Below are 142,291 nucleotides of genomic sequence, written 5' to 3' on the forward strand. Positions count from 1 at the left end.
AGCGACTATTTGTCTGTTAGAACTAGAAACATCAACTAAGAAACCTCTTTTTCCTTTGCTCATCCTTCAGGATGAAAAGATTATGCTGAAGACAGAGACTGCTTGTTTTTATCCCAGGGCCGAGCCACTGTAAGAACAATAATGCAACACAGGAGCAGCATGTGCCAGGCACTTTTTGAAATCAGGCTCAGTGGAGTTGTTGTCTTGGTGCTAAGTGGATGAAAAAGTTCATTAATATTGACTTTTGTCTACCATTATTGACCTTCTCCCTTCCTCCTCTGCCCCTAAGACAAAAGGATAATTAGCTGTTTTCCAACTTTCCCAAGCTCTGGTTATTCTTCCAATTTGAAAATCAGACCGCTCATTTCAAGAGGTAAATAAGCATATATGGCAAGTATCTAGCGACTCCCTCAGTTGTAAGATTCTAGCAGACTTTTAAGGAAATAAATTTGTAAGTGACATGGATTTCTTTGAAATTGGAGCTGGGCTTCTCCGTCATTTCAGTATTTCTGAAACTGCTGTCCTTGGTGTCCAGCTTTCTGAATGTAACGGTGACAATCTTGGCAGGGGACATGATGTGCTGCCCCCACCTGAAGCAGCTGTTCTCAGGTAACGTTGAGGCAGAGCTGGGCTTGTCCTGCCCTGGGTTCCTCCAGGCCTTTCTTGGCAGCCAAACACAGCACTGCCAATGTGTGGGCTGGGTTTGCCATCTGAGCTGAACCAAGAGGAGCATCGGGGGCACTTGGCTGCCTCAGACAAATCAAATGGGCTTGTCTTGCTGTATTACTGCAGTACATAGGCATGCGCTTTCTAATGAACTTTCATTTTTCACAGAGGCAGTGAAAACCAAAAGAACAAGGAACTTTCTTATTTCGGTCCCCAAATACTGTGTGCTTTCTGGGATCTTCAATAGGATTGTGCCATTTACAATTCAGAACTTGGCATTCTGCGTATACATCAGGCACAGATGCTCAGTACTGGAACAGAAGCCAAAGACTGACAGAGAGCAGGTAGCTCTGGAAGGAAGGGAAAAGATATTAAGCCCAAAGAGAATGATGCTTTGTTATTCCTTGAGTATTCTGATTATTTTTCTTGAAAACATGAATTTATACTTCCAAATGTGCATCCATCTTCATTCACTGGTTTGTTTTGTTGCTCTTCTGTGGCTGTTTCTGTTTCAGCTATATCTGCATAGCTGAATGCCTGCTATGGCCAGACACAAATTTTATTCTTCTATCACATTGTTATAGCCCTCAAGAAACAAAGTGTTTATCATTAAATGAAACCTAGGGTAGCAATTTACATGGAATTTCTGAGTATTGTGGCCAGAACTGTCCCCGTGTCCTCCTCCTGTGCCAGCACATGTGTTCAACTACGCTCTGCAGTTAGCCAGATGGAGCAGTCTGGGGTAGAATGAAGTCTTGTAGGCTAGTTCTAGGCTGGATCAGTTCACCAGTACAGCGTGCAGTTCATTTTGTAGCTTTGCAAATGTTTGTGGTGACACGCAAAGGGCAATGGCAACTGCATTCAGGTGGCTTAAACTGGTCATGGAATGGCAGCCTTCAGGTGTGAGTCCTCAGTGGAAATGTGGTTGTTGAGATTAAGGACCTTTTTATGTATGTGTCCATTTTCCACCTCTTGACTCTTGGGTTATGCAGTGGTGAGATTTTTCCAACACAGATGACTCAATAGCATTTGTTTCGAAGAAGTCTGTTAAATTGCACAGCCAATTCCAGGTGACTTAAGATTTCGTTGGGACAACATCATGATCTCATTGCAGGATCTAGATTTTGACGCGTATAAACTATTAGACACATCATCTGTATAGCTCTATGCAGGGGAAAGGCAACAAACAGTCTGAGTTCATGTTTTCTCTCAGGCAGAAGAAATTATACAAAGTAGCAATGAAAAGAACAATACTATCTGCTGTCCTTTGCTTTCTTTCCCCACAGCTAGAATAGACCAGGGATTTTACTCTCCTACAGTTTTCAGTAATTTGCAGTGCCTTTAAGTCTGGGTCTTGCACTATTTTCACCCAGAAGGTGATTGCATAGTCAAGTAAACCTTCTAGGTTTTAGGAGATTTTTCCTGTTATTTATATTTAGTTTCCCTTGACTACATATTTTTTGAACCTTTCTGGTGCATGGAATTTGGGGCAATGAAGCACAGAGGCATGAGGGAGAAAATAGGTAAAATGAAGAGAGTAAAGGTGGAAGCACTAGGTTATCCACAGTTGCCTTCCAGAGAAATTTGCCTTCCATTTTAATTTATAAATGTACATATTGTTGAGTAGGTTATTTAAATGAAAGACCTTGTAGTGGTAATAAACTGCAAAAATCAAATGGGAGAAACTTACGAGGTAGAAGTTGAACTCTAAATTTTTATGCTTTGTTCCTAGTTTTCTAGATGTGAAAAAAAATTGCTGTGTTCTCTACAATGGATTTTGTAGGGAATGTTCAATGCGAATCCTTCTGGCAGGGGAAGGTGATTTTTATAAGCAAAACTGATTTCACTCATGCTCCTTCTGCCACGGATTTCACTTATTCTTTCATATTCACTAGTGCCAGGACATATTTGTCCAGGTAATCTGGGAAGGAGTAATAGTGCCACACAGGGCAGCTGTCAGCAGCGGCTGAGTTCTCATCATGTCTCTAAAGGTTCTTCTTTATTGGCAATCATTATTAACTATTACCTGAATTTTCGTCATACTTTTTGCATCTTCCATGAGTAGAGATTTTCTGAGATCTTTCATCTGACTATCCTCTCTTGCCTCTTGCAAGTCTCAGGAAAAAATTGCTGAGTCTCAGTGTTCTTTTTTTTCTTACTTGAGTTTTTTATAGTTGCAATCTTGTTTTTCAGCTCTTTAACACCTTTTCTTTATGTTTTTAAATTGCTGCAGTCCTTGTTCTCTTCTTATTTGAATGGCAACCCTCTTAACCAGTTAAGGCATGGTATGTCTTTATAATTTGTTCCATTCTTTATTCAGATGCCTCTATATCCATATTTCCATTCAAATGCCATTCATTGCAAATTTAAGATTTCTGTTATATCGATCTGCAGTTTATTGCAGTGTTTGCTTCAAAAAGAAACAGGGCACACGTGGATAGCTTTCCATTGCTTTGCATGCCAGCTATAGAAAGCTCATATGTAGAGGACCTGTGAGCAAATGAGCAAACATACTTGAAAGGTAATGTTTACTAGAAAATACACTTTTTGTAACATAGAAATTAAACCAGCTGGATTTTATACCTAAAAATGCACCCTACATCTAGCGATTCTTAATTATTTTAAAATTACACTATGGTATAGTATAATAATTAATAAGTTTAGGATACTAAAGTTTGTTATTATAATGCTATCAAACAGAAATTGAATGCAGTATGAAATCTCATGCTGACCTTCACACCGACATACATTACTCCATAGCTAATCCGTGCAAAAATCTTGTTTAGATAAGACCAAGACTGTATGAAAGACAAATAGGAACTGAATGTTTAAGATCAGCATTTTTCCCTGTGTCCTGCTGATAACTGCCTGAGGCATAGACCCCGGAGAAGTTCGCCTTTGCAGGACAGCAAGCCAGGGACCCTGGACGGTCTCGGTGTGACCTGCCGCCACCTCCTGGCCATAAAACCATAGACCCATTTCAGTTGTAAAAGACACTTAAGATCAAGCGCAACCATCAACCTAACACTGCCAAGTCCACCACTAAACCATGTCCATAAGTGCCACATCTACACATCTTTTAAATACCTCCAGGGATGGTGACTCAACCGCTTCCCTGGGCAGCCTGTTCCAATGCCTGACCACCCTTTTGGTGAAGAATTTTTTCCTAATATCCAATCTAAACCTCCCCTGGTTCAACCTGAGGCCATTTCATCCTATTATGCCACAAACAGGTAAGGGTGCTTTGCAATCATGAACGGTGACAATGTTTGTTCCTGTAAACCATTGCTGTGGGTGCCGTTGTCCCATTCATATTCCCGAACACCCTTAATGCTCTCCCCCTATGAGGTCTCTGCAAGCAGATTTTTAAGGCATGGGTTTTCTTCAGAATGATTAGTAACATGGGAACCCTGTTCCCATTAATAACATTAACTAATAACATTAGCAACCCTGTGCCCCAGGTTTGAAGAGATTTGATTCTCCCAGACTGAGTGGTTGGGTCCCAGATTCCTTATATAGTGAAGTAGCACCGTCTCCCTGGAATGCTTTCGACTTACTTTGAAGAAGCTACTTTTTGACAAAAAAAAATGGATTCAATTCCATGAGAGCTGGGGCAAAAGCTAAACTGCAGACCCTTGTCTTCCCAGCAACTAGAAATCAGTGATAGCTTTAACAGACAGGTGACTTTTATGAACAGAACAACTCAAGAATGGAATTTCAGTTCTTTTTGTGACTTCCTAAAAGTATTTGCATACGAAGTCTCCTACAATATTTAGTATTTTACCCAAGCTGTTTGAATCATATGACATTGGGAATATTGGCTATTAATTTTAAAGGCAGATTTCTAGTTTCCAGTATGCTAAAGAAAGCCAGGAAAACAGAATCCAATGGATTTGTAAAATACTGACACCCAAGTATTTATAATATTATGGATTTGTAAAATACTGACACCCAAGTATTTATAATATTAAGAATTTCCTGCTGTTTGAGAAAAGATCATGAATATTAAAGCCTTGATTCATGGAGTACGTGTAAGGGACAAGGCTGCTAAGTAGCAGCATTCACAGTTATTAATTTGGATCTTTGCTTACACGGACTGAGGCATTAGAAATCAGATTATATCAATGGTAAGAACTCTGGGAAAATTGGAAAGCCACAAGAATTTATTATTAACACCAGAAGCCAAATATAAAATTGAGTGCATTCCTGCTAGTGATACAGGCATTTGAAAACACTGTTACTGAAATGACCTCATGCATGGAGGATATTCATCTCTCCATCATCCCAGAGAGTGGTTCCAAAACTCCACACCACCAGTGTTCCCAGAACACTAGGAAAGGCTCATCTCTGGGTCCATAAGATACTGCTGTTCCATGAAGCAGCATGATTTATCTTTTCCACGTCTCTGCTAGAGCTAACCTAGAAAAAAAGGAAAGCAAGTCCAGCTGCCACCCTTTGATAGGCGCAGCCTCTGCATCTCATCAGGCTGCCTTGTACACTTGCAAAGGTGTCCCTGAAGCCAGGATTGTGAGAGCAAACAGCAGAAAATTTGAAAAGACATGGAAGATGGGGCCAAGGGTAAGACCTGCCTTTCCTATTTGAGTTGAAAGTGTGAAACCCACTTCAAGTGATGTGAGGAGAGAGTGGACTTCCAAAGTACCTAAATGACATGTTGGAATTAATTTTTAGTTTAAAAAAAAAAAAGTCAACAAAGAAAAAAATTACTCCTCTGTGCCATAAGAAAAAGTATCCATTTGCTACAAAAAGCCCAGAAGGATGAATGTGTAGAAATCAAAAATAAATGTCTAACACATTTACCTTATGGAAGGCACTTAAACAGACCTCAGAATACAAGTCCAGACAAAGAACATTGCCTGCACTGCCTCTGGGGTGAAAAACAGGAGACACAATGCTGCAGAAAGGAATATTCTGAAGTCCTTGAGGTGTTCTCAAGGCATTGCTCCTCTGCAGCCTTGCCCAGACACCTGCCCAAGGCAGTCACACCCCAGGTACTTGTGGTTTTGTTAACCACAGCAGGCATCGTGGCTGGTTTAGGATTCCTTCTGCCTGGGTCACTCTACAACCTGCCCTGCCCAACAGGGGACAAGAGGGAAGGGGAAGTGGAAGGGAAGGAGGCACTGGAAGAGGAAAAGTAAGGCTTGTGAAAATGTGGATTTTTGTTGGAAGAAGAGCTTAAAGAGTTGGGACTGTCCAGCTCAGAGAAGAAAAGGCTCGGGGGCATTGTCCAGAGACGTTATGGAATCACCGCACATGGAGTTATTCACAAGCCGGTGGGACCCATGTCTGGGCAGCCTGTAGCTCTGGATTCCCACGGCACAGGGAAGGAGATCCTCTCCCCACAAGTGGCTACGTGGGTTTGGTTTGGAGGGGAGAGGCAAGGGCTGAAGGGAGAGCTGTCGCAGGGCAGGGAGGCAGGCAGAACGCAGAGGAGGGCGCTCAGCCTTAGAGCAGCTGCCCCATGCCAAGCGTGGAAAACAAGGGGCTCAGCTGGGAAGCGGAGCTGCTCCCTGAGCTCACCCATGCAGGGCAGAGCCAGAGGGGTGATGTCACAAGCAGACAGGTGAGGTCCTTTCTATTTGTCCCTGCCACTCAAGGAAAGCCACTGCTGCTGCTGTGCAGGTGGGCAAAGGGCCAGAGCCTGCACAGGAGAGGCCCTGAGCCCAAGATCTTCTTCCTAGGGGCTGGAGCAAAGCAGGGTCTGTCATGGCTTCCCTGCCCGGGACAAGGCTCGGCCAAGCCCAGGCAACCCGAGCCCAGAGACAGGACCTGCGAGCGAGGGCCAGCAAGGGCAGGCGGCCAAGGCAGGCAGGGCACGGGACGGCACAGCGCGGAGAGACCTGCGGGAGCAAGCTGCGAGCAGCGTGCCTGGAGCAGGGAGGCCTGCACGGTGCCAGAGCAGGAGAGGGAGCCCAAAGCGACATGTTCTGGTGGGGCCTTCCGAAGGCAGGGAAGCAAAGGTGGAAATGAGCCACTTCTCCCAGGCTGCTCTCCCCTGTGAGCCACGAAGACAGGCAGCTGCTCAGAGGCAGCTTTGCTAACCGCTTTGGAGACAGGGCTGTGGTCTGTCTGGTTGCGATGCTGCAGCGGGTGACACACAAGAACATGCACATGGCTGGCAAAATTTCCAAGCAGAGCAAGCAGCAGCACATTTCTCCATCACATATGCAGATGGTGCTGCAAAAGAGCTCTGTGCTTAAGCATCTCTTGCCAGCCGGCAGGCCCAAGAGTCACAGCAGGGCTGACACCCAAAGCCAGCATGTGGCCTCACCCTCCAAAAAGAAGACAAGCAAGAATAAGAAGAGATGCCCCAGGCAAAGGGCTGCACCTGCCCATGTCACTGCTGCTATCCAGTAAGAAGTAAGCAGAAGCTCTTGCCCCACAATGGCAACGCAAGGGCTGCTGCTGGAGCCAGGTTCTTACCAAATTCAGCACTATAAGGGAACAAGAAAGGGTTTTGTAATGCCATGTCAGATGTGGGGCCCATTGTGCTATGTGTTGGGCTAGTGTCTCCTGGCTGGCCAAAGGCGGGCAGTTGGACACAGGCAGAAAGCTCTGCAAAGCGAGGCTGTAGCACAGCCCTTGCTGAGGGGGGAGGGCACCCACCTGCCTGGAGGGCAACTGGTCCTGATGGGCACCACCTGCCTCCAGCTCAGGTTTGCACTTGGTCTGAAAGCAGCTGCAAGGGGGACAAGGGATCTCCCGCCCAGAGAATGGGCACAGGCCATGAAGGATGGCGAGGGTGAAAGTTTCTGGAAGAGCAAAGGGCCCTGGCGGTTCCTCTAGCACCGTCCCAAGGGGGAATATGGCAGCAGAGACAGCAGAGTAGCCCACAGTCCAGCCACGTTTGCCCTTCCTGGCTGGGGAGGGTGGGAAAGCACTTGGGCTCATCATGGCCAGCACCCCAATTCCCACAGCTGCCTGCCCAGGCTGAGCCTGGTGACCGGTGTCTCCACACCTTTCTTTCCGTGGCTCTCAGAGAGCCCCCAGCCTGATCCAGCCTGAGCGCACCGCGCACCTTTCTTCCAGGCAAAGCACGCAAGGACAGGCCCTCCTGTGCAATCTTCCCATCGCGGGCATCTCCACTCGGGACCCTGTCAAGGCAGGGAAAGCTGCTTTCTGACAGTCTCTGTTAGCCATTTCCCCCACTTCTCCTGCTTATTTCCACGCTGCAAGGTCTTCTGCATGTAGCCTTTACGTCTAGTTTCCCCTGGAACTCCGTGGGAAGAGGGGGAAGAGGAAAGAAGGGCACATGTGCCATGGGGAAGTGTGTTGCCTGCTGTTGCATTCCACTCAAAACTGCTACCAACACATGACCCAGCTCGTTGCAGGATTTCATCATAGAGGCACAAAGCACTTTGACTCAAGGAACAGTTCAAACAGCCTCTTCTTTCAGTCCCCCTTTGCTAACATGTTCCAGAAGCGGTTTCCAGTGGAGACAAGGGCAAAGACACATCCATCCCCCATTGTCTTTGCACCTCAGAGACAATACATAGCACGTAAACACATCTCTAGGACACCTGGGAAATGAACTCAGTGGCACCACAAACCTGTTGCTGGTGAAAATGCTACTGAGGATAAATACTGATGCTATGGGGAATTTCTGAAAAAAGCAGGTATTCCTGACTAATAATCAGTCTCCAAAGGCAACAGTGTCCCCTGCTGCAGCGCTAGGAGATGTAAAGTATTGTCAGTACAGCAGGGCCATCAAAGGTTAAAAAACCAGCCCACATCTGCAAATTGGAAAGCAAGCCAAGAGTAACCACCGGTTTGATTCTCCCCTTTCCTGGTGTTGAGGGGTGCGTCACGAGGTAACCTGGCATGCGAAAGAGATACCTTATCTCGTACGTATGATTGCAAAACATCCTTAAATCTCACCCATACTGATATGTGTTAAAAAACGGCACCAGGATTTCTGTCTATAAAAGGCACCATATTTTACATTTCTGTAATTGCAGGGTATTTTTTCTAGCTATGCGGCAAGACTGGAGTGGAGGAGGGGAGAATTCGAGAAAGGAAACAGCTGCAGAGAGGCAAAGGGGTCAGCAGTGGCTCACAGGTGCAGATTCAATGTTCTGGACAGCAGGGCACCCTGGAGCTGTAGAGAATCGTCGGGGGCAACATGGGACAGTGGGAGAGGACAGAGTCCCGTATTTGCTGGGGCAAGGCAGAGGCAGAGCTAGAGGGAGGGACTGGGCAAAGCCCTCTGTGTTACACCTTTCACGCATAAAGAAATGAAATGAGGCTGGTTTGGACTCCCCAGAAGGAGTTCAGCAATCCCAGCCACACTAGCACATTTTTGGGTTCCGCGTAACACCAGCGCGAGCTGAGCTTTTATTGCTGACAAGATGCCATTGACATACAGGTGTAGAAGCGCTTGTGCATGTGCTTGTGGACAGAAGGGTTATATTTATTATGGACACGAGAGTGGACAAGGCACAGGACGAGGTGTGTTCCACCTATGCACGGACGCTGCGGAGGGTCCGTGGGCTGGTAGGTAGGCGGCAGTCCCAGGGAGAGCCTGCAGCGTTCTGCTGCTGCGGCAGAAGGGCAGAGCTGCTGCCCAGGTGGTGCTGGCGGGGCTGCCCGTGGCGAGGAAGGCAGAGGAGCAGAGGTCACCATGTGTCCTTCTCTTGGGAGAGGAGCTGCCGTGGTGTTGGCTTTGCTCACAGCCCCGGGGACCTCCCCAGGTCTGTTCTGGGGGCCCTGCACAGCCAGTCCCCAACACCGTCGCCAGCGGGCACGTCAACGCTTTGCAAAAGAAGAACTGTGAACTTTTAACAGCTCCCACCGTGGCCTGTGCTGCGGCACAGCAACGGCACTGGGAATCACCGGTGCCACGTGCAGAAGCCCCATCAGACTCGTTATCGTTGAACCGCTGCCACCTTAACGACGCCTCATGCGGCTCCTCGCCAGGCACCGCGGGACCCTCCCCTGTGCCGTTTGGGCGGGCAGCGCCTCGGCCCGCCGGCTCCGATACCCAAAGTACTGAGTAGGGCCGTGAGACCCACACGCTGGGTTCGGGCTCCGGCACCTGATCGCCTTTGTGGGAGCCCAGGCAGAGCCACCGCTGCTGCTGCTGTGGCACTTGGTGCCCGACCACTGTCAGGTAAAAGCTGGGATTTCACCCTTCGCTTATCTGAGGTTCAGTTCCCTTCTCAGCCATTTCTTCCGGAGTTCTTCCAGACACTTCTCCACCTACAGCTGCTCCCTGAAGAGCCCTTGTCACCCACCCACCTGCTCTTCCCTTCCCTGTCGTGCTCTTCAGCTCTGCCTCCCTTGACACCTCAGGGGTGACCTGATTCCTGATGGATACCCACTGTGAAATCCCTCCCCAAACACAACCCCCAAACCCGACAGTTCCCCAGGGACCAAAATGAGCAGATTCTGCTGCTGGGAGCACCACAAGTGACTGTGGGGAGGTGGCAATGGAGAAAAAGCCCCTGATTGCAAAGCATGCAAAAAATTAGCTACCATTTATGTGCTTAGATGCCCTTGTGGACCTGGCCTTTCTTAAACAAGGAGATGTAAAGCTCTTCCAACATAGCTTGTGATGGCAATCATGCCCTGTGATGTGAAGGAAGGTCTGGAAAGAAAGGCACCCGTATCTCTGGTCAGGGAGGTAAGACTTGAGGGAGGGAACTGGAAGCAAACCTCGGGCATGAGCAGCAAAGAGCCCTGAGCGAGATGCTGGATCCACATCCTGCAGATACATAACATACTGCTTCCTCAAAGTCTGCTGTGGTGTGCACAGCCAGCCCAGCCTTTGGGTATGACGGTGTTTTGCTGGGTGGCAGAGCTAGGGCAGATGCTTTCCAATAGAGGAGAATCAGAGACATGTCAGCTCCCTGGCTGGATTTAACAGCACCTTTGTCTCTCTCCCACCAGGACATTGAGCGCAAGTCACAGTAGCAAGAGCAAGTCACAGTCACTGTTGTCCGTTTCCCTGGCCATGCTTTGGGTTTACTGAGTGTAATGTACCAACATAAGGTGGAAGGGTGTAAAGGAGTCAGCCTGTGTCTCTGCATTCAGAGAACTGGTGTTCTCCAGATGAACAAGGCATTCCTCATTCTCACACCCAGCAGCCAAGAGGAGAAGAGGTACAAGCCCAGCTGCACTCTCCGACAGTGTCAGCTTGAATGGAGCGTAAATGGACATGGAGCTATCAGCCACTGGTCGGGGTCCCAGGGGCACACTGTGCCATAAGTCCAATGAAACTCCAGAGGCTTTGTTCCAGGAGGAGAGGCCATCCTGAATTGGCCTGAAGGAGACTGATATTTCACTGAATGGCTCTACACCCAGCTGGGTGGTAAAGACAAGCCATTCTGCTTCTTTCCTCTGCAGGGTGGAACAAAATGAGGAACCAAATAGCGTTGCTCAGGACCACAGTGGTAATCTCAGGACCTGGCAAGAATGACACAGTCGTGGAGAGGAGCATGTGTCAGGAGGCAGTCTGCTTCAGAAATGGGGTGCTGGGCCAGGGGATCCCCAGAGGTCTCTTCCAGTCTAACTTCTATGAGTCTGTGTGTGCAGGAATTACCTCTGGCTCTGAACTGAAATACAGCGTGGAAATAAGAAAGGAAAGTGAATGCTGTGCAGCTCTCTTACAGGCCCAGCTATCCAACTGTTGTAGGTACCATGCTAATGCTGATGCTTTTCTTCCTGAAATCAGGAATGATCCACTTCAGAGAAGGCACATTTCATTACTCCCATCTCTTTTTTCCTTTTAAAATTCTCCCAGATTTTTAGTAGTCCATAGTTTAGTTTATGACATGGATGCCTTAGAAAAGGGAATTTTCCCCTTCTGTTACCTCAGTGTTCCAGAAAAAGCTACGAGTGTCTCGCTTTATAAATACAACTGTGAATTTGGTTTGATTTTAATGTGCTTTTTCTGGTTTTCAGTTCTGATTTTTGCATGTTCAGTAGAAAAAGCCAAATGTCTACAGGATTCAAGTAGGCATAGACTAATGTATCTGGTTTATCAGTGCTCAGGGGTGGAACATCAGCAATAGTCTCATCTAGTAGATGAAAAAGTGTTCAAACCACATGGGAAGCAGCTGATCAATTTTTGACATTTAGTGTGTTCATATCAGGGAACGCAGCCATGGCTGGCTCCTGCTGCTCAAAGGGTGCTAGCTTTCCCATTTCTCTTCTTTTGAAAGAGGACAGCTGTCACAACTGCTTCATATTTCACAGGAACTTTTCAATCACAGGTACCTGCATTTGTTCTCCTGAATGAACACATAAAGCAGGAACCTTCAAAGGCTTGTTTAGGGTGACTGGTAAGAAGATTTTTTTTCTTCTCCTTTAAACTTGTGCCGTGTAGAAAGATCCAGAGGAATTACATGTTCAGTGTAGTCCCTTTTGAAACTCCATCCCTGTTAGCAGCCTTATTTCCTGGAAGGAATGATCCTGCAGGTGATTAATCCCATGAAAGCTGAGAGACTGATGGAACTTCTTAACTGTTAAACCTTCTAGTTAGAAGTGTCAACACAGAGACCAGGGAATATTTTCCAAAGCACAGCTGTCAGCAAACAGAGCCCCAAGAAGAAAGACATTTGAAATGTGGGTAAATGGGAGGGTGCTAAGAGCCTACCTCCTGAGTCAGGGTCAATGCCAGAGCTATGCTGCAGAGTGCAGATACCTCAGCTAGCTCGGTGTGAGGAACTGCAGCCTGGCAAAACCACACACAGCTAGTTTCTGCACTGCAGTGGTGGTCCTGTCCATTTCCTGCATGGGAGGTGTCAGACTCAAAAGTGTGAAGAAGCTGAACCCTTCACAGGCTTGTTCACCCTCCCGAGAAGCAAAGCCCATGAGCATCATGTTTTCTTTCTTTTTCTTTCTGATAAAAGAGTTGATGCTCTAGCATCCTAAGGACAAAGGCAATACAAATATGGTCAAGAAAAAGAATATCTTATTAGATCAACTGATACACTTAAAAAAAAGCCTGCTACACAGCAGTTTATTTTGACTGCTATTTAGAACTGAGAAGACAAACCGCTTTTTCCAGCTGAGTCAATAGTTCTGGTAAAATGTACTATGTGCCTAGGACAGCTGCATATAAGGAATAATTACTTATTTCTAATAAAAGGAATAATAATTAGGCATTTTGTGTTATGATATCCATGAGACTATACAAAGAAACAGACAAAAATGCACTTGAATAACCTCGTGTTACATTTTAATCCCTTAAAATTCAGTGAGAAATACCTGAATTGCTCAAGAAGAAAGAGCAGAAAGACAGGCAGTAAATGAAAGCCCAGAGCCCAGGCTACACGGAATGTAAGACTCTTCTCCTTCTCTGAAGCTTCAGCAAGGCTTCTTTCACCTGCTTGTTCCTCAGGCTGTAAATCAGGGGGTTCAAACTGGGGCTGATGAGACTGTAGAAAAGGGAAAGGACTTTCTCCCTCCCAGATGAGTTACTGCTCCCAGGCCCCATGTACATGAAGATAGCGTTTCCATAAAACAGACCCACCATGGTCAGGTGGGAGCCACAGGTGGAAAAGGTTTTGTGCCATCCTGTTGCAGAGCGGATGCACAAAATGTTGGCCAGGATGTGCAGATAGGAAAATAGGATTAAAGCTAAAGGGCAGAGGAGAAAGCACACACAGATAGCAAAGATCAGGACTTTATTGGCAGTTGTGTCAGTGCAGGCCAGCCTTAAGACAGCAAGGATTTCACAGAAGAAGTTGTCAACCTCGTAGAGACCACAGAAGGGCAGGTGTAAAGCAAGAGAGGCTTGCAGTGTACCAAATATGAACCCAAAAGCCCATGAAACTGCGGCAAGGGTGAGGCACACCCTCCAGTTCATGATGAGGGCATAGCGGAGGGGATAGCAGATTGCCACATAGCGATCATAAGACATCATGGCCAGCAGTACGCACTCCGTAAGTGCAAAGATTAAATAGAGATGTGTCTGTGTCCCACACCCAGCAAAGGAGATGGTTCTGCCTTGTCCGAGGAGGTTCCTCAACATAAGGGGGACATTGTTGGAGGCAAGGCAGATGTCCAGGATGGAGAGGTGGCAGAGGAAGAAGTACATGGGACTGTGGAGGCGGTGGTCCAGGCAAATAAGCACAAAGACAAGTGTGTTTCCCATCAGAGTGGCAGAGTAGAGGACAGAGAAAAGGCCAAAGAGGCAGAGCTGCAGGGCTGGGCTGCTGGAGAACCCCAGGAGGATGAATTCTGTGACAGTCGTTTCATTCTGCATGCTGTACTGGAGATGAGGCAGCACAAACTGCGGCCAGGGAGATCTGCAATGGAAGGAGAAGGAAAAGGAAAGAAAATTGAGTTTTCCTAAGAACGTTGCTCCCCTTTTACACTGCAGCTCCCTGCTCCTTGTTTTTCTTTCTGACCCCAGTGGAAGGTGCATACTACCCTCACCATGCTGAGTGATATAGACCTGAACTGCAAGCTCTAATCTCTGCACAAACTTTGAGCAGTTCTGAGCAATCTTGCACAACTTTACTGCCTAGTTTGCCTTTAATGTTTTTCTTTTTCTGAGCTGTTGTTTTTTTCTTTTGGGGCATGGGGGTTCTCTGTTGGAGAAAATAACAGCTGTCTATGATGATGAAGATTGCAGGTGTCAATTAAGGGGAAGTCAGAATATCTTCAAAGGAGCTGTTTTAAATTATGTTTTTTATTTTAAAAAATATTTTTAAATAAAAAAATAATAAATTTAAATATTTATTTTAAAAAAATTAAGATTAAAAATATTAAAATGAACCCACAGTTCACAGAATAATTCCAGTTTTACCATTAAACCAATTAACATTTCTAATCTATTGGTAAGTCCTCTTTACCTTAGCAAAATGCATTCATACTGAATCCTCGGTTGCTTGATCCATTATTCTATATCTAACTTCACTTCAGATTGCTGAACAAACTGAGAGCTACACTGGGATGTACAGCACATAATTATTGCTAAAAGAATGTTACTTAAATTTATACACAAGAGTTTCCTTACCTGTAGCATCTGGAAAAATGTGATTTGTTCAGCTCTGTGGTTTTTTTAATCAGGAAAACCTTATTACAAAGTTCTGTGTACTTTCTCAGACAACAGGCAAAACAAAGAGCTGTTCCATTCTGTTCATCTCTCTATGTTCATTTGTTTTTAAAGCCAAAGTTTTCTGACTAATGTGTCTGAAGGGACACCGTTTTGATTGCCAACAGGCAGCACAAAAATTAATCTCAAGTATAAATCCCCAGAGTTACATACCTGAACTCTGGGGATCCTTCCAGAAAATAAACATAACTTTATTCTGAAATGGATGTGACATTGTTCTTGCACAGCACTGTACTTACTGGCCCTTCATTCATATGGGTTTCTTTTCTCTTAAACATGGTCTCCTTCATCACTTTCCCCTTTATGTCTTTGCTGACTCATAGAACTTCCCTGCCTCCAACAGCGTATAGAGCTTTTTGTTGCTGAGATACTAGTATAGGATAAAACCTGCGGTTAGGAGTTGCCAAATCTAGTATCTCGATGCAGTACACTGCTGCAGCTCCACATCCCCACGTTTGGCCAAATAGAGAGGCTGAGCATGTGTTTTCCAGCTGGCACTCATCGTAGATATGCACACATACATACATATGCCCTGTCACACAGAGCCACACTGATTGAAAACAAAGCCTCCACAGCATAAACAGCCTTGATCCTGTTCCCTCTCGGGCTAATCAGGGTGAAAGACACTCAGTGGAAGATCTATACATATGCAGAAGCCATATGGGTCCCATCAGTAGCTGACCTTAGACAGCCTATCCAGTCTTTGTCCTCAGGATCCCATGGTTTACCAGCTCCCTTGGGGTAAAACCACACATACACAAACAGGTCTCTTCAATAGCTGTTCCAGGCCTCCAACCCTGCTAGATTCCCTGGTGTCTCCCATAGCTGGCTTGGGCCTCTCTGGGCCACCCAGTAGCTGTCTCAGACCCTCTGGTCTCTTCAACATCTGGCCCAGACCTGTGGCCACTCCAGTCCCTGGATCCCAAAACCCTTATTCTAGCTGCTGACTAGTCCAGCCTGATGCTCACCAGAGGCTGTACTCCCTGACACACACACCCTCACAATGCGCACTCACTGCAGTCTCCACAGCTGCTGGTGCCTCCGGTCCATGGTCCTCTGTGGCCCAGGCTCCCTTTCCGGTTGCTGGTGCTTAGACCTTACACACTAAGTAGAGACGTCCTCCCTCAGGAAACGAGAAATGGAACTTAAGAAGAAGATGGGACAGGCTGTGGTGGTATCGTGAGCAAGTCAGAATAAACAACAACCTGTAGAGTATTTGGATCATGGGGTTTATTTAACAACCAACAAGATTAGCCCCTAGTTGATTATTTCTCTCTCACACACACATGCACACCCACACTCATACTTGTGAGCAGATCAGTTTTTGCACATACACAGTGCTACAACCCAGAGACCACAACTTCCCTTCCCAGCATGGAGTTTACTGCAGGCCTGGGAAATTCAGGCAGAAAGTCACGTTGGGTTCCTTCTGTGCAGCTGCTCACCATCACTAGTTTCAGAGGTTGGTGGTCAAGGTCCCTGGGCATCCCCTGGCATTTGTCTCCATGTGGCTCTCTGGTCTCCAAGATCTTCCTTCACCTCCAGGATACTTCCTCCAGCCAGGGTCGTCGCCTTTTTATTTCTGGGTCCCCTTCTTCTTCTCAAGATCCCTTTTTCTTTTTGTGAACCCTTCTTTCTGGCATCACCTCTTCTTTCTGAAACCTGCCGCCCTCAGTTTCCCCAATCTAAATTGTCTATGTGAGTAGTACAATGCCTGATCAGCCTGCTAATTAATGGTTCTGTCTCCTATCTCTTTACTAATTGCGGGATTCAGGACATGCCAATTTGCTTATTCCAGGTGTTAACAAAATTTACAACCAGCCCAATAATGGTTGCAATTAGCAAGTAGCAGGATTCTGCTTGACAGTTCGGAATTCAGTTTCAAACGTTCACCCACAGACCTTGCTGTACACATGCACCTCATCAGGTGTTGCTACCTGTGAACATTCATAGTCTAAGCTATATTTTTGTCTACAGCAGGTGTTCAGGTGCAGGGCATGGCCAAGGAAGCGCATTCCCCCCTTCAGTCTTTGAGGTTAGTGGGGGAGAATCAATACTTGTCTGGTGGGTCTCATACCCAGACAACGTGGTTGACCCCTCTCCTGTGACAGCCCTGGGACAAGCCACATCAGGGTGCTGGAGCACCTGCTGAGGTTACTGGGGACCCTTTTTCTGCCATCGCTCCTTCGTACTCCTTTGTGTTTGTGGAGATGAACCTTTAACCATACAACCTAACCCTTTCAACACTGGGAAAATGAGTCTGGAGAGGGCCCAATGCTGAAGACTGTCGATGTGAAATGCTGCCTGTAAGAGGCAGGAGACCAAGCTCGTTTTCTCCCGAGCCTCTCTCTCAGAAGCAGTGTGTGCAGCGTGCTCTGTTACAGCGGCTGTTCTTGTGTCTGACTGCCTTGTCCTGGCTACAGCACCCTGCGCTGGGGGAATGCCACAGAACGCAGGGAGGGGGCTGCTTCCCCAAGGGCTGCCAAGGATGCTTATCCGAGCGCTGCTGCAGGGGCCAAAGTGGGGCAAGGAGGGAGGGAAGGGAACGCAGGAATGAGGAAGCTGGGACTACTAGGGTAGATTGGGAGGTGCCCAAAAGGATCAAGAATGCTGTAAGCACAGGAATAGCTGAGAGATTCACTTTGAAGCCCTTTGTTTAACCATCCCCTCAACATCTGGATCTGTTCTAGTTGCTGAGCTACCTTGCAGTTTGTCAGCCTGTTGTAGAGATCCTGACTGGGGGGCCACTGTACGGCAAGGAGCTGGTGATCCACAGAACAACCTGAGCCGGCGTAGGTCTGTGCTCTGCTGTATGCACAGCATGGCCTTCAGGCTGTGTCCCCACACACGTCCCTTGGCTGCAGGATAAACTTTGGTTGGTGATTGTAACAGACGAGCCTGCAGAAGCTACTGCTTAGTACCAGAGATTGCACCACCTGCGTGGCCCTCCCTCTAAAGTGCAGCAAGAAGCCCTCATGTGAACATCCTTTATGAATAGAGTTGTTTTCCTCTAAGAAAAATTGTACAATATCTTGAATGACCAAATAAGGAGGAATTTCTCCACAGACGGGATCTGTACAGCGTGCCAAGGGAAAATCCATCTGGGGTCTGCCCAATGCTGCATGAATGCAGGGTACCCAGAATCTGAAGGGACATAAGATTTACTTGCTACCTATAAGTCTTTTCCTACTCTATCTCACTACAACAGCAGTTTTATTAAATCATGTATTAAGCCATTCTTACTGAGATCCAGAAGAAACCTGGCACCATCTCCTTCTCCCATCTCATCACCCTCCCCTGTGCAGAACACGTGTGTTCTAGGAAAACCTACCAAGTGTAACTTTTGGGATGCTCTCTTCAGGGTGGGAGGGGAGAAGGTTTGATTTCAAAGCTCTGGCCAGCTCCTACTCTTGTAGTGTTGCCATGAGCAGGAGGAAGATAGTGGCCACACATAGTGGGCAGAACAAGACATCACCAGCTCACTGTGCAAAGGTTAAGGTTGATGCTAGACTCATGGAAATCCACCTTCCTTGCTGTTCACGGCCTCTAATTCAGTGATGGAATTAGAATGCCACATTCCAGGATATTTAGTCCCATTCTGTCCTCCTTCAGTCTGCTAGTCCTCCTACATCACAATTTCACTCCACTTATGAAGATCCCTGGCCTTATTATGCCCTATAATCAGTGTCCCTATTGCCTCATTATTCATAAGGTGCTGAGCTTTACAGCTCCTCTCTCCCAGGCATGCAATGTCACCTGAGACAATGCTAGCTTTGATTCATGCCCCAGGTTCCCACTTAACTGCTGACACCTCCTCAGCCTTGCCACTGGTGCAACCTACCCAGTGTAGCTCTCATCCTCCCAAAAGGGACCAGCAGTGAGGCTCCTATGCCTTCGATGAACGTGGTCCCATCCAGAATGCATCCTGCTACAGTCAAAGATTGACCAAGGCCCCTCTGACAGTCAATGCAGCCACAGGAGGTTTGGCGAGTGCCAGCTGGGCTGCCTTGGAAGGGTTTCCAAGTGTCTATAGCCAGAGCTGGGGAGAGAGGTGAGGTGAAAAAGGTGCATACCTTGCTCCTTGACTGGTTTCTAGCCCTGACTTGGATATTTTGGAAGGACCCATGAGACAGATGAGGTTCAACAGTGCCTCGGACCTCAGCTCTGCAGCTGTTGTGGTGTTAACCAGTGTTGTGAGTGCTTATTTTCTCTTGAAGATCTTCTGATGTCCATGGTTCTGTTAAAGTCTAACCTTATGGCATCACTGGATTTCCTAATAATCTTAGCTATATTAAAATTTCTTGAGGTTATGGTTGGACAGGAAAGCTTGCAAACATGATGCAAGTCCTTCTGAATGGCTGCTGAACTCTTCCAAGTTTACTGAAAAGTGCGTCTACATGGTTTTAAGGCAATCTCCTGGTGTTTTGGGAAAGGAAGGCCATGACTGGAGCCTGATCCTGCACCCATCGAGTTCAGGAGCTCCTTCTGGACTACAGTCCCTCAGACCATAGCAACACTGCACGATAGTTTCCAATCAAAATCCGAAGCCTAAAAGCACAGCAGGAATTTTAGGTAACACTGTGGTCTGATGCTTGATCAGCCTTCTGGACTGAAAACAAACTGTCATTCGTAGATGTGCCAATGCACATCGAATGATTATCCTTGTACCAAGGAAAGCCTTGACCCACTTATCATTCCGCTTAAGGTACAATAGGAGATATAGTTGGTCTATTTTCTTTTGCCATTCCCCACTTGCCATATCACCTTCTTGGTTCACAGAAAACTCCTCAGTTGTCTCTCTCAATGCCTTCCCACTTCGTGCCACTAAAGCTTGTGGAATACTCCCCAGTTGTAGGAGCTCTGAAGTAATGCATATCCTTGTATTTCTTGTAATTGAATTATATTAACTCAGAGAACAATGCTGGACATTTTATGCTGATATTTAATTTTTTTTTTTACTATTTCAGTCTGTTTAGTTTTGGAATATGGAAATTTAGAATATAAAAAATAAGGAAAATGTAGTTTGCTGAAAATTTGACCAAGAAGTTGCTAATGAAAACGGGTCCAAGTTTACAGGGAAGACTGAAATTATGAACTATCAAATAAACCTAAATGACAAGGTCTGAGAAGTGGAATTTCTTTATATTCTGAGCTCTTCAATGACAATTCCGATAGAGTTAACTCGTGGGTTTCTATTTTATGCCATAAAGGCATATTGCGTTAGGTTTACTCACTGATTTCCTGACCCAGAAGTTTGTTTTGTGACTTGCAACTCCAGTTGTGCTAACAAGAATTTACCATGTTAATGTACTTTGCTATTTACAAATAATTCCAAAGAACAGTTAATGTATTTTTGAAAAATATGCATTTAGTTGGCTTTGTGCATTAGACTGTGTGGAAGGAATCTTCCCTAAGATCCACCTGAAAATTGAACAGTTTTTCAGTTGTAATGTTAAAAAAGACACTTTTGATATTTTTGAACAGAACATTTTTGGGGAAAAGAGCTTTCAATTATAATTGCATTGAAGCTTCCCTTCATTTGTTTTCTTTAATTTCTGAATTAAAACTGTGAAGTTTATGGGATTTTATTATGTCCCGTTGATGATCCTGTTACCAATTAGTCCTAGGTTTTGATTTACTACAAAGGCTCTGCCCTAGAGGTCTCACAGGATATATAAAGGTGTGACTTGCCTGAATTGCAAGTATTCAGAAGACTTCTTCTATGCCCTGCACTTCTAACAGCTCATTTTCCTCCCAATAGGAATGTAGTTACAATGTCTATCCCCTTTCCTTTCCAGTCCTTGTCAGGAAGATAAAAAAGACCACTTCTGGCATCTCAGGGAAGACATTACTGGCAAGGCTGAGCAAAGTTTGCATCAATCTGTGATCTTAGAGTTGTCATCAAAGGTATGTTTCTTTCGGTAAAAAATTCCAGCAGTTTCTGCAAGTCAGCATTTGGATTCTGATATTATATATGTAGGTAAGCTGAACCATAGGGTCCTGAGAACTATAAAGACCCCAGTGATTTCTAGCGCAGCACGACATCAGTGATGAAGGATTTAGCCCTGTTTCTCTCCTTTATAGCACTATTTGCTTTGAAAGAAACAGTACCCTGGGTTTGCCTTTCCTCCTAGTTCACTCTGCATTGTGATGAAGCCATTAATTATAGCTAGGTTTTACTTAAAACATTAAAATATATTTAAATGTGTTAATATAAGGTGCTACTGGCACTAAAAGTGAAACTGAATGAATCAGTGGCTTGTTTTATTGGGTATTACTAGCTTTTGAATACTGAACCGCAGAAAGAAATCCTTCGTATGTTGAAAGGCTTGCTGGATTTTATTTTACAATGTCAGATGAACAGTGAGGATTTTCTCCAAGCATAAAATAGTCTTTTCTTTGCCCTGTATTTGAACTGTCTGATTTTGAATACTTTTGCACTTTTAGACCCTCTAGTCCCAGAACACCAAAATTCATTATGTAGTGAGATAAACCATTGAGAATTCAGCCTCAAAAAATCCCCAAGTGCTTTTCCCCTGTATGTTCAGTGCTGTTAGAACGAGCTGCTACTCTGACTTTGGAGTAAGATAATGAACTTGGTTTTCTTAACATTTCACTGCATATTGAACAAACAGCAAAGAAATATCTTATCATACCACATTTAATAATATTCCTAAACCAAACAGAGATCTTGCAAAGAAGCAGGGAACTTGAAAAGAAACAAAGTTATCTTACTTACTGTTCCTATTTCTTAACTGTAGAAATACTGTCCATATGTGTCAGAGGACTGCTCCCTGCTTTGGGATTATGAAGGATTATACCGTGCTTTGGGATTATGAAGGAGAAATGGTTTTGTTGCTTTTCTCACCATTTAAGTCCGGTTTCTTTTTCTCAATGACCTCTTTCTAGATCAGAAACTTTATGATGAATGAGACCAAAGTGATGGAGTTCATCTTGATTGGATTTTCAGATTTTCCAGATCTACAGATTCCATTATTTTTCTTCTTTTTCTTGACTTACCTGCTCACCCTCACTGGAAATGTCCTGCTAATGACAATTATTAGTCTTCATCGTCACCTTCACATGCCCATGTATGTCTTCCTTTCCATTCTCTCATTTTCAGAAACTTGTTATACATTTGCTATCATTCCCAAGATGCTGGTAAATCTAATAACAGAACAGAACTCCATATCTTTCACTGGATGTGCTGTTCAAATGTTTTTCTTTCTTGGCTTTGGAGGCACTAACTGTATGCTTCTAACAGCAATGGGGTATGACCGATGTATGGCTATATGCAAACCTTTACATTACAAATTCCTGATGACCAACAGAGTCTGTAGTCAGCTAGTGACCTTTGCAATGGTGACTGGCTTTACTGTGTCCCTGATAGTAACCTACTTTATATTCACATTGACTTTCTGTGGAGAGAAGGTAATTAATCACTTCTTCTGTGACATGGCTCCTGTCATTCAGGCAGCTTGCACACAAAATAATGGAATTGAGACAGTAATTTTCATTTTTTGTTTTGTGGTTGTGCTTGGCTCATTCTTGTTGATTCTTCTCTCCTATGTTTTTATCATCAAGACCATCCACAAGATCCCCTCTGCTGCAGGGAAACGTAAAGCCTTTTCCACTTGTGCCTCCCATCTCACTGTTATTGTTGTGCACTTTGGGTGCGCCTCCACCATCTATTTAAGGCCAAAATCCACCCATTCCCTAAAGGAGGACATTCTGATTTCTGTCACTTACACTGTGGTGACTCCCTTGCTGAACCCTGTGGTTTATAGCCTGAGGAACAAGGATGTGCACATGGCCCTTCGGAAAGGACTGGGAAGAAAATTGTGCACATGGATCAGATGAAAGGATCTCCTTGAGGTTTTGGTGTGAATGGGCTGTACTTTGGCACTGAAAAAGTAGGCTACAATTCAATATGGAATAATGCTGGTTGTCAACCTGGATAATTCTATGATAACCCATAACAGGAGAAACTGCATTACAAAAAGCTGACCTGCAGCCACCACTTGCTGCCAGCTGTGTTGCTTACAGTTTTGAGCTGGTAAGAGAGCTAAAAGACCATTGAAAAGTTATTTTTATATAAAGCTAGAAACTCACTGTAGCTGTTTCTGGAACGCTGAGGTAGCAGAAGGGAAAAATTCCCTTTTCTAAGTCACTCATGTCATAAACTAAACTATGGACTACTAAAAATCTGGCAGAATTTTAAAAGGAAAAAAGAAATGGGAATAATGAAATATGCCTTCTCTGAAGTGGATCATTCCTGATTTCAGCATGAAAAGCACAAACATTAGCATGGTACCTACCACATTTGAATAGCTGGGCCTGTAAGAGCACTGCACAGAAGTCACTTTCCTTTCTCCTGCGTTCACAGACCCTAGAAGAAGTTAGACTGGAAGAGACCTCTGGGGATCCCCTGGCCCTGCACCCCATTTCTGCTATTGTTGTTGCAACTTGTGCACAATGTCTTGGTGGGAGAGAGACAAAGGTGCTGTTAAATCCAGCCAGGGAGTTGACGTGTCTCTGATTCTCCTCTATTGGAAAGCATCTGCCCTAGCTCTGCCACCCAGCAAAACACCGTCATACCCAAAGGTTGGGCTGGCTGTGCACACCACAGCAGACTTTGAGGAAGCAGTATGTTATGTATCTGCAGGATGTGGATCCAGCATCTCGCTCAGGGCTCTTTGCTGCTCATGCCCGAGGTTTGCTTCCAGTTCCCTCCCTCAAGTCTTACCTCCCTGACCAGAGATACGGGTGCCTTTCTTTCCAGACCTTCCTTCACATCACAGGGCATGATTGCCATCACAAGCTATGTTGGAAGAGCTTTACATCTCCTTGTTTAAGAAAGGCCAGGTCCACAAGGGCATCTAAGCACATAAATGGTAGCTAATTTTTTGCATGCTTTGCAATCAGGGGCTTTTTCTCCATTGCCACCTCCCCACAGTCACTTGTGGTGCTCCCAGCAGCAGAATCTGCTCATTTTGGTCCCTGGGGAACTGTCGGGTTTGGGGGTTGTGTTTGGGGAGGGATTTCACAGTGGGTATCCATCAGGAATCAGGTCACCCCTGAGGTGTCAAGGGAGGCAGAGCTGAAGAGCACGACAGGGAAGGGAAGAGCAGGTGGGTGGGTGACAAGGGCTCTTCAGGGAGCAGCTGTAGGTGGAGAAGTGTCTGGAAGAACTCCGGAAGAAATGGCTGAGAAGGGAACTGAACCTCAGATAAGCGAAGGGTGAAATCCCAGCTTTTACCTGACAGTGGTCGGGCACCAAGTGCCACAGCAGCAGCAGCGGTGGCTCTGCCTGGGCTCCCACAAAGGCGATCAGGTGCCGGAGCCCGAACCCAGCGTGTGGGTCTCACGGCCCTACTCAGTACTTTGGGTATCGGAGCCGGCGGGCCGAGGCGCTGCCCGCCCAAACGGCACAGGGGAGGGTCCCGCGGTGCCTGGCGAGGAGCCGCATGAGGCGTCGTTAAGGTGGCAGCGGTTCAACGATAACGAGTCTGACGGGGCTTCTGCACGTGGCACCGGTGATTCCCAGTGCCGTTGCTGTGCCGCAGCACAGGCCACGGTGGGAGCTGTTAAAAGTTCACAGTTCTTCTTTTGCAAAGCGTTGACGTGCCCGCTGGCGACGGTGTTGGGGACTGGCTGTGCAGGGCCCCCAGAACAGACCTGGGGAGGTCCCCGGGGCTGTGAGCAAAGCCAACACCACGGCAGCTCCTCTCCCAAGAGAAGGACACATGGTGACCTCTGCTCCTCTGCCTTCCTCGCCACGGGCAGCCCCGCCAGCACCACCTGGGCAGCAGCTCTGCCCTTCTGCCGCAGCAGCAGAACGCTGCAGGCTCTCCCTGGGACTGCCGCCTACCTACCAGCCCACGGACCCTCCGCAGCGTCCGTGCATAGGTGGAACACACCTCGTCCTGTGCCTTGTCCACTCTCGTGTCCATAATAAATATAACCCTTCTGTCCACAAGCACATGCACAAGCGCTTCTACACCTGTATGTCAATGGCATCTTGTCAGCAATAAAAGCTCAGCTCGCGCTGGTGTTACGCGGAACCCGAAAATGTGCTAGTGTGGCTGGGATTGCTGAACTCCTTCTGGGGAGTCCAAACCAGCCTCATTTCATTTCTTTATGCGTGAAAGGTGTAACACAGAGGGCTTTGCCCAGTCCCTCCCTCTAGCTCTGCCTCTGCCTTGCCCCAGCAAATACGGGACTCTGTCCTCTCCCACTGTCCCATGTTGCCCCCGACGATTCTCTACAGCTCCAGGGTGCCCTGCTGTCCAGAACATTGAATCTGCACCTGTGAGCCACTGCTGACCCCTTTGCCTCTCTGCAGCTGTTTCCTTTCTTGAATTCTCCCCTCCTCCACTCCAGTCTTGCCGCATAGCTAGAAAAAATACCCTGCGATTACAGAAATGCAAAATATGGTGCCTTTTATAGACAGAAATCCTGGTGCCGTTTTTTAACACATATCAGTATGGGTGAGATTTAAGGATGTTTTGCAATCATACGTACGAGATAAGGTATCTCTTTCGCATGCCAGGTTACCTCGTGACGCACCCCTCAACACCAGGAAAGGGGAGAATCAAACCGGTGGTTACTCTTGGCTTGCTTTCCAATTTGCAGATGTGGGCTGGTTTTTTAACCTTTGATGGCCCTGCTGTACTGACAATACTTTACATCTCCTAGCGCTGCAGCAGGGGACACTGTTGCCTTTGGAGACTGATTATTAGTCAGGATTATCTGCTTTTTTCAGAAATTCCCCATAGCATCAGTATTTATCCTCAGTAGCATTTTCACCAGCAACGGGTTTGTGGTGCCACTGAGTTCATTTCCCAGGTGTCCTAGAGATGTGTTTACGTGCTATGTATTGTCTCTGAGGTGCAAAGACAATGGGGGATGGATGTATCTTTTTGCCCTTGTCTCCACTGGAAACCGCTTCTGGAACATGTTAGCAAAGGGGGACTGAAAGAAGAGGCTGTTTGAACTGTTCCTTGAGTCAAAGCGCTTTGTGCCTCTATGATGAAATCCTGCAACGAGCTGGGTCATGTGTTGGTAGCAGTTTTGAGTGGAATGCAACAGCAGGCAACACACTTCCCCATGGCACATGTGCCCTTCTTTCCTCTTCCCCCTCTTCCCACGGAGTTCCAGGGGAAACTAGACGTAAAGGCTACATGCAGAAGACCTTGCAGCGTGGAAATAAGCAGGAGAAGTGGGGAAAATAGCTAACAGAGACTGTCAGAAAGCAGCTTTCCCTGCCTTGACAGGGTCCTGAGTGGAGATGCCCGCGATGGGAAGATTGCACAGGAGGGCCTGTCCTTGCGTGCTTTGCCTGGAAGAAAGGTGCGCGGTGTGCTCAGGCTGGATCAGGCTGGGGGCTCTCTGAGAGCCACGGAAAGAAAGGTGTGGAGACACCGGTCACCAGGCTCAGCCTGGGCAGGCAGCTGTGGGAATTGGGGTGCTGGCCATGATGAGCCCAAGTGCTTTCCCACCCTCCCCAGCCAGGAAGGGCAAACGTGGCTGGACTGTGGGCTACTCTGCTGTCTCTGCTGCCATATTCCCCCTTGGGACGGTGCTAGAGGAACCGCCAGGGCCCTTTGCTCTTCCAGAAACTTTCACCCTCGCCATCCTTCATGGCCTGTGCCCATTCTCTGGGCGGGAGATCCCTTGTCCCCCTTGCAGCTGCTTTCAGACCAAGTGCAAACCTGAGCTGGAGGCAGGTGGTGCCCATCAGGACCAGTTGCCCTCCAGGCAGGTGGGTGCCCTCCCCCCTCAGCAAGGGCTGTGCTACAGCCTCGCTTTGCAGAGCTTTCTGCCTGTGTCCAACTGCCCGACTTTGGCCAGCCAGGAGACACTAGCCCAACATGCAGCACAAAGTGCCCCATGTCCTGGCTGCAGCAATAAGATGTCACTGACTCTTTACAGCACTCTCTAGCCAGAGTCCAAGAAGGGCTGTTAAGCTTGAGTGACCAGAGATGAGGACATCCATCTTTGATCTGGCAGCATGTTTCCTGCACACATGTCCCATCCTGCCTTCCCTCCTCCTCCCTGTCCCCCAAGACCCAGGACAGCTGCTTGCTATTGGGTGCAGCTGGACCGCAACTTGGAGGACCCCAAAGAGGACTTTCCAGCTGCCAGACTAGGCTGCAGGGGTCCAGGAGCAAGAGGTTTGCTTCAGCTCTGGGGCTTAACTGTTCAAATACTAAAATGCATCCGGGGACCCTGAGTAATCTCTCTGAAGACTCTTCCCCACTGGGACAGTTCTGGATGTCACTGTTTAAACAAAACTCTCGACTGATGGCGTGCTCTCACCCACTGTGTGAGAGGCAGTTGCTGTCTCCTGACTCGACTCTCCATGCTTTTCTGCGTAAAACCTGTGAAGCATGCCCCACACACGCATGGCATTGCAAGGGCTTTCCTTGTACCATTAGACCACTGCACTGGATTTAGCAAGAGCCTTGCACACAGGACAGCCCCTACCTTGCCTTCGCGGAAGGACTGCAACTCTCTGTCTACCGCTGGTTCTTTGCCATGCAAAAGAACAAACCACATGTAATGGTGGCTCTGTTTACTCTTACTAAAGTGCTCATGTCACAGCGTGGGGCCCTTAGCTGGAGTGGGAAGCAGAAGAGCTGAGGGTGTCCTCTCCTGTGCCTCCAGCTGTGGTCACTGCCTTTGTAGAAGATGTCATATCACACAAACCTAAACTACTTATTTCCCACTGATGTTTAACCCCTCTTTATCTGTAAAAGGCCAACCATTTCCCTTTCTAGAGGGTATTCTCCTGCAAGAGAGGCCTCACATTCCCATCATCAGCACAGCCTTTTTCTGCACTCTAATTTTGGTTTAGAAAGAAAGAAGTAATATATAGTAATATTCTTTATTATTATAAATACAGAAATAACAATAATTCTTTCTAATAAGAAAGAAAATTTAACTTTTCTGACCAGAGATGCTTTAACCATAAGGGGATTCCAGATGAAGCAGAGCCTGAGCACCAGCTTGTCTCCGTTTCTGTTAGGAAACATTTCCCAGAGTTTATCACGCTCACAGGATGCAAATGGTCCATGCACATCCTGTGACCAGCTTTCACAGTCATTTTCAGCAGATGAACTTATTGTTTCAAGCAGTCTTTTTAACTATTAGTCTTCCAAGCTCATGGCTTTTTATTTTGTGCTACTGAATTGTTCTGTTGAGTTTTAAAAGTACTTATGCAGTCAGCTAGTTGGTCTTATTCACTGTAGCTTGCTGGCCTGAGTATATTCCAGCAGGTCTGATATATTTCTTTCACTTCCCTAGCTCTTCCAAAGTCACGTATTGCCTCAGTTGTGCTATATTACATGCTCAGATGAGCAGATGTGAGATTTAGGGATGCAGATAATTCTGCTGTATTCCGCTATTTTGGGGTTTGAGGATTCTTTTGGTACCTTTGTTTGCTTGGTTTTACTTTGTAATAGTGGGTTTGTGGTTTAATTGTGGAAAAAAAAAAAAAGAAAAAAAAAGCAGTTTATAGTTGAATGGATCCTTCCCCGGGTATCTGACTTTGCATGGGTTTTTATGAGTGCAATAGCAATTAATGAACTTCATGTATGACTACCAACCTATATTTTGGGAAAGGCCTATTATTCCAAAAAGGACGATGAGAGTGTAAAATCAGCTCACATGGAGGGTTGTTTTATAATGGATACTCCTATCTAAAAGCTATTACAGAACTTCATTTACCCTGTGTTCTTACACATTACCTGTGTAAGAAATTTTTGTTCTAATTTACAGCTTTAAAATATTCATAAACTCTTGGGCAAACATTCTTCAGCACTCTCCTACATTATTACTTGTTTTTAACTAGCAAGGATAAACAATTCAAGATCATTTAGCCTGCTCAAGTATAACAGAAACTGTATCTGACGGTTTTTACAGATAGTGCTTCCCTTCACCTATTCCAAACAGATTCTACCTTTCTTAAATTCTGGTGATCAGAACAATGCTGTAGAGTATTCTGGATGTGGTGTCACTATTGCTTTATATACCAGCACCTAATTTTTACTACCTTTGCCCTGCATACATCCTCTGATGTAACTGGTATGGGATCTTTACAGCCACAGTATATTCCTAGCTCCTACTCACACTCACGGGAAATACTATTATGCTCAGATCCATCTCTTTTTGAACCCTTTCTGATTCAGAAAGTTCTGGCTACCAGTTCCTATATATGTGGCCTTGCCATTTGCGTTATTGAGTTTCACTCCATTTTGATTTTTCCCTTCCTTAAGAACTCCAGGAGAATGAACTGTAGCCATATTTGCTTGCAACAAATCAGAAATACTCAGTGTTTTAGATTCAGTCAAGAAATCTATTTACCTTCAGCACTGCCAACTAGCAAAGGATGTTTATAGCCTTCCAGATCTTCACAATACATTTTGAGATGCAGCACAACAGCTTTTCTATCAAATAAATAATCAGCGAGGGCTTCCTCTAAGTCCAGAAGTCTGTTGGAGTCAGCTGCCTAGAACAAATAAATGTTGAAATCCTCACATTTATGTCCTTTTTAAATACTACAAACAGCCAGAATTTTCCTCACTCTGTGTAAGGGTCATTTAAGAAATGGAGAAGAGACAGCATTTCTCAGCTGACAAGTAGTCATACTACGATAGGATGACTATATAGGTTTTCTGTTAAAGCCTTACTTTACTTTTTTCATTTTAGACTTTATGTATGGTTTCTCTTAAATGGTTATAATTTCTGATTGTCTGGAGCAGTAGTCAAATATTAGATTACAATATGCAATAAATAAATAAAAATATATTATTATAGAGATGTTTATTTTTCTTAATGCCTACATGAACACATTATAGTGTTCAGAGATCCTCGGTGCTGACTTGACTCTTTCACATCAATGAAGATCCTCTGAAAGCTGAAATCCTTTAACCTGATGCCTAAGAGAGGATGTAGAGTGAAAATTTCAAAAGCTCCAGAATTATTTTGGTGCACAAAATCATCTTAGGTATTTACAAATAAACCGTTTACCAATAACACTTCCCTAAACAAACACACGTGGGGAAAAAAACCCAACAAAACAAAAAAACCCAAAATAGACCCCCCAAAAAGGTCAGGTTGATTTTTATTAGAGTTTGGTTTCTGGATACTTTGACTATTCTTTTGATATTTTGTATTAAACATATTTTTCTAATGTTCCAACTACATAGCTGATCCAGTATCTTAATGATCTAAATTTATTTAGTTAAGTTAGACCAGACATTTTGATTTTAGCATTGTTATAAAGAATTATGATTGGTTAATTTTTTCAGTATATGAAAAATGAAAGCCTAAGCCTCTGTTATGCAGGTCCACAAATACAAAGGAAGATTAGTTTATACTACTGCTTATTTTTAGAATGCTTTACACTCCTAACACGGGGTAGAATAGTGTATGTAAGCCTCGCGCTAATCACTCAGGTGGTAACATGCGTGCACAATCTGTTTCTGTTCCACTCATCATTTCTCCTAAATTGCAAAAAATGTACGGGAAACCGCAGACATCCTGCTTTCGTCACACATGTTTAAGGTTTCACAACTGTGGAAGTGTTAAAAAACATCATGAAGAGACACATAAAACTCCTCAGATAATCTGTTCTCCTGCTTCTGTTTTCATTAAGGAGTGTGTCTGTGTGCCTTTCTACTCCAGGTAGAATTTCTGATATTTCAGTATCAACTGAATATTTTGCTTTTGCTCTAGAAGATCCTGTCTCATGGTCTCAATTCTGCTGTTTAAAAACCTGTTACATGTTACAAAATTTGCCCTAGACAATTCCTTGGATAACAGCAATAGTCCAGCAAAGCATTGCCTTACCAGGATAATAAAGAATTGCTGTTCTCCAGAGAAATGCAACGATGGATAGACTCGTGGGAGGCACACAGCAATAGAGCAGGTGCCCAGTTTCTTGTGCAATGAAACACGTACTCCTTCCTCGGCTAACCAGGTCTCCTTGTCATTTCTTTTCCTCTGTAGGATTGTTTGTTCACTTCAGAGAAAGGTAGTTTCTACAGCCGTGTCCATGTCTGTGAGGGAGATATATGATGTATTTTCTTGAAGAATTACTTTACTGTGCAATCTCAAAATCTGAGTGTTAGCGTATGCTTTTCCTCATGCCATAGATCTGGAGAAGAAATAAAGAACAAAGAAAATTATTACATAAATGAAAATGAAACATCAATGCCAGAGAAACGAGTCGAAGAAAATCTTTTGAGATGTAGCCTTTGTCAAGAGGTCCTTCTAGTTTGGTGACTTAGAGCTCTCAGGACAGTCACTTTGGGAAGGTGGCATTGAAGGCAAGAGCCAACACCCTGACAGATCTTAGCTGAGGTGCCAACCTCAAATAAAAGTGCCTACTTCTTGTGGGCGAGAGCACAACTTGCCAGCTTTACATTGCAAGTCCACCTTCTGGTTTGCTTTCAGCACATTCTGGTAGGAAAGGGAAACTGAAGTGTGATCACAAATCCACTGCTGAGCACAGCTGTCCAAACTGAAAGCCAGCCTCCAAGCTGTCATTTTATTCAAAGCTAACATTTTATTCAGTTCTGTGTTTCAAGCCTGAACCTCATGTAGTCGGGAATTAAATGTTGTCTATCCAAAAGAAGAAGAGTTCTAATGTTAAGAGTTCTGCAAAAGTGGCTGCATTTTCTTCAATAATGGCAAAAGAAGTATATGCCAGTCAAGGAGGGCAGAAGTGAGGTAAAGAGGAAGAGCGAGAATATAGCAGTGAGAGAGGAACATTTCTTGTCAGTACCATAATGAGGAAGCTCAGATATATCTTGATGTCCCTGCTGCTTCGTTTGTGACTGGCAATATGAGGGCACCCCGCAAAGGGGTAGATTTTCTTCCAAGCTTACTAGCTGCAAATGCTAGGTATTTTTCTACCTTTTTTTTCTGACATTTTTTCTTTTTACCAACTATGACAGAAGAAATAGTATATGCTAATCTGAAGTTTGAGAACAACCATGAACTGGATAATATCACAGAGCCTGAAGAAACTAAAGAAAAAGGTGTAGTATCTATGAATCTTTTATGATTTATTCTTGCTAAAGTAGATGGGGCGGGAAATACTTTTAATTATAGTTATTACTATCAGAAAAGTTGTACTGATTATAAATGTGTCCTGGTTTTTGTTGCTGTCATTTCTGCCTGAACTTTTTAGAGTTTGGAAGGTATACCTGAAATAGTGGTCTTATCATTTTACAGAAAAGCATATTACTGAGCATTATACTAAGCTCCACAAAGTCTTAATTGTCTAAACCTCAAAATGTTAACTTGAACTGATTTTTAAAGTGGATCAGTTCCATTTAATTTCTCCATTGTGTTTGCATTCAGACTTAGAACGGAATCAGCTTTAACTGACACACTTTATTTCAGTTCCGAAGCTGTAGCCTGAATTAGGGCACTGGTCTTTGAAATGGCTATATCTGTTAAAGGGCTGAGTGCATTTTAAATACTAAATTTAAATTAATTTTGCTTAATTCGTGTTAAATTGCAAAGACGATATCCAGATTTGAGTGGTTCAACTCATGGGAGCAAAGACCATGGAAAGTGCTAGCTGTTTGTGGGGTCAGGCTCTGCAGCAGAGGTTTACCAACAAGAGGGCAAATTGCTTGTGATTCAGAAGGAATTTTCTGGGGAATTCTGTTTCAAAGAGCAGTGGTTTTAAACATTTATACCTTTTTTGATCATGAGCATATGTTATGTTTTTTTAACATGTTACACTTTTTGAACATACTTTTTTTGGATATTATTAAGTTATGGTTTTGAGCACTGCCAAAGTATAATTCAGGGGGGACAAAAAAAAAAAAAAAAAAAAAAAAAAAAAGTAAAAATCTGAACTGTCTTTGTGTTAAGCTCTGGGCTTCTTTTCCTTTAACATCCAATGACACTGGTCACTAATCCTCATACTGCTCCAGATGTCCTGCTTCTATGTGCATATTTTCATAAAATCATAGAATGGTTTGGGTTGGAAAGGACCTTAAAGCTCATCTAGTTCCAATCTCCCTACCATGTGCAGGGACATCTTCCACTAGACCAGGCTGTTCAGAGCCTCATCCAACTCAGTCTTGAAGCGTTGAACACTTCCAGGGATGGGACAGCCATAACTTCTCTGTTCAGTGCCTCACCACCCTCACTGTAAAGAATTTCTTTCTTTAAGCTAAATCTACCCGCTTACAGTTTAAAATAATTACCCCTTGTCCTATCGCTACATACCCTTGTAAAAAGTCCCTCTCTAGCTTTCCTGCAAGCTCCCATTAGGTACTGGAAGGTCTCCCTGGAGCCTTCTCTTCTCCAAGCTGAAAACCTCAAGTCTCTCAGCCTGCCTTCACCAACAAGGTTCTCCAGCCCTCTGATCATCTTTGTGGCCCTTCTCTGGACTTGCTCTAACAGGTCCATGTCCTTCTTTTGTTGGGGACCCCAGAGCAGAATGCAGTACTCTCACAGGTGCAGAGTAGAGGGGAAGAACCACCTCCCTCAACCTGTTGGCCCTGCTTTTTGGTGCAGCCCAGGATCTGGCTGGCTTTCTGGGCTGCAAGTGCACATTGATGGCCCACGTTGAGATTCTCATCCACTAACACCTTCAAGTCTTTCTCTGCAGGGCTACTCTCAATCTAATCCCCACCCAGCCTGTATTTGTGCTTGGGATTGCTGTGACCCACATACAGGACCTTGCCCTTGGCCTTGTTGAACTTCACGAGGTTCACACGAGCCCACCTCTCAAGCCTGTCAAGGTCCCTCTGGATGGCATCCCTTGCCCCCAGCATGTTGTGATGAGAAAGCACCATTCTGAGACCACACAGTCTGTGCATTATTTCTCAAACATCAAGTTGAAACAACCACAATTAGTAAATACACCCATTTTAGGACAACAAAAGTACTGTACAGGAAGGAGGACCCAGCCGAAGGCTCCTTTAGCTGTCCTAGATGTAGCAGAAGCAGTGTGAGGTTACAAAGTACAGTACCGGGAACTAAAACTAAAGCAACTCTTGATGCAATGCTTAATTAAAGCAGCCAAAGCTAAACCTGCTGTGTGGTCTTGATTCGTTTTGCTGCCCAGAAAATATTTCACAGTTGCTTGTAAACTTTCAAACTACAGAATCTTTGCCTCTTCTCATCTAAAAGCTCCAGGAAGCATGGACTATAATGCCTTCAGTCTTTGTCTTGGGGCTGTGACTTTGTAGTGGTAGGAACAATTTCTTTTTGCCCTTTAGCTGTAATTCATATGAGTCTGTTTAGCAGCCTGCCTTAGGGAGTCAAATTTCTATTACTGAAGTTCCCCAGGCACCTAATATTCAGCTTCCAAGCATGTACAAAAGCACTGTGACCTTAAAAATATCCATATATCCCAGCAGTCAATGTGTCCTGAAGTCTTTTTAGGATCTATAAGGTATGTGATTCTCCTGTGCAGGCTTTATCTCTGTCTGTATCTGTCATATGTCTGTGAGATCAGACTTTGGAAAATAATGCAGAAGGGAGATGTTCTTTCTCTTCATGAAGGCCCATGTATTCCTCTTTTATGCAATACCAGGCAGTTAGAGCACTTCCTTAAACTGGGCTTACATTCTGTGGTGAAATGCAGATGCAGGGAGAGTGGCAGATGTAATACATAATTAGCAAGGCTTTAGTCTGTGTCTCTTACAGTATTGTCTTTTTAAAGCTGAGGAAGTTATGAGCTGGATGGTGAACTGTTAGATAGATTGAAAACTGGCTGGACTACCAGGCTCAAAGAGGAGTAACTAATGGCTCAACATCTGTTTGGTGGTAGAGTTGCTCAGGGGTCTGTCAAGGGTCAATACTGTTTAATATCTTCATCAACGACCTGAAAAATGACACAGAGTGTGTTATCAGCAAATTTATAATGATACTAAACTAGGGGTGGTGGCTGATGCTATGAAGTGGTAGAGCTTTAAAACAGAGGAACCTTGAGAAACCTGAGGACTGGGTGAGCAGAAACCCCATGTAGCTTCACAAGTTGCTGTGCACCGAGGCTGGACTGCCAGGCGGTGGGACAACCTGGGAGCAGGCTGGCTGTGGAAGCTGGAAAAGACCTGGGGTTTATGGTGAATGGGACATTGAACATAAGCCAGCAGTGATCTGTGTCCCAGGTCAAGACAACCTCCATTGCTCGGTCTTCTCTCACCTGAATATTCATCAACTTGAGTTTCTGTAGAGCGAGGTCTTGTACAAACATTCTGCCCAGGATTGCTTTAGCACAGAAGCTGACCACAGGTTACTTGTAGGAGAAGCATACTGCGTAGTTTCCATTCCTGTTCCTTCAGCCTGGCACACTAAATTTCAGTTCCTATTCCTTCAGCAATTCCCCACCCAATTGTAAATACCTCTTTCCCTTTTCTAGGCTAGAATTTCCTCTTCACATTCGCATTCTACTGCCTTTATTGGATTGTCAAGCTTGTTGCAACTCTCCACAAAGTTCATATAGTGGCATCTTTAATATCGGCCTTAGATTTAGTGCTTCCGTGACAAATTTAATGCTTTTGCTCCCTCCTTCAGTGCATCTTATCCCATGAAATCTTCCAGCTCTTGCAAACAGGGTGCCTTCTGAATGATCGACATGCATAGTATTTCCATTGCTTAGGAAAATTTTGAGATTTTTTTCTCCTCATTAAGTGCTCATTTCTGTATCTACTTTGTAATCCTTATTACATTAAAATTATCTATGAATTCCCAGCTAGAAATCTCAAACTACCATGAATATCAAAGGAGTTGACTCTAGCACTCAGATTAACCAGATTACCACAAATACATGCCACACATCACAAATTACCACAACCACACAGTGGATATTTTTTTTTCAGCTTTGAGCAAACAATTTTCTAGATTTTGCAGTATCTTGCTTTCTCAATATCTTTCTTGGCACAGTCTATGGCCTTTGAAAGGACCAAGGCTGTCCACAGTCTCCACTGAGCTGTTGTGATCTCTCACTCTCTTACTTTGGGCATCTTTTGCTGTGTGCAAAGACTATGCAGTAGGAATACACAAGGATAAAGTAAAAGCAATTACATATTGACCAATGCACCACAAAGATGGCTGCGATTTAGTGACACTACTGTGTTCACCATTCCTTAGCATCGCAGCTCCATTTCACGACTGAACTCCTGCCGGGGCCTCCCACTTCGTCCCGCTCTTACTGGCCAGTAGTCCTGATCTTGTTCATGCTGTGCCTGGCATTGCTGATGGCGCTGGTGACCCTGGCAGTTTTATGTAAGTACTAATGCAGTTCTGTTTGCGGGGGAGGGGGGGTCAAGCTACTGAATAACGTCAGACTGACAGGGAGGGCTAACATTTATCCCAATTGGTTTATTTATCCCTAATGATCTGCTAATACATTCCCTGTCTGTGTCCCACCCTTCCTGAAGGACAGCACTGGAAAATGTCTTATTGTGAATTTCAGTTATCCAGGTTCCCAAGGACTACAGGACACAACTTACAGACCTCAACATGACAAAGAATCAGCTGCATGCAAATTTCTCAAATATTCTGCAAGCAATAGGAAATCAGCTGTGCTTGGAAGGGGAAAAAAACCTCAAAAATAATGGTAAATCAACACATTTTGGTGAGGGCTCATCTTGCAACATAGCAGAGAAGGAAATATGTGTCTTCTGTGTCCACTTAGGTCTGTCTCCTCAGGTGAGCCTGTGTCTTCTCAGATGTGATCACCCAGAAAGCAGGCAAGGAGCAGGTCTGCCTCATGCAGCTCCTGGAGAGAGGGACCCAGCCTGGCCACATGTGCACTGGCATGGGACATGGCAGTGGTGCCAGGGTTTCAGGATTTACTTCCCATAAGAAAAGGGTTCTGCAGGATGCTTTCTGGACATGCCAGTTCCCATCAGCACTAGCTCAGGGATCGTTACAACATGCTCATCTGCATCTAATAGGCAATTTTACAGTGGTGTCTGAGAATTAAACAACCTACTGCACTCCGTGTGAACAGCAGTCCACACACAGGGCAGTGGGCTAGTACTGACCGCAAGTAAGACAGGAATCTCCTGAAGTCAGAAGTGATATGGGGAAGCTAAACCAACCTGGGAGTTCATTCCCTGTCTCCTGACTGTGTACAGCACAGGGCTGTTTCTGAAATCACTTTGCCACAGCTTGGTTATTTAAGTGGCATCTGACAATGTGCCAGCCAGAGAAATAGTTCTGTTGGGAAATCACACTCTGGGGAGTAGGGGCATTGGGCAAAGGGATCCTGTTGTGACTGTTGGGAAAGGGGATTTCATTTGTCAGGATATTGTTCCACAGACAAGCTAACTGTCTAGGTCTCCCTTTTGGTCGATGAAGGGAAATTGGTAGTGCAAGGATACAGTCTGTTTCCTCCCAAGCAACACACCTGGAACAACAGAAAAAGCATGTGTGAGACACATCTACTTTTGTCCGTTGACCAAAATGGGACTCCAGATGGCTTGACTCGTATCACCTTTATAGACTCCTAAATTTAGGCAAAGCAAATCCCATTTGCAGCACCTGAACTTCCTCCCAGTGCTTAAAGGAATGGGAGAGACAGGGGGATGATTTAGTTTTCATCTCTGTTATTACCTGAACCTTCTAGGGCCACAGTGGGATTTTGACTGAGTGAGGACTGCCTTAAATATCCTCAGTCCCTGCAGATCTTGTCATCACAGGCCTAGAGCAATGTTCTGTGAGGGACAGCATAGGAACAGAAACAGGGTGATGGTTTTCCTTTTCCAGGCCAGAACTGTGTACTCTGCCCTGCAAACTGGCTGTGGAAAGGTGGCGACACATGTTACTACCACTCCAAGGAAGAGAAGTCATGGGAACAGAGTCACCAGTTTTGTTCCTCGAGGAACTCTACTCTTCTTCTGATAAAAGATGCAGCAAAGATGGTATGGACTGGTTTCTCACTCTGTTTAGCATGACATTCATTTAGCAAGACATTCACACACCCAATCAGCTACTCACCTCACATAACTTTCTTAGATGGCACCGTGAGCAGGAGTTTTTCTGCAGTGGTTAGGTTGCCCTGGGCAGTGCTCCGGCACAGGACTGGCCATTGCCATATGAAGTGCAGCCCTTCGAGTGGCTGATGGTTGGGGACAGCCCACCTTGCCTCAGCTTGCTATGGCTGGCTACTTAATGGGATGACTGTTTTGTTGTGGGCAATGATTTCACTGACTTAACAATTGTTTCAGATCCATACAAGGATTTGGTAAGATACTAGTGGGAAAACCTCTTCTAACCTGGTCTCCTCATGGGCTAAGCATAGTCCTCCTTACTTCGTAGAATTTCTTCCCATGGAAGTCGAACTCATCTTTTCAATCAAAACTAAAACACTTGGCAGCCAGCTGCCAAAACGTGGCCTAATCTTTTAGTCAATGAAAACAAACTGAAGTGGGAAGAGAAAATGCCAGGTGTAGAGCGAAATAATGCTTTTTCCTCTGGGTGCCAGCAGATATATTGGAAGGTTTGAGGGCAGAAAAGATGTCCCCAGAACTGGCAGTCAGGGCTGGGCATGCCTGCTCTCCAGCAACTGACAAATGCCCGTTCCCCTCTCACGGAGCTGCAGGCCATAAGGTTTATCCTGGAAGTAAAGGGAAGTAGCTTTATTCTCACCCTCCCAAACTGGTGACAGCAAAAGTTTTTAGGTGCAGTTTGTTCTAGCTGTCTTAATCACGGCATTGAGAGGTATGAGGAAAAAGATAAAATGAAGAAGTGCACTTGGAGTGACAATGGTAAGTGAAGGAAGAAAGAGAAAACCGGGAAAATCTAATCAAAACCTTTAGAGATTTCCCTCAAGTGAAAAAGGTGGCGTTATTCAGGTTTACATTCTTACTTGTTCGGCTCAGAGCAGTTTTTAAGAGCAGAATATCACTAAATGCCTAACTTTAACACCTCCTCTACTTGTCATGGTCCAGCTTTTGGGAATAAGTTAACAATTCTAGAGCCAAGGGTGAAAGTTCAACCAATCAAACCCAACAGCTCCCTGCAGAGGCTTCCTTCTCACTGTTGATAAATGCTAAGGACAGAGTAAAAGGGGAGGAATGGTTCATGACTAAAGGGGGAAGAATGATCAAGCGTGTCACCCACAGTGTTTTGATCAGGTTGATGAGGGTGACATTGCTCTTCAGAGCTAGAAGCATGTCTTCTCTCCAATTAAAAACAGCTCCACTGTCATTTCTCCTTTGACACTAGCCTTTTCCTTTAAGTGCAGAACTTTTCCTGACAGGTTAACAATTTGTGCTATTTATGTTCTTTAAGAAATTTCCATCAATGTTTTCAACTTTTGAGTCTAAATATTTGTTTTTAATATCTTCCTGAATGTCTGTTTCGGTTTGTCCTTACTCTGCATAGAAACTGGTACAAGAATTTCCTAGAGAAACCTACTGGCTTGGATTAACATTTAGAGATGAACAGAGAGAGTGGTATTGGACAGACAACACAGTTCTTACAAAACAAATGCCTTGGTAAGTGGGCAGCTTTCCCACAGTACACAAAGTCGGTCCTCATCCACATGCAACTCCCAGTTTGTCTGACACAAAGGGCACATCCAACAGCCAACTTTTATGCAGATTTCTCTGTGTTCTGGGTCTCATTTTTTCCACTTCAGATTTTTCTTTGCCTTTCCCAGAACTGTTTAGAGGGTGGTCTAGGCACTATTACTGCGGGGGGGAAAAATACCCAGAAAATGTATTTCCACAATTTAGTTTCAGATTGACCATAAATGTCATACATTGTATTTGACATCTTGTTTCAGTGAGGACACAAGGAAAAAACTACAATGAAAAGGTGTTTAATTTAATGCTTTTGATTTTTTCTTGTTACGTAATACATATTATATAATCTATTATAATATATTATATACATATATAAAATTATATATTAAATTTATTTATTCTCTACCATCATTTCACTTCAGTTTAACATGTTGTTTCAGAAAGACAATATATTTTTCTACTTGCTTTGAAATCTGCTTTGCCGATTTTCATTATTGGGCAGTCTCCTCTCAACTCACTGTTGAAAGAGCCACTGACACCTCCAGTTGGTATCCAGGAGTTACTGTTTCTTGCTGTCAGGTACAAAAAATGGTTTAGGATCCACCCTTGGAATCTGTTGGGAGTGCTTGTTGGCATGTTCAGGACAGAGTTATCTTCCTACAAGTTGGTGCACAATGTCACTAAATGTTTTATTTTTTTGTTGGGCATATACACTCTTCGTGAAAGCCACATAAGTAATTCTTGCAAAGACAGCTCTTTTTAGAAGAAAGGGCAAGAATGTACCATTTGAATGAGGTGAGATGTAACAACAAAGATTTTTCTTTCATAGGGTAAAGCACCTACACCCCCAATACTGTGGATATATTTATTATGATTCCATATATAGTACTCCATGTACAAGAAAGTATTACTATGTCTGTGAAAAGCCTGCCATCCTATTCCAGCGAGGCAGCAACCACTGGCAGGACTGGTTTGTCAGACCAAAATGATTATGAGAAGCTAGAAGATGTTCTGCAAGGTTGGAATTTTTTATTTTGCTTTTGAGAACTATCACATGAAAATTTAAATGCATTGGATTGCACCTAATACATTTCCCTGTTTTCATTCTCTTCTAGACATATGTAAAACTATTTTCATACTAAGGAAATGGGCACGGTAACAAGCTCCAGGAGCTACCCAAGTCTGTTGATCCAGATAAAAAACTGTTACATGATTACTCAGTTTTAATCAACACAAGTGATGCCAAAACGGCCAAAAGTCATGTCCAGGAAAAAAACCAAAATGCTAAGGCAAGCACCTACAGGTACTGCTCCTCTCCCAGCATCCCCTGATACAGTCCTAACACCACTCGTCAGTTCTAACTGTACAGCTGTAACATAACACAAGTGATGAGGATTAAACACTTCCATTCAGGAGAGACTTCTGATGTCTTGTTGATATGACTGCTTTAATGCATTAGTAGGCTGGAGTATACAACACGTAAATATAGTTATCCTCAGAAGGTGGGCCAAAGTGTTCCCGAACTGTATTAATAATCATAATTGCTCTGGGACACAGAGATTTATAGTCCTCATAAGGACTTGTGCATGTGTCACAGAAGAAGACATCCTTCAGCTATGAATGTCTAGCTCTCCTCCGTGCTTTATACTTCTTACTGGCACTGTTAGTTCTCTTCTTTTCTTTTTTTTCTCTTTTTTTCTCTTTTTTTTTTTCCTAGTAATAATTCTACTCTTCCACTTTTCTACATTTTTGATCTACTGCAAGAGTCACAGTCATGTTCAGAGGCATGAACAGAACCTCCTTTTATGAATTTTTAGGATACTTCCTGGAATGCCACACTACTAATCTAATGTGCTGAGCAAGGGTCTACAAACCCAACCACAGTGAAAACACCCCAAGCAGTGTTAATGAACAAAACGTCTCCCTCCACATTGCTGTGGAACAATGACAGTGAAGCTGAAATAAATCTCAGTCCCATAACGGTGTTTTGATTTGAGCAAAAAGTTCATGAATTCCTAGCTCGGTCCTCCCTGGAGATTTGTGTATTCCTTGTGGATTCCAGATTATTTATTGTGGATCATTTACTACTGGTGTAGCAGCTGGGCTGCTGAAGAATTGGTCATACCCATCAAGAGGCTGTTCCAGTGTCCCACTGAACTCAGCACTACACAGCAGTTTCTGATCACCAACATGAACATTTGGGGCGTTATTTTCAAATACCAATTTCATGCTTCAGAAACCTTTGTGGATTTCTCTTACTCTCTGCTGTTTACACTCACCATTCACATCTCTGACATAATCTCTCTTAGCTGCTCCTCTCAGTTCCTCTTCCAGCTGCTCCTGTCTTTGGGGGTGAAGAGGCAGAACACTTCCATCCTGCAGTACAGACACAGCCCTGGTGACTTCCCAGAGTGTCTCTCAGCATTCATACCAGATACACTGAAATAAGAAATCTCACGTGGAAGGTATCCTGAACGGTATTCATGGTGCATACTTTCTTGATAATGAAAGGCTTTGCTGTAATTTGCCAGAAATATTAAAAAAAGAAAGAAAGAAAGAAGAAAAAAAAGTCTGATCTTGTTTTCTTTTCCATTAGAGGGACTGTGAGGAAACAAGAAAAATATTTCCAGGACGTTTTTTCATCAATGGGGCATGCCTAAGAGCAGAGGGGTGAATCTTAGGTGTTTCTGCAGTTTGTTGAAGACAAACATGAGCTGAGATTGACAGCTCCTCACACTGACAGGCAGCCACAGGCCTTGATCTTCTGGGTTCATTTACTGCCAGCCCAAAAGCAGTCTCTGGTGCAGCAGCTGTATTTGTGACTGTGAAGGCAGGAGGGGGTAGAGCACAGTCTCACAGTGTGCCGTGCTACTGAAACTGGAGGAGCTAGTTTCTTCTCAAAAACCAATGACTGAAACACCAAAAAAGAAAAAAAAAAACCAAAACAAAACAAAACCCACAAATCCAAACACTACTGTTCACTGTGAGCATTCAGAGTGCTGCCAGCGAACAACCTCATCCAGCAAGGTTGAAACTGGCAAAGGACATACCCTGGTGGTGGTGTAACCAGGTAGGGCTTAAGGATGTGCTGTCTGACTCCAGCCCCTCTTCCACTGAACGGAGCTTTTCCTTACAGAGGAAGAGACATAAAAATGTAGCGTTTGTGTATTGGCTGAGATGGCGTTTTTGAATCATGGTTCCATCCAACAGTGTGTTTCCAATGTCTAAATTTTTCTCCTCCCTACACCACCTCCCTCAGCCTCTAGCTAATGCAATTTGCAAGGTAACATTCTGGTTAATAAACACAGTTATTTTGTGCAGCCTGCTGACAACATTTATACACGGGCTGTGATCAAATGTAGACCCAAACCTCCTGCCTTAGTTCACCTTTCTTTTCATTTTATTCTGAAGAAATGAAGACACTTTGCCTGCTCATCCTTACAAAAACAGAGAGTATGATGAACCTTTGTTACTTCTGTTCTTGCAGCAGGATCTGTTTTAAAAGGTGACTCAAAAAAAAAAAAGTAAAGTAATATAATTAACAGACTGCTTATTGAATTCAGAGCTACCAAGATAATACAAGAAAATGACTTAACCTCCTCTTTTCTCTGCAGAAGTAAGATCAGGTTGGAGAAAAGCTTCCCAAAGGTGATTCATTACATGCTTGAGAAGTTGTTGCTATGACTGGAGAAGATACTGCCATGAAAAATTGCAATGAAATTCAGTAGCATAACCACACTTGACTCCCGGTTAGCTGCAGAAAAGCCCTTTCCACACTAAATTGCCAACATACAGTTTTCAGGCCTGATAGACAAGTATTTTTGCCCCATATTTAGTATGAGGTTTTTATGAGGATACTGTGGATATACCATGAATACACAGTGACTGCTACTCCTTGTGTGCCTCTCTGTATAACAAAACTGACTGTAGGCATCCTTTACTCTCAACTTTTCCACCATGCCTTCTCTTTGCATACAGGTAAGATATAATGCAAGAAATATACACAGCCAGAGATACCTGTGCTCTGAAAACATCTATCATCTGTGCAGCAAGGCAGGAAGAAGAGCCCAGTCATTACAGTTTGTTTCCAGTCTGTTGATATGATTTTGCAAATGGGAGACTCTGAACTTTACAAACAAGAGCACAAACAGCTACCACAGAAATTCCTCTCTTGCAATTTCCTTCTGACTAACCCTGTCACTACAACATGATTCATCATGTCTGGGCAAGTGCTCTGTTTAAGGAGAGTTGGTCACTGAAGATGTTTAAGAACTACAGCTCAGCACTGGAGCAAGGCACTGCAGAGAGCTAGAGATGGAGAGCGGGGATGGATAAGCCACTTCTGCGCAGTGACTTCTGTCTACAGTGCAACAGCAGAGAGGTGCTCTGTGTGGTCTGGTCTTTCTCTGACACAGGTTGAGCAATCACATGAATCCTGCCAAGCTCCTGGCCTCACATTTCTTTCAGCTCAGCTTCTCCCCTTTTAGCATTTATTTCAGTAAAATTAAAAAAAATAATTTCATTTTTAATTTATTTCATAACAGAGTATGGAAATACAGCCTATTATTTCCATGCAGCTGCTGCGTTGTATTTGTGCCCTGATACACGAACAGACATCTTTGATAACTCAAAATAGCAACTATTTCTCCATCATCTTATTTTAAGGAGGTAGAAAATCCTGACATTTGCTCTGTTTACAGGGTCAGATCAGGTAGATAGTTAGATGAAACAGTCTCACGTTCCAGCCAAAACCCAAGACTCCCATCTTCGTATTCAGGAGAAATATACCCATCTTTGACAGTGCCATTTTAACACCTTAATGTGCTTTCAGTATGTTACACTTTTACTATGACACAGTAATCAGAACAGAGCCAGCTTCCTGCGTGGTTTCACTGGAAATGCTGAAACGTGAACCATTCTCATCGCCTCAGCATCAGTCTCGCTGCAGTGTGCCCCGACTCCCACAGTACTGCTACTGCAGGAAAGAAGTGTGATGAGCTGGAGATGGAGGATGAGGAAGGCTACACCACTCTGAATTTACGGCCCTCAGCTTTAGTAATTACTCCTGGATATTCGAGAAGCAACAAACGTTCTGCATTTAAGGCTCCAGCAAGTTCTGTTACTGTAGACAGTAAGTACAGATGGAAATTAGCTCTTCTATCTAAATCAGGGCATAACTTTATTAGAATCCCTCTAAACTTTAGAGTATATTCTTCGACAAATATTCATAGAAACAGCAGAAAGTATAATCATAATGGAGTCTTATGTGCTATTGTTTACGATCCTAGATGATATTTTTTCTGAAGCTTATCTTTACTCCAATTATTTTTTCCATTTACTTCAACACAAAAGAAAAATTCCACCTTTCTATGGATTTTTTTTTGCATTTTAGTATGATTCATTTATTGCAGCAAAGGACAAGAGGGGAAGGTGCTATAGTTTTATCAGATAATGCAGGCCTTGGAAATTAAGCAATTTCCTCACCTACGAGGAGTAGAAAGGTGCCCTGTTTATCAGTCTTAATAGTGAATGTAAGTTTTGATAGAAGCATATGTTTTTATTTGTTTATATTCAAAGTTTTTCTATGAACAAGCTGAGTGTTAACTAAGGTAGTGGGTTCTGCCTGTGGAATGCTTAAGACCATAAAATGATGACTTAAGTACTGCTGCTCCTCATAAATTCACTATGAGGCTTATGTGTGACATAAATATCATTGCTGCTATTTGCAGGTTGGGTAGAGTAGGCAAAGACTAAACTGACATCACTCTGGTGCTATCTGAAAAAGATCTCAAGCTATCCATCAAGAATGACCGCTTGACAAGGAGGATGAAGGAGAAGCTGTTGAGAAGTAGCAGTCAGAAAACCAAGGATAAAATATTAGGGAGTATGATCTAGAGCTTACCAGAAAGAAACAGGTTGGCACGCTCAGAAAACTCTTAAAGCAGCTTTTTGATATGCACAGAGAACAAGTAAAGTAGACATATGACCAGATTAGGTTGGGAAGGACCTCTATAGTTCATCTTTTTCTGACCTTATGCTCAAAAAGACTAGCTCTAAAGTCTGATCAAGTTGCCCAGGCCCTGGTCCACTTGAGTTGCCAAAACTTCAAAGGATGGAGATCTCACAGTCTTTCTGAGTCATTGTTCCAGTGCTGAAAGGGAAGAATTTTTTTTCCTCACATCTAATCACAAGTTTCCCTGGTGCAACTTGTGACTGTTGTATTGTGTCTTTTCACTGCGCCTCTCTGAGAAGAGTCTGGCTCCATCTGTAAAGCTCTTTTAGGTAGCAGAGGACTGAAACTAGGGTCTCCCTTAGCCTTCTCCAGGCTAAACAAGCCCAGGTCCTTCAGCTTCTCTGTAGGTCCCTGACCACTCCGTGTTCCTCTGCTGGACTCTGCAGTTAGCTGACATCTCTCTTGAAGTGGGAAGCTCAGCACTGGAGACAATATTCATGACTGCCAAGTAGAGTGGAATAATCTCTTCTCTCCACTTGCTGGCTGCATTCTTGCCAGTGCAGCCCAGTGCCGATCAGCTTTCGCTGCCAAGGGTACACCAGGACCCTGGAGCACAGCTGCTTTCCAGCCACTCAGTCCCCTACCTGTACTCGTGTATGGAGTTGTACTGCTACAGGAGCTGGACTTCACATTTGTCTTTGTTGAGCTGTTGCACTTCCAGCCCGTTCCTAGGATTTTTAGCTCCCTTTAAAAGGAAGCCTTAACCTCCAGCACATCAGCCACCACCCCAATGTGGTGTCACCTGCAGTCTTTTAAAATTGCCTTAACTGGTGAGGGTTAGGGTCAGCTCCCTTAACTTTGCCTACGTAAATTTTGGTTGCCATGTCTATCTGGGCGCTTCTGGAGGGTGTGAAGGACTCCAGTAAAATACCTGATGTGTATCACACTTTCCAATTAACCTGAACACTCTAGGAAAGATATAAAAGACACTTACAGAAAAGTGCAGAGCACTGCTTCCACAAAAGGGAAAACTGCGAAGATAAATAAATAGATACATACATACAAAAGAAAATATTTTAATCAGGGGATAGTCAGTTGTAAAATAAAAACCAGTAAAAACTATATTCCTGATTAGACATTGAACCACAATGGAAATCCAGAGAAAGAGCCTGAGGGAAGATGCACAGTTTAATGTTCCAGAAGTAGCTGTCCAAAACTAGATGGCAATATTTTTTTTTCCAAGGTGGAACAGTCTAAGGGGTTGTTTTATTATTTCCAGGATTGTGTGAACTGCAAAATCTAGTCTGTTTACCTGTCTCATTAGAAGAGGTTTTACTCTAAAATGCAAGAGCCTTGGTTAATAATATCGGTAGATAGATAAATATTTTCTCAAAATCACTCCAGGAAATTCAGAACAGTGATAACAAAAAATGCAGTAATAAAAAAAAAAGGCTCTGCAGAAGGGATAAAGGTGAATTCGTATTGTCAGAGAGGAGGTAATACCGGTGTGAGGTGAGGATAGCTGCTGGTTTTGTTGCTGAATGGGGTTTTTTGTTTGTCCAAGGAGCCTCCATCTCATCTTCTGTATGGCGTCCAGTGGCCTTTGCTTTCCTCACTTTGTGCCTGGTGCTGCTGATGGGGCTGGTAGCCCTGCTGGCGCTGTGTAAGTACTGTGTCGTCCCAAGCTCCTGCTGTGGGAATGAATTCCACATGTATGGCTGCTTCCACTGCCCCTGCAGACTGCCCCTGCTGCCCCTCTTCCCCACGGGGAAATAATAAAGGAAGATGGGCAACAGTACAGCTTTCCCACAGAAGTACCTCCACAGCCAAGGGTCACCACAGGTCACTCACTGTTGCAGTCAGAGTCCAACTCAGGCAGCCTCACACAGGGCACCAGCTGCTGCAGCACAAACAAACCAGCCAGCTGCAACAAGGCTTTACCATTGGTCAGATTCTACTGTCCATGCTGTTTCTCCTTCCCCCAGAGATCAAACCACACTGCTGCTCCTCTACCCAACACCATCTCCCGCACTTTTCAAGGCTATTTAACCACTCAGCAGGAAGAGCTACAGCTGCACATCATCCATGTCAATCAACCCACTGCCGCTGAGGCAAGGCCACAGCTGCATGTTATCAGTGCTAATCAGCCCACTGCCTGCATTCCTCTACAACTCACGATCACTAATATCTGCACTTATAGCCACCTTAACCCTAAGGGTTAACTAATCTTACTGCGAGGTCTAAACCTAACTAATCCTAACCCTAACATTAATCTCCTAATGTTAATCCTAACCTTAATGACCCTAACACTAAAGCAAATGCCTAATGCTATCCCTAAGCATAAATCTAAACTAACCCTGACCCCAAACCTAATCCTAAAATACAACCCTAAACATAACACCTAATGCTTAAATATAACCCTGACCATAATGACCCTAACCCTAAACCTAATCCTAGCCCTAACCCCAACCTTAACACTAACCCTAACCTATACCTCTATACCTCAGTCTAAGCCTAACCCTAAGCCAAGCCATAACCCCAACCCCTAACACTAACCCTAGCCCTAACCATCACGGCCCTAATCCTAACACCTAATCCCTAACCCTAAGCCTAAATACAATGACCCCAGCCCTAAGCCTACTCCTAACCATAACCCCAACCTTAAAACTAACCTTAACCCCAACCCTAAGCTATACCCCTAACTCCTAACCCTAACCACTGATTAACCTTAACCCTAACTCTAACCCCTAACCCTTAACCCGTTTCCGAAACGTTTGGTTTTCACAGCTAGAAGCTCCCCTCGTCAGCCACACTGTCTGGATAATGGTGCCCTCCTGTGACTGTTACTGGGATATTTCACAGTTCCAGTTCCCTCTCCTGGATCGCAAGCTTTTTGCAGGGAGGGCAATTCTGGCATCAAAGCGTCGTGACTGGTGCCTTTGCCCAAAGGTTACAGCAGATTTTCCGCAGAAACAGGGGTTTTTTTCCATACAAGCATTTCAATTAACAAGTAAATATGATGCCACGTTACATTTGGAAGCAGAGGCAGAAAGTCCCCGGCTCCATTTTGGCAGGAGGGGAGCAGGTGCAAGTGTCCAGGATGAACACTCAGGGTGGTTCCATCACAGAAATGTTAGCTCAGAGGTTTCTAGTCTGATACTCACCCTTTCCTCTGCACCATTCAAAGCTGGACTACCACCAGCCCCAGATAAACTCATCTGTAGCTTCGTCCAGATGACCTTTGAAAATCTTCGAGGGTGGAGATGCTCCCACCTTTCCCAGGTGACCTTTTCCAGTGCTGCACAACCCTCCTGGTGAAGAAAATGAGGATGATGTACACACAATGGTGGACATAAAAATGAAGTAGACAAAAAAAACCAGAAGCTCGTCAAAAGTTACAAATTAAAACTACAATTTTTTAAAACCAATCTGATAAGTGTTTTCATGCCCTTCAGTTTTTCAGGTTTCCAAGGATCCAGAGGAAGGAAAGAAACTGCAGGAAATGAGGGAAGCATTGTGTTTTGAAGGGAAGGAGAAAAATGGTAAATGTGGTTATCATGTAAATAAACACAAATGACCCATTTTTCAGAGCCCATTGACCGGGAGACCACAAAATCACAAGATCCAATGGGTTAGTGTCTGTTTTTAACTGTGATAGTATTTGACATGTGGATACATGTCCGCTAACATGCAAAACAACTTCTCTTTCACTCCTCAAGAGCTCAGCTGGTTCCTGCCTACCTTTAACCTTCTCTTGGTCAAGCTAGTAGCTAAAGTCCTTGTATTCCTCGCAGGTCTGCATAATACTCTCTCTGATTTCTAGAAACAAAATGTGCTCTCTGTCCAGCAAGCTGGCAAAACAGTGGAGCTGACAACTGCATCTACGTTTCGAAGCAGAAGAAAACATGGAAGCAAAGCCAGGAATTTTGTTCCTCAAGAAACTCCACTCTTCTTGTGCTAAAAGACAAAGCAAAGATGGTACAGTCTTAATCTTATGCATTCCTTTATGTCATGTGTTTTAACTTCCATCAATCTTGCAGGAAGAAATTAGTTTGGTCATTTACAGTGCATGCATTTCATTCTCTCTGGGTTGAATAGTCTTCCTGCAAGTCACAATATTGTCACAACTTGCAACACTTTCTAAACGTGCTGTGAGAAATTATGTATCATTAGAAACGGAATAAGCCATCATATAAAATGCCTTAATTAGCTAATACTTCAGTTTTCACGCAGAAAATAAATTGCATATTATCAGCATTCAGGAGAGACCCAGAACACAGAATGCATGTTTTCATTATCTCTTTCCACAAGTTTTGTAACTGAGGAAAACCCACATCTATGTGAAATCTAGAGAGCCACTGACTCACCATGCTGCTGTCATTTGCACACTGCAGCGCAAAGTGACTATAAAAGGTTGTTTTCTGACCTTATATTATACCCTCACAAAGCAATGTTAATGGTGGCACAAAGGCTAGACAGCAGAGGGTTAGGCTGTGATGACTGAATAAGGCTTAGGGAATTAATAATTCTAAGTAGTCTTCCTAATTTGGGGAGGGGGGTGGGTTTGCTGACTAACGAAAATCTGGAATTTGCTGTCAAGACCATATTTTCCCTTTTTGTACACACATATCTCAGGAACATCTGTTTCAACAGTAATTAAGCTCACACAAAGCCGAAATATCTTTATTTTCTTTTTGCTACATAAAACATCAAAAAGGAAACAAGCTTCCCTGGAAATCTTTCTCCTTTGTCCAGATGGAGTTAGTTTCAGCTGGGAGTTCTCAGCTCTTCTATTTTGAGTTATAAAGGCTGGCCTTTTGAATACCTTTTTTTCAAGTGAAAATCAAACGGGCAGAGACAAAACATAAAGTGGGAAAAAAAGGGTTATTAGTGAGTTCAGTAGCATCCTGAGGTCAGAATCGTGGCTCACACGATTCAGTTGGGAGACACCTGAACACCACGCCTTCAGTGCTGAATCCAAGAGATGATTTTGGTATGCTATATAAATTCCTGGACAGTTTGCTTCCAGATGTCTGGGTGCTTGCTTTTTTTCTATGTTTGGTATATGCAGCTGCAGCCAGACTGAGGCCAGACCAGTTTAAGCCAGCTGTGGGTTATATATTTTGGGTGAGTCCCTAAACGTGCTACTAAGCAACAGTAGAGTATCTGGCAGATCTGAACAGGCTAAGATGCAAAGGAACCTCTTAGGTAGCTCTTAGACACTGGGGGAATGGTTCAGGTGCCTAAGCATAGGTCTCTAGGGCAATCTGAGATGCTTAGGGGTATTCTGTTTGACCTCCAAACAACGCCTCAGCAAGGCACAGTTCTCCTATAGGTTCTGGGTCTTGTCTGTTAGCCGTATGTGGAGACCTCAGAGAGGCTGGAGAATCTCAGAAGGTGCTAGAGGCCTCTATTTAGGCAACAGGTTCTGCTCTCTAGGCTGGGATTCATCTCATCTAACTTCAGGTATCTACAGTGTATAAGCACATCTGCAACTTCAGAACCACTGCCCCCGGCTCTGTTCCAGCCGGGGGGATGTGGCCAACACAGTCACTGCTTAGCAGCACTCACACCGGGTCGGGTGAAGCACCTCTCAGGCTACTGGATCCACTGGTCAGACCTCTGCTGACTCTAACTGGGGCTTAAATGGTGCTACCTTATCTATACCTAAACTGCCGATACCTAAAGGCAGTGTAGATACCTAAAGACAGACCAGATAAAGCAGCTTTGCTTCTTTCTTTTAAAAAAACAGTGTTTTTACAGATCCAGGGTACATTTTCCTGTGGCAATTCAACAACCAACAGTATTTGAATGATCCTATAATCAGAGCAGTCAGCATTGCCTCATGGAAAAACAGCATGGACAACAGGTTACTCTTCTATTGAGTAAGAGTTATCTCGTTTGGTTGCAGAAAATTCACAGCTGGAAGATACAGGAACTTAGGTCTTACTTTTGAAATATTGTTGTGATGATTTTCTTATGCCTACAGGTTTCTCTGCCACAGGACTCACAGTTTTACTGGGTTGGATTATCATACATATCTGAAAGTAACGGCTGGTACTGGGAGGATGGAACAGTTTTTTCAAAAGAAGTGACGAGTTGGTAAGCCTTCATAACAGGACCAGCACGGTTCTATCCGATGGGCCCCAGTAAATTGTATGAGACTTGTGTTTCTTCTTCCTTTCCCATGTTTGTCACATGTGCAATGACGAAGGAACATGGAGACTGTAGTATCTGCTATGGAGCTCCAAATTCATGTCCTGTATAAGGAACGATGGGTGGCAAAGTACAGCTTGATCACATGCACCAGACCCAAAAGCACCATCTTGCACAAATAAAATAGCTCCGACGGGGAAATAGCTCTACATCCCAGTGGCAAATCACTATGATTACACTACGATTATATCATCCAAATATAGATCACAGGATGTCACCAGGTCATCATTAAGTCATATCTTTTAATTTCCTAGGGTTGTGATCTATGACAACAGCTTCTGCGCCTCCTTATATGGACGGATTATTTACGCCAGCCACTCCTGCCTAACAAAGCAATTCTGGATCTGTGAGAGAGTGGCTGTCCCTATCAACTGAAGAAACATTGCACAAAGGGATGTGGGATCTGCCATTGTGAGACAACAACTTTAGGAACTGCAAGTTCTAAGTATTTTTGTTTCTTTGTTTGTTTATCATGCAGGTTTCTCAGAATAAGTGATTCAAATGGACAGGTCATTGTCTGCATTTTCCCGCCCAGGCTCACAAATGACAGAAATTAAAAAAAAAAACAAAAACCTACAAAGCTAAAAACTAGCAGCCTAGGAAGCAACTTGAAAGAATTAGCTACTGCCAAGAAATGATCCTTGTGTGACTTTCTAGGCTGACAACCACACATTCTCACAAATCTCTATATTTCTTAAGCTTCAGTCAGCATGTTACACTAACACCTGCCAGTTATAAACCAGCCTAACTACATCCTTGATGATTTTACTCACTGGATTACTTACTGTACACAGTAACTATCATCCACCCATAATCCTTTTCTAGAGCAGTTTGCCTAGGTTTGCCTTCTTCCCTAAAACTGTTCTTCCAACTGTTCCTCTGTTTGAGGTCCAGGGGTACAGAAAGAAAACAAGGCTGTATTTATCCATAAAATTATTTTCATATATGCATTAATATTTATAGAAACCAAGGGCCATTTGTGAGAAGGCTACAGGGAATCCCTGGAAGCAATCTCTGTGAAAAGTAGAGTTAAATGTCATGACTGGATTATAACATTACCTGAATAACTTCAGTGCTATCATAACAATAATTGCTGTGCAAATAGCAGTGAGGATAATAATTATGTGCTCCATTCAGAGCTACATACAATCACTTCTCAAGCTGATGCAGAATCCATTGCCATAGATCTTACGTGAGCTCTTGTATTATATCCATACTGTTTGGGATCCCTGGAACCCAACGTACACACTATGCATCGCCCGTTATTAAAGAACTTGTCATATTTCTTGAAAGAAAAGGATACTTCCACTTTTCTGGGTGCAGTTTCATTGTGTGAGTTCTTTAAAGTTTTGTACGTCAGCATCTGTTTTGTATTACATATGCTTGTATTCCTTGTGTGTGTGTATATATATATATATATATATATACACTTGCATCTATGTGTACATGCCTTATTATTTGGAGACTTCCCTTAAATAAATTAAAAAATAATAAGATGTCTTTAATATTCAATATTTCCTTGGAAAATATTCTCAAAGACTGAAGCAGTTGCTTGGCAAAAAAATGAGCCCATCTTCCTAATGTGCCAAAATATGTTTGTGAACTGAATACATTTACTATACTCAGTAGAGCCAAGTCATAATTCATGGGCACAATTACCAGCTGAACTATCCAGAATTCCCTACTATTGCAGTAGGAAGTACAAAGTAGAATGCAAGTAAGGTACAACGTTTCATGTCTTTCATGAAACTTGAAAAAAATAATTCACAGCAGGTATCTAAGCTGTCATGTTTTTCCTTTTTTCTTCCCATAAACTAAAACTTGATTTTTTTCTAGCAATCTGCTATATGCCTTTGCTGGCTGTATTACGAAAATAAATGCTAGCCTCTTGGTTTCCTGCTGACTGCTTGGTGTGACTTTTTGGGGAGCATTCACTATTAGTGCAGAAAGGTCAGGTCAATGGTGATAACTTGCAGGGTACATTTCTTTCATTACTATGGCTGGATGATCTTTATAAACTATTTCTGTGTCTTCATATAGTAAACTCCATTTGGTCTCAGCCCAAATCTTGGGTCCAGCATGCTGGAAAGGGCTTTTCTCCTGTTACCAGTGGCATATTTCAGAGGGAAGAATTTATAGCATTTAGTATTTTAAATTCAAGCAAATCCATTATTTCATCCAGTCTGCTTTCTGTCTCAGAGGCTGTCAAAGTTCTCACTATGCATGTATGGAGCCCAAAACATAAGCTACTCAGAGAGGCTGACTACCTGTCAGGATAGGGGAGGTCCACAATCCTTCCGCGGCACCGGGAATTCAGAGAAGCAGTTCATTTGAAGCACATTTTGTATGGAAAACAAAACCCAGTATGGTATGCTAAGTGTGAGAGCAAAGCCCTTGGTAGATCCTGAGACATCATAAATCTGAAAGGTTTGGGAACTAAAGGGAAGTTGTTGGCTTTGACATCCTTTCAAACAGGACGTGGACAGTGGAGAAGATAGGGACGAAGTGAATAAAGGGATGCACTGGGGGAATGAGCCCTGCAGTGCCGTTCTGAAGTGCAAGGAGCACAACAGCTTCACATTTGCCCATCTACAACGAGATAACCAAGGCAGTGAAAGGGGAGGACCCTAAACGTCAGCTGCTGGATAGGAAAAAGCAGAATTCATGGATGTCCGGAAGGCAGGTTCAGAAATAAAAGAGTTGAACCAAACACCCTGGCTTACACAGTGCCTCTTCACGTCCCCCACTACACTCTCTGTTCCAGGCCTTGCACCAAGGGCATCCTTTCTCATTCCCAATGGCCTCCATCTCCTTGTTATGAGCACACTGCTGCCCTGGAAGGGGTGCAGACTTGCCACTAGATGCCAGTGCTCGCAGGCTGAAACACACTGTCAGCAAGATGCTAAATAATATGGTGACAATCTGTGTTCACAGGCACTGTCTGTAGAAAGCAACAAAGAAAAATACCCCTTCTCTGTGAAGGTCAGCCAATTCGCTAAAGAATTTGATGCTTATATGTCCCTGGATCTTCCTTCTCTGATCCATCTATTTCAAATCAGAATCTTAAAACATTTAACCATTATAACATCTTTCACTGATATGCTTTTAAATCAGTAAAAGGTGACTAAAAGATGACAAGAAGGTGCCCAGGACAACAGCTACAATGGTAGACATGGGACTATCAGCAGGTGCTCCTTTGGAGCCCTCTATCTTGTCACCATACTCATACTTGTGCTCTGCCAGGGCTGATTAGAGCCCTACTAGAGGCAACTAACAGAAACTGTAGTAAGGGGAATCCTGGTTAGACACAAGGAGAACATTATTCACAGTGGGAGTGGCCAAAACCAGGAACAGGTATCCAGAGAGTCTGGGAGATCTCTGCCCTTGGAGACTGTGCGAACTTGACTGCACAAGTCCTTGAGCAACTTTATCAGAGTTCAAAGCTGCCTCAGCTTTGAACAGGAGGTTGAACCACACAACTTCCAGAGGTTCCTTTCAAACAAAAGCACTTAAGACATAAGTCTTAAGACTTAAGGTACCATGGTTCTGCCATGCATCTTTTCTTGGAGATGCCTGGACTCCTTGACACAGGTCTCAGCTCTGGCTCATGCATCTCCAATTACAGGTTTCCATTTACACATCACCCTACAGATTCACGTTGCTCTAAGCCTGCCTGGTCTTTTCCACAGTATCTTCTGTGTTTAACAGGATTTTTCAAGTGGTATAACTTTGTCCCTGGAGCACAGTCCTTCACTCTGTCACTGCCTTCACTTGGTCAGGTTTTTTATTTGTTTTATGTTAAATATACCTCTACTCAATTGAAACATCAGAGGCATCAAGGGAGGTGCAAACCTTTCAGAAACTTCTCTCTTGACATCATTCTTTTAATATATCTAATGTTCTCCTGGTAGGGGAACTTCCAGAGGAAAAAGGGAAGAGCACACAGCACTGTGCAGAAGGGTCAGCAAGCTGTGAGTCAAGCTTTGCAAAAAGAAAAATGGGGTCCTACTGTAGCTGGGTGGTGCAGAGAATTTGAGTTACTAAAGAAAGTAGCATCCAGTCTGTTTCTCACTTTCTAAATTTTTCTCTCCAAGTTACAAGAAAGGGGAACAGATGATGCTGTTTCTGTCAGCCTACTATCCTTCCCTTGGGCATTCTCCCCTAAAAAATCTGATGAGTCTTCCCTTCATACTCATAGATCATGGAGCCACGGAAAGATTTAATTTGGAAGGGATCTCTGAAGTCCATCTGGTCCAAATTCCTGCTCAGCAGGTCTGATTTCAAAGCTAGATCAGATAAGCCCAGTCCCTGTCCAGTCAAGTTCAGAAAATCTCCAAGGATGGAGATGACACACCATCTCTGGGCACCTCTTCAAATATTTGACCACCCTACCTGCAACTTATGAGCATTACTTCTTGTCCTTTCACTGTATACCTCTAAACATCTGGGTCCATCTCTCCATAGGCTCTTTATGCAGTAAGAGACTGCAACTGGACTCTCCTTAACTTTCCCTTCTCCAGGCAGAACAAATCTAGTTGTCAGTCTGTCCCTGTGAATAAAGTGCTCCAGCTCCTAAGTATCTTGGTGGCTCTCCCCTTGACCAGTTTTAGTATTGACATGTTTTACAAGGGATTTTTTTGTTTTTCTTTTTACCGGGGATCCCAAAGCTGGACATAGTAGTCCAGGTGCACACTCACAAGTGATGGAAAGAAGAGAATCATCGCCTCCTTCTCCCTGTTTGCTACACTCTTGCTAGGTCAGTCCAGTATGTGGTTAGCCTTTGCCACAAGGGCTCACTTCTTTTATTTGTTAAATCCTGTCTGTGTCTTTTTCCTCACACTGATTTCCCAATTCTGCCTCTGAGAAGATGACATCAGACTGTGGGTAGTACTTACTACCTCCTCTGTGTGACTAAATAGCTTCAGCAGCAAACTTTGCTCTCAACTGAATACAGACATCTAGATTTTTAGCTCTTAGCACTGAATAATGAAAAAGGCACAGAGCTGAGGTTATTCTGCCTCTGAGATGAACCAAAAGTGTTTGTCCTGTTTTAAAATGTGGAAAGTTCAAAGGAGATGACAGACATGGGAACACTAAATGGAAAAGAGGGGAACTACCAGGCCACAGATTTACTGGGACTCACATCACCCCTACATGTCTCTAGACCTGGGGATGCAGACCCAGGCTGAGATGTGATGGGTGGGAAGGGAGGAGTTCTTCCCCTGAGAGAGGAAAAGGAGGAGTCACACATAACACTTGAATAGGAATATCTTGCCTTATGGCTTTAAAGTGTGATTCATTCTCCTATCCCCTCCCTTTCTCTGCCCTTTCTTGTTTTGTTTTGCTCCTCCTTCATAAATCATTTAGTCTGTCTTTTAAGAGGACTGTTACTGAACCACGAATGAGTTCTCAGATAATGCATACAAATACAGATGAAGAGGATGGATACTCTAAATTAAATCACCTGACACAGCATCCAGCCAGACACTACACATCCCTGAACATCAACCAAGGTATGACTGACACTTGTTCTTTGAACTTTCTGTACTATGGTAGACAATGACAATAGGAACAGTCTCTCTTGTCCAGCTCAGTAAATAAGAAAAATATGTACTTATAGGTTCAATGTTACATGTTTAATGCACTGTTTGTATCATTTTGTTTGACAAAAAACAGTATGCATGAATGTGAAAATGCATAGAGTGGAACTACTGCCATTACTTGCCCTAAATTTCTGTATGAAAAGACAGATGGCTTCAGGATCAAACTCTGGAATGCAGGAATCAGCTTTGATGTAGTTAGTTTTATTTATTGCTTATATATTGTTATAGGGAAAGGCTATAGAGACAGGACAATCAGATTCTAATAGGAAAAAACCACATTTTGCCTTCTGGACCTCAGTTTTTCAGGAAATGCTTAAGATTCATAGCCTTTAAGGCCAGAAGGGATGAGGCAGCACCAATCCTGAATGCACAGGTCATGTCATTTCCCTTCTTCAGGTCCCATAGCTCCAGTTAGGCTAAACCATGTACTTCAAGAGGGCATCCAGTCTTGAGATAAGTATTCCTTCATCTGAAAGGTCCATCGTAACTGCATTGCCATGACCGTTCGGTGGTGGTAACTCTCAGGAACTTTTGAATCCAGGGAAACCTCATTGGATATTTTGGACTCGTAATTTTCCTGAGCTGGGTTTCAGCCTACAGCTGGCACACAGCCTGAACACTGCGTACCCTGAGAGTGGGAAGGGTTTGTGCAAAGTGTAAGATGGTGTGCAAACAGTTCCTTAGTCTGTTCTGACAAAGCAGAGTAATACAGTACTGCCAAAAGAGAACAGGAGCATCACCTACTTCTAAGTCAAAGGATCACTACAATGTTTCATAGTTTCATCATCTGTCAAAGGCAAGGAATACCCCATCTGTTCTGTTTAAACCGTGTCCAGTATCTCCTTTCAAACAGACCTCTTTAACCGAGGCACCACATCTTCTTCTCAACTGGCCTTTGGGTTGCTCCTTAAAATATAATACAGCCTGGAAGAGAAACTCTTTCAAGAGTCACCAGATGGTTCTTTATGGAGGGATGGAGGGTTGGGAGTGCTGCTGAACAGGGTCCCTGCCCTCTGATAAATTGTTGTTTTCTCCCAGGGCACTCTCCTCCCTTTGCTGTAAGGTGGCCAGCTATCATCATTTTGTTCACACTGTGCCTGGCCCTCACCGTAGGAATAATAGTCCTAGGTAAGTGCTGAATTACAGTGTTCCTTTATTCATATTAACACCTTGGGAATAACTGCAATGAAGAAAAGTGGCAGACTGACTGCTACAAGGACAGTCATAGCTCATCCTCCCCACATATACTGTCCTTTCTTCTCCTAATCACCTGCAATGAATCAACCTGCAGCTTGATGAACGTAAGGCTTTGAGGGACACAGGTTTTTTTTCTGGACCTGTGCCCAGAGCAAGGATATAGAAGTGAAGATGATATATTTTGGAAAGAGTGGAAGGAATGGATCCTTATCCATCTAATACTTGCTTATTTTCTAATTCAAATTCAATGCTAAAAGTTTAATGTTGACTTTCATAAATCAGTTTGTTGTTTCCCTTCTCCTCTTCTGTTGTTCAAGTCTCTACTGGCATAACAGTTCTTGTCTCATTCCTTTGATAAACTTTTCATGTTTTTATATGACTGTCTTATATTAGTTCATACTAGTATGTTACAAATGGACACACTTCTAGTACTCAGATTCACAGGGAAATCCCATTTTTTCTGTCTCTTTCACTCACTCATCCCAGTTTACCTGGGATGTGCAAGAGAACTGAAAACTCTCATCTTTGTATTAGCTTTTATCATGTGTGACATGACTGTACCTACCTTTTCTATCACAGAGCCTAGACATAGTCATTCGGAGCCATTGCTACCAAAAGCTGGTATCTAAATACCGTTGAGGAGGAGACATAAAAAAATCCTCCCCTCTTTCTTCAGAGAAGTTTTACCAGCCTTTAAGAATAAAAGGTTTTTTCAATCTGAAGTATGTTTAGAATTCTAGTTTTTTTCAAAGGTTTATAAAACTACCTTTAAGATCAACATGATTACTTCCTAAGCATATTTTTTTGCATTATTTTAGTCTTTATTAGGTTACCAAGTGGCCTGCAATGGCACTGTAATTAAACTGCATTTAAAATTTGGAAATCTCTTTATGCATCATTTTCTCATCTGCTAATCTCCTCCCAATATGTGACACTAGCATCAGAGTTGCATGTGAGCACACTACTGCAAAAATTTAATTGCAATATATGATGAAGCATGTATCGTGCAGTAGCATCATCACAGCTTTTTTGTCTCATATCTCTATATCTCCATAAATTCCAGGTCTCAGAGGTTCTAAGGCACCTGCAGGATGTAATGAAAACTCACAAGGACTAAAGGAGAGATTGTGTTTAATGGGTGATGCAAACAGTAACAGCAATAGTAAGTAGAACTACTGCTCACACAGCCTGAAATCTATGTGTTAGGCCTTATACCAGATTAAGCAAGGCTTCTATATGCTATATCAGATTAAATAATTAGTGTTTTTTTAAAAGAATGAGTGTAGATATGACCTATAAAGGACCATATACATTTCAGCTGGAAACTTTGACTTTCTAGGCCTATGGGTGTTGACTTCACTCTCCCTTCGGCTGTTTATCAGGGACTGATGGTTTCTTTTTGTTCTAGGACCCACATGTTCACTCTGCCCTGTAAACTGGAAGTGGGTTGGAGGCGACACCTGTTTCTACTTTTCAGAAAAAAAGGCCACGTGGCCGGAAAGTGAAGAATTTTGCTTCTCCCAGAATGCCACCCTTCTTACACTGAAAAGCAAAAGCAAGTTGGTATGGTTCCAATCATACTGGTATTTCTTTGCATTGGTATCAACTATTTCAAATTCCCCACCAGTCAGCAAGTACGTCTTGATGTTACATACAGACCTTGGGGTCCTGTCTCCAAGGTCTGAGGCAATGCAGACTGCGGAACATCTAGCCACAAGTGTGTGATGATGAAGTAGCTAGCAACACAGGATATTATTCAGCCAAGGAGTGAACATGAGTGTCATGAATCCTGTGAAAGTTGTTAACAGTGAGTCTTTCATTCAGGAACTGTCTTTGAATACTCTGAGAGAGAGGGCTCTAAGAATTGTTCCCCTGGTCTTAAATTTAGTAGAGATGCCAGACACAAAATATTTCTGACTGCATGCCGAACAGAGATGTTGTCTCTTGGAAACTGTTACGAGGGCCTGATGAGGAGTTTAGAGAATCATTGTGAAATTACATTCTTTGGTTCTTTCTTGATCACCCCCTCTCTCTACTGTAGTTGTTCAGGTACTGCAAAAAGAAAAATACCCACAAGCTCCTTGGTGATAAAGGTTTTGCATTTTTTTATAGATCAGCATATCTCAAATATCACAAAAACAATCTTACTGGATTGGATTATCATACGGAGTTGATGGCTGGTCTTGGGTAGATGATACAAAACTTTTTACAAAGAGAAATGACTGGTAAGTTTTCTGAACTTAAATAGTTGGTGGGTTTTAATCTCTTGTACAATGTCCTCCCTGTGCACTGAAGTCTTTATCTCAACCCATGAGTTTTCTCACCTTTACCCTTCTGATTGTCTCCCCCCATCCCACTGGAGGGTGGAGTGAGTGAGTGGCTGTGTGGTGCTTAGTTGCTGGCTGGGGTTAAACCATGACAGTCCCTGAAACAGAGAAAGAGTCTCAGAAAACTGGAAGTGTGAGCAGGAGAAGGAGTCCACAAATCAGTGCAACCGGTGACTGCTTTTATTATTTAAACCTACTCATTTTATGAAACATGCCACTACTCTATAAGAAGCAACCCACACTTCCTTCAAGACATCCTACCTCCTGCAAAGTCTGCCTGTGCCTTCCTCCCTACTCAGCCACAATTATCCAAATTCACTTCCCTTTTCCAGCAACATCTTGAAACCTTTGTTACACAAAAGTAGTCAACATTAGCTGAAGAGAACTTGTTTATTTTTTCTGTAAAATCTCATCAGCTTACTTGGTGTATTTCACCTTTAGTAACCGTGTGGGGGGAAACTCAGATTCCCATACTGTTCTCTGTGAAGTGAAAGTTCTCCAATGCCTCCTTGGAAACAGGTGCAAATTCTTACACTTCCCACAGCTACTAGACATCGAGCAGAATGATTTGGTTTCTGTGCAGGCAGACCAACCACTGCCTTTCAGTTTCCAGACCCAAATTACCACTACACAAAGCAATGGTTGGAGTGACATAACCACAGTTGAGGAACTAGTGCTATTTTCTGCTTTCATGATGCTCCATACGTAGGCTTTCTTTTTTACATCTTTGAGCTGAAGGCAGGTGGAGAATGATCCTTCGGTCTTGAATTGAAAGAGCTGTTATGTTCTTCAATATTTTGTATAAACCTTTATGAACCTTAAAATGATTAAGCAACATCTGCAATAATGTGTGATTGTCCAAATCATACATTATGCTTTATGCCTTTCTTTAAAATTGGTACATGAGAGCTTTTAACAAGATGATGTGGGTTTTTTTCTAGGATTCATTTGTCCACCAAGCAAAACTGTGCATATGTGCTTTATCGTAAGTCAAGAGTTTACAGCGAAAATTGTTATGAGAAAAATCCCTGGATCTGTGAGAAGGCAGCAGTTCAGCTGATCTGAAAAGATTCTCAACAGAAAAAGAACTGGAAGAGTACGAAGATTTTGATGTTTAGATTTTTCAGAGAAGGGGTGTAATATAATGTTTAATACAAATACATTGGAAACCACACATTTATGGTATTATTTATTATTTTTCATTTGGAATTAATTATTTTCTAAATCTAAATAACTGTATCTGGTGTATCTTGTTCAGGATCCCGAGGGAAGGGAGGCAAGCAAAAAGCAAGATCACAGCTCTTCTTCATAAGAGCAGACTTTGGCCTCTTCAAAGAAAGGCTCAGAAGAGTCCCGTAAGATAAGGCCCTGGAGGGAAAAGGGGCCCAAAAAAGTTGGTTAATATTGAAGGATTGCCTCCTTCAAGCTCAAGAGCGGTCTGTCTCAATGAGCAGGGAGTCAGGCAGGAATGTCAGGAAGCATACATGGACGAACAAGCTGATGTTGGCAAAACTCAGGCATAAATAGGATGCATTCAGAGGGTAGAAGCAGGGCCAGGTAACTGGAAGGAACACAGAGACACCGAGCATGCAGGGATGAAGTTAGGAAAGTCAAAGACCAAAGAAATTTGAAAAAGAAATTCTTTGACAAAGAAAGTCAAAGACCAAAAGGAATTTAACCTGGTGATGGGGTGACAAAGGCAAAAAGGAGAGCTTCTACAAGTACGTGGGTGACAAAAGGAAGACTAGGGAAAATGTGGACTCACTGCTGAATGAGGTAGGGGAGCTGGTGACACAGGACCTGGAACAGGCTGAGGTACTGAATGCCTTCTTTGCCTCAGTCTTTGATGGCAAAAGCAGCCTTCAGGAATCCCAAGTCCCTGAGACCAGAGAAAAGTCTAGAGCAAGGAAAATGTACCCTTGGTGGAAGAGGATCAGGTCAGGGAATGTTTAAGCAAGCTGGACATGCGTAAGTCCATGGGCCCTGACGGGATGCACCCACAAGTGCTGAGGGAGCTGGCAGATGTCATTGCACGACAACTGTCAATACTGCCTGATTGATCATCATCATGGCAACTGGGAGAAGTGTCTGAGGACCTGGAGGAAAGCAAGTGTCACTCTTATCTTCAGTAAGGGCAGGAAGGGGGACCCAGGGAACTATAGGCTGGTCAGCCTCACCTCAATCCCTAGGAAGCTGGTGGAGCAACTAATTCTGGAAACCATTTCAAGGCACATGACGGAAGAGAAGGTGACTGAGAGTAGCCAGCATGGATTCATGAAGGGGAAGTCGTATTTGACCAACCTGACAACCTTTTATGATGATATGATTGGCTTGGTAGATGGGGAAAGAACAGTGAATATTATCTGACTAGACACCAGTAAGGCTTTCAACACTTTCTCCCATAAGATCTTCATAAAGAAGCTGTTGATGTTCAGGCTGGATGAGCAGACAGTAGGGTGGATTGAACACTGGCTAAGCAGATGAGCCCAGAGGGTGGTGATCAGTGGCATAAACTCTACAGCTGGAGGCCAGTCACTAGCAGTGAACCCCAGGGGTCAACACTGGATCTGATCTGGTTCAACATCTTCATTATTGATCTGGATAATCAGGGAGTTTTCTAATGACACAAAGCTGGGAGGAGTGGCTGATACACCAGAGGATTGTGCTGCCATCCAGAGGGACCTCAGCAGGCTGAAGAAATGGCTGACAGGAGCCTCATTAAGTTCAGTAAGCAGAAGTGCAGAGTCCTGCAACTGGAGAGGAACAACCCCATGCACTGGTACATGCTGAAGGCTGAGAAGCTGGAAAGCAGCTTTGCAGAGAAGGACCTGGGGTTCTGGTGGACTCCAAAGTAACCAAGAACCAACAGTATGCCCTTGTGGCAAAGAACACTTACGGTATCCTGGGCTGCATTAGGAGGAGTGTCGCCAGGAGGCCGAGGGAGGTGATCCTTCTCCTCTGCTCAGCACTGGTGAGGTCACACCTGGAGTGCTGGGTGCAGTGCTGGGCTCCTCAGTACAACAGAGACATGAACATACTGGAGAGGGTCCAATGAAGGGTCACGAAAATGATGAAGGGACTGAAGCAGCTCTCCTATGAAGAAAGACTGAGAGAACTGGGATGGTTTAGCCTGGAGAAGAGAAGGTTTGGAAGGGAACTTCTTAATGTATATAAATACCTAAAGGGAGGGTACAAAGAGGATGGAACTAGGCTCCTTACACTGGTGCCTAGTGACAGGGCCAGAGGCAACGGGCACAAAATGAAACACAAGAGGTTCCCTCTGAATATCAGGAAAGACTTTCTTACTGTGCGGGTGACCAAACACTGGCATTGGTTGCCCAGAAAGGCTGTGGAGTCCCCTTCCACGGAGATATTCAAAAAGTGTTCTGGACATAGCCCCAGACAACTGATTCTAGGTGGCAGTGCTTGAGCAGGGGGGATGGAGCAGATGACCTCCAGAGGTCACAGATTCACAGAATGGTTAGGTAGGAAGGCATCTTTAAAGACCATCTAGCCTAACCCTCCTGTCCTGGGAAGGGACAAATTTCATTCAACCAAGTTGCTCAAAGTCCCATCCAACCTGACCTCGAACAGTTCCAAGGAGGGGGCATCCACAGCTTCTCTGGGCAACCTGTGGCAGTGCCTCATCACCCCCTTCATACAAAAATTCTTTCTTTTGTCTAATATAAATCTACCCTTTTTTTAGTTTAAAACCTTCACCTCTTGCCCTGTCACTACAGGCCTCAATAACAATCTCTCTGTGCCTTTCTCATAAGTTCCCTTCATATATGGAAAGGCTGCAATAAGGTCTCCCCAGAGTCTTCTCTTCTTCAGGCTGAACAGCCACAACTCTCTCAGCTTTTCCTCATGGGAGAGCTGTTCTAGCTCTCTGATATGAGGTCCTTTCCAACCTCAACCATTCAGTGATTGTGTCTTTTCAAGAACTCAGATTTTAGACACTAGTGAATAAAATCTCTGTGGGATACCAGTGTGGCCATGCTCAAATAAGATGCTCAATTTAACAGTGCTTGCCATTTTTTAATAGGAACGCTGATTACAAAAATCCCCTTGTTATTGTTCCAAGTTTGAAAGTAACTCTGAGATCTTTACTTCATGTTGGAAAATTGAATTTAGTGGAAAATTGGAAAAGGTTATCATGATGTATTTTATGTGACACTACATTGTGTCTACTAGAAATCTGATGCATATTTCTATATACATTTTGCACAGGGATTCAGCTGGCTCCATCACATTCAACAATGACACATCTTGGTCTATAAGTGTGTGATATTTGTGATAGTCTTACTTATACAGCAGAAGAAACTGCTCCCTTCCCTTGGGTTGTAGTATTATGCTTCTAAATGCAGATTTATTTAAGCACATAAGACTTTGGCCATAATAACATGGGCAAGTTAATGTTAATGATTTATTTCCCCCTACCAAATACTCTTTCCAGCTACATAGTTCTTATTAAATATATGCATCACAACTTGTACTATGACAAGCCTTCAACTTAATTCGACATTATAAATAACAGCAAATATGACTTCACCATGCTCATTTGACTGTCCATATCCTGGAAATGTTTTACCTACAAAGGCCACCTGTGCATTAAGTGTGTTCCAACTGAGTGCTCCAATTCCATATGTCAGTTGAGTCTGTTTCAGGTGCCTACTGTCAACAGCTATGTTCTTCTGAAAAAAAAGTCCAATAAAACTAAAGAATGAGAGAGGAATAAAATGCAGGAAACACTGAATAGGGAGGAAATACTGGCTTTGCTGCTGATGGCTTAATCAGACTTATGAGGTCTTTCTCTGCCAAAGAATATTTCGCAACTCTGAACAATTATTTTTCAAATCAGAACAAAAGGGCAACCTTTCTACAGGAAGAGTGAGTATTTCTTCCTGCTTAGTTTCCTGGGGGGCCTCCAGAATGGTAAGGAGCAGGGAAGGTAGTTAAGTTTTCAGGATAGCAGGCATATATATGTGATTGCAAACTACTGAATCTGAATTTCTGAAATAGAAATGGGCTTCTCTTGAAGCATTTAGACAAGCTCTGCATTTTAGTTTTCAAATGTAAAATCACAAGTTTCTTTTTGATAAATTTGCAGGATGGGAATCTTAATTTAGCAAAAGAAGAAATCCCCACATGACTCTAGCCAGAGAACTGGAGGGTGAGCAATGCTCCCTTTTTCTTTTACCCAAGAGGGTTAGGCATGAGATGGTGGTGGGAAAAGAATCAAAGATTGGAGAGAGGGCAAAAGATTAGACTAAACAAACTTGAATGTATAGGTTTAAATGTAAGTTCCCAAAATCCTGACTGTCTGCAGAATTCCAAGTGCACAGAAAAAAACTCTCTTGACCATCTCTCATGGCTTTGACTTTGATTTTAGGTCTAGGACATGAACACTCATTTTAAACAAAACTGAAAACCTCAGAAAACTTAAATATTTCACTCAAAGCATCCAATATGCAGCTGCATTTACAGTGACATTTCCAGTAAATCATTGTGCTTCTCTCCTTGCTTCCTTTTTCTCTCAGCAGTCCTTAGCAGAGGTGATTTAGCAACATTTTCCATATATCATGTGGCTGTGCAACTTGAAAAATGACAGTATATTTTGCAAGACCTGTGGTTTAAAGGCAGCAGCTTCTTTCTCCACATGAAATCAGACACACATCTATTTTCTCTGCTAATTATGAGTATTGGGATCTTGCTGCAAGAACATTTTTCCCCACTTGGATTTGTTTAAGTTTTCATGGCACAGGTGGTTTACTGTCTGCAACCAAAGGTAAAGAGCACAACTATGCAGAGAAAAAAAACTCACTAAGAAGCAAAGCTGTGACACTCCATTCAAGGTTGCATCTTTGAGCTTTGCTGACGAATTAGCTAATTGTGCAGCTATATGTCAATATGAAGCAACTGAAACCCACAAATCCCTGGGATGCACTCCCAAATGCTGTGGGAGCTGGCAGATGTTATTGTCAGGCCACTCTCCATCATCTTTGAAAGGTCATGGAGGACAGGAGAGGTGCCTGAAAACTGGAGGAAAGCTGGTATTACTCCAGTCTTCAAAAAGGGCAAGAGGAGGATCCAGGAAACTATGACCAGTCAGCCTCACCTCCATCCCTGGAAAGGTGATGGAACAGCTCATCCTGGAGGTCATCTCAAAGAATGTGGAGAAGGTTATCAGAAGGGAGGACAATGGGATCCTGGGGGGTGTTAGGAGAAACGTGGCCAGCAGGTCAGGGCAGGTGATCCTGCCCCCGTGAGGCTGCATCTGGAGTGCTGTGTCCAGCACTGGGCTCCCCAGTTAGAGAGAGACAGGGAACTACTGGAGAGGGTCCAGCGGAGGGCTACAAAGCTGACTTGGGGGACTGGAACATCTCCCTTGGGAGGAAAGGCTGAGAGAGCTGGGCCTGTTCAGCCTGGAGAAGATGAAGAGGGGATCTTATCAATGTCTACAAACATCTTAAGAGCGTCAAGAGGATGGGCCCAGGCTCTTTTCAGTAGTGCCCAGTGACAGGATAACAGTCACAAATGACATCATGAGCAGTTCCATCTGAATATGAGGAAAAACTTCTTTACTTTTGAGGGTAGCAGAGCACTGTAACAGGCTTCTGTTACAGCACTATCAAACCTACCCACCTACAACAGAGGTTTTACCATCCCATACCAGGTTAACTTCAATAAGTAGTTCCTGCACCTTGCCCCAGCACAGCCACCAATCCCCCACAAGGTTTCAAAAGTTCATCTACTGCCCGTGCTGTTTCTTCATCCTCTTCAGGCCAGTCCACCCTGCTTCTCGCCTCTACTGCATCCAGATTCTCTCTTCATCCAGTGCTTCTCTTCCAGCCAGCCTCTCCTCATCCAGGCCCCCTTCTTCTCCTAGGGCCTCTCCTGCATTCAGAGTGTGTGTACACTCTCTCTTCCTGCTGCTTCTTCCAGGTTTCTCTTCACCCAGTGCTCCTCTTCCTCACCTCTCAGAGCCATTTAACTACTTAGCAGGAACCAGCCACAGCTGCACATTATCCACACCAGCCAACCCACCGCCCCTGAAGCCAGCCCACAGCTGTATATTATCAATGTTAATTAACTGCCTTCATTCCTCTATAATTCCTCTACAGCTGCCCAGAGACACTATGGAGTCTCCTTCTCTGGAGATGTTCAAACCCCACCTAGGTGTGACCCTGTACAACCTGCTCTAGGTGAACCTGCTTTAGCAGGGGGTTAGACTAGATGATCTCCAGAGGTCCCTTCCAACCCCAACCATTCTGTGATTCTGTGACTCCATGAAAGCAATATAAGAAAACTGAGCAGAACAGTTTGTCTTTAGAAACACACAGGCACTACGAAGAAAAACATTCATGAGTTTGGTAGATCTATTGAGCCAAATATGCACGTTGGGAGCAGTAGGGAAGTTGTTTGCCAAGAAGCACTGAGAGCGGTCTGTGAGCTGAAGGTTTGTTGTGTAACAATGTGGCATGGGTACAACGCTGATTATACTCTGATTTTAATGGATGTTGTATTGAACTGAAAAGGCTAATTATAAACTCGAGATTTTTTTATTACTGTGAACAACCTAACATCAGGAACAGAGAACTTTTGGGCTATGAAAACCTTATGGCAAGAACAGACAGCAACTAATTACTAATCTAGTGGTGGCTATAAAACAAAAAAATTCACTCTGCCTTTTTCAGTGTGCAGGAAATTCTAAAGATTTGCCTATGAGCATTGTATGACTTGAAATGACTCAGTTCATTCAATTAGAGAATATGATTGCATGCTGCCTTTTGAATATTCTCAGTTTTAAATGCCTTCTGCAGCCAAATGATAGCAGAGATGACATCACCCTTAAGACAAATTAACATTGAAGTTGCACTAATTTCAAAGGTCCAAACTTTCCAGGTAGCTGTGCAAAATGCAATGGTTAGCATGACTTGTGAAGCTCAGTGGAAAGCCTGTTTCTCGAACTCTTTGCTTACTTTACTCAGCAGCACAGCCTCCTGCGAGCCAGCTCGTTTAATGGACCCTGGGAAATCTGAGAAAGATTTCTGAACAGGCTATTTCAAAGGGAGTTAAGAAGAATTGCATGAAGAATGCACAGAGTGATTAACCAATGTGCGTAGGTGGCTAAGGGAAAGTGTAATGTGCAGAAGATACGTGCATGAAATTGCTTTGTTCTGAATTGTTCTAAGTTTCTGAACATTTGAACCTCATATAACAAAAGATATCTGTTAAAATAATTATTGTCTTGCAATTTTACATATAACTAAATTTTTCTCTCCTGGTTTAAGCCAAAATACAAGAAACAATTTATGCTGCATATTAAGCAAATTCAGGGTTCGGTATTACCCAAACACACACAGTAATAGGTTGTACACTGCACATCTCAGGGCAATTACTGGATGCCATGCTCTTCTATTCTGTGCAACTTGGCTCATCATGTAGTGATTATAATTACAAGTCACTGAGGCATGAAGATGTGGTATAAAATGAAAAAATCCAGACAGGAATGAGGACAAGGAACTTTCCACTTGTTTTATAAGTTCCTAAGCTTGTGAATATTCAGCAGCCAGGCACAGGGACCTTCATGTCCCAGACAGGTAGACAAGACAGGCTAAAGAATTCTCCTCTCAAACCCAGTACAGAACAGCAGACTTTCACTCAACGTTTCCTTTCTTCATTTTCTGCAGCATTTCACTCCCAGCAATAGTCCATAATAACAGTGCTTTTCTCATGCAATACTTTCTTTCAGCCAGCCCCCCTCAGTCAGCCATCCCCTCACTGGTCCACTGTTCCCATGCCCATCACACCAGTTCCCTCACATCAGTCTCACTCACTTCTTAAGCTCTTCACCGACGACTCCTCATACCAGCCCCCTCAGGGAGGACTTTCCTGCTTCCTTGTGGTGTGATCTTTAAGATCCTCTTGAATTATCTAGGGTTATGAGATGGGGTGTCCCAACATGCCCTGCACGTTAGAACAACAGCCTGTATGGGTTACCCCTCCCATCATTCACGTCATTTCTGCATCCCCTATAGACCAGCCAGTGCTGGGATCCCAGGCAGAATCTCCATGGCTGCTGAGGTCCTGTGCTTAGACTTAGAAAATGTAGCATTTCCAGACTACGAGAGCGCTGTGTGGCAAGATACTCTCTGTTGTCCCTGCTCCTCTAAATTACTTCTTCATATCCATAATTAAGATAATTGGCGTATTGCTAAATGCTCATTTAGTGAGGGATGCAGTACACTTCGTGGCTGTTGCTGCTGCACAATTCTGATGCATAGCTTTATGTCTGAAATAAATATAATTAGGGGCTTGCCTAAATACCTCGACCTTCCCTGACTCACAGTTCAATTTTCATTGAATGGATGAAATTAGTACAAAACATACACAGGAACAGAAGTCCCAACTATAAACTTGACTCTTCCCGAGAAATTTCAAAGGAACACCTCTATTGTTTGCTAGTGCCATAGAAGAGAGATGCTCTCTCTGATGCAGTCTTTTCTTCAAACAGCCTCCTAAACAGCAGCAAAGCAGCAAGAAGCTTTGTGTCATTAATTTGTATTTGATGATTGTTGAGCCGACTGTGCACAGTGACTTACTAAAAAGACACACTACAGGAAAGGTCAGTAGCAGCGATATTTATTCCAGTTGTGAAATTCAGCAACAAAATGGAAAATGGATTTGAGAAATCAAAGAATTGGATCAAGTGTGACACGGATAATTATCAGGACAGATGTCTTAGAGGAATGCATTTTCCCCACTAATGCCCAGTGCTGCAGAACAATCCACTAGTGGCAGGACTGGAAGTCCTGGGCATTAAACATTGCTGACTTCCCTCAATAAAAATGTGTTGTGTCTTCGCCTTCTGGGTTATAAGCCCAAAAGGCATGCAATCCAATTTGAAAGCTCTTTTCTCTGACCAGGAGAACTAGAAATATTTTTATTTATCTTCTGATTCAGGATGATTCTGTTGCACTTTCTAGTTATCACAGGTGGGGAGTGAAATTAAATCAAATATTTGGAAATTTATTGCAAATTGGGAGCTCACATCCGTGAATAACCAGTGGATATATTTTTGAAAACATGATGTGTTGCTTTTACAAACAGTCATTAATTCCTGTTTCTGGGAGATAGGTATGAATCTTTAAAATAGAGTTCTGAAATCATATACTTATTTTTGTTTCATTTAGAAAGGAATTTTTGAGAAGTGGATAGAAACAGTTTCACAAGAATACAAGGGCTGAAAGAAGAAAGAGGGAATGAAGTTGTTTTAAAAAAAAGTCCAAGAAGGAATCTGGCTGATGTGCATTGCCAGAGGGCAAGTTAAGCTTAGATTATGCCTGATGTTACATTAACCTGAGCTCAGAATCATTTTCCCTGTCGCAGACCACGGGGCAGAACTCACCCCCACAACAGCATATCCCAGGACGGGGCTCCGCAGAGCTCTGCACGCTAGTGCTTCCTTGAGTAGCTCGCTTGCTCGACCACCGCAGGATCCACCACTTTCTCACAAATGTAAAATTTGTACTCGCCACATCCTGCATTGTCTATGTTTGTACGTTGAAGCCACACGCAATCCAGGAAAGGACTTGAGCTGGCTCGGATCTGAAACCTGTGAAAAAATAGCAGATATATTCATCATCCCATGGAAAAAGTCACAGGCTGATACAGTAATTCCCAGCTGCTGCTACCCATTTGACCCACAACAGCATATAAGCTCTCTGACGGGGGCTTGCCCAGGTTGGTGAGTGAGTGATGGGTAATCTGCTGGCAAGCAGGTGGGGGGACAGGCGGTTACTGAGTGGCGAGTAAAGATTGCTGCTCTGGCTAATAACAAATGCGCCTGGATGTGGTCTGTTCCTATCTGCGCAGTGACTCACAGATCAGGGGAGAAAGCTGATCCATCCTCCCACAGCCAGGGCCCCTCAGCTCCATTGCGCGACAGCCCAATCCAGAAAGAGTCAGAACCGTAAAGCTCTGCTGATCGCATTGTGAAGTCCTGTATGGAAATAAATGCAAAGCCGTGAATCACATCCCTGCTTCAGTCATAATGGCCTATGATTTGGAGAAGGAGAGAGGCACATGAAAACCAGCTGCTCACACCCTGCATAACAGGCTTTGTTTCTCAAGTGAATCTGGGCAGTGCCTCTTACTCCTGGCAGTCTGTGTTGTTTTGGAATTAAGGAAAAAGAACCTGCTGAGAGCTTTCAGTAGCTTTCAGCAGCTCTCAACTGAAGAGGAAGTTGAGATAACTGAAGCCTTCACATTAGCTGGGCAATGGGTACAGGATAACTACTTCCTTCCAACACCCTGGTTGCAGAAGTCCGGCATGAAAAGGCCTTTGCATTGTCTGCTATCATTGTACACAGGAAATTCAAAATACAGTAAAACAACAGAGCTCAAGACATAATCCCGTTGCCATTAAGAGTCTGGGTAGAAATTCCTTCACAGTGAAGAGCTCCCCTAGCTGTGCTTTATCTGCTGCTTCATCTACAACTTACAAGTCAGAAAAAGATATGGATCCTCTTCTCACGTGGGAGAAGAGTTCAGGGAGCAAGCCAGGCTGATGAGCTTTCTAGCTGTGGACAGCAGGAAGCTGAAGGCCAGGCTTCTGATATTTGCTAAATAGTTTGCTCCAGCAAGGCAACAAAAGACTTTGCAGCCAGTACTAGCTCAGATTTCTTTGCCCTGAGGTGGGATGAGGATCTAGATGCAGACCCAAGCTGGTGTGTCTCAGTTAAGTTCACTGAAGACAGTAGAGATGCACCAGGGAGGGTGCAGCCACAGCTCAGGTAGAGGGGCTCCAAAGGGGCATGGACACGTTTTGCCGCTCAGTCCAGCACGCGCATGCCATAGCATACTGCACCAGTGGAAGGATGGGAGTGGCTGTTCAGGCCACAGTAAAAAGCAGAGTATATAATTAGAAAGAGAGAAAAAAATAATCTTTACCAGCTCTTCCTTACTCTCTATCTTGAGAAGTCTGGAATCCAGAGCAGAGCACCGAGTCTTGCTTTCTTGCCAAGTTTTCCATTCCTTTGAAAAGTGGTAGCAGTTCTCCCCGTGCTGTAGCCAGTTCTCAGGACAAGGAATACATTTATGTCCTTGAAAACAAAAGAGCTCCTGATCAGGTTTGGCAGCCTCAGCAGTCTCGAGTGGTCTAGTGGATCCCTGCAGGATCACTAGAGCAGTGCACAGCCTCTCTATCACAGAGGAGCAACAATTCCGCCTTCATTCTGCAGCTAAATTCATGTCTTCATCGGAGACTTAATAAACTCAGTTGCCAGAAGACTAGAAAAATGTTTTTAGAAACATGAAAATCAGAAAAACAAATAATAAAGACTTTTTCAATCTGACCAGCAAACCTGGAGTGTGCTAGTAAAACACAAATAGAGGAAATTTTGGAAGGTTGAGCCATGTTCACAGAGACATGGATATAGGTGGATGTAAAAGGAAACTTAGACTTTCAGTCATATGACTACATGTCTATTCATGTGAACTTACTTTTAACTTCTTGTTAATATCAGGGCCAGCTCTTCCCTGCTATATGTTTTACAATTCAATTTATACTTCAACTTTTCTGACGGCATTTCATACTTGCCATGGATTCAGTGTGCAAACATCAGATAGTGATGACCAGCTGAAGTGAAAGTTAATGAGCCCACTGCTGTTAAAGAAAATACCTTTCTGACAGCTGCACTTTTGACTCTTTCTGACACCTTATTCTGTTAGATACCTGTTGGGACCCTGAGTAATACTGAAGCCACAAAGAATTCAGATGCTGGATTTTTCTTTCACTCTCGCACCATTTGGGGAGCTCTGTTTCTAGTTAGAAACTGAAATAACTGCAAGCAGCAGAAAAACCCGTCAGACAAAATATTTTGGACATCTCTGGGGACTGGGTCCCAGCTATAGGGTGAATCATGTTTGTTGCTCTGCAGCTCACAGGACCATAGTGTAACAAACCAGTGCCAGTTGGGAATTCCAGAACTTGATGCCGGATGGCAACAGATAGCACAGCACAGTGCACTTGGCTCTTAGAAGTAGCTTCTGGTTTGTGCTAAATTCAAATGCAGACATTTATATAGATTATAACGTTGCCACTCTCTCACAAGATGTTAATTTATTATGATTCTCTTTCCTCTGCTATATGATAATGTAGTGTATTCAGCTCACCCATCATGAAATTTTCGCACCACTGTTTTGCACTGAAAAAAAGAATACCCTCAGGATATAGTCCGTGAACTGTTGAAGCCAGTGATTACAATCCCATTTGGTAGAGAGCAGCAGTATTTACACTGCTGCATCCACTACTCCATAACAGAACGAAGCTGTCTTGAGGAGTCAAAGCATTTCAGACAATTAAAGCCAGCAGAAATTTTCTGTCAATTTTTTTTTTTACTAGAATTCCCTGAAACTGACTGTGAAAGAAGGAATGGTAGCAACAATTAATTTACCTATTAGAAAAATGGGTGTGTTTTTTTAGAAAAGGGTCATCATCATGGTATTTTCTGAATGAAAATATTTGTTTTAGGGCATAAATCAGGTCCATTACAAAAATTCAATAAACTTACTTCAGAAAGATAAGTTTACTTAAAAAATAATCAAAATGGAAATGCAGCCTTTTGGCTGACTCGGTTGAAACTTGGTTTGAAATGAAATAATTCAGGGCAATTTTAGAGATTTTGATTTTTTTTCTTCCAGTATGGTTGACAGAAAAAATAAAAATCTGTGGCTACCATAATGTGATGGAACCACCATCTTCCCACCACTGTGTACCTCTGGAGGTGGTAAGTTGCTTTACAGTCTCTGTCAAGTTCAAATTCTGAGCCTGGAGGAGCTCCAGCTGCTGGTTGAGGCTTCCCATAATTGCCTTTTGCAGGGTGAAGTTTTCATCCCTTTCACGCACAAGGTGGCGGACCAGGATGATTTGAATCACAGCAAAACAAGAATGAAATTGTTGCATTAATATTAAAGCTAAACTGCTCAATGCAGCCTGAATAAACTTACCAAGGACACATGTACCTCCCCATGACTGAATATACCTGACCTACATACAGTCTGTGCACATCTAGGAGCAAGATGTAATACATCCCAATTTCAAAGACTGGGAGATCCCTTGAGAGGGTAAACTCTGCCAGCAAGGGATACTTTTTTCATCATTAAATCCCTCAGGCTAACCCTCCCTCCCCCTTAATTAATTTCCTAGACATCTAGCTGTCCACACTGAACTCCAAACACCCCTTCTGTGACCATACTTACGCCTGGCAGCCAAGACTCCTACAGCTGCCACTGAACTTATGCAGAAGACCCCAAGAACTACTGTAGCCAGTCGCCAACAGGAAGATGGAAAGGGGGAATCTGAAATAGACAAAAAGAAAAAAAAAAAAAACCAGCAAGAACAGGAGCCTTTCATCTTTGTATCTGCAGCTCCTACACTGCACATGACAACATGACTGGTAGTCTGCTCAGTGAATTGCTGAGCTTCACACCAGTATGTGGTGTCGCGTTATGAAAATATTCCTGTTGTTTGGCCATGGCCAGTCCTTCTTAGGAGTTGGGGGCTGGGAAGCTAGCAAGCCATGTTTAAAAGAAAACAAACTGAAAAAATAAAGCTGAACAGCACAGAATTTTGCATGTGGGAAAAGAACATCAAAGAAGTATTTGTGCTTACAACATGGCTGAAATTTTCATATGCATCCAGGTATTGGGGTGTGTTTTGAGTGTCTAAACTGCCGAATCAGGAAAGGATTCACCTTTTCAGAAAATAACCTCAGAAACAGTCAGCAATGAAATTCAGGCCTCTGCAAAATAATCTGAAATTATGGCATACAGATGTGAATAAAACCACATACCTGCAGTTGCACAGGAACAGTCTCACATCTGGAAATGCACATACCCATTCTTGCAATGTGGGCAAATGCAAACACCCGTGTGAATTTACAGTGCCAAATCACAGAGGAAAGGATTACTTCCAATTTAAAAATTTTGTGTTCTTTTACTAGACTCCTGTACAAAATTCCAGTGGGAATACTAATATTAATTTGAAATCACCAACAGAAATAACTGGCATACCAGTCTGTGGTATTCTTGCCTTTTATTCTCTCTGTTCCCTAAACCTTTCACCGAACAGTGAGTAAGAACCCTACTAGATACTGGGAGTTCACCTTCAGCCTCCAGGTATAAAACTCAAGGACCCCTCAACAAGTGAGAATGAGATAATTACTGCCTAGCCAGTAAGTGGAATTTTCCTTCAGAAAGAGCTCTTTATTATCATTTATTATCAAATTTATCAAATTAATCTCCAGGCATTTAGTTGGGCTGTAACATAACATGTCTTTACTTTGCTACTACCTTTTATACAGAGCAGTTCTAAAGCACTAATGCACAGCATAAGGAACATGGATTTGGGATCAGTCACATTCCTCTCTTCCTCTGTGAAGCTATGCAGCATAATATTTATGATTTTTAAGTACAGAAAGGTATTTGTCCATCTATTCCTTCCCTTAAGAGAAAATGTGGTTTTTCCTAGCATTTGCTTTATTCAGTTAGTCACATTTGAATAAGTAAAGCTGAAAGACTTTTGCAAGGTCCCTTAGGCAGATTACTTCACTAACTTCCAGGAGCTAACACCTAATGTCTAACTGGAACATGTTTATTTTTACTTAACTGCACCCCACAACCATAATTACATGATTCCTCTCAAATCTGAACAGGTTTTCCACATTTTCCACCCTTCCATTCTTTTTAAGCTCCTGTCTCTTTTTACTTTCTTTCCCCAATTTCCTAGAAAATTTGAGTCCAAAGGGCTCCCAGAAGCCAGATGCTTCTTGGCAGGCGACACCCTCCTCTGAGTGCCACATGAAAAATGTTCTCCAAGGTGAGAGTTTGCCTTGGAGAGAGCTGCCCCCCAACACCACCACTACCTTTTGCTCTGGCAGTCTGGAGCTCCTGGTCCTGGGATTTTTCCAGTGTTATAAACCTCAGGTCTGCATATGTCACTTCTCCACTTGTCATTTCTGGCAAGGTTACAGGAGGGTTCAAAAGTTTGCTTGGTCCTACGCGAGAAACAGAGATAAGGTCCTGGCTGGGATCAAAGGACTGGTCGGTGTCATTGGAAGCTAGCAGAGTGATTCACGCAGAAGTCAGAAGGGTTTTTTTGGCTCATACTAAAGGATTTTATGACACAGTGATACTGGGGGTTGTTTACATGCAGCAGAGTCCCAGAATAGTATTTAAATCTCCTGTGTGTGCAAAAATGCAATGGGGCACAGAAATCTCGCAGTTCTCGGTTCCTGGAACAGATGCATAGAGTTACCCAATTTGGGAGCCCATCCTTTCTGTGGAAATACAAAGAAGGAAGGGGAGAGACAAAGAGGAAATTACATTACTTTTTTATTAAGTCTAAACAATCCCTTGAAGTTTTGCAGCAGCGGGGGGGGGGGTGTTTCCTGGCTTTATTACACAATGATTAATATTAAATAAATTCAGCCAGAAGGGCTCCTCGATCTCTTAGGCAGCACAGGAGGACTAGAGGCAAATGGAAGGGAGAAACATACTGATCACCTTTGCTCGTTGTTTGTAAGCACATCGCGCTTACCCTGATGGGGTAGCACATCGACTTCTCACAGCCGTTGCCCAGTCCTAGGAGACAAAGAAATGAATCCAGGTTCCCCAGCTGCTGCTCCAGGTATGTCTGCACTGTAAAAGGTAATGAGCCGAAGAAATATGCTGAACTAATTGGGAGTCTGGGTAGAAAATTCATGTACCAGAGTATGATGCTGTGCTTTCGGGACTAGCTCTGGGCTGGAAGCAGTCTCATGTGATAATCACTGCCATTTAGCCAGAGTGATTAACAGAGCACAGCAGCGTGCCATTCTGCTAGGGCTGCGGCTGCGTGCCAGGAGGGGTCACCTGTCAGCTTGAGCACCTGCACCATGCTTTCTCGAACTTTGAGTCCGAGGAATAAGATGGATAAACTTAACTGGTCCTACATTTCCTGGTATATCTAGGTCTTCTGGCAAAATGACAGGAATGAGATTTTCGGGTTTATTTCATGTGGCTGTACCGCACACAGCCCAAGAACTGCTGGTCTCACCAGCTATTAAGTCAGGAACAAGGATGAGCACCAGGTAGCACAGAAGATACCCCCCAGCACCACATCTCACTGGAGACTTTGCCAGCCCCAGGCTGCTGGAGATCAAAGCTCCCTGTGTACTGAGCAGAAAGCATCCACAGGCTTTTATCTTACAGTGGAAAACCTGAGTGCAGTGACTTAGACTCCAGCATCTGGGCACACATAAATAGAAAAATAAACGTTAATTTCCAGGAGATCCTTACCCTGTCTCCAATGAGCTGTTGCTTTTGAACCCCCTGTCATGTTTTCTGTCAAGGGGAGATAACAACCCTTATGTCCCCAGTGGAAAGAGCATGTGTGCTGGGTTTGGCTGGGATAGAGTTCATTTTTGTCATAGTAGCTAGTATGGGGCTGCGTTTTGGATCTGTGCTGAGAAGTGTTGCTAACAGAGGGATGGTTTAGTTCCTGCTGAGCAGTGCTTGCACAGAGCCGAGGGCTTTTCTGCTTCTCACCCCACCCCAGCAGCAAGCAGGCTGGGGGGGCACAAGAAGCTGGGAGGGGACACAGATGGGACAGCTGACCCCAACTGGCCAAAGGGATCTCCCACACCATATGGTGTCATACTCAGGAGGAAGGGGGGACGTTCGTTTGGAGTGATGGCATTTCTCTTCTCAAGTAACTGCTACTGGTGCTGGAGCCCAGCTTTCCTGAAGATGGCTGAAGACCTGCCTGCCCAAGCGAAGCAGTGAATGAATATCTTACTTTGCTGCTTGCATACACAGATTTTACTTTACCTATTAAACTGTTTTTATCTCAACGTATGAATTTTCTTCCTTTTACCCTTCCTATTCTCTGCCCCATCCCAGCGGAGGGGGGAGTGAGTGAGCGGCTGCGTGGTGCCAGCTGGGGTTAAACCACAAGTGTGAAATGTGGGGGGGAAGCGTTCTGCTTCTTTATGCACAGTTTATTAAAAAATGATCTGGTTTTGTTTTATAAGCAACAGAGGGCTTTTGGATTATCATCATTCAGTGTAAAATACATGAAAGCTATGATAATGTCTTACTACACCTGCAAAAGTGTCAGGGGTCCTTCTGAGCCCCAAATGTGTTCCCATATTTTACATTTCTAAATGCCCATGGGGAAGTATTGGGTATGACTAATCGAGCTGGCTTTAGGAGAATACTCCTTTGAAGAGTAACAGGGACCAAGGAGCAATTTCTCAACAACTTCTAAGAACAGCACAACAGCATTTTTTCAGCTCATTGAGAAGCTTTACTCCCAGTTAAGACCATGCTACCTAGGAAATAATAGAACAGGCTTGAGATGCATACCTTGATACAACCAGAACAGGGAAGCAGAGATGACAGAAGTATTTTCTGTCCTTACCACATTCTGCTTTCTCTGGCATCCAAGGAAGGTTATGTTCAAATCACATAGCTTACCACAGAACGGACCCTTAGATTTTAAACAATCACAAAGAACAGAGAAAAGTCAATAATGGGATATTTTTATTTGGTTTAGCAGCTCTGTAAGACTCTGGTCACATTCTTAGAACCTTTTGAAAGGTGGCAAGGGGGAAATATCAAAGAGAAAAGTCACTTCAATACAACATAAAACAAATAATAAAATATTAAGATAACTGAGGCAAAAGACATGGGGAATATGGAGAAATTGAAACCATTGTTGAATGAGAAGACAGCAGGATGATAGGTGGATTACTGGAAGGAAAGTATTAATGAAAATGCCATAGGAATAGAAAAAGAGTGATTAATAAGTTTCAGCAAGAATGAGTTATACTATGCTTTTGGAGAGGACACTGTTTCATGTCACACAGCTGCATGTCATACTGCTGCTTTTCCTTTAGAGAAATTTTTTATCACTCTATATGATATTGCTCCAGTTTGATCCTTCTAAAATTCGGAATTCTCATGAGACTGAATTTCAGTTAAAAATCAAGTTAAAAATCAATACTGAATTATCGCACTGATAATAAAAAGCCCCTGAAAACGTTGTTAATTTGTACTTCTCTTCCCTTCCACACTGAATCCCACCAGGCTTGAAAGCTGTACATACAAGGAACACTATTTTACAGTTCTGCTGGGTCTTTTCTTCTAAAACTCCCGTAATACTCAAAAGAGTTTAAGGAGAAATAGACAGAAAGACTATTGGGCAATTCCCATATAAGTACAAAGTCAATAGCTCATGGTTTTGTGTTTCTTATTTGTCCACCTGGAATTGGAAACGTTCTTCCAGTAGTAGATTAGGACGGATGGATGGAAGGATGGATAGATAGGTAGATAGATAAACTCATGCTAAGACATGTTTATACTGCACCACTACTTTTATAATTAGAGAATGCTAAATGGTTTTAGCTTGCCTTGGGAGAATACATTATGTTTATGAATCCATTGGTTCTGCTCTGCAACACTAATTTGCATCACCAAGGCTAATGATTCACCAGTTTAATGTGAATGCATTGTGCTTGCAACATGGGGCAACAAGTTTCTCTAGTTGCTATCCTGCCGTTAACATATATTCATGCACCAGTTCCAAGTGGTTCCCAAACACAAATAGTAACACATTACTGCAAAGCATTTTTTTCTCTCTCAGCTATTCAAAAGAGAAAGGGAAGGTGAACACGATTATATGCATGTAATAACACTCTGAATAGCCATGAGCACTAACAGAAATCTAAAGCAGTTCTACAAGAGAGAGAAAATTAATGGGTCATTGAATGGAACCTGCTAATGCAACCAGCTGCAGGATAAGTAGTATCCAGGATAGGAGAATCAACATTTATTCCCTGTGGTGCAAAGTATTTCGGGGGACTTGGCTGGCCATGCAGGAAGTTCAGGAGTGGGACCTGTGAGTGAGCAGAGTCTCAGTTGCAGGATGGATATAGCAGGGACTACCAGGTAAGAGGGATGGTGGCAGAGCCTTAAAATGGGCGATATAAGGGGTGTTGCATATGCATACATATATGCGCATTATGCATACATATATATGCATCTATGTGTTTATATGTGTTGCATTCATATATATATATATAAATGCACATACACATATACATATAACCATATATTCAAAATGCTATATACAATTATAATATTGCAAATTCACTTCAGCAGGAACATCTTGCTTGTAACATACACTATAGATGTTGATCATATAGCTAAAGTCAACAGATTGTATCCATATAGGTAGGACAATGTGAGTGCAGGGACAGAAAAGGTACTGGAAGAGGGAGAGGAATCTGAACTCCATTTGAACAGGTCAATAACATGACCTTCAACCCACCTCCCTCGGGGTAGGGGCGGGGAGAGGAATAATTGGGAATGAACAAACTCGAGAGACCCTTTCTGCTCACAGAAGGGAAGGGTCAGGTCTGCAGAGATCTCACGATGCCCTTCACTGGACTAGCTCAACATCTAAAGTAAGAACTCGTAGCCACTGCTTTTCTCCTGATCTGACTGGAAGGCTTTAGAGATCTCGTCAAAAGAGAGAGAGAAGCAGGCCAAAAGAATACAAAAGGAGACAGGCAGAAATAAACAGGAATTGTCAGTGACAAACAGGGAAAGAGAGAAAGCAAAAACCTGAAGGGCAGGTAGAAGGATAGACCCAGAGGACAGAAAGAGGCAGAGCAGGAAGAAGAGATTGGATTCAACGTACAACAAGGAATCTGCTCCTTCTCCTGGTCAGTGGACTGGTGAGGATGAACTGAGACTAGAAAGGACAAGAAGGCATCAAGCAGCTTGAGAGACCAAGAAGCCACAGAACCGCCCTAAGGGGATGCATAGCCCAGCCATGATCTGCTTTATTTTAGGGTGTTTCTTATGGGTAAGTCACACCTCAGGTTCCTTTTTATGGGCTCTCTGCTCCGTTAGAGAGTTATCTTGGAAAGGTGGAGGGGCGTTAGCAATTGACAGTCACAATAATTTCCCTCATACTAGAAAGAACTGGACATATAAAAGGCAGACACAGAGAAGAGAGTATTTGCTGCTATTCCAGAGATGGTAACACAGAAGTCAGGAATGAGATGGGTAAGAGTGCTGGAGGGACAGAGCAGAATTCAAGTCAGTGTGGGTATAATACGAAGCAGGGCATTTAAAAGTTCTTAATATTTGAGCATGGAGAAGGATCTACATCTGCAACATGACATAGGGAAAGGGAAACCTGTGGTGAGGGTGAAGGCAGGTCAGTGTCTGCTGGGAACAGTGCTAAGTAGGATTTTAATGACTACAGGAAGTTAAGATATGAAACAATGCAGTTGATATTACAGTAACTTCAAAATCTACAGCAGAATATACAACGGAAACAACGGAAGACAGATAACAGTAAGTCCTTACCATAGGAGATTCAGACTGGCAATAGTCCAGGTAACAGAGATAAAAGTTGCATATGACAGACTTGGTTCACTCTAGTTGTGTCTTTGGTTTTCTCCTTCTAGTTCCCCCAAGTGAGAGGTGAGGAAGGCTGTCTCAACACTGAACTGTGAGTATTTGACCATCTTGCACTCTAAGAAGACAGTGAAGGACAAAGGCAGTAGCAGACATCAGTGTTATGATGTGGTGGCTGACACTTTCCACCAAAGCTTATTTAATTGCGACTATTGAAAAGTCATATAAAATTTCCATTGCTTTGAATGTGAAGTGTATTATTATTAACCAACGTACTGATCATGTACTGTTCCTGCTACCTCCTTGCATACCTGCAGTGGTTAAGAGCTTTCTGGTGTAATTTTGATTGATTGAGATTATGAATTGGGAATTGACCTTTCCTTGAAAAATTGGTTTGAAATACACTGCTTTGATGAATATCTCTTGGTTATGTCATTCATAAGAATAACAGAAATTATATTCTGTCAAAAAAGACAAAACAAATGTGAATGCAGATCCCTAAAGTTTGCAAACAGAATCAGACAGGCAAAAATATCAGGAGAATGATAAAGTGATAAAGTCAAACAGAAAGGAAACTCACCTAACAGGGAGATTGATGAGGTCAGCGAGTTTCTCATCACTGTGCCATTTAGAAGCCAGGTGGTAAGTGAGGAACATGCAGGGAGCTGGAAGAGGGTACAGTAAGGATCTTTCCATTTATTTGGTATTCTGTGGCTAACTATTTCTTGTACCCTCTTCTCCTCAGCTGTTCAGGTACAGAGTGGGACCGTTTGTGGTATATCTGGTAAGATGGCATATGTTTACTCTAAATATCTGCATCTCTGGACAATTCCAGTAGCAAAGAGTGGGATTAAATGTGACCTGTTCAAGTGTGATACCACCACCTGCTTTCCTTTGGGACATCAGTAGCAAGGCAACCCCTTAGCTATTGCATCATCTTTAACAAATGTTGACTTCTTAGTCTCCTTTTTTATTCCACGTATTAATTTAGTTGGATGAACAATATTAGTAAAGAATTCATGGCACAATATGCCTTTTAAAAGGCCCATATTTTTAGTAATTTCACTCTGATTCCTTAGTAATTCTCACCAGGATTAGATTAAAAAGGATGGTAGCTGTTGGATGTCTACAAACTGCAATAAGAGTATAGCCAGAAGATTGAGAGTGACATTTTTTTCTCTTTGAATGTCACTCATGAGGACACATCTGGAATATCTAGTCCCATTTTGGTCCCTCAGTACAAAAGAGATGTTGACAAACCGGAGCAAGTCCACTGGGGAGCCAATAAAATAGTCAGGGAACCAGAGGACACGATGGCGGAGTGGCTGGTTTGTTCAGCCTAGAGGAGGCAAAGGGGGCAACCTGCTTGCAGTTTTCCACTACCTGAGGTGGATCTTGAGCGAAGACAGAGCCAGAGCCTTCTCAGAGGTGCCCAGCAGGACATAAGGCGACTGGCCAAGCTGCATACATGGAAATTCTGATTAGACAGAAAAAATGCTTCCCCTGAGGAGGGTGCAGCACTGGAACAGCTGCCTGGAGGGAACGTGGGATCTCCATCCCTGAAGACTGTCCAAATTGTGCTGGACAAGGCCCCAGATGACTTTGTCTAGCTTTCAGGTTAGCCTTGCTTTAAGCAGGGAGAAACATTAGAGGACTTCTGCCAACAAAATCTTCCTGTCTTAATTCTATGTCCTCTCCCTTACCAGGCTGGTGGTGGCGATCGGTGGGCTGCTGCTCCTGTGTGGCCTGGTTTCCATCTGCGTGAGATGCTGTTTTCATTGCCATCAGACAGGGGAGGAATCAGGTCCTCAGCCCTATGAGGTCACCGTCATTGCTTTTGATCATGACAGCACCCTCCAGAGCACCATTACCTGTGAGTTGGCTTTGATGGAGCCTGGGGACCTCAGCACACACCAAAGAGAAGGGCTGCACTGTAAAAAGCCCAGATTGCAGCATCCCAGGGCTGACAGAGGGAAATTCATGGCAGGATGCAGGGAAAGCAGCATCTGGACACAGTACAAATGCAGGTGCTCACCAGCCTTCTTGTAGCAAATGCAGCCAGATGGTGAATCAGCTGTGAGACACATTTGGGTGGAATTAGGGCAGCTACACGCCTTGGTGGCATTTGAGGAAGGAGCAAGTGTGGGATGTTGCTGATGGGGTTTTCCGCGCATCCCTTTTAGGGAAGGACAAGGGCAGGAAAACATTCAGGCTGTGGGGAAAGAAAAGCCTGTGCACTGCAGGTATACCTGTCCTCCTCTAATCGCACGGTGCTTTCAGGAAGTGGCAAACAGCATTTGTCTCCTCCCTTTCAGCTCTCCATTCTGTGTTTGGGCCTGCTGCCAGGAGGATATTAGCGGTGGCACACTCCCATAACGCTGCGCAGGGACCACCACCCCTCTCGGCATCAGACACTCCTCCAGTCTATGAAGAAGCTCTGCACATGAGCAGATTCACCGTCGCCAAGGCAGGGCAGAAAGTGCCAGACCTGGATCCAGTGCCAGAGGAAAGACTGCAGGCATCTGCCAAGGGCAAGGATGCCCAGCCATCCCTCCCAGGACATTAGTACCTGGTTTTACTGAATGTAGTTACATGCAGAGACTAATTCTTCTGGTCAGGGTTCGGAATATCAGATTAAGTTTCTTAGTCATTAGGGAAAAGCAAAAAAAGAGACTAAATTCCAAATATTTTCAGATCCAGCATATTTTGATGGCTCCTTTTGACCATTTTTTGAGATAACTGGCCATTGGCATTCTCCATGTCCACATACACACATCACTACTGTCACAGTTTGCAGGAATAAGCAGGCAGCAGAGTCAAGGTGCTGAGCCACTTTGCAGGCTAGTGACCTGCAGGGAGATGGCAGATGCTGGCTCATTCTGCTTGCATCCACCCAAGTTTCCTGGGGATGGCAGAGAGATTTTCACAACAGAAAAGAAAAAATGAAGACATGTGAGATCTTAATACCTAGTAACATCAAACTTCTCAAAAGTGCCAACCATTTATAGTAAATTAAAAAAAAAAAAAAAAAAAAAAAAAAAAAGAAAGAAAAAAGGAGCTGTGTAGGAACACAATCTTCATGTAAACAAAAGACAGCATACATTGGTCGTATGTGCAGTAGATGTCCTGAACGCCCTACAGGATATATGTCATGAAGACAGTCTGGTTTTGAATACGATACATAGCAATTCTAAAATAGTAGTCACAAGCTCTTACATTTTAAGTAACAAATATGATGTCTATGCTAGCCGATCAAACGAGGGAAGGAGCGAGAACAGTACCTCTGAAATAAAGTCAATCATATTTTAGTTGCATTCATATTGTATCATTTATAAATTATTCCTAATGTTGCTGTCAAAAGCAGGTCAAATTTAATACAACCATTTAAAACATTTCAGCCATTTCTCAGATAGAAATAATTTGTGAGTCTTTCCTGATGAATACAAATATGTTGAATGACCCAGAAATATTAATCAAACTGTTTGGATGAACATAGGTATGGACCATCTGTAAAATGTTTTCTTGGACTAGGTATTCATTGAGAAGGCGACCTCAATTACATCAGTATTATATCCACCCCAGGTTCAGCAACTGAAAACATTCAAGCAGAGGGACATCAAAAATCAAATGATAAGCAGCCAAGAATGAATTGCGTGTGTATGTTAATGTTGATATGAATGCACAGGTCATGGATATCACATCCTTCTTGAAGTGGCTGCATGACCCTTCCTACTGGGGTACCCAAATTCTCATGTCCTTAATATGCTGATCTTCTCTCCTGTGAAATACAGAAAAAATGGTTATTTTGTAGATAAGGAAAGGTCCACGAATATCTTTAGGAGTCTAACTGCTGTTGAGATTACAGTCTTAGACAATTTTAGAGGTTGATAAGATAGCTTCAGCATAGAGCCAAATTGAACAACCAATACATCTTTGATGATGTCCCAGACCTTGCCCAGTCACATGAATTCTGTATCCAAAAGAACTTAATGAGGGTCCTGATTTCCTAGGCCAAAATCTTCTTCCTGAATTGCCTAGTCATTACCTAACGGTACTGTTAATGAATGATAAACTGGAATATAATAAATAGATAAATAAGTGACATATAAGGTTATGTCTTTTCTGCTATGCAGCACACTTGAAATCATAACTGTTTGGGGAACATCTGCTAGAGTGACCTATTTCATTAGCTGCCCTCTGAAGTCCAGTTCAAGCCTGACTTCTCCACCATGCTGCAGAACGTTTCCTGGAAGGCTTTTGTGTACTGCACAGTAAAAGCCCGAAGCAAACATTTGGACCTGCTGAACATGCGTCAAGCACTATCAAGCCCAGAAACTTCCTGGAAGCCTTCACAATCGTTTCCAGGGGGAACATACCGTTCCTCCCGCACCTCCACCCCTTTCCTCCTGCCTCCGAGCCCCAAGCTCTGCGGGCATTTAACAGGAGATGGCAGCCCTGCTCCACAGGGCAGCGATCCTGCCTAGCAAAACAGGAACGGACAACTGTTAATAATTCACAATAGTAATTTTTTTTCTAAGATGTGCAATAGAAAGGGAAGTTTTAAAATTCTTAGGTTTCCCCTCCTCTGCATCAAATCACCTCTGCTATCTCCTTTCTGAGTTTCAAGGGGAAGAGTAACAGGTCACTCGTATCCAGAGGTGGGCCTTACCTGCTGATTTCAGCAGGTTTCCCTTGACCAAAGCTAGTACCACCTAACTCTCCTAGCCCTTCCCATCTGCTCACATCCTTCTTTGTTTGTCTCACTTAGTTGTTAGGTGCTAAAGCAGGTACCCTCAAGGGTTTTTTTACTGGCAAGACATCCAAAATATTTCAAGTGAAAATAATGATAGACAGCACTCCACTTGCTCAGGGATTGTTTCCTACTAAATGTGACTTCAGATAAGCACTCAAGAGCCCATAGGACATAATAAAACACCAAATCAAAGCCAACAAACAAAAACCAGAAGCAGACCTACAAGCACTCTAATTAACCATACAAGGTTATATATGAAAGCAAAGACCAGGTGTCAGTGACTGCAGACACTTCACTCTTGCCCTCAGATCTGTTGTGATTCAAAAACATACTCTCCTCACAAACAACCCAAAAATGAGGACAGTCAATAAAGAACACAGGTACTTTGTGAAGAAGCAGGACCACAGCCCATAAAAATATAGCAAGTTTACATATTTACAGAGCTAAACTGCTACTTGGTACTGCAATTTACTGTTACTCAGCTAGTTTTTTTACTCCGTTGGCGGTGGTTCCATCTCACTGTTGATTCTGGACATTCAATATCTTTGTGTATTATATTATACTGGCCAATAAGCACTTTGAAAACTTTTATGCTTCCAGATTAAAAATTAAACATCAAATACTATTAAATATAAGGAACTAATACTTCCATACAACTTTTAAACAAATATTCAAGTAGCAACTGTTTTCCCCATGCTTAAGAGCAATAGCAGCGTGAATTGCTCACAAATAAAGAGTGATACACATTTGAAGATAAATAAAAGGGTTCTGCTAATCATTAAATAACTTTAGGGTTTGTTCAGCTGCTGTGTCAAGCTGGCTGTACTGGAGTACTCATTTTCTGCACGACAAGGGAAAGAATACCATCAAGAGCAATTCTCTTTAGTTATGAATAATTAAGTACCTGCATCCAAAGAACCTCATGCACTTCATAGACTTTACCCATGTTGTCACGCTGTCTATGTATCAGACAAGCCTTAGTATTCCCTGTGTAGATGGGGGAAATGATGCACAAAGTACTAAAAATAACTACACCATAACCAAGTCACTGACCCTTGGCTCGCCTGTTACTCAACCTTTCACCAAACACTGTGAAAAGGGTGGGACCCGAGCAAGCATATGACAAGTGATCTCAAAGGAGTCTTGCAACCCGTCTCCACTGGCTACCTTTAGCCTGCGCGTGGAGTAATTTGGGCTGGAATCACATGAGGGGAATAGGAGTAAACAACACCAGGTGCCGCAGAGGAGTTGTCCACACCACCCTTAAGCTCCTGTAGAACACGGAGTACTTGAGAAAGACCGATCTTATTCAGAAACACTCCACAGACCCCACTGTTGTGTTGCTCCTCTGTTTTCGGAGGACTGTTAGTAACAGTGATCCCCTTCTCCACCAGGCCACTCCAGACCATTGGTTGGAACAAAGGGATCTCAGACTTGTGTTGTTCACATCTGGGCTTTTGTCCTTTATTGCTGCTTTTCACCACAGGACAAGGTATATTCCTTAAGCTCCTCATAACATCATTCACATGCATTTAAGCAACTTGAGCTGAGGGTGGGCCACGCAATTAGGAATGAGCAGCTTTTTTTGTAAAAAAGTAAGAAGCTGTAGAAAACAGAGCAGTGAGACAGCAGCTCAGCATAGACAACACAGAGCTATTTCCTAGAGGAAAGGAAAACATCTACACAATTAGCCATTGTTTGATGGGAGTGACTAACCCTGTGTCCTCACCCAGGGCCAATGTGCCCATACTTGCTCTGAGGCTGCTATAGATCCAGCGTCAAATGAAACCGGTGACCCGTCAGGAGTGGTGCAGGAGAAAAAACAGTCAAGGACTGTGCCATGGATGGACATCAAACAGAGCAGAATCACAAGTGACTTCATCACACCCTCTGTGGTTTAATTACCATTCAGACTACAGAGTAGAAATGTTCTGACCACAGAGGCTTTGATAAGCTGAATCCACACTAAAGAAAAAAAAAAAAAGAAAACAAAAAAGTCAGCCTATGATAACACAAATGGAGTAAGTAGCCAAGAAGAGGTACTAATGAAAGAAATATCTAAGGGAGTCCAGAGTTACAGGTAGCTGAACAGTAGCTGAACAAGAGACATCCACCTAGATGACATGTCGAAGAAACATGGGGCAAATAATGCATATTTTTATCCTTAATTCACAAAATTTTAGCCAGTTAGATACCTAAGCTAGCTTCACTTCACAATAGTGCACTGCAGAGCTCCCAGCAGTGCCCCTGCAACACTGTTGTGGTACATACAGCACATGGCTGCAAACCCTGCCCCCAGATTCGGCACAAATATTTTTATCTCCTGCTTCTACAGCTACAGCACTGGCAGCGCTTGGGGAATCCCTTTTAGAGTGAACCGCTGCCTATGTGAGCTGCAGACACAGTAATACATCACGTGCTCAGAGCTGTTCTGACACTCTAGGTTAAGAAAGACTATATTGTTTCGACACTCTGTGAAGGACCACTTAGTGCTGGCAGTCCAAGGTAGGAAAACCAGCCAGCCCCACTGCCAGTTCCTCCCTCTAGCACAGGGACCCAGAATGTGAGGTTTGTCACATGCCCATGGGTTGACATTTTAATAAGAACTCTTAAGTCAGATGATTAGCTGTTTGTCACTGCTTCTGCATGTATCATCTTCCTGCCTGCTGTTGTGCCAGTGATGTTATTGTTATTACTGAGCTGGAGGAGAGGGCTGGGAATTCGGTGCCTGATGGGGAGGAAGCAGGGAAGTGGGAGGAGCACGGCTTGTGGCTGCATATCCAGGGCTGCATCATCAAGGCAGGAGGAGTTCAGTAAGCAGATTTATGATGCTCACGTGGGTTTGTTGGGGGAGAAGTCACCTAGCAATGCACTTGCAGGTCACGTCTTTGCATCAGACCAGGAAAGAACCCTGAAATTCCTCTCTGATTTGTCAACTGAAAAACAAACTAGACGCTAGCTCAACTGCCTTGTGTACAGTCTTGAAAATGGAAACAGCAATTTACAGGACAACAAGAGCTGGAGATCAGTCTGTTAAGATTTCCAGAATGTGTTGTGGCCTGGGTGAAATAGACTAGAAAATTTCCTTTCTTTTGTCCTTGAGGAAGAGGCATCTGCATCAGTACAGACCTTAAATACACTTTAGCAACTGCTATGCTGCAGGCAGTTAGGAAGCAAGGAGTCAGGTATTATAGAAGGGTGCAATGCCATGAAACCAGAATTTTCCCCAAACTCTGGGATTCCTTCAGTCTAGGCTGTTTTGTGGCACTGCACAAAAATAATGCCTTCCTTCTGACTCATCCTTTTGAGGTCTCCTGACGCTGCCTGCAAACATAGGGAAATGTTCACATGGCCTAGGACAGACAGAAATAAGTTGATGATGCTTCCTGTATAAACCTTATCTACATGAACTCGTGAAGGTTGGGACACACCAATCTACGCCATTCCCACTGTGGGCCACTCTATCCTTAAGAGATTTGGGTGTCCACCTGTTGGAGCTGACCAGTGAGCTGTGCAGGTGGTCACACTACACCATAATGAGTAGACACTAAAGTACCTGCCAGAGTTCTTGGGGGCACACTTTGGCCATCCAAAAGTAGAAGTCATGATTCAGGTGAGAAAAATTCCACTGCAATGTGCCTATTTATTGCCATTGACCACAAAAGCCATTTAAGGTGACAGGCTCAGCCGCACACATCTACACTGTAAGTGTAGCTGAGATTTCTGTCCCATGCCCATTTACACTCCTGTGCCAGGCAAGATGACCTAGGAGCTGCCACCATCTGACTGTATCTGCAACCAGGTAAATGTGTTTCCTCCGTATCTCTCCTACTTATGTTCAAAATGAGAGATCACAGTGCACCAGGGCTTGGAGAGGGAGCATTACCAAAAGGCCTCTAAGTTCAAGCCACAGTGGTTGAGTGCAGAAGTGGGTGGTGACCAGTATATGAACCAGCTGGGCAGAAGCTAACACCCAGTTCTGCTGTGAGGATTTGCAATAGGCCCTTCATCCCCCAGGTGTCGGCATGAGTCCCACCCTGCAGGCAACTCAAGTGTGCGTATCAATACATAAAGATAAAGGCACTAGCCCTGTGAGTTTCTTGGGTCCGCCTAAAGGATTTATATGAGTACTTCTAGAAAAACACCTGGGCTTTATGTTCCCCTAATCCTGTTTTAATCATTAAGGAGCATCAAGCTTGCTCTTCAGTTTCTTCAGGATTCAAACTGACTCTTTGCTGTAGTCTGGATTTTTTTTCTATTCTAATCACACTGTAAAAGCAGAGTGCCAGGAAAGCAGCAACGATGTCTTTTCATACCCTTGCTCATTCTGAGTCAGTGCACTGGCACAGGGTCGAATCGGATACAGGAAACCTGGGTCCTCTCACCTCTGCCCACTGGTGTGGCCTTGGAAAGCCACCTAATGCGTCTGAGGCAGTCTGCTGTCCCACCCAGCTCCTACTATCACAGCTAAAACTACTATAAAAATAAAAGATCATCCTTGGAAAAGTTCTGCTTCTCTGGCTGAGGCATGCAAAGAGAGAATTTGATACACTCCCATGCATTGCCCCCAGGGTAGCAGCAATTAATTTTTGTGCTGATTTTAGCATGCTGATCCACTCATTAATACCTTCTGTTTTGCTGGTCAGTGAAAAATGGTGAGCCCAACTACTCCTAGGAAAAAACCCAAAGATATTCCAAGTATGTATCAGCTGAGTAACTGGGCTAAAATTGGCCGGCTATTTTGGCTTGTTTGCAGACAGTTCCCTTTAACTGTCTGCTGTTTGTAACGTGCATCTGGTCTGGCACATTACACGACACGCTTTCTGCCCCTTGTTGTTTAGCTGAGATGTTACAAACAAGGCAATAATCCAGATCTGGTAGCAACAGGGATGGTCGTGAAAACTAGTGGCTTTTCGGTCTTAGGTCTCACAGCCACTTAAAGAATAGGTCAGGCTCACCCACCCCCATTTCAGCCGAGCAGAGGCATTCCAGCCTCACACAGGCAACATCAAGCCCTGGACCCCCCGGACCCCCTCCCCACCCTCGGCAGGGAAGGAGGAGCAGAGCAGCCACCCCCGCAGCCCCGGCTGGATTATGTGCCTGCTCACGTTGTATTTATAACCCCTGAAGTCACCCGGAGGGGGGAAGGGGGGGTAGTGGGGGACGTTGTTGCTGAACGGTGTGTTTATTTTTCTGCCTTTTAAATTAAAAAAAAAAAAATAGTACTTTTAATGTATGGTTATTTATTTCTTATTTATTTACTGCCGCGCAATAAATCAATGTAGCAGGAAAAACACGCGCCGCCGCGCGCAGCAGGCGGGGCGACACGCGCGGGCTGGCAGGGGGCACGTCCCTTGTTGCCCCCTCCCCGGTACGTGACGGCTGTGCCCCTCCCCCCCCCCCCCCCGCAAACCCGAGCCCCGCCCGCAGCCAGCGACAGCCCCCGCCCCGGCGGCACCCAGACGGCGGGGGGTGGGGGCGGGGTGCCTCCCCGTGACGTCACAGCCCGCACTTTGCCGGCAGCGGGCGGCGCGCTCCCGCGGCAGGGCTCGGGGTCGCGCTGCGCCGGTCCGGGGCTGGCTGAGCACCCGGCCGCAGGGCAGGCAGGGAGCCGCAGCAGCCCTCGGAGGGAAGGGGACAGCGCGGCAGCATGAAGTTCCAGTACAAGGAAGACCACCCGTTCGAGTACAGGAAAAAAGAAGGGGAGAAAATCCGGAAGAAATACCCCGACAGAGTCCCTGTGAGTGGCGGGGAGGGGGCGGCGGGGCTGCCCGCCTTGCCTGGCGGCCGCCGCGCTCGGCGCCTTTGTGCTCCTCGTCGCCTGCCTCTTGCTTTATTTTTTTAAGGCAAAAGCAACGAGATTCGTCGAGACGGTTGCGATCTTGACGATCTGATACAGATTCCAGGCCGCTTTTCTCTTTAGCGCACAACTGTGGCTGCTTATTCCGTGGGGCGGGCTGTGCTGGCGGGGGGGTGCGGGGGCAGTACCCCCTTTTTTCTGGGAGCCGCAGTGCCTGGCCGGCGGCAATGCCGCTAATTCGGGCAGCCTGCGTGCGTGGGGGCGGGGCGGGAGCGGGGAGCGGGAGGGAGCTTACCGCCGGCTCCGGGAAAATGGAGGAGAACAATGAGTGGGTTAATCGGGTGCTCTTCGTTGAAAACAAGGGCTGTATCCCTGTCACCTGATCCTTTCCCTTTATTTGTGTTTTGCTTTCCTCTGGCCTGTCTTTTGGATACAGCCTTGCGCTGTCCTTTTCCTTTGCATGAGAGAAAAATGATACTTCTCCGTCTTCCTGCCCTCCTGTTTAATCATCCTGTGGAGAAAACATTACTTGGAAAACGAGGTCATCCAGCTAAACTTTGCTTCCTCATCCTTATGTCCCTTTGGAGTGCCTGTGGAAAACTTCTAGCTTTATAATTCCGAATAATAATAGGCGGAAAAGAAATGACGAATCAAATTAATTGCGATATATTTTTTGGTTCCTTTTTAATAAACGTTTTGCAAATGTTCGTTCTTTCCATCCCCGCTGGAGAGGTCTGTTCCGGATTTGCTGCCCAGGGGTACTGCCCGCAAAATAACTTAGGCGCTCCCATAAATCTGAGGACAAGGGGAAGCAGTTACACCATGCATTTTCCCTGCAGGCTAACACCATTTTTAATCTTGGGAGTGGCCTTCAGCTGGACTTGCAAAAAGTTCGTGGAAGCCAGTATTTGCATTTCTCCTAGGAGGTTTCGGGACCCCTGGCATAGTTTAGCAGGTTGCGCGTGCAGCGAGTCAGTGGTGAGGTGTGTGTGGTTCTGTGGCCCGTGATGGGGACCGCAGAGGGCTTGGTAGGTCAGGAGTGAGACAAGCTGTAAACTGAGGATGAATGTGGCGGACCGTACAGCAGATTGTGATAGATGAGTCTGGAAGAGACGTGTGAGAAGCCCAGGACCAGGCCCAGTCTGGCAAGAGGTCAAGTTAGGGGGGTGTTGGCAGACCTTTATGGAGAGAGCCGGACCAGAATAAAAAGGTGTGCTGTAGTTAAGGATAAATGAGAATGGTGCATGGCGAGGCCCATATGAATTGTCATGGGTAGGCTTTTGTTACAGCTGCATGTGGAGCAAATAAACGCAGCAGACAACTGTTCTTTACATCATTTCTGTCTCTGCCCTTTCCGAGAGCAGGATCCTTGAAGATGACGTCCGTTTGGCTGCCTACACTGCAGCACCCTGGTACATCTCAGCATTTTGCTGAGATTATACTGTTGGCACAGTCCCACGTTACCACAGTCACCACCCAGCAGCAACAGACAGAGAGAGAATCTGTATCAGCCCTTTGGATTTTCTTCGTAGGTTTGTGTGTGTGAAGGGTTTGGTGCTTCAGAAGAGATAGCTGTGTTATCAGGCATACTGACTACAGCTGATGGTCAGGTTAGCAGAGCACCTCCATCCTTCCCCTGCCCCTTTGCAAGAGGGCGATCTCTCTTAAGCTCAGTGATCTCATTTAAGTCTTTCCTAGGGGCTTAGAAGCCCCAACACGCACCTCTTCATCATAAGCATGGCTTCTTTTCCTTTATTATCTAATGACCAAGCTACCCTTTTGGGTCAGGGTGGTCGTGTCAGTGCTGCTAGCAAACAGTTCTGCTTGTCAATAGTTTTTGAAATTGGAGGTAAGAGCTAATGGTTTCTCTCCACTGCAATTTATTGCGTTAGATATTGCCTTATTGGATGTGTGGGTGAAAATTGTGCTAAGTGCATTTTGCTGTTCAGCCTGCACCTGTTCAATGAGCTTGTGGAACGGTCCTTCCTTCGTAGCATTTCCCAATTGCATCTCGTACAGAAGTGCATGTCCTACCGCAAACTGCCTGAAAAAGCTTGAGTGCCTTGTACTAATTGAGACTCTTGAAGTTCTTGAAGTAGCAGAGACAATCATGTTTCTATTTTAAAAACAAACTTAGATTTTTTTCAGGGGGGTTGACTGTGTTGGCAGCATCCCAATGGAGCACAGGGAAGAGATGTCCAATCTAGCACCTCTGTGGTGTGACGTGACTTGGATCTAGAAGGAGCCAAGTTAGCATGGCACTTTGTCCAGACTAAATACACCGAGCTCATCATCATAGCATTTTTCTCTGGCATAGTGTCTCACTGATGTGACAACTCCATTTTGCTTCCAAAGGCGGCTTAGTCCACAGCAGCTCAGCCCTTTCTGTTACACAACACACAGAGTTGCTGGTTTGGGTTGCTACAGAGCTGTGGGAGGTAGAACCCTTGGAAATTAGTCCTCAGTAGCGTCTCAGGTGGGGTATTTACAGTTATAGGGTATAACAATAAAAAGTTGAGGAGGTTCAGAAAATCCAGCTTCTTGTTTAGATGGTCAAAATGGCTTCTGCAGAACAGCAAGCCACATAGATTGAATGATGTAATAATCTTCTACCAGTTCAAAAATATGTGTCACCAAAAAACTGCCTGCAGGGTTTTTTCTGTACAAACACAGTAGTTCCAAAGGTTTCCAAGGCTTTTCACAAAAGGAGTTCAGGTCACTTTGGAATACTTCCTGCTTCTGAGGTAAACATTTTGCCTAGTTCTGGTAACAGAAATTTCCTGTAGCAGATCTCTCAGTCTGACCTTAAAGCTGCAGAGCTTCATATTTTTCTGTGTCATAATGACATTAGAGTATAATGAGGGTTAGTATTTTGTGTTGAAGTTCTCTGTGGGTCCAGTTGCCCAGATGGTAACATGTTTTTTAATTATTAGATATTTATATGAATAAGGAAATGTCCATAACTATATGAACTAGGGAAAATAACCTTAAAGGATAAGAATTTCAGAGTAGAAGATAACTACTGAAGAACTGGGGTTTAAAAAAAAAAACAACAAACAACATTCCCCAATGAGCTGTAGTTTCTTTTTAATTCTTTGCTTCATTCTAGGGCACTTGATATAGGTGAGTGTGGAAATTAGGATGTGGGACTACTGGGAGCAGGGCTGATTTTGTGCCAGGCAGTTTGGAACTGTAACCTGGAAACAGTTCAACTTGTGATACTTCTTGTGTTCATGTATTAGCCTCCTGGCAGCTCCTTCATACAAAATTAACCTGCGTTGGGACCATCAAGGTGACCTGATTTTTTTTGTTCTCGGCCGTTATGGTTTATTTTTATGTCTGTTCCAGTCTCCATTTTTTACTCACTGTGCTGACTGCTGCAGTCCTGGGCTCCCAGCATAGCTATTGCCAGTGATTTTAAGTCGTCTTCTCACCTATCTGTTTTTTAACGTTGTGTATTTGTTACAAAATTAACAAATTTCTAAAGGCTTGGTAGCACCATCTGTCTCAAAGGCTAGTATTCGTTTGCACTGATGCTTTTTGGTCCATTCAGGTTTATGACGCTCGTGGGTTGTTTTGTGCTTTCTCACTCTCTCTCTCTCTCTCTCCAGGTGATTGTGGAAAAAGCACCAAAAGCCAGAGTACCCGATCTAGACAAAAGGAAGTATCTTGTGCCTTCTGACCTCACAGGTAACAGTCTACCTTCCTGATTTTTCAGTGATAAGGTCTCAGAAGTGGTTTTTACTCTATGATCAGCACCAAGAAAATACGCAGGCAAGCTCAACATCTGATCATTACCCCAGTTTAGCTGGCTGGCCCTGTTACATTTATGTCCCTTACAACATGTAGAATTCTCTGAGATCTTCTGAGGTATCCTGCTGACTTAGCTAACATGCATGTGTTACAGCTGACTTCTAGCCATGATGAAAATGACTGAATTGTGTATCATAGACAGTAGCATAATCATCAGTCGATGACATAGCTGCAGAGTTGCTGGAGGCTGTATCCTTGTTGCAGGAAGAGACAAGTTCTTGAAATAGTCCCATTGTTTTCCATCCCTGTGGTCGGAGTCATGGCTAAAAAGTTCCTTTTCTGGTGGTCATGGCCATTTTGTGTGTGATCACATTTGTTTTCATTTGAAAGCATGAATGTGTTAAAGAAACAGCATTTATTTTTCTTGCAGTATATAATGGATTGCAGAATACTTTCTTGTGCAACACAGCTAAAGCAAATAGTAAGGAATTTTTTTTTCAGCAATAGTGTGAACATTTACACCAAGTCTAAATTCTCTAAGTAGTCTTTGATCTATGGGATTTAAAGGTTAAGCTAGTTAGGGATCTGTATACCATTCCCCACAATAGAGTATTTCATACCATAAGTAGGTGGAGTGTGGATTTAGACGGTACATGGTCTGAGGCGTGTACCTGAGAAACTGCCAGCTCAGAGTGGATTGGCAGCTAATGTGATTACAATCATGAAGTTACTGCTTTCTTTCCTGCATTGTTCATTTTTCCCTACTTTTCACATACAGTATGTGACCTCCACCATCAAAAGAAAACCACTATGGTTAGAGTAAAACAAAACACCAAAAAAAACCAAAACCAAAACATGCTTTCTGCATCTAAGGCATTCTCCTCTGTTCCTCTTCAGTTGGCCAATTCTACTTCTTAATCAGAAAGCGGATCCACCTGAGGCCAGAAGATGCCCTGTTCTTCTTCGTCAATAATACCATCCCTCCCACCAGTGCTACCATGGGCCAGCTGTATGAGGTAAGCCTGGCCCATCTCTTTCTCCTTTTGTTGGAGTGTCCAGAAGAATGCATATCGTCACTGAAGGACAACGTGAGTGCTACTCAACTGGCAGTGTATGCAGCTTGGTCACAGATGCCTGAACACAGACCCTCTTGGCCTGGCCTGTATCACGTCATCTGTTTAGAGAAGTTCCATCCTGCAATTATAAAGAGGAGCAAGCCCAGGGAGCCTCATCATTTTAACTGATTGTTTGCTAGTTGAAAGTGGGTGGTGTATCAGGTGGTGAATAGTTGCCTCAGTAGTGGTATGTTTCTCCTACTAATTTAACAAAGTATTGAAATAAACCACTTTATGTATAGAGGAAAGATTGTAGCTGGGGTAGGGTGTGGGCAGAACATACCCACTAGCTTTCCTGTTTGTACAAAAGAAATTTCCTTTTAGTAAGTAAAAGAACAGTATCACTGGGCAACCAACTGTCTATAAATACATTGTCAAAGAACACTTAACTCTTCCTTCAGAATTACTTTTTCATCACTTGTACCGTGTATTTGAGGACCTTGTAGGACACTGTGAACATTGCTACCCAGCATTTCTACTGAGCAGTGTTATCTGATCGATCTTAAAGGCATATTCTGTCCCTATCAGATGGATGTTCCTCAGTTATATAGCCATTATATCGTGGTTGGTTTACAGCGTGGATTGATTTCTCCTTCTGTTGTGTTAGCATGTTTTAATAGGAGAGCTCCAGTATGGTGCTGTGAGCCTTGTTTGACCTGTCACCTTTTGACAATAACTGGACAGTTTGTAATTGGACTGGTGAAGTTATTGTAAGATTAACATGTGCAGGAGGTTGTCCAAATCTGGACATGTAGGAGGAAGGTCTAGCTATGCAGAGCTGAGATCAGGACACTTGTTACTGGCACTCTGCAGACTTTTTGTGTCCGTGTAATCACTTAACATCTCAACTTTACTTCCCGTATGTAAAACAGGACTAGAAACACAGCCATTTGTCAAAGTGTTCTGAAAAGCAAGAATCATAACCGTATTTACCAAATAATGAACTATCTAGATGTGATTTTTGACTTGTTAAAGCATGCCAGGTTTCTTCTCTTGATCTCAAGGCCATACCAGTGCTGAGATTCTGCTGCACAGCCTGCAACAATCAAAGGTGTTTCTGTGTGTTGTTTGCAGCACACTCAGGCTATGAGTCTTCCAGTAAATTCATTGTATCCTGAAGGGTGACATGCCTGAATTTAAGAGTAGAGCTGTGGGAGTAGAGAAAGGGAGTTGCTGTGCACTCTGTTTGGTATGAGGAAGTGAAGCCTTCAATGTAAAGGGGGAGAAATAACAAAAGAGAGGTTATGTCCTCTTGCTGTTACAGTGATCTCTTGGTTGGGCTTTTCCACATATAGTGAGTTACAAAGCTTTGGTTTGTTACGTTCTCCCTTTCTCCCCTTGCAGGATAACCACGAGGAGGACTATTTTCTCTATGTGGCCTACAGCGATGAAAGCGTCTATGGCAAGTGAGCACCAGCCCCTCAGGCATGCAGGCGAGATGGACTGATGGAATGGATTTGGGGGGGAGGGATGCTGGAGAGGAGGAAGGAGGATGCCTGAGAAGAAGGGAAGAGAACTGGAAGTGAATCACATGCACAATGCCATCACCTTCCATGCATTAATTGTAACCATTATTTTTTAAATTGAGGGGAGGGAGGGTAGGGGGACAGTGTATGAAAGGGTGAACTGAAAGGCTAACGAGGGGTTCTGCACTGGAATGGGGAGATTCCACTGTTCATAGGTCTTCTCTTGCCACAGCTGGAAGTATTTAGCTAGTACTGCTGGACAAGCCAGTGTGGTGGAGCTCCAGGAGAGTGACTGGGCAGGATGGCCGTTTTTGTGTAACCCTTTCATTGGATGGAGAAGGCATGCCATGTATTGTACACTGACCTTGTTACGCCTTGCCCATGGCACGGGCTGCACTCCTGTGAGCATTTAGTGAGCTGTGAAGTACTTCACTCTGCCCACACAAGGCTGTCCTGTGCTGACAGTCCTCACTCCAACTGCTACCTGTGAAGTGTTCCAAGAGTTTTGTGTTTCCCATCACATCCATCAGTATTAGAAGGGCTAACTGAGGGCTGGGAACTCCTCAGCTGTGAGACTTGAAGGTTGGGGAAAAGAAGGAAGGATTTTTTTTTTTCCTTTGTTGCTTTAATTGCAAGTGCTGGACAGAAAAATTAGGGACAACCCTTTTGTTCTTTTCAGTGAAGTCAACTGATAAACTCATAAGCACATGGCTAGAAAGGACCTCAAGAGAATTACTAGCCTACTCTAGCTCTGAGACAGGACTGAGTATACCAAACATGTCCACCATGGCTGCTCATCAAATTTGTTCTTAGTGAACTTCACAGAGGCAGATCCTGGAGGCTGCTGAGACTGTCTGTTCAGTTCCTAGATAGCCTCTTTCCTTGCTACCTAACTTTAGCCTCCTTTGCTGTACATTAAGGCAACTAACTACTAGTGGTCTTGTTATTGAACAAACAAAATTATCTATCAGTGTTGTCCTTGTACCAGTCTTCTGCAGAATTGAAGATGGCAGAAGTCCTGTGGGTTTAGCCTTCCCTTCCATGTCTCATCCCTGTACAGCCCTTGCACCACATGCACAAGTGGAAGAAATTAGTTGCTCCCACGTGTGTTTTGCTGGCTTTTTGTGACTGGACAACAGTGCCACTCTTTGCGAGAGGGAAAGGGGAAGGGGAATAATTATTTTATTTTAAGCCAATGTTGTTCTTAGAAAGGTGCCAGATAGATGCTGTCCTGTGCAAGCCTTACGCTGTCATGCCAAAGCAGTTTCTTCCCAGTGGCACAAACAGCAGATTTTCCCATAACTGCCATAACTGATGAGGGGATGGGGTTTGGGGAGTGAGCTGACTTTCAGGAAAATTCTGGGGTCTTACCTAAAAATCAGAGAACTGGACCTGAATTACTGTAAACATTCCTACATTTAAGAGAGGGACCAAGAAGGATGAAGAAGATAGGCAGATTCCAAAATAAATCGAAGGTGTTTGCTCTGTTTACATGAAGTTAGATCCGAGTTCTCTGCATTCCTCGGGAATGAGAAATCAAGATGAGTGCTCCCATGATTGTGGAAGACGGGAAATCGGGTTTCAGCCTTCTCTGACTGTTGTTCCACCAAGGTACACCAGGCAAAAGAGCAGGCTGTGAGTGTGAAGTGGGAGTCACTGGCAGAGCTGTGTGAAGGTCAGGGAAGGCAGCGTACTGGGGCAGGAGGGTCACTGCCCGTGTGGTACGGGAAGTAGAAGAATGGGAGAGAAGGGGGGGACCTCAAAGGATGTAGACACAGCAATCGTAACGGGCAGACAGAAAATGGGGGAACAAAGGATGAAATGGGTGGGTTAGCATCCGCAGTTTTTAATCCTGAATGTCAGGTTTGTTGTTCCATCATGTGTTCATCTGGAATAAATGCATTGGGATGAGTTGTACCTACTGCCAACTTAGATAACTTCAGTTCCTGCCTGCAGTGCTCAGTCCTCTCCTTTTGGCCCACTCTCCTCCACTTAGCAGGCTCTTCTCACATCCGCTGGGTGCAGGTCCGCATCGGTCTCTTGTTTTAGAAAGCTCTGAATGTTCTGAAGCAGAGAACAGAGTCAGGAGGCTTTCTAGGGTAAAAGACAAGTTGCGGGCAGATGGTGTGCATCTCTCTGCCGCTGTCCCACTTGCTCATGTGTGTGCTGCCAAGCACACGGTTGTGTGTTGTCTCAAATGAGCCCGTGCTTAGGCACACTCAGGGGAGAAAGAGTTGGCATCTGGGGTGCTTGGTTTTGTGTTCAGACCTCCCCTCCCCTCCTGCTGCTGGGTTTGTAAGTGACATGTGTGGGACTAATCTCAGCTGTTTGTTACATGTAGAGTTTACAGTTGAATTTAGTTATTTTATGGTTCTTTTAACTGGATTGTGGCATTTACTTCTGTTTTTGCGCTAGTCCGGTACGAGGTAATGATGGTAATTCTTTTTTTGTGTTGGTTAGCTGCAGGTTCTTGTAAAAAAAAAAAAAAAGTTCATACTACTTGAGCTAAATCAGCCAATCAATAAAGATGCATTTGAAAATCACAGGCTTAGTCCAAAATGGGTGACTAGCATTTCTTCCCAATGTGGGCTTGTAAATAAAGGGACTGCTTTGCCAGAACTTCTTGCTGTTACTTTTTCCCAGGATGCCAGATCTGCTCTGTCCTGTCTTCCAGGACGAGTCACTTCTCTCTTTTTTTGGTTATGTCATCACAGACACACCTGGCTGTAATTAGACCCGGATGACATCAGAAGGTCTTAAGAAGAGTAATGGATGCACTGAGGCATTCTCTGCCTTTTTAAGGCCCTGAACAGTCCTAGCAAGTTGACAGGACCCTGAGGGTGCCACCAGCCGTGACTGTCCCTGCCAGGACCACTCATCACCCTGCCAGTGGCCCAGGAGCCCATTTCGGTCCCCCAAGGGCTATTGGCCCCTGTCCCAGTGATGCTGCAACAGGGCTGGTCTCCAGCTCCCCTCAGCCCTGGCTCCCCTCAGCCCCACCATCCCTGGCCCTGGCCCTGGCCCTGGCCCTGGCCCTGGCCCGCAGATGGGATTACCATCCTGACCTTGCCTCATCACCGTGATGAACCTTATGGCTGGGGCTGGTGCCTGGGCCTGACCACCATCTCTGGGCCTGCCCCACTTCCCTGCTGGGTGCAGTAGGGTGGGTGCCATGGTGCCCTGCCAGCCATGTCCCTCAGGGCGACGCTAGCCCTCACTGGTGACAGCTCAGGCTGAGGTGGGACTCCCAGCCATAGGCAGAGGCTGGGGGGAGGCCCCACGGTGCCTTAGGGCCCTCTAAAGGTAGGAAAAGCAGAGAAGGAAATCTGGGACTCCTTGAAAGTAAGCCTGTAGGAGCAGCAGATTTAAGCTGTGTTATCTTGCAGATACTTGTGCACTGAGAGGGAAGGAGTCCTGCTGGGAGCTGGCGAGACCGATGGACGCTATTTGCTCAGCGCCGTAACTCCACGTCAGGCACCAGCAGTGCACAAGGAGGAATGGGATGCGTGCTGTCATCTGGGGAAGTGGTGAGGAATGTGCCGCTTCTTCCACCTCCTCCTCGCCACCTGCAGTTTGTGTGGGTGCCGCTGGCCGGAGCGGCAGGAACCGACTGTGCTAATGCTGCAAAGGAGCAACCACCAGCTCTCGCCCTGCTGTGCACTGAGCAAGAGGGTAGCCTGGAGCAGTGAAGCCAAGAATTATGATACTGAAACTCATAGGAATAAAACTCACTAGGCCTAATAGGATCTTCTCTTCCCCACTGCATACAGGGTGGAAGCATAGTGTGGGCTTTTGTTGGTAGCGCTGAGGGAGAGGTGGTAATTCATCCTGCACCGGGTAAACTCAGAACCTGCCCACAGCAGCAGTTTCTGTGCTTGTATCCACCATCATGACTAAAACAAGCTCCCCCTGTATGGCAGAACGGTGCTGTGACTCCAGCCAGGTGGGCAAAGACGGGCTAAAAGCTTATACCGTCAGCTGAAATAATTCGAATTTCAGCTTCAAACATTGTGCATGTTTTGCTGTCTAGGTTGTGGCTTTGTCTGCTGGCTCAAGGAGAAAAGCACTATAAGTATGTCTAAGCAGGCCTCTCCCACTCCCCCTCTCCCCCCTTTTCTAGGAAATCGGTGAATCAGTGATGTTTGTACCGGCCATGCTGCTTTGCATGTTTGTGTCGGTGCCACCACTGAAAGAAACAGCAGGCAGGTGCATTTGCTGAATGTGATTTGCCTGATCTGTATGTGAACGTCAGCCTGTGCTCAAAGGCTGTCACCTTTGTTCTGTGCATTATGGAAATGGGATTGGAGCAAGGCCTGGGGGAAGCTAGGCGCTCAGCTGTTTAAGAGAGGTTAAATAATTAAATACCCTGTCTTGGTTGCTGTCACAGCACCTGGGATTCTCTCTCCAGTCATCTTGATGCTTGCTTTGGAAGAAAACATTCTCCTGGAACAGAGGCTACTTAAGGAAAGAGATGACCTGGGGCATTAGGGCCCGACAACATCATCGTGAAGGAGATCTGGGCTAACAAAAGGTCCAAAATGATGCTAAAGACTGATGTTTTCTCTTCCATAAAACAGTCGTGTCTAAGACGAAAGAAACACTGATCAAAACAGAAACAAGACTACCAGGGGGAGAAACTCCAGCTCAATCCTGTCACTCAATCTCAGATGAATGGTCCCCCAGGGTGAGCCACAGAGTGTGACAAGATTGCACATTGCTGGCAGGGCAGTTGCAGGACTGACCCAGGCAGAGCACAGCTGACCAGAAACAGCAGCTGCCCCAGCTTGTGCTGCCAGTCTTCAGGAGGGTGTTGCAATTCCCATGGAATTTGTGTTCCTGGAAGCTTGCAGGTGCCCCAAAGCACAGCTCATGCCAGGATGTACATATGTTACAGGAAGTAGTTAATATCCTCCTGAAAAAGCTGGGTCTTGCAGCACCTTTCTGTAAAGTAAGGGTCTCATTCTCCCTGATTTTGCACTCTGGACAATGTCATCTGGATGTTTTATTGTTCTTTGGGAATTAAAAGATTGTTAATAAATGCTATAAATAGTGATATGTGAAAGCAGCAGTAGAACATAAAGATCCTCATTTTCAAGTGGGGACATTGCTAGAACTGTATTAAGGTTGAATGTACTGGATTATTAGCTGAAAGAAAAACTGATCTGATTCATCTCCTGTCCACTTCCCCCCCACCCCCCTCGGCCCCATAGGTTAGAGGAGTCTTTGTCAGAGCTTAGGACCCTATTTTGGTTTTTTGCCACAATCCTTTCTGATCATCTCAGCAGTCTCCTGCAGTGTCCACACACCACTTGGGAACCTAGAGAGCTTTCAGTAAGCAGCAGTCCCTGTAACCTTTAGCAGGACATTCTCCTAGCCTTTAGTTACCTTACCATCCTTGAGCCAATTCATACAACTTTTTCAGTCAGCATTCCTCCCTGTCTCTGCCAGCTTGCTACTTGACCCTTTTGAAATAGTCTTCCACGTGGCAGCATGCCTTTAGGTCAGTGAATGTAAATCCCTAGTATTTGCAGAGCATGTAACTTTTTGCTGTATACTGGGACAAAAGCATCCCCATTCAGTGTTCCCAGCACATGTAACATGCACATGACAAGTCTCACAACTGCCACCAAATCTGCGTCCTGTTCCCTTCCTACTGGAAGCCTGGCTTTGCTCTCCCAGCTATGATCTCTTCTGCTTGTGCTCAGCGCTGTGAATGCCGTTCCCAAAGGACTGATGGAGCTGTCTAGAAGCACAGGTAAGAGGGTGGCAACTGCATAGGGAACGTGTTCAGGTTGTACCCCGTGCAACAGTGAATTTGCATGCGTTTCCATGATACACTGTCAAAAACCATGTGCTTCCTATACCGAGCCTTATATCACAGCAAATATGCAAAACATACCAGTCTGACAGTGTTCACCTGACATACATTCAAGGAGAAAGGACATAACAGATAGTTCAACTCCTCACACAGATAGCAAGTTTGGAAAACAGTGCAGAAAGGAAACAACAAGGAATATGCGTGCACACACCAAATGCGGCACTTTACAGGCCTGAAGTGCAGCCACTCTGGCAAGTACAGTATGTACAGGCAATCAAGAAAGAAATACAGCAAAATATATGCCTGTGCATACTAGCTTTCACCCAGGCTTTAGGATGATGGACAGACATATGTTGTGTGCTAACATGTACTCAGCACAACTGGAGCCAACAGCCATGTGCCAAAAATGGTCACTGAGAAGTGGACATCAATAGGGAAACACAGGATGGGAAAAATGCACAGGGTAAAATACACAGTCATGGGCTTCAGGTGGTTGCAGAAAAGTTTTCAAGGGTAAAAATAGATACGAAAAAGGAACCTGGAGTGCTCAAAAGAGGTACTGCAATTTACAGCCACTCTATGCAGCACATCTATGAAGTGCAAAGGATGCCAGGAAAGCATCAGGTCATAGGAAACCTTGGAGGAAAGGATGAAAGGAGCCCAATACCTACAGCCATATTTCAGAGGTGAAGAAACAGCACTCCCTCTTCCTCTATCCTTTGCAACTGAAGGTGAAAATTAAGAGTCTGGAAAAGCAGGACTGTTCTGACTAGGACTGGATTGAGTCGGGAGAACAGGAGGAAGGCAAAACTGGAGTATCGGCAGTTCGTGGAGTGCAGATGGAGATAGTAGCCTGCTGGAGCAAGGTGTGGGAGGAGAGTAAGAACAACCTAGTGAAAGGACTGTAGGGTATGAGTGAACCTGGCAGAACTGTGTGGGAAGCCCAGCACTGGAATAACACAGTGGCTCCAAGGCAGGAGTGAAAAGATACAGAAAGCTGAAACTAATGCGAAAGGTATTGCAGAAAAAGCCCCTCCTAGACGACGTGGGTGGTGGTTCTAACAGGTACCTGTGCATTCAGACTGCTGTCACTACGAGTAGAACTCCAGCTGCATATAGGACTAATTTGCAAAGCTGAGTATCTGGTGAAGCCATGGTTATTTACCTACCTGTCTCTCTATCTAGTCCTTTTGTGCATAGTCATTGCAGTAGCCATCGGACCTCCCTGTGACTGTTGTGCTACCTCAGCGCTAGCAATTATCCTCTTTGACCCTGGGTGAACAGTGGTATGGGACATCCTAAACGCCTTTGCCTGACATCACAGATGAAATTCGTGGCAGGGCAAGGGAGGGAACAGTTGTCACAGAGGTGGCCCTTCTTTTTCTTGAGGAGTATCCTGAGCCCAAAAGCAAAACAAGCGTAAAATTAAAGGAGTGGTATCATCATGCAGATATGAAGGGCAATAGAGTCCAATATTTAGGAGGGAACATTTAGAAGACAATGGGCAAAGCACGGCTTTCAGAGTGAGAGCCAAGAAAGGCAGGAGTCAAGTTGCAATGCACCGTGTAAGAATGTATATAAAACTGATGAAGAAGATGCTAATACACATTAGAATCCGAAATAAGTATTTTTCCATTTTACTTTGATTGCTCAGATGTGACATTGGAATGTTTCAGGTCTCACTCACAGTTCACTTGTTCCAAGGGGCATATAACAGAAGATGAGCAGTGACAGATCTGACCATACTTCATTAGTTTGCATTTTATTCCTTTACACTTATATAACAAGTTCTACGTGACAGTCTCAGTCCTTTCAAAAATACTGATCTATTCAGCCTCGCACTGGCCCAGCAGGGTAGCTCTTACTGTCTCCAGGCTGCTGCTGGGGAAATTGAGGCACAGAGATGTGAACTGGCTTGCCTCAAGGCCATACAACGAATTAAAAGCAGAGTTAGAAAAAAAGCCTTGCACCCCTGATCTCTAGCACCACTCATAACAAGATTATACTCACTACACAGAAAAATTTGAAATGTGGGTTCTGTATATTCATATTGTCTTTCACTAATGAAAGAAACTCCTGTCATCTCTGGGAACACAGCATTGTAACATTTTGATGTTCTGCCATTTGCGGACTGGAAAGGCTCCGATTTCTTTGCCAGAACCAGCAACAAGAAGGTAGCTGCTACTCTTGACGTACTGCCAAGAAAACACTACTGAATCGTCTTTGAGCAACAGCTCTCTTCCAAAGCTCATTGATACATTTATCAGTGCCTTCTTTCTCTAGAACAAAAAACAAATCACAGTGCAAGCCTGGAAAAAAAATGTGCATTTTCTTCTTGTCATTTGCATTTTGTTGGATTTTCTGGCAATTTACAAGTATTTAGTATCTGCTTTTCTATTTTATTATGAACATGTTTCATAAAATTTGCAAAAGGATTCAAATTATTTAGAAACCTAAATATCATTTTGAAAGGATTTAGCTTTATATCTTCAGGGCTGAAGTCCCACTGACTCTTGAAAATACTGAAATACATGCACCACTGTAGCCGCAGACTTTCAGTAATGTTTTGTTTTGTAGTATTTTTGAAGACATAGTCACATGACAAAGCAGAAAGAAATCTTGATGGTTATATGTATCTGTGGTTGTCTAAATAAAAATCAGACAAGACACTTCGGAAATGTTGTCCTTTCAGGATAGCATTTCCTGGCTGAAAAAAAAAAATGCATTTTAAAATCTACACTTTTGCTGTGGATGTCATGGAGATGAGTGTTGGAGTGTTTCACTGTCAGAGAAAAATATCATCCTCTGTCTTGGCCTCAGAAGATGAGAAAGCTTATCCAGTGGTAGACACTGAAGGCCCTATGGCTACCTGAGAAAATGGAGAAGTGACATTAAATTATCATTGCAGTGACTGAGATATTTTTCCTTCTTACAAAAGATTTCAGCTTACTTTGCCTCGAGGATGTCCTGTAAGAAACCCACATTTCCCCAACTCAGCCACAGGGGAAAATGTTTTATTAAAACTTTGACTATTCCAGAAGACAGAATCAAATGCGTATTCGGACCAACTTCTGAGCTCCGGAAAAATCAGAAACCTGCTAAGACAGATTCATATTTTCGCATATTCTTATAGTCTGTTTTAGCATATTCTTATATTATAATATTCTCATATTTTTCCAGAAAGCAGAAAACGCATCCAGGTAGTACAGCCCAGGCAGCATGAGCTGCAGTTTGCTGTAGCGCACTGACATTTCTCTTGACTCGGGCATTGCAAGTCAGTTGCTCCCACAGCATGGCCATTTTCTCCTTGTTCTGCAGCTGGTGTTGGGTTGTCCAGACTACAAAAATCTTCTTGAAGATACCTCCCTGCAAAGGATTCCTGGTCAGAGCCTGCCTCCCAGAGGGGATCTGAACACGCCACCTGGTCTAGCAGCATATTCTTGAACAAAACAGTAAACAATTTTTAAAAAGAAAGCAAGCTGTGCTGGGCAATTTATGGTGAGGTAGCCACAAGAGAGGAACAGCACTCGGTGACTCCAGGTCTTAGAATTATTTGGTGTTAGCAGGTGGCTGGCAATTTCTAGCTATGAAACACACACAACAACGAACATAACTAGCAGGGTTTGGGTAACAGGGCTGCAGGGCTGCTGTGTCTGGGAGGAGTCAGTGAGGTGCCCCACGCCAGTCACCAGCTACTTTCAGCTAACTCTGAAGTGGATGTGAACAGCCCGTGGTGCTTCAGACACTTCAGCCTGTCAGAGTGTCCAAGACCTGCCTAGTGGCCCGGCTTGTAGGTGTAGCAGTTCCAGTTCAAGCTTCACCTTCTGTATGATGCTGTACCTCTGGGGATGTGGTTCCTTCCCTCAGTGACAATTGTTTTCGCAATGAATATAAATAAATAAATAATTGCTGCCTAACTGAGATGGCCAGTAAGTCACCAATTACCTCATTTTTAGGTCAGCCCAGGCTGCTTTAGCTTTCTCCATATGTTAAGCCAATTAATCGTCTTTTCTGGGGCCACTAATATGTTACAAGGATGTAAAATTGTTAGAGCTCCTCTGTGCTTCTTGTTTCTTTCTGTTGCATGCCTGGATCATTTAGAACGGGCAGGTGTAGTTCAGAGCTTTGGGTGAGCTTTCCCCATAACAGCTATTTGTGCTTTCCTTGTTTTTCCCAGTACATACCAGAACTATCTGAAGTGTTAAAGCTGGCAAAGCAGTTCAGGTCTCATTTTGTCTGAGTGATAGTTTTGGGCAAGTTTCACCGCATGACAAGCCTAGCCTCCATTTCCAAAGGATCTCAAAGCAATCTACAGATACTGATACTAAAATGGTCATCCTACTTATGCAAAGGCAGCTGTTCTTTGAGCTGCGGAAAGCAATCGTAGCTCAGCCAGTTACAGGGTAAAAAAGGCAAAATAACATCAGGTCTCTGAGGCTGGAGGTGGGGGGATTCTGTCTGCTAGAACCGGGTCGAGACTTTCATAGACTCATCCACTTTTGGAAATGCCAAAGATAATTTACTATTATTCATAAGATTAGTTTGAAAACTATTTTCTGTCTCCAAATAGCATGGGTTTTGATTGGAACTTTGAAAGATGCAAGCCATGCACAGTGTGGGAGTTTTAAAAGCAGAAAAAGGGAAGGCTAAATTATATAATGAAATAACAGAGAAAAATTATATATGCTGGCTACAATTTGGGGATAGTGTGTTTTCTGGGGGTCTTGTACTGCCTCCTAAAAATTACCAAAGCAAGAGGCAGAGTGAAGTAGTCTAACCCAGCGTGAGACAGAAACCTCCCAGCTATTCCTGTTTTCCACTTTTGGACAATTTTTATCATAAGCATTTTGTATTAAAACCTCATGTTTCGGTCAAAGAACTCAAATATCCACTGTTTATGTAAGACGTTTATTTGTCTGCCTGATGGAATGTAAGAATTGTGAATCTCTGAAGTGTCGAACAGGGGTTGTAAAGTCATCTGGTGGGACAGATTCAGTAATGTTAGTTCAGGACCCAAGACCACAACATTAAGTAGGATTCACTGCTGTGAAGTTTAGAGGCTGTAACCAAAACCTGACTCTCCTGGGATTACAGTGTGTAAAGGAGAACAGCCTTATCCTTCCAGCTAGGTAACGATGACAGTAACTAATAAACTCCTCTGCAGCAAGAAGTAGCAATGGGTCTCTAAAGGATTGGAAAGAGCATCAAAGGAGACTTAAAGGTTTTACACTGGAAGAATAATATTAGATGCTTGATCCTGCTTTCACTGGCACAACAGAAGAGCTTCGGTTTGGTTTCTGAGAGCAGACTCTGCATCCAAAAACAGAGAAAAGATTCTGCTCTAGGCTACGTTTGTGGCATTGAGAGTGGTTGAGTTGCAGAGGCAGCTGACGGTAACATCTTGCCTTAGCTGCGAGCACCAGCTGAAAATCTCTCTCCTCCTCCAGCATAAGAACAAGTAATTTGGTAAAAATCAGGTTTCTTTTATGTTAAAGGCTGTTCTAAGCAATCTTTTTCTTTTTTTTTGTTTTCCTGGAGATTGTAACTTTCTTAGCATAATCAAATACATTTGTGTCAAAACCTTTGGGAATATCTTCTGCCAAACCTGTGCATTACTAAATGGTATTCAGTTTACTTTTTGTTCAAGGAGATATTAATAGATTTCATAATGATCTCATTTTATTATAGTTTGCAACCTAAAGCAGAACAACAGAATTAATTAGCAGGTCTGACTCACTTGTGTACATTATTTGAAGACAACTGACAAGACTGTGGTCAAGGAGTAGTGAAAAAAAATTAAAAGGAAATTACTTTAGCCTTCTGCTGAACCTGGTGAAGAAAAATGAAAAGAAATTAATTAAAAATACGAAAATACAAGTCTGCAGAAATATTGTGTTTAATTGGAAGTTTATTTCAAATAAATTACTTATTGTTAATTACTGTTGCCAAGCATATTTTAAAGGTTCAAAGTGCTAAGAACTGCCAGGTCTGGCAGAATGGTGCTCATTCACATCTGCTACTGTAGGAGGTTGATAAGCCAGGGTTATTTTCCGCACATGATATTTTCTTCTTCTTTCCAAAATAGCTGGATAAATTAACACCTACTTTCAGAAGTTCTTATATGAAAATCAAGTTGAAAGTTCCACCTCAAACCAGAACCATGAATAGTGGAATAAATTGATATTTCACCCTTCTGATACCCAAAATGCTGGAAAAATGGATGTTCTTTGTTTCTAAGCAGAAAATCTGTTCCTCTTTAAAGTTCAATGAAAATAAATTCCTTTCTTTCTCTCTTGATGGGAGTCGAAATGAACCCAGGAAAGCTTTGTGGTGGTTGTCTGCAGGTCTCTATCATGAATGCTTCAGCCTATGGATGGTGCCACCCTCCTTCACTTCCCCTTTCGGTCATCATTATATATGTCAGGCTGGGAAATGCTGTTGCGAGGTGATTAATGCTGGATCCTAGACTGAGTGGATCCTACCTGGGGACAGCTGGCTTGAAAAAACGTAAAGTAAGGTTGCTGCTTCTTTGCTTTTGTGCTGTCAGTGGACCCAGCTGAGAAAAGATGCAAGATGTAGAAAGGAGGCTGGTAAGTAGAAGGAAAAAACACATTCTGATTGAACTGGTATTTCATGACAGGTCTTATTGGCCAGCAAAGCAGCAGATACGAGACACTTGTCTGGGTCTGACATATGTCATCATGTCAGGGTGTTCACAGCCCTCAAAACCTTATCCATTGAAAACTGCTGAAAAATATGTCAGATTATTAACAGATGGATGTTAATAGCTCCTGAGAGCATCATCCCCTACACTTCCAAGCAGCTACCCCTTCAGTGGCCATGTCTGCACAGTGTTAACTATCACAGGTTCCAAAGAAGTGGGATCACAGTGAAAAATTATTTTCTGCCTTTGTGATTAATATTATTAAACAAAATAGACTACAGATACAAATTCTTAAAAAAGAACTGGATTATCTAAATATTTTTTTCCTCCAGGGATTTCTTTTCCTGGCAATACGCATCCAGCAGGACTGCTTCAAATTGTATCAAATACCATAAGGAAAATTTAGCTCCTTTTAGGCATTTAGCACACTGCAGGCAGCATAGAACAGAAAGCTAATAAGGTTTCCACCAAGACAGTTATTAGGAGAGACTGTCACATGGCATAATGTTTGAATGGGTGTTGTCAAAAAATATCAGGGTTTAGATGTCAATGTTGCAAAATCACAGATAACAAGCAAGTAGGTGATACACCAGTCTCCCGTCCCTAGATGTCTGTGGCAGTGGGATTCTTGGAACAACAGCACTTTAGAATATAACTGCTTTAGAAAACAAATGAACTAAACTTATGTAAATCCTCTTTTGTAGCCCACCCTTCCCCAGGTTAGAAGCACCTTTCCTCAGTGTAGCGCCATCCTTCCCACACCACTACCTTCTTAAAATACATTTTGATCTCTGTGCTCCCTGAAGTGCTGGGGACTGAGGCTCATATACTCTTTCTTAGCACAGCCATCCTTTTTCCCTGTTCCCATCCCTCTGACAACCAGTGGAGCAGCTCAGCAATGCACAGTGCTTTTTAGAGAAGGTTGTGCTAAAATATTTATTTTTGCCTTAGAATGTGTAAACACTCGTTTTCATTCCAGAGCCCAAATAATTTCCCACCCCCCTCAGTGCTCTCAGTATAGTTTATGGATCTAATAGTTGGTTATGGAAAAGTCACAAGTGATACAATCTACAGAAGTAAACCCCATTCCTTTCATTCCTCAGACTCTACAGGGAGAACAGGGCACAAATTTCGTGTGCTGAGAAAAGATTCATATATTCATGAAGTGCTGTTGTACATATTAAACAGGAGAGTGCTCCTCAGAGGCTGAAACAACACCCAGATGAGAAGAATTTACATGCCAAGAATCCTGCCTGGTTTGCTTTACATTCTGCTGGGAAGAAATACAGAAAACAACAGTATTTATCAAAAAGTATTTGAGGCACCTCTGCTGTTTTTCTCACAAGCTGTGTTAGTTTTTGTAACTCGAAGTGAATAGGTACTAATGAACACAAAGAAGTAACATTTGCAAAGTGTTTATTAATTGCTTCTGAACTGATTACACTTTTAAAATAAACTCCTTTTGCATCCATACAGTACGCGTGGTGATGGAAGAGTTCTCTGATTGGAGAGTGACTTGCAGTGTGCAGTGCAGGGAGGAGGCTGTTTATTCTTTACTGTAAGACACAAAAAATCCTGGGAGTTCGCTGTGATGGCTGCTGAAAATTCGTAAATCCTCACAAGACAGTCAAGATGAGTATTTTGCAAAGCAGAGGGGCTTAAACTGCTGTAGGATTTGTCCTAAGGTATGTCATATCCCTGAGTATTATTCTTGGTAGCACGATTTTCTCTACCTTGTTGATAGGGTTTTGCCTTAGAAAGCCCTTTGTTCACAAATACGAGCTAGTGCTTATGTACAGCCAAAGGAATAAAGGTCTTCTGTTCCCAAAGCAGCCTGATGTCCTACACCATACTGTTTTATTTGAAAACTGAAACTGGAAGACATCTTTCATTATTAACTTTTCTAATCTTATTATAAAAAGCACATAAAGAAACGGGCCCTCGTTTGCCTCTCTGGGTAACCTTAGTTTGTCTTGGCGTTTGTAGGGATTCAGCATGGAAGGAGCAGATGGATGAGCCATACTGGCTCTGCTCCATCACAGAAGTCTGTATACAGCAGACAAAAAGCAAGGCAGATACGCTTAATATTCTCCTAAGAGAGAGCCCAAGTGCTGTAGTTGCTGCTGTAATTTGCGCTCAGACACCAGCACATCCCAGTATTGCTTCACAGCCCTGGAGATGGGGGCTAATAGACAAAGAGGGTAAGGCTTAGCACAAGGAAGAACTCGTGGCTGCTGTACTGGGAGCTCAGGAAGTCTGAGGGGATACAAAGGACCGAGATAAGGACAAGGGCCATATGAGTAACACTGTCCTAACTACTCAAAATGCTGCAGTTACAAAAGCCTTTGTCTACCCAAGCCTTGAGATAGAACACGTCTCCTTCCTTCTGGAAGACAACATGCCCAAAGGTGTCCACCTCCCAAAGCAGGCTTTGTAAAAGCACAAAACAGCAAACAAGGATAAGATAACAATGAAAACAAAAGAAACTTAGATTTCACTTGGTGGAGGGGCTAAAATCGCCTCTGAGTACGCTACCCTGTCAGGCTGGTCCTTCCCTGGCCGAGTTCTGCAGTTTTTTCAGTGATTTCCTGCATTAAACAAGCAATAAGCACCCTCAGCCCCCAGAAAGTACCAGGCTGTGCTTGAGGTCTGCACCCAGAGCAGATCACATCTCTCTACTCTGGTTTCAGGGTTCTCCCTTGCTGTGTGACTGCTGCCTGCCCCATCCCACCTTCTGGAAGCTAGGCTTGTCCACCCAGCTGCAGGGAAAATGCCACCTCCCCTCTCCTCAGTGGAGTCCCCTTGACTGAGTATGCTGCATCAGGGATGGGGCGACTGAGCAGACTTCCTCATGCCTTACCTTCCTCTCTTGGAATCTATGGCCCTTCAGGATACCGCCAGAGGAGACTACACATCCTACAACATTGGTATTTGTATGTCTGGGACAGAGAGACACTGGAAAGATTTTTAGACTCCTCCTGAAACACAAATTCCTTTTTCAAACGCATACAAAGAAATACGCCTTTGACATACAGAAATCTAGTTATGGTTCCTCTCCTGTGTTCACTCAACCCTCTAGCAATGCCTAAGCTCCCAGCCCTACACAATGCATTGCATCTTCCAACAGCCTGTGTTTCCTCACCTGCCGCACAGTCAGTGAACACGAGGATCTGTGGTGCTGCATGCCATTCTCACCTCCTCAGGTAGCTGCTTTGGGTGGTGGGATAGCTACTTGGTAACTGTCCCACATAGCATCATCTATGATGTGATCATCACCACGTTTCCCCTGTGGCACGCTACAGAGATTTCACCATTTCTCTCTGCTCACACCTCACAGACTGTACTCTGACCAAGAATGTCTTGCCATGCCTGAAGCTTTCCTAATTTTTGGAGACACTGACTTCTTTATAGGGTAAAGGAACTGTTAGCAGCTTTCTGCAGTCCTGTGGTGAAATACTGCATCTCAGAACTCATTTTTGGTGACTAAATCCCAGGGAAAGGACCATGACTAGTGAGTTCAGGCCAGAGACCAGATGCTCATTCTCAACTAAAAGCACCCCTCAATAACTGCCTTAGAACTTTTCAGAAAAATCTCATCTCAAGTGAACCAGTAACTCCTGTAAAGGTATCAGCCCTGCAACATTCTCATTTTGTAGCAGAGGAAGAACTCTGAAGAAAGGGAAGGGTCCATCCTCCTTACACGTCTACTGAACGCTGACCTGGACCCAGCTCCCTGGCAGAACCACACAGAACACCATACTTCGAACCCTGAAACCAGGTCTGCTGCTGCTTTTAGCAGCACCATCACCTGTAGCCTGTCAAGGCCTCCTAGATCGTCAAGTTTTCAGGAAAGAGATGCTGGGGATAGTATGGCCTCATGGCAATCATTGGAAAAACTCCCCTATAAAAAACACAGCAATATAAAACCAATTTTATAAAAGTATTACAAAGGTGCTATTACAGCCTGGAGGTGTGGAAAAAGAAATATTAACTACATTGATGAAATAATTTATATGGTAGTGATACTAATGATGCACTGTACCAGTGTAAGGGCCTTATGATCTTTGAAAGTGTCTAGAAGTGTCTGAATCCTGGAGAAAATTACTTGAATAGATACCTAAATGAATTTTGCCAGAATTTCTTGGAAAATTATTTGCTTTCTTATGATACCATGGATGGCCGCTGACTGCAGAAAAAAACCTGAGGATAGATGACACGTCCTATCCTGACCCTGAATTAAGATTTTTCAAAGATGAAGTAGTGTTAGAATAAAGTCAAACGGAGTTTAGGAGAAAAAACCCGGGGGTTTTGTTACGGGGCTGGGGGGCAGCTCAGCTACCATGGTGGCTCAGTTCCAGCGGGGTCAGCTGAGTACGGGCTTTGGGCAGAAAACCATCCCGTCCCCCCTGGGTTGGGGACAGTCTTCCAGCGGAGCGCTGGGAGAGCATCACCGCCCCGGGGTGGCCAAGGAGAAGACAGTGGCAGCTCTGCAGTGCCAGCCCTTCCTCTGCACAGCCTTTGAGGAACTCACCTGTAAGGCTCCAAAGGACTCTGCCTGTTTCCTTGCAAACCTCACGCAGGATTTGTCAGACTGCCCGAAGCCTCCCGCAGTTTGGCTGCTGGTGGTGGTGTCTGCCTGCACCAGCCTCGCTGGAGCAAAAAACTCTCTTTCAAATCGGCATGGCAGCAAAATAAGCAACCTAAATCAAAACTGTGGTTTTTTGAAACAGTCCTTTTTAACTCAGTAATATCTGAATACAGTTAATAAAGTTATTATTTCATTACCACTGTAATGTAAATATGAACATTGTGCCCTTTTTATGGGGACATCTGATGTTGCTGTATTAATTTTGAATAGCAGAGGGCACCCTTCAGACTTTCAAATTAGTAGAGGAAAGACTCACAGGTATGGGTTATATGATGTAAATTTTCACAGGATTTTCCTTGGCCTGCTGCCATGCTGACGCTACACGTTTTTTGTGTTTATGGAATAAGCTTCCCCAGACTGGCACTCACCGTTCCACCACGCAGCCAGTGGACATAGCAGGACAAGGCTGATTACACAAATTCCTGCAGGCAAGGCACTGAATGCTTTGGTATCATTCATAAGTACTTTCAAAAGCATGAAGCTTTCTTTAAAAACTTCACAGAACAATGGTAGAGAGCCTGCTCTGATTTCTAATCCTGGGTTTGTTCCTAATATAAAGAAAGTACAGCAGAATGAATGGTGGCTATCTATTTGTCATTAAAAATTAATTGATCAAAAACATCTATTTTTGCTAATCCAGTAGATGATACTAAGGAAATTGTTGGTTTGGATGTGAGGTTTTTTTCCCTGATATATTCTATAACATGAACATAGATGAAAGAGTATAATATAAAATTTACTTACTCTAGAGTGACTGGTAATTCATCCAGACATCAATGTTCAGAAGACAGAACTCTGTCCTAGCAAGCTTTAGCAATATCTTATCTTTAATAGGGATAAACTGACATGTTTGTGTCTGATGAGCTTGAAAAAGAGGCATATTTATCCACCTTAGAAGAGGGTATTTGGGTATGTGCTGTCAAATAGCCGTACCAAGCTCCTATTTGATTTGTCTTGTCAAGCTAGGTTTCCTTCTGTGTATTAAATACCCACAATCTCCCTGGTGATAAGTATTTACTGAACTTGAATTTAATGTATACTCTACGTGTTATTTCTGCACTAAGCAATTACATTACAGCAAATGCTAATTAGCCGTTACATATGAATAACATAATTTTTTCATCCTTGAAATAATTGGTTGAAATTTATTATGGGAGACACTTCATGAACATTCATTAGATCACTGGGTTTCTCACTCCCATGGGTTAGTACTGGGGCTGGTACCTTCTTATGGTTTGTTCAAAACATATCTAGCTGCCCTGGACTCCCAGTTGGGTTAAAGTGCTCATATTATAACCATTTCAACTGATGTCATTGCAAGGGCACTCTCGGTTATTTTTGAAAGGCAATGGCAACCAGGATATGTTCCTGAGGACTAGAAGAAAGCAAATGTCACTCCTGTCTTCAAGAAGGGCAAGAAGGAGGATGCAGGCAGCCACAGGCTGATCAGCCTCACACCAGCCCCTGGGAAGATGGTGGAGCAATTTTGAGACACATGGAAGGGCAAGAAGAGGATTAGGAGTAGCCAGATGGATTTATGAAGGGGCAATCATGCTTAACCAGCCTGATAGCCTTCTACAATGAGGTGACTGGTTTTATGGGTGAAGGGAGAGCTGGGGATTTTGTCTTGACTTCACTAAGATCTTTGATGCTATCTCCCATGAAATCTGCATAGAAAAGCTGATGAAGAAAGGGGTTAGATAAGCGGACAGTGAGATGGATTGAAAACTGCCTGAACAGACAGGCCCAGAGGGTGGTGGTCAGTGGCACAAAGTCCAGCTGGAGGCCAGTGATTAGTGGTGTACCCCAGGGGTCAACACTGAGTACCTAGCTGCATTAAGAAGTGTACCACCAGCGGGTTGAGGGAGGTGATCCTTGCACCCCTACTCAGCGCTGGTTGGGTCATGCGTCAAGTACTGTGTCCAGTTCTGGCCTCTTCTGTACAACAAAGATATGGACTTACTGGAGCAAGTCCAGCTAAGGACCACAAAGATGATGAAGGGACTGGAGCATCTCTCGTATGAAGAAAGGCTGAGAAAGCTGGGACTGCTTAGCCTGAAGAATAGAAGGCTAAGGGGGCATCTAATCAATGTATATAAATACCTGATGGGAGGGAATGAAGAAGAAGGGGCTGGACTCTTCCCATTAGTGACCACTGACAGAACAAGAAACAACAGGCACAAACTGAAAAATTTGAATTACAATCTGAACCAAAGAAAAAAAAATACTGTGAGGTTGGTCAAAAACTGGAATAGGTTGCCCAGTGAAGTCTCCATCTGTGGGGATATTCAAAACCAGACAAGACCCAGTCCCAGGCAACCTGCTGTAGCTGACCCTGCTTTAGCAGAGGGTGATGGGACTGGATGATCTCAAGGGTCCCACTCAATCTACATGATTCTGTGATTCTGTAAATTAAAATATAATTTCTTAGGAAGACGTATCTTGTGATTTGCTGGGGTTCAAATATATAATTTCTTTTCTTGATGCACTGAGGAATCTGCAGAAATAAGTTTTTGGTTTTCAGTCATTTTCCAAATCATTGGCTTTTAATATGTGACCTGAAATTTCACATCAGCTTAAGTGGTAGGAGGATCAGGTAATAAGTGGTAGAGAAATATGGAAATAGCAGAAATTTTAAAATTGTGTTGAATTCCTATTGACTTATCAAGGATATCCCATTTTTCTAAGTAGTGTAAAATGTAATTTTGAACCGATGTTAGGAAGTATCAACCCAAATATGATGTTCTAGACATAGTATGTTGTTTTCAGAGGCTAGTTTTGTTTGAATAAGTCTCTATTAGCACTTGTTTTATTTACAGCTATGTTAAATGGCCCAATGTGCATTTCCAGATGTTTTGGTGTACATTCAGTGCCTTTAGTTTTTTTAATTATTTTTGCTGAAAGGCATAACAACACACTGTTATGATTCCCATCTCAATTAATTATTTTTGCAAGTTCTTGTTCTGTAGGATTCTTTGCATCTTTTCCTGGTCTTTAGCAAAATCTGGTTTTCCCATTTAATATTGATGTGTTATTTATTCCTCTCACATAAATCATTAGCATACATGTATATAACTCAAAAGTAAGCTGAAGAGACAGAATAATAACTAGAATCAACACCCTGTCCTTCCTCACATAAGTGTACCATACCAGTTACCATTCTTTTAACCTCACAGCTATAAACTTGTTTCAGAGCTATGGCAAAATAAAGCCAATTGTAGGTTAAGAACTGTTTGGGTTTTGGCTGGGATGGAGTTAATTTTCTTTAGTAGCTGGTACAGTGCTGTGTTTTGGATCTGCTATGAGAATAATGTTGATAACACTCTGACGTTTTAGTTGTTGCTGAGTAGTGTTTACTCCAAGTCAAGGACTTTTCAGTTTCCCGTGCTCTGCCAGTGAGCAGGTGGACATGAAGCTGGGAGGGAGCAGAGCCAGGACAGCTGACCTGAACTCGCCAAGGAGATATTCCATACCATAGAACGTCGTGCTCAGTGTGTAGACTCGGGGGAGTTGCCGCGGAGCTGCTGCTCACTGCTCAGGGACTGGCTGGGCATCAGTCAACAGGTGGTGAGCAATGCTATTATGCATCACTTGTGGGTTTTTCCCTTGAGTTTTATTCCTCTCTCTCTCCCCCTCCTCTTCATTAATATTATTGTTGCTGCTGTTGTTGTTATGATTTTTACCTTATTTCAGTTATTAAACTGTTCTTATCTTAACCAACAGGTTTTACCTTTTTCCAGTTCTCCTTCTCATTGCACTGGGGAGCAGGGAGGGGAGAGTGAGCGAGTTGCTGCATGGTACTTAGGTGCTGTCTGGCATTAAACCATGACAATAATTTTCTGCAGAATTTGAGAATCTTCATGCTTTGCTCTTCTGTGCATGTGTTCACCATCTCCATTCCTTGTGTGATGCTGAACAAACAGATACCGTCCTGAACAGTAAAAATGACCAGTGATTTCTCCAAAAGGAAATGCTATTACAACATATGCTTTCAGAAGTATAAATCAGATAAACTGGATAGACCGACACCATATCAAAACTGTAAGTGCCCCATCACTGCCATTTGTACTGAGTAATAAAGAAGTCAACACTGTGCCTCTATAAATTCTTTTCATTGAATTCTTGAATTTAAAAGCTGTCAGGGAAGTTCCCTCCAACAACGGTCTACCTGAATAACAAAAACAGCAGGAGGAATACTTTCAAGTCAGAGGGTTTAGCCACAGCCATATTCTGTATAGCTCCAGGAAGAGACTGGAGTATTGGAATAAATCTTTCTGCACCTTATGATTTTGTCATGTATATCCACCTCCAGGAAAAACGCCTTGAAAGATGATCTGTGCAGGCAAAGAGGAAGATTTATTTGCTTGATGATACTCTCAGTGGAAATCACCACTACTAATACTAGAAGATCTAGCGATGTCGTGACTGCTCACCACATCGAAGGTATACTCTCAGAATAAACCTGTGTGGATTAGGGTAAAGTCTCAGGTCAAACCCGTGCACATGCTAACTTCACATGTTGACTGTAAACGCTTGACTGCTGAAGGGAGCTGGCAACCCTGTCTGTGAAACAGCAGTCCAGGCAGACGGTGACCCTGTGTGAAAAATGAGACTGAATTACTTAGGCTACAACCATGTTAGTCAATCTTCTGGGACAGGCTGGATTTATATTCTTACTTTATGTCAATGTTGTATGCTGCAGTGCTGGTGTGTCTATTCCCCGCACTAATCTGGCTTTCTGAATAGGAAGCAAAAGAAGGCCTATTTCTGTGGCTGACAGGGTACCACCTAAGCCACAGCATCCACCAGGCCTGGTGGGAAAAACTGGAGCTTCCCTCCAATAAGCCAGAAACTTGTCCTGCGATTACTGGCAAGAGAGGAAAGGTGGCAGGGGCTTGGACATGGGCCATCACCTCTGCCAGCCATGTTACTGCTCTCAGCTCCCAGCAAGCCATCACTAAAGAGCAGCTGGACCTTGCTGCTCCCTCATACCTGGTTTCAAACCATCCAGCTTGTGGTTTAGGCAAAGCCCTGTTCTGAGGGACAGTGAGTTTATTAACATATGGTTATGGAGCCTCAGCCAGTTTCGATGGCAGAGAACGTGTCTTGGCACATTCAATCCTTCTAGATGAGATGTAGCCTTAGAATAGCATCCTTAAAGTCTCCTGATAGCACACTTCAGAGGACACCTGGACAAAACACAGAAGTGCTGCATAGCAACAATCCCCACTGCTAATGGCATTTGGGCTATGTAGGTCTACATAAAACCTGAGCCCGAAATCTGAAATCTGAATCTGAAATACCTCAAGGGCCAGAGACAGGGAATTTAAAACCGTGACAGCATACAGCACTGGGGAATGCACAGAGCACAGTATCTACAGCACCGTGCTGAACCCAAGGAAACAGACTCGAGCATGTGAGGATTTTTTTGGTTTTCATTCCAGTTTATAAGCTGCAGCACTACCACCAGCAGTACTGACAGCTCATGTCTCAACAGGACAACATCAGCAGTACCAATACTACCTCAATTTCAACAGCTAATCCTCCACAGGGCCCATCAATGTCTTCCCCTCTATTTGTTAATGCAGCACAAACCCATAATCAGGGAAAGGAGAGAACAAGTGAGTTTTCAGAGCAGATCAGCAGAAGACTTCAAGAACAGCAGGCTGGCGTGGGCAACTTGCAGCCCTTAACCTTGCAAGCTGGTGTACAAGTACGGCATTCAAAAATGAGAAAGAAAAAAGCATGCAGGGCAGAGAGTAGTAAATTAAAGCTTTGATGGTAAAGATGCAGAGAAAAGGAGCTTGCCTTTGATACGGATAGCATTTGGACATGCCACCTGGGAAAAAGGCCATAGGGTTTGTCAGTTATAGAGATGTTCGGAGTGGACTGCCTGTGTTAAGTATGCTAATCAGGACTGGAGTGGATTTTGCATAGATAGGAATAAGAGAAAAGCAGTATCAATACAAGTTAAGTACAATGAGAATTTAATGTTCTTTAAAATACTTGGGAAGAACACAGGAAAAGAATGATTTGCTAGTCTTGCATAATTTAAATGAGCCTTACATTTTTTGAACATCAAAGTGTCCTAAAGATGAGATTTTTGGAAATGTTTTTCAGGTAGACACAGAAACAGTGACTATTTTGCCATCTCAGGCATCCTTGGGTGATATGCTAGAACTTCAGTTTTAACAGTAAAAAACAGCTGTCTCACTGTAACAAACATACCTCTCAGATAATTCTAATAAATTATTTTGTGACTGCTTAGGGACATGAACCTAACAACACGATCATCAGTGTTTTAAGAAATACTGTCACGAACTGCCACCAGTGTGTCACTAAAAAGTCATCACAGTCATCCTTGTCAGGTAGTCAAGGTGGTGTTACACAGCATAGGACTTTGGGTGACTGCAGCCTGCTGGTCACAAAAATTGGAATTGTGCCTGTCTGTCCGCTGAATCTCACAGGGAGAAGTGCTGAGTGAAGGGTATGGAGGGACTTCTTTAGAGGGAGAGCTGCTCTGGAGGACACTCGGAGCTTTGGGCAAACAGACCAAGGGGTGGTGCAGTGCACTTGAGCCATGGCTGAGGGCACCTTCACGGGTGGGCCTTGGGACAAAGGGGCTAGAAGATGAGGGGCTGCACTTATTTAGCTACTGGCAAAAGTAAGTTTGTCCGTCTGTAATCCCTCAGGCAGAGCTGGGGTAGGAACCTGTTTACCAGCTGTAGCTGTATCTTGTCCTTTGCAACAGGAGCTGCTGTTCCGCAGTGTTACTGCAAAGTACTTCATCCCCTGCCCTCCTGACTGTTCCTGCCACCAGCTTCCTTTCCACCCATTTGTCAGTCATCCAGTGCACTCAACAATGATATTAGAGGGACACAGAAAAAGTCACTACAGAAGAAATTGTTAGAAGCAACCCATGTTTATTTTCATTGCAGCAGGGTAACAGGTTTACTCCTTCACAGCTAGTTACACAGCAGCGTAGCACTGGGAGCCATGCTCCGGTTTTCTCCAGGTACAAACATAAACCACGGAAGGATTTAGGTTAGAGGGGACTTCTGGATATCATCTGATCCAACCACTTGCAAAAGCAGGCCAACTTCAAACTTCAGGCTAGTTTTCAGCCTTGGTCTATGTCACCATTGTTCACAAGAGAGAGGAACTAACCCAGAGGTTGCATGAGTTCACGGTTTACAGTCTCAGCTCTCCCCAGGATTTCCAGTGCCAGGACAGCATTCCAGTGACAGTGCTTAAGTATCTCTGAAAATGACTGAGGGAGAATTAGAGAAATCTCTCCTTCCCCTTCTCTACCACTTTGAAGACCATCTGCCACCAGCCGATGGCTATGGGTGTGAACATCAGCAGCGTGATCCTGAATGCAGCCAGGAGGAGCACTCGGGCCTCCTGTTTGCCGCTGCCCGTGGCAGGGCTCTGGCTGCAGCTGCATTCTTTCCTTGCACGAGGGCAGGTGTCACAGCAGCAAGGAGCACACAGCCAGGCACTCTCAGAGAAGCTTCCCGAGTCACCTTCACGGGGAACAAGCCTTAGCACAGCTCTCCAAAGGGCACTCCCTAACACAAGGGCCGCAGGGGTCACTGAAGAGATTTCTCACAGATCCATGGGGCAGGGATTTCGCAGCTAGAAGCACGGATGACACCATACTCCAGAGTGGCACAGTTCTGCACAAAGCTGTTGAACAGGACCCTGTGGAAGACACAGGCGGAGCACACAAGCAGGGGGACGTTAGAGAGAGGTCTCCACTTTGGCAGGGGGAAAAATACCATAGATTTGGAGGTAGGAGACTCACTGCAGCTGGGCCTTATGTCAGGGAAGACCTGTCTCGGGACATGGGAAGTCTAGCAGTGGGGCTTGCTCTGCCCAGAGCTTATTGTGAGACTGTCAGTTAGTCTCATTCTGGGCTCTCCATTTCCCATCACTAAAGAGAGAAAAGCCCTGTCCTACGTGTTTTTTGCGATTCCACTTAAAGCATTTGGAGACCTTGGGACAGAAAGTAGCAAATACCCCAGTTTAAACCTGTTGTATGGGCATGTAAAAGGTAAAAGCTTCTGCTTCATTAAGGTTATCCAATCAAGGACCCTCTCAGTGCAAAAGGGGATAATAAGGAAGAAATGGCTAAACGGAAATCCACAGAGACACAAACCCAGTGCAAGTAAAATGACAGAGGCAACAGCAAAGACCAAAAGTCTTCAGCCACTAACTGATGCTCTGTCAAGGAAGCTCAGGCAGTGCTTTGGAGAGGGACACCCTGGGCTTTGTAACTGCTAAGGGGGCAACAAGAGGAACAGGGGGATTTGGGGTATTTGAAGTGGGCCTGTGGTACTGTGCAAAACCTGTTGAGGAAGATTTAGGGGAAGAGGAGTGAGAGAGAGGAGGGGATGGGTCATGCGTGAGCAGCTGCTGATGGTGTGTGAGCGTTGTCTGACCCAGCCCTGCCCTGATCACCGCAGCCCATCCTGGCTTCTCATTAAAGCCTCCCCGCATGCTCCCCCCGGCAATCTCACCCCCTGCCCCTGTGTGTCAGTGCTGTGAGGATGAGGTGCCAGCAGCCGGGGCACCCTGTGCGCAGGCACCGTGCCAGCTCTGGGGTCGGGGGGGTGCAGGACCCTGGGCGGTGGTGCCAGCCACTGGGGTGGGTGAGGGGCTCAGCCCGGTCCCTGGGTTGGGGTGGGTGTCTGTGTGTCCTGGGCGCAGCTGCTGGGGGGACCGGGCTGAGTGAGGGGCTCGGCGCCAGCAGCTGGAGCGGGGCCATGGGTCACAGCCCGTGTGCTGGGGGGAGAGGGCTTGTGTCCTCCCCCAGCCCGGGCTGCGCGGGCAATTCCCTAGCAAGCTCCAGGCTGCACTAGCCAGTGAGTAGGAGGCCCCGGGTCTGGGCAGGGGTATCAGGTGGGCAGAGTGTCCATGCTGGTACTTGTGGGGGTCCTGTAAGTGTGAGGTGCCTGTGAGATGAGTGAGTGAGTGTGCCCGCTTGCTAGCGAGCGCTGAGTGGGATGCAGTGGTGAGTAGGGGACCTGTGGGGTGGGTAAGAGGGGCTGGGATCTGGGCAGGGATGGTCGGATGGGGAGGTGCTCAGGGGATCCATAAATGTTTATGTGTGCTTGTGAACCTAGAGAGCCCTCTGTGTGTGCCTTCACTAGTGATCTTCAATCCTGAGCAGCCAGAGAGGAGGAAGGGGACTTGCCTGCCTACAGTTGTGCTTTATGTCAGCCCTGGCAGCATCACATGCAGGTGCTGCTGAAGGCAGGGCCTTGCCTGTGGCAGTCTGTGTCAGAGTCCTTCACGTGCATGTCTGTCTGTGTGTTTGAGTCTCTGGGATACATGCTCAGATTCACCTGGCTGAACCTGCAAATGAAAAGCAGCGGCTGTGTCCATCAGCCTGAGATAGACACTCCCAGGTCTCTGGGTGCACCCAGCTGGGGTCCAGCAGCCAGGCAGGAGGAACCCCTAACTTCTGGTGCTGCTAGAGCCTGCAGCCACTCTGAACATCCCTTACAAGCTGTGTTTATTGTTGGTTGACTTCCATTGATTACAGAGGGAACATTTTGTGGGAAAGGATTAAGGGTGTGGGAAGGACCTCAAGCCCTTTACTTTGTCTAAAAACACAGAGGAAACACCATACTCACTTTCTGTCAGTCAGTTTTGAGCCATCTTCCCAAATCCAGCCACCACCAGTGTTCTTCAAACCGATCCAGTAGGATTTACTGTAGATTATCTGGAAGAAGTCCTAAGAGGGACAGAGAGGCAGAGAGATCACTAGATTTGGAGAAACCCAGTCAGGTTCTGGGTTCTGAGGGGGAAATAAAGGGGCGTTGTATGAGAGAGGGAGTTCGCGGGCCATTTCTCAATGTTCTTTGAACACCCATGCCCATCCTTCCTACAGGGACATGCTTTGTAAGCCTCAGTGTTTCGGAGTGCCGGGCAGCTCCCCTGACCGGGGGGTCTGAGGGCTGAGCCCATGACAAACTCAGTGGAGGCTGGCAGAGAGACGCGAGTCCCTGGCGCAAAGAGGCCAAGCGAAAGCCCTGCCAGATGCAGGTGGATCCCAGTGCGCTGCAAATGCCCTTTACCCTCTCCCTTCCCCACGGAGGGGAAGAGCCGGGGCAGTACAGCGCCTTGCACCTCTCCCCCACAATCCTACCATCCAACATGGTAAAGGCCCTCTGCCCTTGCCACTGCAAAGGCACCCACCATTTCACTGGTACTGTTGATCACCAGGAGATGAGCTCCCTGTGCCCGGCAGGATTCCCGGCTGGAATGCCAGTCCTTCCTCTCCCTGGAGAAGAAGTAGCAGCATTCTCTGGAGGCCACCCACTGCTCAGGGCAGCGTGGACATGGACAGTCTGCAAAACAGTCATACATCTCTCTGCCCATTCATAGTCATAGCCTAGTTCATTACAAACGTGTTTCACAGATATACCCTCTCCAGAAGATGATTCTCCACAGTTACAGTAATGCCATCCCTGGAGCTCTGCTGAGACTGACAAAGACAATGTAATTACCTGCATCAGAGTCTGTGAAGGGCATCCATTTTCCAAATGGCAATAGGTGAGACTCTAGGGGTCTCTTGGGACCTTCCTTTTCCTTCCCAGTGTTTTTGGGGTTTTTTTTAGCTTTTCCCTCCCCTTTTTGTTCTGTTGTCTCTAGATAAACATCGTCTTTGGCCCATGTTTCCATCTGTCCGATGGGACAGGCAAAGCCCTGGCACCTGACGGGTTTGTGGCAGGTCACCCATGTCCATATAGCCTCCACCACTAGCGCTGGCTGCTGCTGGGGCTCATCCAGCAGCACATTTCTGCAGCACTGCTGCTTTGTTAGACACCATTTCCTACTCCTATACTTGCCTGAACTTCAGCTTCATAGCATTTCATGGCAAGCTGGTCAAAAGGCTTAAACTTCCTCGAAACAGGAATCATTTTGTAACAGCTGCTAGTCATGGAGGTCTTACAGCTTGAAGCACCTTCCTTTTCCTTCTAACAGGAGAGCGGCTGGTGGTACTCGCCCATGGACGGCCACTGAACACCCCAGGGTTCATTTTCTCTCTGTACAGCGCTGATCTCCAAACCCACAGACAAGAAATGGGCCTTCAGGTTATGTCCTTCATCCTAGAGCTGTAGTCATCAGGATGTAAATGGTCCTGAGTGGTTGAGCACAGTGTGCTTGCTATGCACTGCAGTCTACTCAGTCACCCCTTTCAAAGGCATCTTTGATGCTTTTTGCCCCTTACTCTCTTGTTCCTGCTGAGGGCAGGTCTAACTACACCAAGCTTAACATCTAAAAATTGCAGAAAAAAGAAGCAAGTCTTTTTTAAAAGGGAAAAAATACTTTTGTGCTCTTCTTGGACCCCTGAGCAGATTTCAAGAGTCCTTGTTCAAATCAAGTATTTTCAATGGAGGAGATTTATTTACCCTTGATAAGCCCCACTGCTGTTCCCAGCAATGCCAAGAAGAGGATCCCTAGAATCATTGCAATAATCCAGTGGGTAGCACATGAAACAGGGGAATCTAGCAAGAAAAAGAACATAAATGTGAGAAAGGTGAGGCTTTCTTAATGAGATCAGCTCTAAAAATACAATTTATATTGAACTGCTGTGACTGTTTACCTCAGTCTGCACTCACGGCAGAGTCCAATGCTGTAGACCAGATTCTTTTTGGTATTTCACACATGGATAATTTAATGTTTAATACCAGTTTACATGTATGATGATATGTGATGTCACATGAGATTCTGATTTAGCAGAATGATACAGCTATGTGTTGAAAGCACCACACAAGTGCAAATTACACTTAGCAGAATATAGCGATTTCAATACACAGCTGAATCACAATACAAATGTGATTGTCATGGCCAGGCTTTATGACATGCTCACCATTGCAATGCTGGGTGGCACCAGGAAGGTCTATGTGGGTTTAAGCAGCTCAAGTGTGTTGGTCTCCTCAAAGCTCTTTTTGTCAGTTGTTCAAGGGTTGTACTCTGTGTTAGGCTGTGCCATATACACACTCGCCCTGTGCCGGTCTGGCTAACTCAGGAAGACATTCACACTCTTTTGATTAACTCATGGACAAAAATTTACACAACCAGCTGATCCATTTAACTGATAAAGCCAGCTGATCCACCCAAGTGATAGAACTGCTGATCTCTGGTCCCCATACTGTTAAGTTTAACTTTCTTTCTGAAAGCCATGTTCAGTCACTGTGTACTGCATGAGTAGATTGCACTTGCCCATCTCCATTGAGCCTTCTTCCATTGTAGGGGCTTACTGATAAGTCACAATTTAGGATTACGTCTAATGAGAAGTCCAGACACAATGACTATTTTGATCCAGCATCAACAGAAATTATTACATCACATTATTTACTCTGTTGGAGCTGCAAGTCTCCAACTGTACCCTGCCTTGAACTGCCCATCCTGCCTAACCTCAACAGCAGGTTAGAAAAGAAAACTTTTTAGCATATAGATGCAAATCTCTACTTCAGACTTGAATCTGTTAGACTGTTTAAGTAATGCATACATCTTTCCCTTTATTAGCAGACTTTACCTTTGCTCTCAGTGTGCTCTTTTCTCTGTCTTCTCATCATCTTCTTCTTGGAAGAAGTGCAGTCTTTCACATTCAGATAGATACGCTCCTTTTTATTCCTGTCACATGCTTTTAAGTGTTGCTTATTTTTACTTCGGTTTACTTGGTGTTTAGAAGTCCAGTTAGCTACAACATCCAGATCTGGAACTGAATTTCCCTGAAGGTCAACAGAACTTCCCTCCCAGCTGTTTGGAATAATTTCTAATGACAGAGCATATTATTAGCAGAAGAGTAATACACAGAAAGAATGATGTCCTAAATCAGTTTTCTGGAATAACAAAACACTTAAGCAATGACAATAATTCATTAAGAGCTCTGCCTTTGTAATTAAAATGCTGCTATGATGGATGCTACGTAGGTCAATGTCAGACGGGGGATCTTGCTTTCACAGGGAATTTATCTAGCCTTCTCTACATTGACTAATATAAGTAAGCAACTTCGGCTTGACTGAGATGACAAAGGTGAGGAATTAAATTTCCTTATGTAGCAAATGGATAGACATGGGTAGTTCTAGTGGGACAATCTGCAGAACAGCTGGTGCAGTGCTGTGGTTTGGATTTGGTGTGAGAACAGTGTTGACAGGACACTGATGTTTTTAGTTGTTGCTGGGTGATGTTTATATTAAGTCAAGGACTTTTCAGTTCCTTGGGCCCTGCCAGCCAGAGGACTGGAGGGGTGTGGGGAATTGGGAGGGGACACAGCCAGGACAGGTGACCCGAACTAGCCAAAGGGGTATTCCATACACGTGGCATCATGCTGAGTATATAAACTGGGGGAAGAAGAAGGGAGGGAGGGGGGACATCTGCCATTATGGCATTTATCTTCCCGAGTAACCGTTACGCGTGACGGAGCCCGGCTTTCCTGGGGATGGCTGAACCTGCCTGCCCATGGGAATTGGTGAGTGAATTCCCTGCTTTGCTTTGCTTGCGTGCACGGCTTTTGCTTTACCTATTAAATCGCTGTCATCTCAACCCTCGAGTTTTTACATTCCTTTCCGATTCTCCCCGCCATCCCTCTGGGTGAGGGGGAGTGAGTGAGCGGCTGCGTGGTGCTTGGTGCCAGCAAAGGTTAAACCACAACAGCAACAGAGCACGTTGAACAAGTTGAATCTGTAGAATCCATTACTAAAATCATAGGCTTGTACTGCCAGTCCTTTTCCTACAAGAACAATTTCTCTGATCTGTCCAACAATATCAGTCTTTCCACCCAACTCTTTAGTCTGTGTAGAAAAAAGTTGCTCACACTTGCTTTTTGGACAGGTTGGGACTTGGCTTCAGGTGGAAACAGAAAAGGAATTCACAACTGACTCATTTTGTTGATTCTGAGAATTAATCAAAATCTGGAAACATAATTCTATGAACATTTGCATAATTATTTTTACTTTATTGGCTACCCAGAACATACATGTTTGATTTTGAAATACAAAAATATTTTGCATCTCTTTTCTTTGTTTCTTTTCCCTTCTTTTTCTTCTTACTCCTTTTATTTTTAAGGACATGGACAAGCACTGGTCGGGTATGTAAAGGTTGGGGGCAGGCTTGGCTGCAGTAACCATGAGATGCTGGAGTTCAGGATCCTGAAAAGAAGGGAAAAAACTTGAAAAGCAGAATCACGACCCTGGGCTTTGAAGAGAGCAGACTTTGGTCTGCTCAGCGATCTGCTTTCAGGAATCCCATGGAAGACAATCCTAGAGAGAAGAGAGGTTCAGGATCCTGGTTGGTTTTCAAGGATCAGCTGCTCTGAACTCAAGAATGGTCCATCCCAATGAGCAGGATACAAAGCAAAGGTGGTGGTGGGCCTGCATGGATGAGCAAGGAGCTCCTGATTAAACTCAGACATAAAAAGGAGGTGTACAAGAGGTTGAAGCAGGGTCAGGTGACCCAGAAGGAATCCCCTAACTTGCAGGGATGAGGAAAAGCTAAAGGACAGATGAAGCCCACCTGGATTTGAATCTGCTGGAGGATGTGAAGGGCAACAAGAAAGGTTTATATAGGTACATCAGTAAGACAAAAACTAGGGAAAATGTGGGCCTGCCTCTGAATATGCAGTGGAGCTGGTCACAATGACATAGAAAAGGATGATGTGCTCCATGACTTAGCACCTTCTTCATCTTAAGTCTTTACTGGTGTGACTTGCCTTCAGCAGTTTCAGGTCCATGAAAACTATGAGAAAGTCTAGTTCAAGGTAGACTTACTGTTGGTGGAGGAAGATCACACTAGGGAGCATTTAAACGAAATGTACATACACAAGTCCATGGGTTCACAGTAGGACACACGACAGGAGCTGTCTGATGTCATTGTGAGGCCAATTTCCATAAACCTGGAAAGGTAATGGTGATCAGGAGAGGTCTCTGAAGACTGGAAGACAGCAAATGTGACTCCTGTCTTCAGGAAGGAGGATCCAGAGAACCACAGGTGAGTCAGCTTGACATGAACCCCTGGGAAGCTGATGGAACAACTAATCCTAGAAACCATTTCTACAGACACCAAGGACAAGAAGGCAATCACCTTCTCGTCAGCATGGATTTACAAAGGGGGAAACATGCCTGACTGACCTGACAGCCTTCTACAATGAGGTGACTTGCTCATGTCCCCGAGTTCTTTATTCTGCTGCTGCAGCTGGCTACATATTCTAGGGTAGGATGTTCTTAATTTAAACCATAGATGTATCAAACAAATTTAAATACAGAATGCAGGATTAGATGCAATAAAAGCCTTCCTTTTTATAATTCAGTATAAGAAACTAAGCAATTAAACTTACTAAAACATAACTAATCAAACTAAATGCTGTCCTCCATCTTAGAGCTGGAGTATACCTGTGCAGAAAGTACACATTCAAAAAGAAGTAGCAATTCAACCTATATCTGGCTCTTCTTTCTTGTCACGAACAATAAACCACGGTAAACCCACACTTTGAAAAGATCACACCAGCTCACAGGAAATGCTTTTTCTGAAGACAGTATCTCCAACCAGACAGGAAGCATTGGCTTCATAAAAAGCTTTGGTGCCTGATATATTGCTCATAGGAAGGAATGATTTATAAGAAAGCCAATGAGGAAGCTCTACGTGCTCCTCTTCCACAATGCCAAATACTCGTCATAATGCCATCTTTCTGTGTCTCAGCAGATAGGTCTATTTTGCAACATGTCCATAGCTTAAGAACTCAAGCAAAATGCTTCCATTTCTGCTTTCTTTGTTTCTTTGGAGGGGGTGGGGCAATTTGCTGCTCTGGTTTTTGGTTATCTCAGAGTCAGGTCTTCTCACAAAAATACAGAAATACAATTATCAACAAACAAACTCATTTAAACAGAACAGCATATGTTGCTTTATACTGTACATCTCCACAATGTACGGTGCTGCTCGATCTCTTCACCTCATCTTGAAGATGGGTTGTGGTGAAGAGCTGGGAGCTGCAGCTCAGCTACACACATAAAAGATCACATACATGCAATTGATACAATAAAGAAAGGTACAGCTGATCATGACCTGACTTCAGGCACAAATATTTAATTGATTTCATTCTTATTACAATGATTCAGGTGAAAAGTAATGAAAGATTTCTCCAGCGGCAACAGCTCTGCTATAGCCTTTCCAGAACAAAATACTCTCTTCTTACCTACCCAAGCCCCATGCGTCTCCTCCATGTACTGAATTGTGAAGTACAAATCATGGGAAACTGATTAAACCACTACTGCTCACGCTGGCACTAAAACGTTTCTGTAAGGCTATGTGGAAGGTGAGAACATCCACTTTATTACAGTCATTTGATCAAGGACCCTTTAAATGCAGAAGAAGATAATAAGTCATAGAGACACAAACCTGGGGCATATAAAAATAACAGAGGCAACAGCAAAGACCAAAAGTCTTCAGACACTAATTGATGGGCCATCAAGAAACTCCAGGCAGAGCTTTGGAGAGGGACACCCTGGGCTTTGTAACTGCTGAGAAGGGGGCAACAAGAGGAACAGGGGGATTGGGATATCCCCAAAGCAAAACTTGTCGAGGAAAACTTGTCTACTCTATGATTTTAATGGTTTCTACCAGCCTGTGTAATGCGACAGGCAAGCTTCTGGTGCGTAGCTTTAAGACCCTTAAAAAGTGGTGCTGTGTTTGTCTTTTGTTTCTTTTGTGTTGGGATACATTCAAGAAGTAAACTACTCTGGTGGGCTGACCCTGGCCAAAAGCCAAAAACCCATCCAGTCACTCACTCACTGCCCTCTCCAACAGCACACAAAAAAAAATAGACGTGAGGTGAGAGGACTTGTGGATTGAGGTAATGACAATTCAGTCAAGAAAGCAGAAGTTGCACACCCAAGCAAAGCAAAAAGTTTTTTCACTGCTTCCCACCAGCTAGCAGATGTGCAGCCAATACCAGGAAAGATGGGCTAAGCATGTATAATGGTTGCTTGGGAAGACAAATGCCATAGCCATGAAGGTCCCTCCTTCCTCTTCCTTGCCATGACCTGGGTGTTTCCTCTGTTGTTTCTTGCTCTTGTTATCCCCACCCTTTCTTGAACACATTTCCCGAGAGGTGCCACCAACCTGGCTGAGGGGCTCAGCTGTGTGCTGCGGTGGGTCCATTGCAGAGCTGGCCACCCCTGGTCTCTTCCCACAGAGACCACCCCTGCAGCCCCCCACTGCCTACATCTTACCACAGGCACCCAGCACAGTTACTTACTGTACTCATGCATCCAGGGGGAGCAGAGAAGGGGCAGGTGTTTAGGGAGCCAGAGCAGCAGCAGGCACCAGGCACCAGCTTCCATCACTGGGGCAGCTGGCACTGGGGTTGCACCACAGGCGCTGCCTGCCTTGCCCTGTGCACGCTCACATTGCAGCTTCCTAGCCTTAAGAGCTCGGTTTGGAAAGGTGGTGTTACTTCTTTCCTGTGTGCATTCTGCCAAAGGGTTGTGGGGGTTTTATTCTTCTGCTTTTTTTCCTGGTCCTGGTGCTATTTCACAGTGACTTCTACTTTCTAAGGCTCTTTTTTTACCTCCCATCTTTTTACCTTCCTTTACCTGCCAAAAGCTGCACTTTTGAAAGTGTGACACTTAAACTGATGTTCTTTCAACATGACTTTAAATAAGTTGCTGTATTTATGTGGTTCACTTCTATTAAAGACATACGACATTGGCTGGTTGGTTTCTTGTTGTGGTGCCCCCTCCCCATTCAGAACTGCAGCTGCATTACTTCCTGAGGCCGTGCACCCGTGTGCGAGTGTGTTGGGGCAAGACACAGAAGAAGACGTGGAGAAACAGCGAGAAATACCATTGTAAGGATTGTGATAAATAATAAATGAAAAATAAATTAAGACGCCTCTGTTGGGTAGTGAAGTTTTCATCTAAACTGCTATGGACAGAAATAGAGACTTTTGTGAATGTGAACTGCTGTGTTGGCTTTTTTCTGAAAATGTCGTACATGAAGAGGTAAGCAAGAAGAAATGAAAATATCACAATAGGCAACCAAAATGAGAGAAAATATCATTAAAATGTCCCATGCCCATGATCTGAGGTCTGGCAGCCAGGACCGGTCAGCTGCTGAGCCTCCGACCACGGGTTGTTCTTGGGCTTTGATGAAAGGTTCAGACATGTTGATGAATCTTGTTCCCATCATATTTGATTTGTTTAGATTTGCTAGCATAGAAGCAACAGGTAGTATTTATTAACACACAAATACCTCCTTGTGAGGCCCAAAGAATTTGGATAGCTAATTCTGAGAGCAAATCTCCATCTATAGATTCATTAATCTATGGCAGCATTTTTGGGTCATTCCAAGTGTAGCGGAAACATTGTCAATAGCTTGTTCAAGTTCAGCAACACCCAAGCGTGGAAATAGAGCATGTACAAATTCATGAAATGTAGTTGGTCGGGTTACTAAGGGCTTAGACACGCCATGCTTATTACATACAGGGTAACAGTTGCACTGAAAGTTAAAGGTTAAATTTTTAGATTGGACTACGAAAGGACCAAGATGTGCCTGCCTACTGTGGAGGTACCCTTTTGTAGGCATTAATGCTGCAAAGCCAGAACCATCCAGGTATTAAAACGGTGGGCCACCAACCCCGTCTAGAGTCATTGCGATGCTTGCAGAATGAACACCATGAGTTCGAAGGACAATTGAGTTTCATTAAGTGCATTTGACTTAATTGGATTGTCCAAAGGGATTGCAACCAGACACATTGTTTGTGCTGTATGCATAGCAACTATCATTAGTACTCAGACAACCATTCCTCTGCAGACCACATCATGTGGAATTAGGACTGGTGAAATTATAGTATCTTTGAGATTTTGTGTTATTAACATTCAGTGTAAGGTTCCCAAGTTCCAAACCATTAAAAACACCTTTCTTGGCAATTGCTGATTCATTATTACCGATCCATGAGGTTTCCAGATCAGAATCAATACAAGCTTGTGTTCTGTCGCATTTAAATTGAAAGCATCCTTGGATATGATTGTAATATAAAATGTAATTACAACTGCTCATCTTCCCCACCCAGACTGAATTTACACCCTGGGGCATTGTCATGTACCATGGGGCTGTATCATAACGACATGCCTTAAAAGGTTGTTGTCAATAATTTGGAGTATTGGGAAATAAATATGTCAAATTAGGTTGATACCAAGATGCTTATGTGACAGGTTCTGCTAACTACCACCATTTGCGTCCAGTGCTCAAGGCTGGTATAAACAACAGCAACAGTCTGATTCATTGCGCACTTGAGAGACTGTATTCATAAACTGAACAACACGATTGCTATCCCATTCCTGGGAAAAGGGAACAAACACTACTATAATCATGTATATTAAATAACAATTATAGGAAAGACAAAAAAATGAGGGAAGATTGCTCATGAAATGATTTCATTTCAGGTGAAATTGCCAGTCAGTAGGATGAGTAAGTTAGACCAAAATCCAAGGAATTAATCTGAGTTCCTGGTTGCTGATGTTGCAAGCAGGGCAACCTTAAAGAACAAAAAACAAGACACCTTCATTTATTTTGGGTATTAGGTAGTTTGGATATCCTGCACTCAGAAATGAGGTGCTTATTACTCTAGTGACTGAACATCTTCCACATAGTACTTTGAGGAGGTTTTTGTAATACGCAGGAAAACTTCCTTTTTGTGGAGATTCACCTGGACAATTTGTCCAATAGATTATAATAATTTATGCCTGAAGTTGAAGTTATCCACAGATGCATCACTTCTATAGCAAAAGTAAGATCTGTAATAGAAGGGACAGCAGCATGTAAGAGCTGCTTTTCATTCAATCCATTCAATATTTTTATTCAATGTATGATAATTTATCATCAAACGCCAGGTATCGTTAGGCTTACAGACAGGCCATGGAGGCAAGTTATATGGGGAATGAGTTTTCTGAAAAATACCCTGTCTTTCTAACTCCTGACTGAGAGCAGTTACGCCTTGTGAGGCTTCAGGGTGAATATGAAATTGTCATACACGGATTAAGTACTTTCAGGTAATTTAGGTGCAGCCTGTAACAGAAAAGTAGTAGACCCTCCAGCTGGTATCGCATCCTTAGAAATTACAGAAATCTGAGTTTGATTGTTTGGCATCCAATGCCTAAGGGAGTCTTAACAGTCTGAGATTTTAATAAATCCAAACCTAATATACTTAAGGGTCCTACCGCCACTAAAGGTCTCAGTGTTCTTCCATAGGGCAAAACCAACTTTATCTTGGCCTGTCTTTTTTTGGCAATCCCTGTTAAAGAAATTATTTCTTGAGTTTTCTGAATTAATCCAGGGGCATCCTCAGCTTTAATCATTGATATTGAGGCTCCCATACCCAAAGAGACAGAACATAAATCTATTGCTATTAATGGCATGCAAGGACTTTCACGAGCATTAATTAAAAAAAAAATCAGCCAATTGGGACAGATCTGCAGAACTCCCTGGGCTGTAAATTGGGGTTTTCTCTGTTTCTTTACCAATACTAGGATTGGGAAAGCCAGTGGAAGATTTTCTTATTCCTCCTCCCAGGAACATTCCTATCCAGTCCTCATTCAGTTTTTTGCCATACTCTTAGGACACCTGCCTTAGCTGTTCTTCATGAAAATTTGTGGTGGCCATCACAACCGAAGTGGGGGAGCACCTCTGCCTCTGGCAGGAGCCAGGAATTGTACCATGGAGGTTTTAATGACAGAGTACGAGGAGGCTCTCTTACCCATATGATGCTCAGGTAAGGACGTGGGTGTGGAAGGCCTGCTCTCAGAGTCGAGATCATGCTTTTCATTATCAGTTTTCAATACGTTGGTTCTTTCAGCAATCCCATTCCTTGAGACTGAGTGTGTATGCTCTTGCTCTGGCTGTTGTAAAGCCAGGGGTCTGAAATTAGTTTCTAATTGTCAGAGTAATTGGCTCTTATCACGACTATGAGATTCAAAGGCAGCTGCTCTAGCTCACTATAGAGTATTTTGAGCTTGCTGCCTCATGGCTTTAAATAAAGTGCCAGTGGCTGCTAATGCCTCTTAAGAAGCCCCATGAAGGACCCTTACCTGCCTTTGTTACATTTATGAGCCTCCTGGCACCTCTGAAATTTTGCTTACAGCATTTCCCAATTGAAACACTTTTTAGCTACTTAATTCTTCTCTCACATACATGTTTTCCATGCCTTATCTTCTTGTTATCTTCACTGTCTTCCTACCGCCTCTTCCTGTGGCCCTGAATTTTCCCAGGTTCAGAGCTGAGTTGGGACAATGGGATGGGGAGAGAGACCAATTTCCAGAGCTGTACTCGGGCAGCCTGGCTCCTATGCTAGGACATCCAACTAGGTTTTCATTACTGTTTCTGAAACATCAGTTTCGGATTAAAGACCTGAAGCCAGATGTGGGTGCCCTCACCCTAAAAAACATTATTAATATTTTTATAGAGATATAAATAAATAAGTGGAAAAAACCTGGTGAGTGTTTGGTTTGCATTTCCTTTCTTCCATGCAGTGTGGCTTCAGGCTTCAAAAAAACAACAGGGGCATTAAGCAAGTATCACGCAGGAGCATCCCTTGGCACTCAGCAACTTAAATAAACACTGACGTGTAATACAGTGAACAAACATTGTCCTGACCGTGATTGTTCTCAGAGTTATGATGCCCACTTTCTTCAAGCCTCAGCTTCTTGTGAGATACTGTTACCAATTCTAAATGTTGCAGAGAAGCTTCTGTACAGCTATACTCAAGGTTTTATCATCTGCGTATCGCATGTTGCAGAAATCTTCGTGATCTGCAAGTAATTTGCAGGAGTTTTCAAGGCTGCATGCACATGTGTAGGATGGAAAAATAGCTGGTAATAGTGAATTTTCAAAATGTGCTCACAACAGAGCTGCTAGTAGAAGCTGTGTAAGTATTGACCTTGATGGGAAGTCCTGCGTCTATCTCCCCATGATTTTCTGTTTCTCATTTTAAGTCTTTCCTTTCTCTCATTTTGGTTTTAGCAATGAACTGCAGTAACCACAGGCATCCTCTGCCTACTATTAACATAAGCATTTTTTGAGTACATACATCCACAGAAAGACACAAATATGAATATCATATATCCTTGCCTGGTGGCAAAATGTACCTTTGATAGCACGCCACAAAACTCCAAGTCTTAAGTGAAGCAAAGCAACCCTCTCACTATTTCATCCCTTACATTTTCCTAGACCTGTTCTCTGGAGAAGCAAAAAGATACAATTGGAGGTCAGAGATGGGCAGCTGGTGCTGCAAGAAGAGTACAGCCCTGGTAAGCATACCTGGGGGCACACACCACAATTACGCTGCAGGTAGGACATAATGGCAGGACTATCACCCACACGTCTTGCTGCTGTCAGGTACAAGACAAGCACCGAGCAATTCCACTTCAAGCAAAACCGAAACAATGGATGCCTCCTGGCCACAAACAGACCATCTGGAGTATCTCAGCATGTGCCAGCCTGAACAACAAGCCTGGACAGGAAGCAACCACCAGGCAGCAAAGCCCCCTTCTTTTCACAAATGATGCTTCACTTCAGGTACCAGCTTCTGCCAAACTGATGACAACCATGGTGGAAAAGACAAGTCTGGTACTAGTTACAGCATCCATAACCACAATCCAGACCTTCTTCCAGCGTCCGTGTCCTCCAGCAATCCTCCCTGGCACCACTCCCAGGCACAGAGCAGTGCAGGCAAGCGTTTTGGCCAGTGTGAGGTAACCTGGCAGCTTTACCTCTGGGGTGAAAAGCTGGCTCTGTCACAGGCAATAAGATAACCTACATTGGAATTACAGTGCGGTGCCTGGCAAAAAATAGCAGCTAGGAGGTTATTTTTCTAACTAATTTCTTCTGACTCAATTCACAGACTTCCATAGAAGAGAGCTCTTTCAAACACTTTTGTCCTTATCTTTGCCATGTAAATCAGCTCACTGAGTAATCACATGGCTGTACTGTAGCCTCATAACTCTGGATGTGCCCTGAGTGAGAAGAAACATACAGCTCCTCTCACCGAAGAGGTAATTATCGTGTTTGCATTCAGCAGCTCCTGCAAAGAAAAAGGTGGTTTAATTAATATGAATCACACTAGCACCTCTTCCTACTCTGAATAGTCTTGGAGAATTTAGTCATATCATAGCAAATGTTGCCCTGAAGACAAAATATCCAAATGTGCTAGCACAAACAGGTGAGGCAGCCAGCTATTAACAACTAAGAAGCAAGAGAGAGCATTTTCCACATAACGCCCTGGTTTAAGATTAGCATGAAGAACAGTTCCAATGCAGGTACTGCTCTGTGATCTCAAACCAGGCAACTTGCTCAAAATCAGATGTTTGAACAAATTCAGCAGTCTTAGTCTGGCTATCTTGATGTTACTCTACTATCCTGGTGGGCTCATCCAGATCCTGTTCCGACATACCCAGTTCTCCCTGGACACCGCAATGAAGGGCTCTAGATGTCATTGCAGGGTGGAATGTATCCCACACAGCAAACAATCATTGTGTTATTAATGAAGCAATAGGGAAAGAACAAATCTGCCGTGGCTAGCGGGAATCAGGAAGAAAGGCGCAGCATGGGTGTCATGACAGGGCTTGGTCTTGTGCTTCCTGATAAGCAGATCCAGCCCCTTTGGAAGGTAGTGGATGGAGGCAAGGGTCATCCTATGGCAGCAAGAAGACACAGTAGCTTCTTCCTCTGCCATGAACAACTCCTTAGCTTCTTTAATCCTGCCTGGGCTCTTCTCTCGCTCTTTAATAGCTCTTTCACTCTAAAACCCTGGATGGTGACATCTCTACTTCTACCAAAAACTGCTGCAAGAAAAAAAACCTTCAAATTTAGAGTCTGGACAGAAATCATTCCTTGACTTATGTGCACTGTTTTAAACTCTAAAATAAACAGGATTATGAATATTTCGTAGTAAGTCTTGTTGGCAGTGTTGTAGCTCAAGCATAGCACTGTTAAACGCTGCTTCCTCACAGAACAGGTCTGCTCTAAGTTTCTCAAAGTCAGAAGTAGTTACTGTAAGTGAAGCAGTTTGTGCAGAAGGGAAGGAGAGGATAGAGTGAGTTGGTTTCATTGTAAGATATTTTTGTATTCATCAAGTTAATCCATATATGACAAAATGACAAGTTTCTTATTTACATTTTTTATTTTGGTTGTTTGTTTGGGTTTTTTTTAATTTACACTTTGAGATGGAAAGTCACACTCAAGGTTGAACAGAGATATTTGGAAAGGAGCAACTTCTGTGAATACAGTGTACTGGGTGATGAAGCAGGACATGCTTAGAGGCAGTCTCCAGGAAGCTGGCCAGCTGCTGGGAGCCCGGGAGACAAGAGGCTGTATATCTGTCCACCGGCTGGGGACTCCCCATGCATGCTTCCATGTGTGACAAAAGACCAGCTGTAAATACCATGACAGACGCATTTTCAATACACAGAAAGAAATCTGTAACACAGGACACCTCAAAAAAGCACCCAGCACTTCTACCTAAAATAGCTGCAAGGGAGAAGAGCTTTCAGCTTAAATAACACCCAGCCACTCACTCGCCAGTGAAGGCTCAGCCTCCCCACTCACACTTCAAGCTCACACAGTCTTAAAAGCTCAGCAACAAGTCCAAGATGAACTTTAAATCTGTGCCTCCAGCACGAACAGGAAAAAAAAAAGCTGTGCCGGATAAGAAACATTTATCGAACCTAAGAGTGAAGTAAGAAGCAAGATCCAGGAGCTGTGAAACTCTTGGGACAGCTGGAGTCCAGCAATTTTTGCTTCAGCTTTAAAGAAGTCTATATGTGATGCAGGTTCTATGGATACCTATCATCCTTACTAAGATCTGGAATTTCAAGACCCTTTTGCCTTATCTGATATGATATGGTATTTCACATGCCAGTTGCATCCATGTCAGGTTCACTCTAAACAAGCAGAAGAAAACACTGTGGCTGCACTTTCCACACCACATTTCTTCATCTGCTGCTTACTGACTGCTCACCTGCAGCTCAACCACATGGCAGGGCGCTTACAACTCACAAACCAACCACCAAACTCAATTTTAAAGCGGCTATAAAAGCAGCTACACAGCACAGCAAGATTTCAGTAACAATTTTCTGAACAAACTACTCATAACTGAGGTGTATCCTTTCACTTAGAGTAACAAAGGCTAGGTCGGATGCCATTCCAACATTGGATCATCAAGAATGGACAGTAATTTGCAATAGGGGATCACAGCAGATTATCAACATTTTCAACACAAGCAGCAAAGCTATGGTGGGTAAGACATGACAGGTATTCAGGAAGCATTCTCTAATGCCAGTGTACAACTTGGCCTGAAAAAATAAGTATTTGTTGTCAGTCCCAAATGAATTAATGTCACCTTGTCAGTGTTTTCCAAGCATTCTTTTTTTACCTGATATCTATCTATCCATCCTGAGTCAGACTCCAAACTCTGCTGCCATTACAGATCTGAAAAGTCACTCATGGCCACCCACATTTTTCACGTTGTATGCAGATCTTAAGGAAAAGACTGATCTCCTTCGCTGGTTTCACTTGGCTAAAGGCACCCACGCTGGCTGAAGTCAGCTCTTTCTCTACAGCCATTAGCTGTATCTAGCAGCTTTTATAACCTTTGAACAGAAAAGCTACTGCCACATAGAATGAGGCTTGCAAGCACACATTTGGACCCCGAGAGTATTTTAAAAATATTAGTTGAAACTATCCTACAAACCACTTAAAGATTTTCTGCACAACTCTGCCTTTATATGTTTAGTCTATTTTAAACAGCTCTCCAGGGGATAAGACCTTCAAGCCTTCTGCCTTCACTTCTTTTCTGGAAAAAAAAAAACAAACCCACAACAAAATGTAATTATTTTAACATGCATAAGTCCAGTCATGGACTATACTAAGCATGTTTCCTGGTCATCTTTGGTTTCCTGGTATGTTTTGTACATGAGCCATATTCAAAAGTCCTTGGATCACCGACAAGCTATATGAAATCCACTTATTGTGCTGGGTATTGAATAACTCCATTAAACTCCACAGGATTGCTCATGCCATGCAAAATAAGAGTTACTGTATTTTTGTGTGTGATATTAAATGAAGAATTGAAGAATGGTTTTGATATAGTACTCAAGCCACTGTTGCTAAAAGTCAGTGATGGCAGCTCAGGCTGGTTTGCTACACACTCATACGAGATTCTTGGAAACAAG

General features: G+C 43.9%; 8 protein-coding genes across 11 annotated transcripts; 5 read left to right on the forward strand and 3 right to left on the reverse strand.

Moving 5' to 3' along the window:
• The first annotated feature begins 5,225 nt into the window (after positions 1 to 5,225).
• Positions 5,226 to 7,041, forward strand: LOC114017752 (uncharacterized). Its single transcript, XM_027814982.2, is given in 5 exon segments — positions 5,226 to 5,244; positions 5,767 to 5,818; positions 6,307 to 6,616; positions 6,618 to 6,676; positions 6,678 to 7,041. Coding segments are annotated over 5 exon segments (804 nt in total).
• Positions 7,042 to 12,955: 5,914 nt separating this feature from the next.
• Positions 12,956 to 13,894, reverse strand: LOC102055111 (olfactory receptor 2A12-like). Its single transcript, XM_005446036.1, has one exon. It carries the CDS (start codon positions 13,892 to 13,894, stop codon positions 12,956 to 12,958), a length of 939 nt encoding a protein of 312 aa, XP_005446093.1.
• A 7,770-nt stretch (positions 13,895 to 21,664) lies between these two features.
• On the forward strand, positions 21,665 to 22,609 carry LOC102047763 (olfactory receptor 10R2-like). The gene has a single exon (XM_005446077.2). It carries the CDS (start codon positions 21,671 to 21,673, stop codon positions 22,607 to 22,609), a length of 939 nt encoding a protein of 312 aa, XP_005446134.1. The 5' UTR covers positions 21,665 to 21,670.
• Positions 22,610 to 31,331: 8,722 nt separating this feature from the next.
• Positions 31,332 to 61,725, forward strand: LOC102047600 (natural killer cells antigen CD94). 4 transcript variants are annotated; one of them, XR_008732423.1, is made up of 18 exons: positions 31,338 to 31,797; positions 35,879 to 36,013; positions 36,204 to 36,347; positions 37,502 to 37,656; positions 39,122 to 39,234; positions 40,094 to 40,282; positions 40,380 to 44,395; positions 46,782 to 46,880; positions 48,673 to 48,759; positions 49,041 to 49,195; positions 51,207 to 51,319; positions 51,688 to 51,878; positions 56,801 to 56,946; positions 58,075 to 58,164; positions 59,297 to 59,395; positions 59,642 to 59,796; positions 60,346 to 60,458; positions 61,502 to 61,725. XR_008732423.1 is itself a non-coding variant. In XM_027815019.2 (12 exons), exons 7-12 carry the CDS (start codon positions 44,269 to 44,271, stop codon positions 51,806 to 51,808), a joined length of 702 nt encoding a protein of 233 aa, XP_027670820.1. In that variant the 5' UTR covers positions 31,338 to 31,797; positions 35,879 to 36,013; positions 36,204 to 36,347; positions 37,502 to 37,656; positions 39,122 to 39,234; positions 40,094 to 40,282; positions 40,380 to 44,268; the 3' UTR covers positions 51,809 to 53,333. The 4 variants fall into 4 exon arrangements, 2 of the variants coding, with proteins under 2 accessions (XP_027670820.1, XP_014141141.2); XR_008732424.1 differs by lacking the exon at positions 36,204 to 36,347 and having other exon boundaries at positions 31,332 to 31,797; XM_027815019.2 differs by lacking the exons at positions 56,801 to 56,946; positions 58,075 to 58,164; positions 59,297 to 59,395; ... (1 more) ...; positions 60,346 to 60,458; positions 61,502 to 61,725 and having other exon boundaries at positions 51,688 to 53,333.
• Positions 61,726 to 70,189: 8,464 nt separating this feature from the next.
• Positions 70,190 to 76,745, reverse strand: LOC102047255 (C-type lectin domain family 7 member A). Its single transcript, XM_027815096.2, has 5 exons — positions 76,490 to 76,745; positions 74,826 to 74,924; positions 72,516 to 72,667; positions 71,447 to 71,565; positions 70,190 to 71,178 (listed from the first exon to the last, which is right to left on the reverse strand). The coding sequence occupies exons 1-5, from the start codon at positions 76,578 to 76,580 to the stop codon at positions 71,019 to 71,021; spliced, it is 621 nt and encodes a 206-aa protein (XP_027670897.1). The 5' UTR covers positions 76,581 to 76,745; the 3' UTR covers positions 70,190 to 71,018.
• A 481-nt stretch (positions 76,746 to 77,226) lies between these two features.
• On the forward strand, positions 77,227 to 86,076 carry TMEM52B (transmembrane protein 52B; the record flags this gene model as incomplete). Its single annotated transcript, XM_055710960.1, has 5 exons — positions 77,227 to 77,253; positions 82,088 to 82,131; positions 82,783 to 82,821; positions 83,744 to 83,910; positions 84,353 to 86,076. Coding segments are annotated over 5 exons (528 nt in total), but the record flags the coding sequence as incomplete, so codon positions are not given.
• Positions 86,077 to 92,280: 6,204 nt separating this feature from the next.
• On the forward strand, positions 92,281 to 101,467 carry GABARAPL1 (GABA type A receptor associated protein like 1). Its single transcript, XM_055712244.1, has 4 exons — positions 92,281 to 92,530; positions 96,202 to 96,280; positions 97,241 to 97,359; positions 98,803 to 101,467. Exons 1-4 carry the CDS (start codon positions 92,441 to 92,443, stop codon positions 98,866 to 98,868), a joined length of 354 nt encoding a protein of 117 aa, XP_055568219.1. The 5' UTR covers positions 92,281 to 92,440; the 3' UTR covers positions 98,869 to 101,467.
• A 22,179-nt stretch (positions 101,468 to 123,646) lies between these two features.
• LOC102046908 (killer cell lectin-like receptor subfamily G member 1) lies at positions 123,647 to 126,431 on the reverse strand. Its single transcript, XM_005446072.2, has 3 exons — positions 126,261 to 126,431; positions 125,696 to 125,796; positions 123,647 to 123,758 (listed from the first exon to the last, which is right to left on the reverse strand). The coding sequence occupies exons 1-3, from the start codon at positions 126,429 to 126,431 to the stop codon at positions 123,647 to 123,649; spliced, it is 384 nt and encodes a 127-aa protein (XP_005446129.2).
• Between the last annotated feature and the right edge of the window lie 15,860 nt (positions 126,432 to 142,291).

Source organism: Falco cherrug, chromosome 5 (genome assembly GCF_023634085.1).
Source record: "Falco cherrug isolate bFalChe1 chromosome 5, bFalChe1.pri, whole genome shotgun sequence".
Classification (NCBI taxonomy): Eukaryota; Metazoa; Chordata; class Aves; order Falconiformes; family Falconidae; genus Falco; species Falco cherrug.

Excerpts from the sequence above, each read along its gene's own strand:
- LOC102055111 (XM_005446036.1), bottom strand. The coding sequence starts at position 13,894 with ATGCAGAATGAAACGACTGTCACAGAATTCATCCTCCTGGGGTTCTCC.
- LOC102047763 (XM_005446077.2), top strand. The coding sequence starts at position 21,671 with ATGATGAATGAGACCAAAGTGATGGAGTTCATCTTGATTGGATTTTCA.
- LOC102047600 (XM_014285666.3), top strand. The coding sequence starts at position 31,707 with ATGACAGAAGAAATAGTATATGCTAATCTGAAGTTTGAGAACAACCAT. Across the intron at positions 31,798-35,878 it reads TGAAGAAACTAAAGAAAAAG|CATCGCAGCTCCATTTCACG; the intron begins GTGTAGTATCTA and ends ACCATTCCTTAG. Across the intron at positions 36,348-37,501 it reads AAAAAACCTCAAAAATAATG|GCCAGAACTGTGTACTCTGC; the intron begins GTAAATCAACAC and ends TTCCTTTTCCAG.
- LOC102047255 (XM_027815096.2), bottom strand. The coding sequence starts at position 76,580 with ATGACAAGTGGAGAAGTGACATATGCAGACCTGAGGTTTATAACACTG. Across the intron at positions 74,925-76,489 it reads CCAGACTGCCAGAGCAAAAG|ATTCCCCCTTTCCATCTTCC; the intron begins GTAGTGGTGGTG and ends TGTCTATTTCAG. Across the intron at positions 71,179-71,446 it reads TCAGCTTTCTCCCCTGATCT|GTTTCAGATCCGAGCCAGCT; the intron begins GTGAGTCACTGC and ends ATTTTTTCACAG.
- GABARAPL1 (XM_055712244.1), top strand. The coding sequence starts at position 92,441 with ATGAAGTTCCAGTACAAGGAAGACCACCCGTTCGAGTACAGGAAAAAA. Across the intron at positions 96,281-97,240 it reads TGTGCCTTCTGACCTCACAG|TTGGCCAATTCTACTTCTTA; the intron begins GTAACAGTCTAC and ends GTTCCTCTTCAG. Across the intron at positions 97,360-98,802 it reads CCATGGGCCAGCTGTATGAG|GATAACCACGAGGAGGACTA; the intron begins GTAAGCCTGGCC and ends CTCCCCTTGCAG.
- LOC102046908 (XM_005446072.2), bottom strand. The coding sequence starts at position 126,431 with ATGTATGACTGTTTTGCAGACTGTCCATGTCCACGCTGCCCTGAGCAG. Across the intron at positions 125,797-126,260 it reads TCAACAGTACCAGTGAAATG|GACTTCTTCCAGATAATCTA; the intron begins GTGGGTGCCTTT and ends TGTCCCTCTTAG. Across the intron at positions 123,759-125,695 it reads TCAAAACTGACTGACAGAAA|GGTCCTGTTCAACAGCTTTG; the intron begins GTGAGTATGGTG and ends TGTCTTCCACAG.